This window comes from Dendrobates tinctorius, unplaced genomic scaffold (genome assembly GCF_039654945.1).
Source record: "Dendrobates tinctorius isolate UK_male_01 unplaced genomic scaffold, ASM3965494v1 ptg000113l, whole genome shotgun sequence".
Lineage (NCBI taxonomy): Eukaryota > Metazoa > Chordata > Amphibia > Anura > Dendrobatidae > Dendrobates > Dendrobates tinctorius.
In genome coordinates this window covers 15,927,477-16,071,655 of record NW_027361781.1, presented here as the reverse complement: position 1 = coordinate 16,071,655, position 144,179 = coordinate 15,927,477, and the positions used below count along the sequence as shown (strand labels likewise).

General features: G+C 48.7%; 1 long non-coding RNA gene and 1 pseudogene across 1 annotated transcript in view; one reads left to right on the top strand and one right to left on the bottom strand.

Moving 5' to 3' along the window:
- The first annotated feature begins 52,916 nt into the window (after positions 1–52,916).
- LOC141101028 (torsin-1B-like) lies at positions 52,917–135,627 on the top strand (annotated as a pseudogene).
- Positions 135,628–138,831: 3,204 nt separating this feature from the next.
- Positions 138,832–144,179, bottom strand: part of LOC141101027 (uncharacterized) — a 7,293-nt gene continuing 1,945 nt past the window's right edge. Inside the window, exon 3 of the long non-coding RNA XR_012234857.1 lies at positions 138,832–139,448. This is a non-coding gene — a long non-coding RNA (uncharacterized lncRNA). The remainder of the gene's footprint in view (positions 139,449–144,179) is intronic.

The window sequence follows — 144,179 nt, the reverse complement described above, 5'->3', positions numbered from 1 at the left end:
TCTGTGGTGACTGAGCCTCAGGGGCGCTACAAGAGGATATAGAAACTGCCAGTTACAGAATATTTTTACAACAATAATGCCTCATAAGAAAAGGAAGTCCATGGCACGAAGGTTATCTGATGCAAAAAGAAAAGCTGCATTACGGGCCAATGAAAAATGTGAAGACTGAGAAACAAGGCTGACACACATGAGAATAGCAGCTGCTTCCTCAAGAGCCAATGAACTTTCTGAGGAGAGGGAAGCGAGGCTTGCAGACAAGAGAAGAAGAGCTGCTTCCTCAAGGGCCAATGAACTTTCTGAGGAGAGGGAAGCGAGGCTTGCAGACATGAAAATAAGAGCTGCTTCCTCATGGGCCAATGAACTTTCTGAGGAGAGGGAAGTGAGGCTTGTAGACAGGAAAACAAGAGCTGCTTCCTCAAGGGCCAATGAACTTCCTGTGGAGAGGGAAGCGAGACTTGCAGACATGAAAACAGGAGCTGCTTCCTCAAGGGCCAATGAACTTTCTGAGGAGAGGGAAGCGAGGCTTGCAGACATGAAAACAAGAGCTGCTTCCTCAAGGGCCAATGAACTTTCTGAGGAGAGGGAAGCGAGGCTTGTAGACATGAAAACAAGAGCTGCTTCCTCAAGGGCCAATGAACTTCCTGAGGAGAGGGAAGCGAGGCTTGCAGACATGAAAACAGGAGGTGCTTCCTCAAGGGCCAATGAACTTTCTGAGGAGAGGGAAGCGAGGCTTGTAGACATGAAAAAAAGAGCTGCTTCCTCAAGGGCCAATGAACTTTCTGAGGAGAGGGAAGCGAGGCTTGCAGACATGAAAACAAGAGCTGCTTCCTCAAGGGCCAATGAACTTTCTGAGGAGAGGGAAGCGAGGCTTGTAGACATGAAAACAAGAGCTGCTTCCTCAAGGGCCAATGAACTTCCTGAGGAGAGGGAAGCGAGGCTTGCAGACATGAAAACAGGAGGTGCTTCCTCAAGGGCCAATGAACTTTCTGAGGAGAGGGAAGCGAGGCTTGTAGACATGAAAAAAAGAGCTGCTTCCTCAAGGGCCAATGAACTTTCTGAGGAGAGGAAAGTGAGGCTTGCAGACATGAAAACAACAGCTGCTTCCTCAAGGGCCAATTAACTTTCTGAGGAGAGGGAAACGAGGCTTGCAGACATGAAAACAAGAGCTGCTTCCTCAAGGTCCAATGAACTTTCTGAGGAGAGGGAAGCGAGGCTTGCAGACATGAAAACAAGAGCTGCTTCCTCAAGAGCCAATGAACTTTCTGAGGAGAGGGAAGCGAGGCTTGCAGAAATGAAAACAAGAGCTGCTTCCTCAAGGGCCAATGAACTCTCTGAGGAGAGGGAAGCGAGGCTTGCAGAAATGAAAACAAGAGCTGCTTCCTCAAGGGCCAATGAACTTCCTGTGGAGAGGGAAGCGAGGCTTGCAGACATGAAAACAGGAGCTGCTTCCTCAAGGGCCAATGAACTTTCTGAGGAGAGGGAAGCGAGGCTTGCAGACATGAAAACAAGAGCTGCTTCCTCAAGGGCCAATGAACTTTCTGAGGAGAGGGAAGCGAGGCTTGTAGACATGAAAACAAGAGCTGCTTCCTCAAGGGCCAATGAACTTCCTGAGGAGAGGGAAGCGAGGCTTGCAGACATGAAAACAGGAGCTGCTTCCTCAAGGGCCAATGAACTTTCTGAGGAGAGGGAAGCGAGGCTTGTAGACATGAAAAAAAGAGCTGCTTCCTCAAGGGCCAATGAACTTTCTGAGGAGAGGGAAGCGAGGCTTGCAGACAAGAGAACAAGATCTGCTTTCTCAAGGGCCAATGAACTTTCTGAGGAGAGGAAAGCGAGGCTTGCAGACATGAAAACAAGAGCTGCTTCCTCAAGGGCCAATTAACTTTCTGAGGAGAGGGAAACGAGGCTTGCAGACATGAAAACAAGAGCTGCTTCCTCAAGAGCCAATGAACTTTCTGAGGAGAGGGAAACGAGGCTTGCAGACATGAAAACAAGAGCTGCTTCCTCAAGAGCCAATGAACTTTCTGAGGAGAGGGAAGCGAGGCTTGCAGAAATGAAAACAAGAGCTGCTTCCTCAAGGGCCAATGAACTTTTTGAGGAGAGGGAAGCGAGGCTTGCAGACATGAAAACAAGAGCTGCTTCCTCAAGGGCCAATGAACTTTCTGAGGAGAGGGAAGCGAGGCTTGCAGAAATGAAAACAAGAGCTGCTTCCTCAAGGGCCAATGAACTTCCTGTGGAGAGGGAAGCGAGGCTTGCAGACATGAAAACAGGAGCTTCTTCCTCAAGGGCCAATGAACTTTCTGAGGAGAGGGAAGCGAGGCTTGCAGACATGAAAACAAGAGCTGCTTCCTCAAGGGCCAATGAACTTTCTGAGGAGAGGGAAGCGAGGCTTGTAGACATGAAAACAAGAGCTGCTTCCTCAAGGGCCAATGAACTTCCTGAGGAGAGGGAAGCGAGGCTTGCAGACATGAAAACAGGAGCTGCTTCCTCAAGGGCCAATGAACTTTCTGAGGAGAGGGAAGCGAGGCTTGTAGACATGAAAAAAAGAGCTGCTTCCTCAAGGGCCAATTAACTTTCTGAGGAGAGGGAAGCGAGGCTTGCAGACAAGAGAACAAGATCTGCTTTCTCAAGGGCCAATGAACTTTCTGAGGAGAGGAAAGAGAGGCTTGCAGACATGAAAACAAGAGCTGCTTCCTCAAGGGCCAATTAACTTTCTGAGGAGAGGGAAACGAGGCTTGCAGACATGAAAACAAGAGCTGCTTCCTCAAGGTCCAATGAACTTTCTGAGGAGAGGGAAGCGAGGCTTGCAGACATGAAAACAAGAGCCAATGAACTTTCTGAGGAGAGGGAAGCGAAGCTTGCAGACATGAAAACAAGAGCTGCTTCCTCAAGGGCCAATGAACTTTCTGAGGAGAGGGAAGCGAGGCTTGTAGACATGAAAACAAGAGCTGCTTCCTCAAGGGCCAATGAACTTCCTGAGGAGAGGGAAGCGAGGCTTGCAGACATGAAAACAGGAGCTGCTTCCTCAAGGGCCAATGAACTTTCTGAGGAGAGGGAAGCGAGGCTTGTAGACATGAAAAAAAGAGCTGCTTCCTCAAGGGCCAATTAACTTTCTGAGGAGAGGGAAGCGAGGCTTGCAGACAAGAGAACAAGATCTGCTTTCTCAAGGGCCAATGAACTTTCTGAGGAGAGGAAAGCGAGGCTTGCAGACATGAAAACAAGAGCTGCTTCCTCAAGGGCCAATTAACTTTCTGAGGAGAGGGAAGCGAGGCTTGCAGAAATGAAAACAAGAGCTGCTTCCTCAAGGGCCAATGAACTTCCTGTGGAGAGGGAAGCGAGGCTTGCAGACATGAAAACAGGAGCTTCTTCCTCAAGGGCCAATGAACTTTCTGAGGAGAGGGAAGCGAGGCTTGCAGACATGAAAACAAGAGCTGCTTCCTCAAGGGCCAATGAACTTTCTGAGGAGAGGGAAGCGAGGCTTGTAGACATGAAAACAAGAGCTGCTTCCTCAAGGGCCAATGAACTTCCTGAGGAGAGGGAAGCGAGGCTTGCAGACATGAAAACAGGAGCTGCTTCCTCAAGGGCCAATGAACTTTCTGAGGAGAGGGAAGCGAGGCTTGTAGACATGAAAAAAAGAGCTGCTTCCTCAAGGGCCAATTAACTTTCTGAGGAGAGGGAAGCGAGGCTTGCAGACAAGAGAACAAGATCTGCTTTCTCAAGGGCCAATGAACTTTCTGAGGAGAGGAAAGCGAGGCTTGCAGACATGAAAACAAGAGCTGCTTCCTCAAGGGCCAATTAACTTTCTGAGGAGAGGGAAACGAGGCTTGCAGACATGAAAACAAGAGCTGCTTCCTCAAGGTCCAATGAACTTTCTGAGGAGAGGGAAGCGAGGCTTGCAGACATGAAAACAAGAGCTGCTTCCTCAAGGTCCAATGAACTTTCTGAGGAGAGGGAAGCGAGGCTTGCAGACATGAAAACAAGAGCTGCTTCCTCAAGAGCCAATGAACTTTCTGAGGAGAGGGAAGCGAGGCTTGCAGAAATGAAAACAAGAGCTGCTTCCTCAAGGGCCAATGAACTCTCTGAGGAGAGGGAAGCGAGGCTTGCAGAAATGAAAACAAGAGCTGCTTCCTCAAGGGCCAATGAACTTCCTGTGGAGAGGGAAGCGAGGCTTGCAGACATGAAAACAGGAGCTGCTTCCTCAAGGGCCAATGAACTTTCTGAGGAGAGGGAAGCGAGGCTTGCAGACATGAAAACAAGAGCTGCTTCCTCAAGGGCCAATGAACTTTCTGAGGAGAGGGAAGCGAGGCTTGTAGACATGAAAACAAGAGCTGCTTCCTCAAGGGCCAATGAACTTCCTGAGGAGAGGGAAGCGAGGCTTGCAGACATGAAAACAGGAGCTGCTTCCTCAAGGGCCAATGAACTTTCTGAGGAGAGGGAAGCGAGGCTTGTAGACATGAAAAAAAGAGCTGCTTCCTCAAGGGCCAATGAACTTTCTGAGGAGAGGGAAGCGAGGCTTGCAGACAAGAGAACAAGATCTGCTTTCTCAAGGGCCAATGAACTTTCTGAGGAGAGGAAAGCGAGGCTTGCAGACATGAAAACAAGAGCTGCTTCCTCAAGGGCCAATTAACTTTCTGAGGAGAGGGAAACGAGGCTTGCAGACATGAAAACAAGAGCTGCTTCCTCAAGAGCCAATGAACTTTCTGAGGAGAGGGAAACGAGGCTTGCAGACATGAAAACAAGAGCTGCTTCCTCAAGAGCCAATGAACTTTCTGAGGAGAGGGAAGCGAGGCTTGCAGAAATGAAAACAAGAGCTGCTTCCTCAAGGGCCAATGAACTTTTTGAGGAGAGGGAAGCGAGGCTTGCAGACATGAAAACAAGAGCTGCTTCCTCAAGGGCCAATGAACTTTCTGAGGAGAGGGAAGCGAGGCTTGCAGAAATGAAAACAAGAGCTGCTTCCTCAAGGGCCAATGAACTTCCTGTGGAGAGGGAAGCGAGGCTTGCAGACATGAAAACAGGAGCTTCTTCCTCAAGGGCCAATGAACTTTCTGAGGAGAGGGAAGCGAGGCTTGCAGACATGAAAACAAGAGCTGCTTCCTCAAGGGCCAATGAACTTTCTGAGGAGAGGGAAGCGAGGCTTGTAGACATGAAAACAAGAGCTGCTTCCTCAAGGGCCAATGAACTTCCTGAGGAGAGGGAAGCGAGGCTTGCAGACATGAAAACAGGAGCTGCTTCCTCAAGGGCCAATGAACTTTCTGAGGAGAGGGAAGCGAGGCTTGTAGACATGAAAAAAAGAGCTGCTTCCTCAAGGGCCAATTAACTTTCTGAGGAGAGGGAAGCGAGGCTTGCAGACAAGAGAACAAGATCTGCTTTCTCAAGGGCCAATGAACTTTCTGAGGAGAGGAAAGCGAGGCTTGCAGACATGAAAACAAGAGCTGCTTCCTCAAGGGCCAATTAACTTTCTGAGGAGAGGGAAACGAGGCTTGCAGACATGAAAACAAGAGCTGCTTCCTCAAGGTCCAATGAACTTTCTGAGGAGAGGGAAGCGAGGCTTGCAGACATGAAAACAAGAGCCAATGAACTTTCTGAGGAGAGGGAAGCGAGGCTTGCAGACATGAAAACAAGAGCTGCTTCCTCAAGGGCCAATGAACTTTCTGAGGAGAGGGAAGCGAGGCTTGTAGACATGAAAACAAGAGCTGCTTCCTCAAGGGCCAATGAACTTCCTGAGGAGAGGGAAGCGAGGCTTGCAGACATGAAAACAGGAGCTGCTTCCTCAAGGGCCAATGAACTTTCTGAGGAGAGGGAAGCGAGGCTTGTAGACATGAAAAAAAGAGCTGCTTCCTCAAGGGCCAATTAACTTTCTGAGGAGAGGGAAGCGAGGCTTGCAGACAAGAGAACAAGATCTGCTTTCTCAAGGGCCAATGAACTTTCTGAGGAGAGGAAAGCGAGGCTTGCAGACATGAAAACAAGAGCTGCTTCCTCAAGGGCCAATTAACTTTCTGAGGAGAGGGAAACGAGGCTTGCAGACATGAAAACAAGAGCTGCTTCCTCAAGGTCCAATGAACTTTCTGAGGAGAGGGAAGCGAGGCTTGCAGACATGAAAACAAGAGCTGCTTCCTCAAGAGCCAATGAACTTTCTGAGGAGAGGGAAGCGAGGCTTGCAGACATGAAAACAAGAGCTGCTTCCTCAAGGGCCAATGAACTTTCTGAGGAGAGGGAAGCGAGGCTTGCAGATAAGAGAAGAAGAGCTGCTTCCTCAAGGGCCAATGAGTCATCTCAGCAGAGAGAAGGCCTACTTGCCACTAAGAGAATTGCTATTTCTTCCACCAGGGCACAGGAAATGGTTGGAGATTTGAAACATGCTGCCTTTTGTTACCAGTCACACATAAATTACCAGGATAATCCTAAAGTTCAGATAGGAAAAATGGATGTGGTCTGCATGTACTGCAGTGCCCTGAAATGGAAAGATGAACCGCCAGGTTTATGCTGTGCAAATGGCAAGATAAAACTTCCACCTCTCCTGTCACCACCAGATCCCCTGAAGTCTCTGATGACAGGTACCAGTACAATATCAAAGCATTTCTTGGACAACATCAGGAAGTACAACTCCTGCTTCCAAATGACATCATTTGGTGCAACAAAAGAAATGTTTACAACAGGATTTATGCCGACATTTAAAGTTCAAGGACAGGTCTACCACTCAATTGGCTCACTGCTTCCATTACAAGGAGAAGAACCTCAATTTCTTCAACTCTTCTTCATGGGAAATGCAGAAGCAGAGGCTCAGCGGAGATGCTCTTTAATTCCTAACACTCGCCTTGATATTGTCACTATTTTGCAGCAGTCCCTTCACTCCAACAATCCATATGTTCAACTTTTCATGACTGCACATGAATGCATGCCAAATGACGATTACAAGGTTGTCATTCGAGCTGACAAAACACCACAAGGTGAACATCAGCAACGTTTCAATGCTCCCACATTTGATGAGGTTGCCATCTTGATTGTAGGTAATGATTTTCAAAGCCGTGACATTGTGTTTCAGAAAAGGAACAATAGTTTGCAACGAGTAGCAGAAACTCACAGGTCCTATGATGCACTGCAATATCCAATCATCTTTTGGCAGGGACAGGATGGCTATCACTTTGGAATACCTCAGACAGATCCTACAACAGGCAACCCTTCAGGAAAAAAAGTGTTTGCCATGGACTTCTATGCATATAGGATCATGACAAGATTTGCAGAGGAAAATCACATCTTGAAATGCAAACACCTCTTTCACCAATTTATTGTTGACATGCATGCAAAGATTGAGAATGAACGTCTATTATATATCCGACTAAATCAAAAGAAGCTCAGGGCAGAAGAATATATTCACCTTAGAGATGCTGTTGCAAATGATGCTGATCCAAAAGAGTTGGGGAAAATGGTTATTCTTCCATCAACTGTCACGGGAAGCCCACGACACATGCATGAATACACACAGGATGCAATGACTTATGTGAGAAAGTATGGCCGTCCAGATCTTTTCATCACCTTTACTTGCAATCCTGCCTGGGAGGAAATTGGAGGGCACCTGTTGCCGGGCCAAAAAACAGTGAATCGCCATGACCTTATTTCTCGGGTTTTCATACAGAAACTTTCAAAAATGACTAATCTCATCACAAAATCACATATTTATGGTGAAACGCAGTGCTGGATGTATTCAGTTGAATGGCAAAAAAGAGGCCTTCCTCATGCCCACATCTTGATCTGGCTGAAGCAAAAAATACAGCCTTCCGAAATTGACAATATCATCAGTGCCGAATTGCCAGACCTTCAGACAGACCCATTGCTGTTTGACACCATCACAAAAAACATGATCCATGGTCCGTGTGGGAGTCTCAACAAAAATTCTCCCTGTATGATTGATGGCAGGTGTTCAAAGCATTACCCACGAACCCTGGTCCAAGAAACCCAAACAGGACAAAATGGATATCCAGTCTACCAAAGAAGAAAGCCAGGGGATGGTGGTTTCACAGCAAAGCTGAACATGTGTGTTGGATCATCACTCCAAGAGATAGAAATTGACAACAGGTGGGTAGTGCCTTACAACCCTTTGCTGTCAAAAATCTTCCAGGCCCACATAAATGTCGAATCTTGCCACTCTGTTAAATCAATGAAGTATATCTGTAAATATGTCCACAAAGGAAGTGATCAAGCAGTTTTTAAACTGCATAAAAATGGACCTATTATTGATGAAGTGGAGGCATTCCAGATGGGCAGGTACATAAGCAGCAATGAAGCTGTTTGGAGAATACTAGGATTCTCCATTCATGAGCGCTAGCCACCAGTTGTGCATCTGAGTATGCACTTGGAAAATGGACAGAGAATTTACTTTAACCCAGCAAACTTGCAGCTGCATCTCCTAACACCACCTAAAACCACCCTCTTGGCATTTTTTGAGCTGTGTCAACAAGACCCATTTGCAACAACAATTCTCTACTGTGATTTACCAAAGTACTACACTTGGAATGCCTCCAGAAAAACACTGGAACGGAGGAAACGGGGGCTTGATATTGAAGGCTATCCAGGGGTGAAAGCAACTGATACTCTTGGTCGCGTCTACACTGTTCATCCGTCAAATGCAGAGTGCTTCTACCTGCGCATGTTACTTCATGTTGTCAAAGGCCCTACATCATTTTCTGACCTGAAGACCGTCGGAGGCCATGTGTGTGAAACATTCAGGGAAGCTTGACAAAGAAAAGGACTTATGGAAAATGATGGACACTGGGACATGTCCCTCAGTGAAGCAGCAGCCACACAATCCCCAAAGCGACTAAGACACCTCTTTGCTATTATTCTAACAACCTTTAGCATTTCAAATCCTCTTGAGATTTGGACAAAGTACAAAAATGATCTCAGTGAGGACATCCTCATGCAGATTAGAAGGAAAAATCCTCAGCAACTCATCAACTTCACTGAGGAAATGGTCAAGGAAACTTTAATGCTCCTTGAAGATAAGTGCATAGCAATGTCAGGAAAAGCCTTACAGTTGCTTGGTTTGCCTGCTCCAATAGGAAATCCTGAAGGCATCCAAATGTGTAGGAAGATTTTCATAGAAACAAACTGCAATATTGATGAACAAACAGCATTTGTGTCTCAGAATGAGCCAATATTGGTACCAGATCAAAGGGATGCCTATAACTACATTTTAAGTTTCAGTGAAACCAACAAAGGTGGGATTGTCTTCCTTGATGCTCCAGGTGGAACAGGAAAGACATTTGTAATTAACTTGCTCCTGGCAAAATTTCGACAACAAAAAAAGATTGCACTTGCAGTGGCATCTTCTGGAATTGCAGTTACGCTTTTAAAAGGTGGCAGGACAGCACATTCGACATTCAAACTACCACTTAACCTGTCTCATAGTGACAGCCCCGTGTGTAATATTGCCAAGGGATCCGGACTGGCCAAATTGCTTCAAAAATGCAGTGCCATCATTTGGGATGAATGCACCATGTTACACAAAAGGCCTCTAGAAGCAGTGGACAGACTGCTGCAAGACCTGAGTAGTAACAAATATATCATGGGAGGAGTAGTTGTTGTTTGGGCAGGTGACTTCTGCCAAACACTCCCTGTTATTCCAAGATCAACCCCTGCAGATGAACTCAATGCCTGTCTCAAAGCATCGTACCTTTGGAGAAAAGTAAAGAAAATGTCACTGAACACAAACATGAGGGTCTACATGACAGGCGATGTTTCTGCTGGACTGTTTTCGAGCAAGCTGTTGACTATTGGAGATGGCAAGGCACCAGTAAACTCAACCACTGGACAGATCACCTTCCCAAGCAACTTTTGTTGCATTGTGACTTCCATTGAGGAGTTAAAAATAAAGGTTTTTCCAAACATTCAACTCCACAGCGTCAACAAGATCGGGGGCCTGTGCCGGCTGCCGGTGGTCTGTGCGGGCCTCTCGGGAGTCTGTGCCGACTGCCGGGTGCCTGTACCGGCTGCCGGTGGTCTGTGCGGGCCTGCCGGGTGCCTGTGCCGGCTGCCGGGGGTCTGTGCGGGCCTGCCGGGGGTCTTGTGTGTGTGCAGGCATCGTCCGATGGGACTACAAGTCCCATCGGGCGATGCCTGCTACACTGACAGTGATTGACACATTAGCCAATGAAGGGGACAGTAGTAGTCCCATTATCCGGCTAATGTGTTGAATGTAAAAAAAAACAAAAACATACTACATGCATACTACATACATACATACTACATACATACAACATACATATATACTACATACATACTACATACATGCTACATAGATACTACATACTACATACATACAAACTACATACATACTACATACATATATACTACATACATACTACATACATACTACATATATGCATACTACATACATACTATATACATACTACATACATACTACATACATGCTACATACATAGTACATATACTGTATACATACTACATACATACTACATACATACTACATGCATATATACTACATACATACTACATATATACATACTACATATATACATACTACATACATACTATATACATACTACATACATACTACATTCATACAACATACATATATACTAAATACATACTACATACATACTACATTCATACAACATACATACATGCTACATATATACAACATACATATATACTACTTACTACATACATGCTACATATATACTACATTCATACAACATACATATATACTACATACTACATACATACTTCATATATACTATATTCATACAACATACATATATACTACATACATGCTACATATATACTACATTCATACAACATACATATATACTACATACTACATACATACTTCATATATACTATATTCATACAACATACATATATACTACATACATGCTACATATATACTACATTCATACAACATACATATATACTACATACAAGCTACATACATACTACATACATACATCATGCTACAGACATACAACATACATACATACTACATACTGCATACATACAACATACATACATTCATACAATACATACATACTACATACATTCATACATACAATACATACATATAGACATACAGTACATATAACACAGAGTACATACTCACCAATACTTTTCACATTGTTCCCCGAAGCCAGTGTCATCTAAGGAAAAATATGAAAATAACAAACAAGCCATATACTCCCTGATCCGCAGAAATCCACGCATGCCCCACGCCGATCTCCCGTGGAGAGCAGCAGCATAAGCTGATGCGACCGCTCTCTAGGGGCTCAAGGAATCCAGTGTTGGGAGGTAGGTATCCTTCCGCACTGTATTCCTCCGCCACTGTAAAAAAAATAGTATCTAGTCTCACTTTTGGCATTGCTGTGTGAAAAAGTCCCCACGCAGCATTTGCCATAAAGTGAGACCAGGGACTATTTTTGTACAGTGGCGGAGGAATACAGTGCGGAAGGATACCTACCTCCCGACACTGGATTCCTGAGCTCCGTAGAGAGCGGTCGCATCAGCTGATGCTGCTGCTCTCCACGGAAGATCGGCGTGGGACACTCACTCGAGGATTTCTGTGGATCAGGGAGTATTTGGTGGTTTGTTATTTTCATATTTTTCCTTAGATGACACTGGCTTCGGGGATCAAAGTGACAAGTGATGGTGAGTATGTACTCTGTGTTATATGTACTATATGTCTATGTATGTATTGTATGAATGTACTGTATGCAGTATGTATGTTGTATGTCTGTAGCATGTTGTATGTATGTATGTATGTAGTATATATGTATGTTGTATGAATGTAGTATATATGTAGTATGTATGTACTATGTATATATGTTGTATGTAGTATATATGTTGTATGAATGTAGTATATATGAAGCATGTATGTAGTATGTATGTATGTTGTATGAATGTAGTATATATGTAGCATGTATGTAGTATATATGTATGTTGTATATATGTAGCATGTATGTATGTATGTTGTATGAATGTTGTATATATGTAGTATGTATGTACTATGTATATATGTTGTATGTAGTATATATGTTGTATGAATGTAGTATATATGAAGCATGTATGTAGTATGTATGTATGTTGTATGAATGTAGTATATATGTAGCATGTATGTAGTATATATGTATGTTGTATATATGTAGCATGTATGTATGTATGTTGTATGAATGTTGTATATATGTAGTATGTATGTAGCATGTATGTAGCATGTATATATGTAGTATGTATGTTGTATGTATGTTGTATGTATGTAGTATATATGTAGTATGTATGTATGTTGTATGAATGTAGTATATATGTAGTATGTATGTAGTATGTATATATGTAGTATGTATGTAGTATGTATGTAGTATGAATGTATGTAGTATGTATGTAGTATGTATATATGTAGTATGTATGTAGTATATATGTAGGATGTATATATGTAGTATGTATGTAGTATGTATATATGTAGTATGTATGTAGTATGTATATATGTAGTATGTATGTAGCATGTATGTAGTATGTATATATGTAGTATGTATGTAGTATGTATGTATGTAGTATGTATGTAGTATGCATATATGTAGTATGTATGTAGTATGTATGTAGTATGTATGTATGTAGTATGTATATATGCTGTATGTATGTAGTATGTATATATGTAGTATGTATGTAGTATGTATGTAGTATGTATGTATGTAGTATGTATGTAGCATGTTATTTTTTTTTTTTTTACATTCAACACATTAGCCGGATAATGGGACTACTACTGTCCCATCATTGGCTAATGTGTCAATCACTGTCAGTGTAGCAGGCATCGCACGATGGGACTTGTAGTCCCATCAGACGATGCCTGCACGCACACAAGACCCCCGGCAGGCCCGTACAGACCACCGACAGCCGGCACAAGCCCCCGAGAGGCCCATACAGACCACCGGCAGCCGGCACAGGCCCCCGGCAGGCCGATACAGACCACCGGCAGCCGGCACAGGCCCCCGGCAGGCCGGCACAGGTCCCCGAGAGGCCCGTACAGACCACTGAGAGGCCCATACAGACCTCGCCCGCACACACAGACACGCACAGTGTCCGCCCACGCACCGCCCACACTCTTCCCCCCTCCCGAACAGGCTGTACAAGGCAAGAGAGGGTTTTTTTTCAATTCCGATATTTCTGTCCCATTGACTTGAATGGGACTTCCGGGATCGGAATCGGCGATACCCGATAATTTTTTTAGATCGGCCGATCCATTCCGATACAATATTTTTCAGTATCGGCTGGTATCGCTCAACACTACCCATAACCTCTGGAGAACCGCATGTAGATGATCCATGTGAACTTGTTTGTCAGATGAGAACACAAGGATATCATCCAATACACCATCATAAAGCGCCCAATAAAATCAGAAAATACATGGTTAATGAAATTCTGAAAAATGGCTGGCGCATTAGTGAGACCAAAGGGCATAACCAAATTCTCAAATAACCCTTCAGAAGTGAGAAATGCCGTTTTCCACTCATCCCTCTCCCGAATATGGATTAGATAATATGCTCCCCTGAGATCCAGTTTAGAAAACCACTTAGCCTCCGATAATTGGTTGTACAGATCAGGGATGAGTGGGAGGGGATAAGTATTTCTCACTGTGATCTTATTTAATTCCCAAAAATCGAGGCATGGGTGCAAATCACCTTCTTTTTTCTTTACGAAAAAATCCAGCCACCACCGGGGAGACACAGGGACAGATGTAGCTATTACGTAGGCTTTCAGAAATGTACTCCATCATAGCGGTTTGCACTGGGCCAGAGAGGTTGTACAGGCGGGCCTTCAGCAATTTAGCACCCGGAACCAGATTGATAGTACAGTCAAATGGGCTGTGTGGTGGTAAGACCTCGGCCTCCTTTTTGGAAAAAACATCTTTAAAATCCTTCAGGTACCCTCTAGACTCACGGATGACACAAGTACAGTAGTAAGACAACTTTTAACACAATTAGAACCCCATTTAACAATGTCTCGAGATTCCCAGTCTATGACAGGATTATGTAACTGTCACCAGGGGAACCCCAACACCAGTTCCGCAGGCAGATTGTCCAGAACAAAACATGAAATCCGTTCCTGGTGCAAGGAACCCACTTTAAGAGGAACTCCTCAGAGACAAATTTGATAACTTTCTTAGCCAGCGGTGTTTTGTTAATAGAAGCAATACGAATAGGTGTCTCCTGCCTAACTGTCCCTAACTTACCCTTGGTCATCATGTGAGAGTCAATAAAGTTCATAGATGACTCACAGTCCATGAAAGCAGAAGTGGGCGTGAAAACACTCCCACAACAAAGTTCCACTTCCAACAATATCTTAGAAAATTAGAAAAAAAAGTACCTGAGAGTCTGGGTGACCTCCTTGACAATCACCCAGCCTCAGCAGCTTGTTAGTCAGTGGGCAAGAGGCGCAGTCCTTTTTCCAATGCCTGGGATCTCTGCAGTAAAAACACAGCTTTCCTTCTCGTCGCCGTCTCTTCTCCTTCTCCTTGAGGTTGGTGGCCCCCACCTCCATAGTTTCGGACGGTGGCAAAACAACAGGACTAGCAGGGAGCAAAGAAGCCTCTCTCTGTGTAACACCTCTCACTCGCAGCCTCTGATCCATACAGTCAGTCTGAGATATAGCCTCCTCCAAGGAGCTGGGTGGTGGATGGAGAACCAGAGCATCCTTCAAATGATCCGACAGTCCTCTCCTGAACTGACATCGCAGCACAGAGTCGTCCCAGGACACCTCCGTGGACCATCGTCGGAACTCAGAGCAGTACCATTCGGCTGAGAGCTTACCCTGAAAGAGACCCATGATTGTGTCCTCTGCCACTCTGACCCGGTCAGGTTCATCAAAAATAAGAACCTATCCACAGACACACGTTCTGGGGCACAACCACGTAAAGAGAAAGCCCATAATTAAGGTCCCTCCCGAAGTAAGGAAATAATTATCCCCACCCGCTGACTCTCATCAACTGAAGATCGGGGTCTAAGAGAAAACAATAGCTTGCAACTTTACTTGAACATACGGAACTTCTCCTTTTCCCTGGGGAAGGTATCTGGGAGCCTAACCGTAGGTTCAGGAGAGTGCAATGAGACATCCACAGTGTCAGAGTGCTTACAGACAGACTGGGAAGAAGATCCATGTAAAATTTTTACCGTTTCAGAAATCTCCCTTTGCAGGTGGTTATGTTACGTGGCCAAGGTCCTATGTTCCACAGACAGATCTTGCATCATTTGCGTCAAACTAGGCATATGATCCACCAAGGTACAGAGCAGATCTAAAGAAAGCAGAGCAGAGAAAAAAAAACTGTCTTGTTTTGGTAGGTTATAATGTAAGGCTGCTGCAATGCAGATATGTGCAGGATCCACTAGATGGCAGTAGAGTGGACACAGAACTGCACCTAAACAGAGCAGTCTTGCAATACAGCAGCAAGGCTACCACAGGTGGCAGCAGAGTAGTCAAACAGGCCGAGTCAAGCAACACACTGTAGCTCAGAACCGGGAGGTCAATACACTAAAGCGGAACACTAAGTCAAAACGGGAATGGGGGAAAATTGAGACATGGGTTCAGACAGTAAACACAGGAGGACAAATCAGAGCAATCAGAGTCAGCTACAGCAGCCCTAGGCAAAAACTATAACCGACATGGCTTGCAGGAAACAGCAGCGATAAATAGCCAACCTGAATCCAGACTGAGAATGAACAAGGTTAACCCCTGACATGACCAGACTGAGAAAAAAGGAAAACAGGACTCAAAACCCGGTCTGGATCATGATAGGTAAGGGCCCCAGATGGCCAAAATTGTTTTCCCTTTCCTAGTTTTGTTGCACCTGTTGCGCATTTCCCTTCTGAATTAGAGAGATACTGCAACCCCTGGAGGGTCCTACTTCCTCAGTCGAAGACTGAACCATATACAATAAGGAAGATGAATCTAAGGGACTGTGTCCCCATCATACGAACTGACGCAGGACAATGGACTTTGCCCCTCATGGGTAATGTGTAGGAGTGTACTTGCGTTTAGTAGGTTCTGGATGGTCGAGTACGAGCATCCTTAAAGAAGGGGATAATGTAAGGATATGGACATGCTGCCCACGTTTTCCCCCTTGAAGAGACAAGTTTGAATGTTGCATGTTGTGAAATGTGTTATGTGCTGTAATGTGAAATGTCATGTAAAATGTAATAAGTGTAAATAAGTGATGTAATGTGAATTGTGATGTGCATTAAACATGTGCAGTTTGACTCCAGGAACAGTTTCAGTTAATGTTTTGGGACTAACCCACAGTAGGAATGACTAGTGTAAAAGAAAGACTGTTTCCTGCTAGGAAAACAGATAGGGCCGGCAATGCTGTGTAGTGAGTGGACTGCAAAGTCCAAAGTGGACAGTGCTGCATTTAATGGTGACCCTAAATAAGAGAACAAAGAGAAAGGGTAGTGAGATTCTGAGCAGAGGTGACAGTGAGACAGAGTGACCTTCCATAGACGGGTCCTAGGAGAGGACGCCTAGCCACACATCCCTGAAATTGTAACTCTGGAAGGTAACGAGCCTAAACAGAACTGAGTGTGTGGGAGGATTCCAAGCAGAAATTCCAGGGCGCCTTTAGTGGAAAGAGGAAGTGGAACTGCAGAACAAGTAGATGACAATTGGTGATCCGGAGTGTAATGTTAAAACTAGGTTGTGATGAAAAAGGAGAAACAGTGGACATAGAGGTCACTGGATTATACTACTAAGGAAGGAAACTGTGGGGAAAATGCTTCAAGTTGTAACGGAAACGTTCAGAAGACTTTGTACCCACTATCCGTTGTAAACAACATTTACCAGGTTACCGTTCAGTAAAGAGTTTATTTTTGAATGGTGTTCTCCCTCATTGAACTGTGAAACATGTGAAACACATGCCAAATGTTTCTTGAAGCCAATGGGCACTATTCTGAGTCTGTATTAAAACTCACTAGATGCATCCTCACACATAACTTGTTCTCTTTCGGTGAGGAGCTATTTCTAAATTGAACCGGAACTGTTATGAGCAGAAAAATGACACCACAGTATGCCAACCTTTTCATGGCTAAATTGGAAAATTACTTTTTGGCATCCTGTTCCATCAAACCCCTGGCCTACTTTTGTTACATTGATGACATCTTAATAATCTAGCCTGAGTCTCAACAAGAACTTATAAAATTCCATGAAAGATTCAATACCTTTCATCCCACTATAAATTTGACATTGAACACCTCAAATACAAAAATCAGCACTGCGTTCCACAAAAAAAATTCAAATTGGTTCAATCCAGACCACAGAATGCTGTAGATAAGCACCTAATGGCGGAGGCCGCATCCCGTAGGGCAAAAAATAGGTGACAGATTCCCTTTAAAGGGCAAGTGAAATCACAAACAAATACAACAAAGGGTCTGGGATTATGAATTAAAAATAGTATTTGATAACCTCTACCCTGTGTCACAAGGATTTTGACTTTCTACAATGAATCTGCTCTAGAGACAGTGAGGGCATCATAGAATCATAGAATCGTAGAGTTGGAAGGGACCTCCTGGGCCATCTGGTCCAACCCCCTGCTCAAAGCAGGATTCACTAAATCATCCCAGTCAGATGTCTGTCCAGCCTCTGTTTGAAGACTTCCATTGAAGGAGAACTCACCACTTCTTGTGGCAGCCTGTTCCACTCATTGATCACTCTAACTGTCAAAAAGTTTTTTCTAATATCTAATCTTTGTCTCCTCCCATTCAGTTTCATCCCATTGCTTCTAGTCTTTCCTTTTGCAAATGAGAATAAAGTTGATCCTTCTACAATGTGACAGCCCTTTAGATATTTGTAGACAGCTATTAAGTCTCCTCTCAGTCTTCTCTTTTGCAAACTAAACATTCCCAAATCCTGCAACCTTTCCTCATAAGACAGGGTTTGCAGACCGGTCACCATTCTGGTCGCTCTTTTCTGAACTTGCTCCAGTTTGTTGATGTCTTTTTTAAAATGTGGTGCCCAAAACTGGACACAATATTCCAGATGAGGTCTGACCAAAGAGGAGTAGAGGGAAATAATGACTTCACGTGATCTAGACTGTATGCTTCTGTTAATACATCCTAGAATTGCATTTGCCTTTTTTGCTGCTGCATCACACTGTTGACTCATATTCAGTCTGTGATCTATTAGTATACCCAAGTCTTTTTCACATGTGCTGTCACTTAGCCCTATTCCTCCCATTCTGTATATGCTTTTTTCATTTTTATTGCCCAGATGTAGTACTTTGCATTTATCCCTGTTAAAAATCATTCTGTTAGTTGCTGCCCACTTCTCCAGTTTATTTAAATCTTTTTGAATCCTCTCTCTCTCTTCTCTAGTATTAGCTATCCCTCCTAGCTTAGTGTCATCAGCAAATTTAATCAGTTTACCCTCAATTCCTTCATCTAAATCATTGATAAAGATGTTGAACAATACAGGGCCCAGGACAGAGCCCTGTGGTACCCCACTTGAGACATTCTTCCAACTGGATGTGCAGCCATTTACGACCACTCTTTGGGTCCAATCACTAAGCCAGTTATGAATCCACCTAACAACTGCCCCGGCTGCCCCCCCTAGATACGCCACTGCCGTCATAGAAGGAAATTAAGTTAGTCAGACAAGACTTATTAGTTACAAACCCATGCTGACTCTGTTTAATCACTTCATTCTTATCCAGGTATTGACATACATGTTGTTTAATAATTTGTTCAAAGATCTTTCCTGGTATAGAAGTCAGACTCACCGGCCTATAGTTGCCTGGGTCCACCTTCTTCCCCTTTTTGAAGATAGGAACAACATTTGCTCTTCTCCAGTCTTCTGGCACTTCTCCTGTTCTCCAAGAATTTTCAAAGATTATGGAGAGGGGTTCAAAAATTTCTTCTGCTATCTCCTTCAGTACTCTGGGGTGTAATTCATCTGGACCTGGAGACTTGAATTCATTTAGGTTAGCTAAGTGTTTCCTCACTATCTTTCTGTTTATAGATATCCTGGATTCTTCTATTCCCTTAATAGGACAGTGAAGAACAGTTGATGTTACATTTCCTTTCTGAGAGAAAACAGATGCAAAATAGGAATTTAAAAGTTCAGCCTTCTCAACATCCTGTCTTACCATTTCATCATTTTCATCCTGTAAAAATCCTATAGCATCTTTGACTTTTCTTTTACTTTTGACATATCCCCAAAATCCTTTATTATTGCTTTTGACATCTCTTGCAAGCCTCAATTCATTTTCAGTTTTAGCTAATCTGAATTGTGCCCTGCAGGTTCTGCAGACAGCATTATATTCTTCTTTAGATATGCCTCCCTCTTTCCATTTTATAAACATTTTTTTCTTCCTTTTTAGCATGTGCTTAAGTTCTGTGTTCATCCATCCTGGTTTCCTTAAATGCTTCCTATTCTTCCTTCTTTTCGGAATTGTTAACAACTGTGCTTTGAGAATTTCATTTTTCAAGATTTCCCATCCTTCCTGGACATTTTTGTCTTTAAGGATATCCAGCCATTGGATCCCTCCAATTTTCTTTCTGAATCCCTTAAAATCTGCCTTTCTGAAATCTAACCTTGATGTCTGAGTCTTCACAGGTCTTCCGCCTCTAGTTATCCAAAATTCTAAAATAGCATGGTCGCTACCTCCTAAGGTCCCAGCCACTTTTACCTCCTCAACCATTTCCTCCCTGTTTATAAGGATTAGATCCAAGGTAGCAGTTCCCCTTGTTTTCTCCCCTACCTTTTGGAAGATAAAGTTGTCAGCAAGAGAGGATAAGAATTTCCTTGACCTGTTAGTTTTGCCTGAGAGAGATTCCCAACAAATGTCTGGATAGTTGAAATCTCCCATGACAACTATGTCATATTTTTTGGAGAACTTGGCCATTTGATGCATAAAGAGTTCATCCATATCTTCAGCTTGCACAGGCGGCCTGTAGTAAATGCCTACAATGGTGTCCTTTCCATTGTTCTGTCCTTGTATTCTTACCCAAACAGTTTCCACAGAACTCCCAGTCACTGAAGCTTCAATCTCTGTGCAGATATACGCGTTTCTAACATACAATGCGACACCCCCTCCTCATTTATCAAGTCTGTTTCTTGCAAATAAGTTGTATCCTTCTAGTCTTGTATTCCAATCATGCGTATTGTCCCACCAATTTTCAGTGATTCCAATGACATAATATTTCTTTTCCTGTGTTAGTAGTTCCAATTCTCCTTGTTTGTTCCCCATGCTTTGTGCATTAGTATAGAAACATTTTAGTTTGTGATTGGTTTCTCTTTCTCCAATATTTTTATTAATTAGATTCTTTTGTCTTTGTTCTTCCTTTCCACTTCTAATAGCAGAGTTCTCAATACCATTTGTCAGGTGTAAGGCTTTTTCTGGTCTTTTGCTTCCCTTCCCATGTTGTTCTAGTTTAAAGCTCTCCTTACAAGTGTAGCAAGGCGACTTCCAAATACATGCTTTCCAGTCTTCGTAAGGTGCACCCCATCTCTAGCAAGTAGTCCAACGTATAAGTAATTCACTCCGTGATCCAGAAATCCAAATCGTTGCTGACGGCACCATCGACGTAGCCAGTTGTTCACCTGCAGAATCTTATTCCACCTCCTTGTTCCATGGCCATCCACTGGGAGGATGGAAGAGAAGACCACCTGCGCTCCCAGTTCTTTCACTTTCTTGCCTAAGTCTTCAAAGTCTCTGCAGATGGTTTCAAGGTCATTTCTTGCGGTGTCATTTGTCCCCACATGTAGTAGCAGGAATGGGTAGTCATCTGTAGGTCTGAAGAGTCCTGATATCCTGTCAGACACATCTTTAATTTTTGCACCTGGAAGACAGCACATTTCTCTTGAAGTTATATCTGGTCTGCAGATAGCGGCCTCTGTTTCTCTCAACAGGGAATCCCCCATGACCACCACTCTCCGTTTCTTCTTCACAACATTTTTCTTTCTCCATCCAGGAGGACTCTGAAGGCGTACAAGGTTGCTGTTTGTTGGCAAAGTCTTATCATGATGTATTTCTTCCTCATTTTCCTGCGTGAGAGCCTGGTACTGGTTCCTGAGAAGTATCGGTGCTGACTGCCTCCTGATCCTCCTGCTTCTCTGGGTCACATGTCTCCATTCCTCTGTTTCTTCAGGTGCACTTCGAATTTCTTCTCTTTCTGTAACATGAAGAGATAATTCTGCTCTGTCCAAGAACTCTTCACCTTCCTTAATGATCTTCAACGTAGCTAACCTCTCTTCGAGATTTTGCAACTTTTCCTCCAACAGGGACACAAGCTTGCATTTGTGGCATGTGAAGTTTGGCTTTTCCACTGGTAAATCTGTGAACATGTAGCAAGAAATGCAGCTCACCAAATGGCTCCTGGCCTCTTCCATCTTGAGATTTCTTAAAAACAACGAAAGATGAGCCAAAATTCGGCGCGCGGTTTTCCGATTTCCTCTTTTCAGCTGCAACGGCCAAAACCCAGTGATCGTTGAGCTCGCGGAGACTCTTCACTTATCCCAGAAGGCACTGGGAATATGCAAATGATCTCCTCAAGACTCTTCCCCTGATCTCACATGCATATTCAGATTGTAAAACTTTCACACCACTTACAGTCACGGCCAAAATGGTTTCAGAACAATTTCAATGGTGAGAACACTTTCAGATCCTGGCGATCGTAATGAATTTGATTTCTTAGGAACTGATTTGCTCATCTCTAATTATAATATTGGCCATGCTAGTCTCTTACATCACTGCACATTCCTCCTCTGGGCTCCACAACCATTAGTATTGCCCTTTCTTACTCTGGAGAACATTTGCCATTGATCAGGTTGCAATAATGAACTTGCTTGGACACTCAGGGTGTCAGGTTTGAACAGCTGACCTGTCTTCACTGAGTCTTCGCATAACTCAGGAGGCGCTACATGTAAGAAGCCACAAGTAAAAAATAATGACATCCATCATCACTATGGGAAATGAGAGATGACTAACAAGTCAGTGGAAGCAGCTTTTCAATCAATGGAAAATGACCTCTGCATCGAAACCTCAATATAACATAGTGTATATAGCTGTCTCCTCAACAAATGAGCCAATCAGTCATTTTCTACAATTGAACTGACGTGTTTCACAATCGAACTTCGATTAATTGTACATTGTATTACATGTTCCTATTCTGACATTTTCTCTTACCTTTGGCTCACAGGTTTAAAATACTCCATTGTTATTTCATTTCCATGTTATCATAAGCTCTGGAGTATAATACAGGATGTCGCTTCCGATCAGTACAAGACAAGTAATGTAATGTATGTACACAGTGACTCCACCAGCAGAATAGTGAGTGCAGCTCTGGGGTATAATACAGGATGTAACTCAGGATCAGTACAGGATCAGCAATGTAATGTATGTACACATTGACTGCACCAGCAGAATAGTGAGTGCAGCTCTGGAGTATAATACAGGATGTAACTCAGGATCAGTACAGGATCAGTAATGTAATGTATGTACACATTGACTGCACCAGCAGAAGAGTGAGTGCAGCTCTGGAGTATAATACAGGATGTAACTCAGGATCAGTACAGGATCAGCAATGTAATGTATGAACACAGTGACTGCACCAGCAGAATAGTGAGTGCAGCTTTGGAGTATAATACAGGATGTAACTCAGGATCAGTACAGGACCAGTAATGTAATGTATGTACACAGTGACTTTCCCCAGCAGAATAGTGAGTGCAGCTCTGGTGTATAATACAGGATGTAACTCAGGATCAGTACAGGACCAGTAATGTAATGTATGTACACAGTGACTGCACCAGCAGAATAGTGAGTGCAGCTCTGGAGTATAATACAGGATGTAACTCAGGATCAGTACAGGATCAGTAATGTAATGTATGCACACAGTGACTGCACCAGCAGAATAGTGAGTGCAGCTCTGGAGTATAATACAGGATGTAACTCAGGATCAGAACAGGACCAGTAAGGTAATGTATGTGCACAGTGACTCCACCAGCAGAATAGTGAGTGCAGCTCTGGAGTATAATACAGGATGTAACTCAGGATCAGTACAGGATCAGTAAAGTAATGTATGTACACAGTGACTGCACCAGCAGAATAGTGAGTGCAGCACTGGAGTATAATACAGGATGTAACTCAGGATCAGTAATGTAATGTATGTACACAGTGACTGCACCAGCAGAATAGTGAGTGCAGCACTGGAGTATAATACAGGATGTAACTCAGGATCAGTAATGTAATGTATGTACACAGTGACTCCACCAGCAGAATAGTGAGTGCAGCTCTGGGGTATAATACCGGGGGTAACTCAGGATCAGTACAGGATCAGTTATGTAATGTATGCACACAGAGACTCCACCAGCAGAATAGTGAGTGCAGCTCTGGGGTATAATACAGGATGTAACTCAGGATCAGTACAGGATCAGTAATGTAATGTATGCACACAGTGACTGCACCAGCAGAATAGTGAGTGCAGCTCTGGAGTATAATACAGGATGTAACTCAGGATCAGTACAGGATCAGTAATGTAATGTATGCACACAGTGACTGCACCAGCAGAATAGTGAGTGCAGCTCTGGAGTATAATACAGGATGTAACTCAGGATCAGTACAGGATCAGTAAAGTAATGTATGTACACAGTGACTGCACCAGCAGAATAGTGAGTGCAGCTCTGGAGTATAATACAGGATGTAACTCAGGATCAGTACAGGATCAGTAATGTAATGTATGTACACAGTGACTGCACCAGCAGAATATTGAGTGCAGCTCTGGGGTATAACACAGAATGTAACTCAGGATCAGTACAGGATCAGCAATGTAATGTATGCACCCAGTGACTCCATCAGCAGGATAGTGAGTGCAGCTCTGGAGTATAATGCAGGATGTAACTCAGGATCAGTAATATAATACACAGTATGTACTGTGAGACAGGGAGGGGAATCATATATGAGGGTCATTATGTGTTTCCCAGAATGTGCATAGAATCATAATGAACCCTCTGGAGATGTAATCACAGCTACAGCTGTGGTTACAACACAAAAGTTAAAAGTAAATGCAAAATAAAATGAGCCAATCTATTTGACCAAGTCAGATTTAGGAAAACATGACATGGTCTTTTGTTTTTGGAGAGATATGTGGGAAGGAAGTGGGATGGATTTCTCCTTCCACTCCTGGACCCAAGAGTGGCCCATGTCCAAGATTCCCATTTAAACTTTCAAGTAAAGGGTTTGGTGTGTCAGTTTGTTTTTGTAACCAGCAGAGTTGGAGCTCTTTGTATGCCAGGTCTGTGTAAGACTGAACAAAGATCAGAGCTAAAGAAAGCAAAGTCATTGTCACATCCACAGTGTTAGAATCTGTTCTGTTTGTGACAATCCACCATTTTCTTGTAGTGTTCTGGCTGCTGGTCTTTTTCCCTGGTGCTGGGTTTGTCTTGGGTCAGGTGATTGTATTGAGGGAGAAATGGCCCCCATCAGGTGTCCGAGTCGGAACCAAAGGAGCCGTCATCTGGATTCCTAGGGAAACTGTCCCCGGGGGATGGATCGGTGTGATAGACAGAAGGGCTGGGGGAGGGACCAGTATAAAGGAGGCGGGGAATTCCCGGGACGATGAGTCAGCAGACCGGGACAGAGGCAGCAGGAGACCGTGGGAGCGACTGAGAGCTAGAGCGACTTACCAGTGCCAGGGAAGTCGCTCACCGAGGACTCCAGAAGGACGGTGCCAAGGCGATCATCTGAGACTTGCTGCCCCGCTTCAGCCCGCAGCCACTGCGGCCCCAGTTCAACCCGCGGCCTCTGCCGCCTTCCCTCAGCCCACGGCTGCGGCCTACCTGCGGTCACTCGCGGCCACTGCCGTCTCGCTCCAGCCCGCGGCTGTGGCCTGTTCCCCACCACCTGCAGCCGCCCTGCTCTCACCAGTGGCCGCTGTAAGTACAGTGCCGTCGGCGGCCACCACTGTCCAGCTCCGGTCCGCAGCAGGAGCCTCTGCTGACCGCGGACTCCCTGTCGCAGCCGTTAGCTGCGCAGGTGGCCTGTCATTCACCACCACACATTGCTGCCGCTTGCCCCAGTCCGGGGGCTGAGGCCCATCTGTCCAAGGACTCCGCCGGGGTCTGTGGGGCTCCAGTGTCATCAGCGTGCCAGAGTGCGCGAAGACTTCGTCAACGCCTCAGCAACTGGGCCCAGCAACTACTACGCCGAAAGACCACCATCCCGAACGGAGAGGGACGGCTAAGTTGACTATATATTTAAGGACCTGTAGTCGGCCATACCGCGGCCCTATAGTGACCGGCTATTGCCGGAAGTAGTCGTGTTCTACCCTTTTTGTGTTTGCTTGTATAGAGCCCCTGCAAGGGCAACCCATGATGTTACCCCTTTTGGTGATCAGGCCGTGACTGAGGAAAGTTCCCTCTAGTCTTATAAACATTATTATAGAAAGCACCAAATTGTCTCGTGACTCGTCACTGCATCCTGCGTACCTGCAAACACCACAGTATCACCCTTATTAACCTGCACCTGTCTCCATTCCTTGCTGGACAACAGTGTTAATCCACTTGAGTTCTGGCTTGGAGCTTTGTTTTGCCTTCTGTGTGCTTAATTAGTGCAGTGCTGGGACCTCTGGTTCTGCTAGTCTTAAGGGTACTTCACACATAGAGAGATCGCTAGCGAGATTGCTAATGTGATCTCCCTGTGTTTTCCCCTGTGTTTTGTAACACAACAGCGATCTCACTACATGTGACACACAGCAACGACCGGCCCCCCCTGCTGGATATCGCTGATCTTGCAGGAATATCCTGGGCCATTTTTTCGTCGTCGGCGTCCCGCTGGCCAGTGCGCATCGCTGTTTGATCGCTGGATCGTTGCTGCGTCGCTGAAGAGATCTGCCTGTTTGGCAGCCTACTAGCAATCATTTAGTGACGCACCAGCAATCCTTACCAGGTCGTATCGTTGTCGGGATCGCTGGTGCGTCGCTAAATGAAACGGGACACTTAGTTCTGTTTTCAGTTTGTTTCTGCAGCCTTCCCTTTGTTTTCTATTAGGAGGTGACCCGTTTTTGTACCCAGTCCTTACATCTTTCAGGGACCCCCTTCCCCCTATCTATAGGGCTTCGCTTGAGATTAACGTAGGATCATCGGTGGGTCTATTTGCTAGGAATGGGTCACCCACTCCATCGTAGGGTATCAGCCTAGTCGCAGTGCAGGGTCAGTTTTTCCCCCTCCTACCCTAGTCCTGTGCTGCAGAATCGTAACACACAGGCGGCAATGGATTGAGACGTACTGTTACAAACAATCCGGCTGTGAGCTGGAGGATAACATTTGAGTTTATTTTTGTAAGTTGCCGAAATAAAGATATTTGAGTTGAACTATCCTCACTTCCTCATTACCGCACTGTCGTGAAAGCTGCTGCCTGGCATATGGTGGAGGAGGGCAGTGTCTTAGACCAGATGATGCTATGCGGCCAAACAATCACAGTGATGCCACAACCAAGATGTCTACGGCATTACATTGATTGGCAGGCAATCCCTGCATGTTTATTGGCTGTCTAACAAGTGCCAAACATACAGGGCAGGGACTCGAGCTTGTGTTCGAATATTCAAAAATACTCGCCAAGTAACGAGCATCTTGAGCACACTGATGCTTGAGTGTGTAACGAGCAGTAACGAGCACGCTCGATCATTACTAATAATTAATCATTGTGCAGCTTATCTTCCAAAATATAATTTGATAATCCACCACTGTTGCTTCCACACCCCAATTCATTATCATACTCTTTGCTATCTCTCAACCCACAAATTATTATCATAGTCTTTGCTTTCTCTCTCCCCACTCTCCCAATTCATTGTAATACTTTCTGTCCCTCTACCACCTCCACCCTCAATTCATTATAATACTCTGTGCTCTCTCTAACCCCCCAGTTCATCACAATGTTTATAGTCTCTCTCAAACTCACCCCCAATTCACCATCACACTCTCTCCCATTCTACTTCATTATATATTCATTTGTTGCAGGGTTTTTTCCTCTGTGTTTTTTATGCAAATTAAAAGCTGAATTTTACTGTACCGGTAAAAGCTTTGAGATTTAAGAAATCTCATGAACACTTAGGCCTCTTTCACACATCAGGTTTTCGCCGTCAGGCGCGATCCGGCGCTTTTGACAAAAACCGGATCCGGCGAAATGCAATGCCAGATCCGGTTTCCCCCCCATTGACTTGCATTTGCGCCGGATCGGGCCGGATGGCCATGCGTTTCATCCGGTTTTCGCCGGATCCGGCAATGTGTCGCGATCCAGCGTCTGGAAAAAACGGCTACTGTAACGTTTTTTGTCCCCGGCGAAAAAGTCGGACACGCCGGATCCGGCGTGTCCAGATTTTTCAAACAATGAAAGCCTATGAGCGCCGCAATGCGCCTGATCCGGTTTTTTTGGTCTGAGCATGCTCAGTAGCTCTGCCTACAAGACACATATATAAAAGCATGACAGTGGGACCCTCAGCCACACCCAACATGCCACCCAAGACAGCAACCAGGCGCAGGAGAAGGCAGGAGACCACTGCAGCAGCACCATCAGCACCACCACCACCCCAAATGGAGCAGCATGCTGAACAATGGGAGGGGAGTCCAGCAGCAGATGAGAGACGGTAATTATCAAATCCCCCATTCCTCCAAACTAGGGCCATGGAATATCAAGATATTCATTGCCCCTTTGTTTCTCTTTATTCAACAGCCGCCCAAGAGATGCAGCAGCAGCAACAGTGGCAGCACTGGAAGCACTGGCAGCAGCAGTACCACCACCCACAGGCATGGAGTCTGGCCAGCAGGAAGACAGCACAACTTCTGGGAGCCCTCCCTCGCATCGTCAGCGTTTGACGGTTAGGCCGGGGTCACACTGGCGAGGAATACGGGAGAGTGAGAGGCGCAAAAAGCGCGCATTAGACACGGACAAATGATTTTCTATGGGGTCCCTCGCCCCAGGCGTATATTTCTCCTCAGTATCCTACGCTCCGTGCCACTCGCAGCATGCTGCGATTGTCAGCGTACTACGCCCGTAGTACGCCAATGCAAGTCTATGGGTGCGCAAAAAATACGGATTACACACGGACCACACGTGTGACTTGCGAGAAATATGCACCCAGTGTCTTTTAGCAATCCGGCAATTCAGTGGCTATACAGTAAACTCACACTGACAGTTTTAATAAAGAAATGAAAGAATAGATATAGACACATAGAATACATATATATATATATACATATATATATATATATATGCATTCTATGTGTCTATATCTATTATTTCGTTTCTTTATTAAAACTGTCATAGGGCTCCATTATATGTCCATTTTGCAAGCCTGCGAGAAAATCTCACCATACGGATGCCATACGGATTCCATACGGATGCTGACATGCGCAAAATACGCGACCACACCTTGATTACGGATGACATACGGAGCACTGTTTAGGGGTCTGTCATCCATATTACGCATGTAAAATACTGGCCGTATTTTGCGCAGGTTAGTGTGACTCCAGCCTAAGTTTTTATTTCCAAAATCCATCATCTCTGTAATATTTGTCTATTCATTGCCTTTTATTTCAAAACAGGAATCACAAGATGAAGAGGAGCTCCCAGAAGAAGAAGGAAGGGGTGGACAGACACCTGGAGTGGGCTCACAATTGGTAAGTTTTTTGCATCAAACGCAGAAACACAACATCACACTACACACAACACATAGAAAAAAATGTTCTGCAGACCACACACAGCAAACAAATGCCTACATCCAAAGACATAACATTTTTTGTTTTCTTCTCTAGTCTTCCCAATCTGGTGCTCGGCAAAGAGGTCCTCGCAGTGCCTCCCAGGGTCGTCGGCGACAGCAACGCGGCGGTCACCAGCGTGTAAGTATAAATATTTTTGCTTTGTTTTTTTGCACTTTTTATTTCATTTCTTTTGTGGAGGCAAATTATGTTATTTTTGTCCTTTTTCTTTAACAGCCTTCACAGCGTGCTCCCGACTCTGACGGTGAGGATGGAGGGATTGATGTGGACCACCTCATCGATCTTGTCAGAGAAAGGGAGCCGCCATGGAATATGGCTGACCGCCGCCATGCTGACCTGATCGTTACCCGACGACTCTGGGAGGAAATCTGTTCGCTCCTTGTGGACCGCTGGGAGGACCTCGATGCTCGGGCCCAGATTAAAGAGCGTAAGTATATACAGTACCGGTTGCTTGATGTAAACCAGTGTTTCCCGAACTCCAGTCCTCGTGGTCCCCACGGATCATGTGTTCAGGATTTCTATTTACTATGGAAATCCTGAAAACATGACCCCTGGGGACCATGAGGACTGGAGTTTGGGAAACACTGATGTTGTATACTAACCACTCCTTTCTCGTTTCAGGGGACAGAATTGTGAAGCGGTGGCGGTCTGTGAGGGATCGTTTCAAGAAAGAGTTCAATAAAGAGATGCAGGCCCCGAGTGGATCTGGAGGACGCAGGAGCAAGTACAAGTACGCACAAGCCCTGTCGTTCCTCCGGGAAACAATGCTCACCAGAAGGTAAATATTACACACCACATGTGAAAAAAAATGTTAGATGTAACTTTTTTTTTTCAGCCAGGGCCATACCATGTCAGTATTTTAATTGTTTTTTTTTTCTCTTTATTCCACAGCACGGTGAGCAGCACTCGGGAGCCTGCACGATTGGACCCTTCTGAGGCGATCCCTGAGGAGACCGGCACCGAGGGACACTTCGAGCGCCCCGGTACATCTGCACCTTCCCAGCCTTCCCACACATTCGACCCATCTGTCCCATCCACCAGCACAGGAGCATCGTGGCCGCCTACATTACATGAAGCTGCTGGTGAGGAGATCGCTTTCCCTTTACCCCACCCTTCTGCCCCTGCCACCTCTAGTACACCTGCGGGTACTGGGCGGCAGCGGCAGAGCGGTCAGGAAAAGACTTATGCGCCAGAGTTCTTGCATCTGAATGCATCTTTCCAGAACTGTCTAAAAGTCTTGTCAGAGCAAATCTCCGCAGGCTTTCAGCAGATCAACTCCAGCATTCTGGAGGTGAAGACACTTCTGCAAACCATGCATTCAGAAGCAAGATCTTCGCCAAACCACACCTTTTTCAGGTCTGTTGTTGAGCGCATGGAAACGCTCTCTCCTACCCAGCAGATGCATGTAATGCATTCATGCCACGGTGCTCTCCAGCACGTTACCTCCCAACCTCCTCCTCCCACCACAGTAGTTCCTCCACCTGCACCCCCTCCAGCCACTTTCCATCCTCCCCCTCCTATTACATACCATCCACCTCCCCAGCAACAGCCACCTCCCCAGTACCAGCAACCTCCCCAGTACCAGCAACCTCCCCAGTACCAGCAACCTCCCCAGTACCAGACATCTCCCCACTTCCAGCAACCTGCCCCGTACCAAACTCCTTCCCCGTACCAAACTCCTTCCCCATACAACTTGCCATCAACATCATCTGCTCCTACAGTCCCTGCCCAACCCTCCACTCCACCGCCCACCACCTCTTCTGCCTCCCACATGTCCACCCATTCTGTAGCTTTTTCCACACCTTCACCTCTAACTGTTCCTTCCCCACCACGATCCCAGTCCTCTCTCCACACTCCCAGTGTCGAAGTGTCCCGCAGCCCCTCCAGCACTATTTCCACCTCACACTACACCGAGTTATAATGTTTTTTGTTGTAATAAAAATGCCCATTTGGTTGGTTTCAAACATTTATTAAAAAAGTTTTTTAAACTTTAAAGACATTTTACAAAAAAAAATTTTTTAAATAAAACAAGATTGCAGTGAAAGTGTGCTCTGATGCGAGCATATCCAATAAATGTGGCTTACCTTAAAGTCACCATCAGACGCTCTGCGGGTGAAACAGAGAAGCGGCAATAGGTGTCCGCTTTTCTTATGAGGTGTGCAATGCGCTCCATCAAGTAATCAAAATTCTCCATTTTCATCCGAACATATCCAAAAAATTTCTCCGGGTTTCGTCTAAGGTCCATGCAGAGTGTAGAATAGACCCCACGCGTCATTCTCTTGGCTGTGATGGGGTGGATCCACAAACGTCGTCTACGCTCTCTCCTTCTCCAGAACAATCACCCTCAAACGATTCGCCTCCGCTGTAAAATCCGCCAAATTCTTCAAAATATTTCCAATCACAACATCCATCTTCGCCAGTAACTTGCTCTTCTCTCCAACCTGCACTTTCTCCTCTACAACCTGCCAAAGAAGGGCTGTAGGAACATGCTATATATAGTTTTTCAGTAGCCAATCCCGTTCGGAAGGCCACAAGGGTCAATTTTAAAAACCGGATCCGGCGTAATCCGTCAAAAAACGGAACAATAACCGGATTAACCGGATGAGACGGATCCGGTTTTGTCTGTCAAGAACAAGACGGATCCGGCAGAAAAACGGATCCGTCACATCCGGTTTTACGAAATATTTGCCGGATCCGGCGCTCCGGCACGACGCCGGATCGCGCCTGACGCCGAAAACCTGATGTGTGAAAGTAGCCTTACTTTTTCCTGACTGAATTGGAACACTGCTGCTTTTTGAAAACTGCAACCTGTCACTTCTTTCAGCTTTTTTCACCCATAGAAACAAATAAGTGCAAAAAAAGGGAAAAAAACAGGTACAGCAGGATGCAAAGCACATTTATTTTTGTGATTTTCTCAAGGTTAAACCAATGTGACTTGGTGTCCTCAAAAGTAAAAGAAAAGTCAAAGATGCTATAGGATTTTTACAGGATGAAAATGATGAAATGGTAAGACAGGATGTTGAGAAGGCTGAACTTTTAAATTCCTATTTTGCATCTGTTTTCTCTCAGAAAGCAAATGCAACATCAACTGTTATTCACTGTCCTATTAAGGGAATAGAAGAATCCAGGATATCTATAAACAGAAAGATAGTGAGGAAACACTTAGCTAACCTAAATGAATTCAAGTCTCCAGGTCCAGATGAATTACACCCCAGAGTACTGAAGGAGATAGCAGAAGAAATTTTTGAACCCCTCTCCATAATCTTTGAAAATTCTTGGAGAACAGGAGAAGTGCCAGAAGACTGGAGAAGAGCAAATGTTGTTCCTATCTTCAAAAAGGGGAAGAAGGTGGACCCAGGCAACTATAGGCCGGTGAGTCTGACTTCTATACCAGGAAAGATCTTTGAACAAATTATTAAACAACATGTATGGCAATACCTGGATAAGAATGAAGTGATTAAACAGAGTCAGCATGGGTTTCTAACTAATAAGTCATGTCAGACTAACTTAATTTCCTTCTATGACGGTATCACTGATTGGGTGGATCAAGGAAATGCTGTAGATATAGTATATCTTGACTTCAGCAAAGCATTTGACAAAGTCTCTCATACAATCCTTATTGAAAAAATGACGAAGTATGGAATGGACAAGGCAACTGTTAGGTGGATTCATAACTGGCTTAGTGATCGGACCCAAAGAGTGGTCGTAAATGGCTGCACATCCAGTTGGAAGAATGTCTCAAGTGGGGTACCACAGGGCTCTGTCCTGGGCCCTGTATTGTTCAACATCTTTATCAACGATTTAGATGAAGGAATTGAGGGTAAACTGATTAAATTTGCTGATGACACAAAGCTAGGAGGGATAGCTAATACTAGAGAAGAGAGAGAGAGGATTCAAAAAGATTTAAATAAACTGGAGAAGTGGGCAGCAACTAACAGAATGGTTTTTAACAGGGAGAAATGCAAAGTACTACATCTGGGCAATAAAAATGAAAAAAGCATATATAGAATGGGAGGAATAGGGCTAAGTGACAGCACATGTGAAAAAGACTTGGGTATACTAATAGATCACAGACTGAATATGAGTCAACAGTGTGATGCAGCAGCAAAAAAGGCAAATGCAATTCTAGGATGTATTAACAGAAGCATACAGTCTAGATCACGTGAAGTCATTATTTCCCTCTACTCCTCTTTGGTCAGACCTCATCTGGAATATTGTGTCCAGTTTTGGGCACCACATTTTAAAAAAGACATCAACAAACTGGAGCAAGTTCAGAAAAGAGCGACCAGAATGGTGACCGGTCTGCAAACCCTGTCTTATGAGGAAAGGTTGCAGGATTTGGGAATGTTTAGTTTGCAAAAGAGAAGACTGAGAGGAGACTTAATAGCTGTCTACAAATATCTAAAGGGCTGTCACATTGTAGAAGGATCAACTTTATTCTCATTTGCACAAGGAAAGACTAGAAGCAATGGGATGAAACTGAATGGGAAGAGACACAGATTAGATATTAGAAAAAACTTTTTGACAGTTAGAGTGATCAATGAGTGGAACAGGCTGCCACGAGAAGTGGTGAGTTCTCCTTCAATGGAAGTCTTCAAACAGAGGCTGGACAGACATCTGACTGGGATGATTTAGAGAATCCTGCTTTGAGCAGGGGGTTGGACCAGATGGCCCAGGAGGTCCCTTCCAACTCTACGATTCTATGATTCTATGATTCTATGATTCATGAGAATGACAGTTAGTATTAGTACAGTTTAATTAAATTACTGATATGTGAAAAAGTAAACAACATCTGACCAATGTGTAAAAGTAAACAATGCCTGACCAATGTGTAAGGCTATGTGCCCACGTTAGCATTTTTAACCGTTCAGGAAACGGGTCTCTTTCCTAGAAAACAAGCGTTTTTTGCCACAATTTTTGCACTTTTTTTGAGCAAAAACCGCTTGTTTTTGATGCGTTTTTTTCCACGCGTCTTTTGGACTATAGGAAATAGCCAAAAATGCGGACCTAAGCGGAAATTAATGAACATGCTGCGTTTTTTACCGCTAAGCGTTTCCTTAGCGGTAAAAAACGCATCCATTGGCACAAAAAGGCCAAAATGCATTAAAATGAATGGGATGCTTCTTTTAAGCGTTTTTGATGTGGTTTGACCCCGAAAAACTCATCAAAAATGCTTAAAAAAATGCAACATGGGCACACAGCCTAAAAGTAAACAGCGCCTGCTCAGTGTGTAAAAGTAAACAGTGCCTGACCAATGTGTAAAAACAAACAGCACATGCCTCATGTGTAAAAGTAAACACTACCTGCCCATTGTGTAAAAGTAAACAGCATCTGACCAATGTGTAATAGTAAACAGTGCCTGACCAAAGTGTAAAAGTAAACCGTGCCCGACCTCCAAAATGCTATGCCAATGTCTTAGGTAAACTATTCCTAACCAATTCAACTCCGCCCACTGTTATTACAACTGTTTTTTCCAATATAAAAAACTTTTCCACTAATAATTTGATCAAATTGCCTTTTTTTCAAAAATGTTTTATGGCTTCACATACATCTTGCATTGGTGGCCTAACACCTAGCATTGTTCGTGCTTGTATGGTGGAAGCAAAGTTGATATTTGGAATCATGACAAATGCAGAAAAAAACGCAGCTAAAAAGCCAGCATAACCTGATTATTGTCTGGAGCTTTTTTTTACTGCCAAGAGATCAGGCTTAGGCCTCTTTCACACATCAGGTTTTCGCCGTCAGGCGCGATCCGGCGCTTTTGACAGAAACCGGATCCGGCGAAATGCAATGCCGGATCCGTTTTCCCCCCCATTGACTTGCATTTGCGCCGGATCGCGCCGGATGGCCATGCGTTTCATCCGGTTTTCGCCGGATCCGGCAATGTGTCGCGATCCGGCGTCTGGAAAAAACGGTGACTGTAACGTTTTTTGTCTCCGTCGAAAAAGCCGGACACGCCGGATCCGGCGCGTCCGGCTTTTTCACACAATGAAAGCCTATGAGCGCCGCAATGCGCCGGATCCGGCGAAAGCCGGATCCGTCGGCCGGATCCGGTTTTTTGGTCTGAGCATGCTCAGTAGCTCTGCCCACAAGACATATATAAAAGCAAGACAGTGGGACCCACAGCCACACCCAACATGCCACCCAAGACAGCAACCAGGCGCAGGAGAAGGCAGGAGACCACTGCAGCACCATCCGCACCACCACCACCCCAAATGGAGCAGCAAATAGAACATGCTGAGGAGGGGAGGCCAGCAGCAGATGAGAGACGGTAATTATCAAATCCCCCATTCCTCCAAACTAGGGCTATTGAATATCAAGATATTCATTGGCCCTTTGTTTCTCTTTATTCAACAGCCGCCCAAGAGATGCAGCAGCAGCAGCAGCAGCACTGGCTTCACTGGCAGCAGCTGTAACACCACCCACAGCCATGGAGTCTGGCCAGCAAGAGGACAGCACATCTTCTGGGAGCCCTCCCTCGCATCGTCAGCGTTTGACGGTAAGTTTTTATTTCCAAAATCCATCTTCTCTGTAATATATGTCTATTCATTGCCTTTTATTTCAAAACAGGAATCACAAGATGAAGAGGAGCTCCCAGAAGAAGAAGGAAGGGGTGGACAGACACTTGGAGTGGGCTCACAATTCGTAAGTTTTTTGCATCAAACGCAGAAACACAACATCACACTACACACAACACATAGAAAACAATGTTCTGCAGACCACACACAGCAAACAAATGCCTACATCCAAAGACATAACTTTTTTTGTTTTCTTCTCTAGTCTTCCCAATCTGGTGCTTGGCCAAGAGGTCCTCGCAGTGCCTCCCAGGGTCGTCGGCGACAGCAACGCGGCGGTCACCAGCGTGTAAGTATAAATATTTTTGCTTTGTTTTTTTGCACTTTTTATTTCATTTCTTTTGTGGAGGCTAATTATGTTATTTTTGTCTTTTTCTTTAACAGCCTTCACAGCGTGCTCCCGACTCTGACGGTGAGGATGGAGGGATTGATGTGGACCGCCTCATCGATCTCGTCAGAGAAAGGGAGCCGCTCTGGAATATGGCTGACCGCCGCCACGCTGACCTGATTGTTACCCGACGACTCTGGGAGGAAATCTGTTCTCTCCTTGTGGGCCGCTGGGAGGACCTCGAAGCTCGGGCCCAGATTAAAGAGCGTAAGTATATACAGTACCGGTTGCTTGATGTAAACCAGTGTTTCCCGAACTCCAGTCCTCGTGGTCCCCACGGATCATGTGTTCAGGATTTCTATTTACTATAGAAATCATGAAAACATGACCCCTGGGGACCATGAGGACTGGAGTTTGGGAAACACTGATGTTGTATACTAACCACTCCTTTCTTGTTTCAGGGAACAGAATTGTGAATCGGTGGCGGTCTGTGAGGGATCGTTTCAAGAAGGAGTTCAATAAAGAGATGCGGGCCCCGAGTGGATCTGGAGGACGCAGGAGCAAGTACAAGTACGCAGAAGCCCTGTCGTTCCTCCGGGAAACAATGTTCACCAGAAGGTAAATATTACACACCACATGTGAAAAAAAATGTTATATGTAAAAAATTTTTTCAGCCAGGGCCATACCAGGTCAGTATTTTAATTGTTTTTTTTTCTCTTTATTCCACAGCACGGTGAGCAGCACTCGGGAGCCGGCACGATTGGACCCTTCTGAGGCGATCCCTGAGGAGACCGGCACCGAGGGACACTTCGACCGCCCCGGTACATCTGCACCTTCCCAGCCTTCCCACACATTCGACCCATCTGTCCCATCCACCAGCACAGGAGCATCGTGGCCGCCTACATTACATGAAGCTGCTGGTGAGGAGATCGCTTTCCCTTTACCCCACCCTTCTGCCCCTGCCACCTCTAGTACACCTGCGGGTACTGGGCGGCAGCGGCAGAGGGGTCAGGAAAAGACTTATGCGCCAGAGTTCTTGCATCTGAATGCTTCTTTCCAGAACTGTCTCAAAGTCTTGTCAGAGCAAATATCCGCAGGCTATCAGCAGATCAACTCCAGCATTCTGGAGGTGAAGACACTTCTGCAAACCATGCATTCAGAAGCAAGATCTTCGCCAAACCACACCTTTTTCAGGTCTGTTGTGGAGCGCATGGAAACGCTCTCTCCTGCCCAGCAGATGCATGTAATGCATTCATGCCACGCTGCTCTCCAGCAAGTTACCTCCCAACCTCCTCCTCCTCCCACCACAGTAGTTCCTCCACCTGCACCCCCTCCAGCCACTTTCCATCCTCCCCCTCCTATTACATCTACACCCCCTCCAGCCACTTTCCATCCTCCCCCTCCTATTACATCTACACCCCCTCCAGCCACTTTCCATCCTCCCCCTCCTATTACATACCATCCACCTCCAGCCACTTTCCATCCTCCCACTCCTATTACATACCATCCACCTCCCCAGCACCATCCACCTCCCCAGCACCATCCACCTCCCCAGCACCATCCACCTCCCCAGCACCAGCAACCTCCACAGTACCTGCAAACTCCCCAGTACCAGCAACCTCCCCAGTACCAGACATCTCCCCACTTCCAGCAACCTGCCCCGTACCAGACATCTCCCCACTTCCAGCAACCTGCCCCGTACCAGACATCTCCCCACTTCCAGCAACCTGCCCCGTACCAGACATCTCCCCACTTCCAGCAACCTGCCCCGTACCAAACTCCTTCCCCATACAACTTGCCATCAACATCATCTGCTCCTACAGTCCCTGCCCAACCCTCCACTCCACCACCTCTTCTGCTTCCCACATGTCCACCCATTCTGTAGTTTTTTCCACACCTTCACCTCTAACTGTTCCTTCCCCACCACGATCCCAGTCCTCTCTCCACACTCCCAGTGTCGAAGTGTCCCGCAGCCCCTACAGCAGTATTTCCACCACACACTACACAGAATTATAATGTGTGTATTTAAATAAAAATGACCAGTTTTATGGTTTCAGTTTTATAGTTTCAAAGTTTTATTAAACAAGTTTATTAAAATTTTAAAAAAGTTTACTAAAAAAAACATTTTTCAATAAAAGTTAAATTATTTTACACTGGTTGTCTGTCATTTCTTTCTGCGGCGAAAAAGGTTAAATACAGGGTATTTAAAAGGTGAAATGGTATTCAAAACTAGGTATATAACTGTGGGTAAATTTTAGCTTTTTGCCACAGTTGTGTTCCTGGTTGTGTTTGAAGCAAAGTATTTCACCTAAAAAGTTGTGTTTATTGTTGGTGATTTCCTAACAATGTACACAACTTTTGTTAAAAGGTGAAATACTTTGCATAAAACACAACCAGGTACACACCTGTGGCCTAAAGCTAAAAATAGAGACCATGACAAGATAGCCAACTTTGGTTGGCAAAGGTATATACTGTTGGTCCAGAAGGTACACAAGTTTGGTTAGGGCACAAATCTTTCACACTCTGTCATCCTGCCAGTGTACTCTGCCTTGAGGTGACATAAAGTATAGTGCAAAATTGTCCCTCATTACTGAAACTGTCACAGAACTTCTAGTGGTAATGTCATGGTAATCTTGCAAGGTGGTTTCTTCAGAGGTGTCCTCAATGGAAATGGGTTCCTTGCAGATAACAAAATTGTGGAGTACCACGCACGCTTTGATCACCTCGTCCACAGTTTCTGTCTTGAGGTTGATCGCAGTCAATAGGACCCGCCATTTGGCTGTCAGAATACCAAAGGTACATTCAACCATTCTTCTTGCTCTTGTGAGGAGGTAATTAAAAATGCGTTTTGGTCTTGTCAATCCTCTGCTAGAGTACGGTTTCAAAAGGTGTTCTGACAGCTGGAAGGCTTCATCCCCTACACAGACAAATGGCATAGGTGGACCAGATGTTTGCGGCAGCGGTCTAGGTGGTGGGAACTGGAAGGTGTTTCCATACAGTTTACGCCCCATGGCAGACAGTTTGAAAACTTGAGAGTCATTGGAGCGGCCATAGGCCCCAATATCAACCGCAATAAATTTGTATTCCGCGTCAGCGATGGCCATGAGGACAATTGAAAAATATTTCTTGTAATTCAAATATTCAGATCCCGATCCAGCTGGCTTTACAATGCGGATATGTTTCCCGTCCACAGCGCCCAAGCAGTTTGGAAACTGACATATCTGTTGAAACTTGTCAGCAATTTCAATCCACCTCTCTGTTGTGGGCTCTGGTAAAAACTCTTCAGCTAAGGAGTCCCACAGTGCACGGCATGTGTACTTCACAATTCCAGATATGGTGGAAATCCCGAGTCTGTACTGGAAATGCAGTGACGAAAGGGATTCTCCAGTTGCAAGAAATCTGTGGGGAATTAAAAAACAATAAATTAGTTTTAAATCACAGCATTACATACCAAAACTGACCTATAACACTTGGAGATACAAATTACCACCAACAAGATTGCAGTGAAAGTGTGCTCTGATGCGATCACATCCAATAAATGTGGCTTACCTTAAAGTCACCATCAGACGCTCTGCGGGTGAAACAGAGAAGCGGCAATAGGTGTCCGCTTTTCTTATGAGGTGTGCAATGCGCTCCACCAAGTAATCAAAATTCTCCATTTTCATCCTAACATATCCAAAAAATTTATCCGGGTTTCGTCGAAGGTCCATGCATAGTGTAGAATAGACCCCACGCGTCATTCTCTTGGCTGTGATGGGGTGGATCCACAAACGTCGTCTACGATGCCTGATGCGCTGCTGTCTCGCTCTCTCCTTCTCCAGAACAATCACCCTCAAACGATTCGCCTCCGCTGTAAAATCCGCCAAATTCTTCAAAATATTTCCAATCACAACATCCATCTTCGCCAGTAACTTGCTCTTCTCTCCAACCTGCACTTTCTCCTCTACAACCTGTCAAAGAAGGGCTGTCGGAACACGCTATATATAGTTTTCCAGTAGCCAATCCCGTTCGGAAGGCCACAAGGGTCAATTTTAAAAACCGGATCCGGCGTAATCCGTCGAAAAAACGGATAGAAAAACCGATGAACCGGATGAGACGGATCCGGTTTTGTCTGTCCAGAAAAAGACGGATCCGGCAGAAAACCGGATCCGTCACATCCGGTTTTCAGAAACATTTGCCGGATCCGGCGTTCCGGCACGACGCCGGATCGCGCCTGACGCCGAAAACCTGAAGTGTGAAAGTAGCCTTAGGCTGCAGGAAATAAGCAGCAAAAAAGCAACATGTGAACATAGCTTAACCCCTTTAATGTCCATTGACGAGCATAGCCCATCATGGCAGGATGTCAGTTCCCGCATCATGACGGGCTATGCCCGTCATGCCTTTGAACTACCACTGCGTGGTAGTTCAGTGCCGACAGCTGTCATTGACAACTGAAAGGCATGGCAAGGGGTGCATGGACCCTTGCAGTAGATCCCCGCACCCAGAATGCTGCTGTCATATGGTATACAGTCTATCTAGAGTCTAACGCATGGGTATAATAAGACACATGAGACATAAGCTTCTTAAGCATTTCTTGTATTACTTCATACAAGTAGTGCAGTAGCAGGATAGTTGCAGAGTTAGGCAAACAACCAACGATATTCAGAGTCTATTACTTTCCCGTCAGAAGTAGCTGGCAAGCAGAAGGGTTCTGTGTCCACAAATGGTTCCAAGCAGAGGAGATCCAGGCTTCACAGACCAAGTCACAAACTGGGAATAGAGCTGATTCAGGAGCACAGGTGAATCAGCTGGAGCTGATTAAAAGGACAATTGGCAGGAAACAGGGCAGGGACATCATAGCTGAGTACTCCATGTTATTTGAGGGCAAAGTCACTGCACATGCCAGGAAACAAGATGGCCAACGACAAGCTGAGGACTCCATATTGGTTGAGGGCAAAAGTCAATGCACAGTCCAGGAAACAAGATGGCCGACACACTAAATGCGAAGATAACGGATCTAGCATAAAAGTCCGAAAACATTACATTACTCCCCCCTTAAGGACAGCCTCCGGATGGCCCCAGTCCAGGCTTTCCCGGGTACCTCTGATGGAACTGGCGGAGTAAACGAGGCGCATGGAGATTGGAGGCTGGTTCCCACGAGTTGTCCTCAGAAGAATAGCCTTGCCACTGTACCAGGTATTGTACCCCGTTTCTACGCAACCTGGAGTCCAGGATCCTTTCCACGACAAACTCCTCCTGGCCATCGATGAGGACCGGAGCAGGAGGGGAAGAAGAACGACCAGGGAAAGAATTGGGAGTTGCAGCCTTCAGTAGAGAAACATGAAACACAGGGTGAATCCTCATAGATCTCGGCAGTTGAAGGCGACAGGCAACGTTACTGACAAGCTTAGTAATCTTATAAGGCCCGATGTACTTATGACCCAATTTGGATGATGGTACTCTCATCTTAAGGTTCTTAGTTGACAGCCAAACCAAATCTCCTACCTTGAAGGTTGGTGCAGGTTTACGAAACCTATCTGCCGATCTTTTATACCTGTCCTGAGCGGATTCCAGATTCCTCTTAAGTAGATCAAGGTTCTGTTGTAGAGATGTGATTCTGTCGGCTACAGCTGGGAGAGGTGTGTCTATGGGAAATCGAGGAAGGATGTTAGGATGATAACCCAAATTGGCATAAAAGGGTGACAGCTTAGTGGAAGCGCTCTGCGAATTGTTGTAAGAGAATTCAGCCAGTGGGAGCAAATCCACCCAGTCATCTTGTAGGTGGCAGATAAAACAGCGGAGATACTGTTCTAGGGTCTGGTTAGTCCGCTCAGTCTGTCCATTTGTCTGCGGATGAAAGGCAGAAGATAGATTAACTTTGATGTTTAACGCAGCACAGAAGTGCTGCCAAAACTTTGAAGTGAATTGCACCCCTCGATCAGATACAACCTCATCCGGTACGCCATGCAGACGAAACACATTTTGGATGATCAAGTCCGATGTGTGTTTCGCAGTGGGTAAACCCACACACGGAATAAAATGGGCTGCCTTTGTTAACCGATCCACCACCACTAGAACTGTGTTCTTCCCTTGAGAGGTTGGCAGCTCCACAATGAAGTCCATTGATATGGATCCCCATGGACGGGTGGGAATGGGTAGGGGTTGTAAAAGACCTGTAGGCGACGAACGTGGAGTCTTGCATCTAGCACAGACTTCACAAGAAGTGACATAATCCAGAACGTCTCTTCTGTACGTGGGCCACCAAAAGAAGCGAGACAGGAATTCTTGAGTTTTCAGAACTCCTCTATGCCCCGCTATTTTAGAATCGTGGACGAGTTGCAGTACTTTCCCTCTGGCCGCTTCAGGAATATACAGGCGTTGCCCCTGAATCCACACACCATTCTTATATACAAGACTTACTTCACAAGATGGTTGTGCCAACCAGGGATCCGTATGGTATGCTTCCTTGATATCGTTAAGCAAGTCTTGATTATGGATCACCCCCAGGAACCTGGAATCAGAGATAACAGTCTTATGAAACGTGAGTGGGATAGTTTCATCTGAGTAGAGTCTAGACAACGCATCGGCCTTTTCATTACGCGATCCTGGTCTATAAGAGATAACAAAACTGAATTGGTTTAAGAAAAGACTCCAACGAGCCTGGCGAGGAGTCAAACACTTAGCCGATCTGATAAACTCGAGATTGCGGTGGTCAGTCAAGACGATTATCTGCTGTGCAGCTCCCTGAAGGTGGTGTCTCCATTCTTTGAAGGCTGCGATGATGGCCAACAATTCTCTATTACCCACGTCATAGTTTCGTTCTGCAGGAGACAACCGCCGAGAAAAGAAAGCACAGGGATGTAAGACTTCTTTCTCGCCTGTCCTCTGGGAGAGGATAGCTCCAATGGCACTGTCTGAGGCATCCACCTCTATTATGAAGGCACGTTCAGGGTTAGGATGCACCAGAATAGGTGCCGTGGTGAATTTCTGTTTCAGGCGGGAAAATGCTTCTTGAGCCTGGGGGGTCCAGGTAAAAGCAGAGTTCTTGCGGGTAAGCCGTGTGATGGGAGACACTACCTCAGAAAAGTTCCTGATAAAACGCCTATAAAAATTAGCAAACCCTATAAAGCGCTGGACCTCCTTTACATTCTTGGGGACCGGCCAGTCTTTAATGGCTTGGATCTTACTCTCATCCATACTAATTCCTCGTGACGTCATTACATACCCCAGAAATTGGATCTCCGTCCGATGGAATTCGCACTTTTCTAGTTTGATATACAGATGGTTTTGTCGAAGGCGTTCTAAGACCATCTTCACATGTCTGTGATGTTCCTCTGTGGAGTTAGAAAAAATCAAGATATCATCCAAATAAATTACAATGAATGTATCCAGGAGATCTCTAAAAATGTCATTCACCAAATGTTGGAAAGTTGCTGGGGCATTACATAAACCGAATGGCATTACCAGGTATTCAAAGTGTCCGTAGCGTGACCTGAAAGCAGTCTTCCATTCATCCCCAGGTCTAATGCGGACCAAGTTATAGGCCCCACGGAGATCCAACTTAGTAAAGAGCTTTGCATGCCGTACTCTCTCCAATAATTCCGGAATCAAAGGTAGTGGGTAACGGTTTCTGATCGTGATCTTATTGAGCTCCCGATAATCTATGCAGGGCCTAAGAGATCCGTCTTTCTTCTTCACAAAGAAGATTGGTGCACCAGCGGGAGATGAAGAATGGCGTATGAAGCCCTTGGCTAGCTGTTCATCTATATAGTCCTTTAGCGCCTTTAGCTCTGGCCCTGCCAAAGGGTAAATCTTGCCAAACGGTATCCCTGCACCTGGTAATAGGTCTATTGGACAGTCATATGGACGGTGAGGGGGTAGTAGGTCTGCGTTCTTTTTGTCGCACACATCAGCATACTCACGGTATATTGCTGGTAGCTCTGAGACTGATGGTGGTCCCTTAGGGATGGAGCAGACTGAAGCTTCTGGACTTATCTGTGTCTTCGGAAAGTGCAGTTCTTTAGTCTCCCAATTAATCGTAGGATTCTGAGCCTGCAGCCAAGGCAGTCCTAGAATAATAGGGAAATGAGGAGAAGAGATGAGCATAAAGGACAGACTCTCTTGATGGTCATTACCCATGAGGACCTTCAGGGGTTCCGTCTCCTGGTCCACTGGTCCCGAGTTTAACAGTGAGCCATCCACGGTCTCCATCTGTACAGGAGTAGCCTTCTTTACTGAATGTACGTTATGTCTCTGGGCAAAGGAGATGTCCATAAAATTGCCGCTTGCCCCTGAATCAATCATAGCGGAGGTAGATACCCAAACGGAGTGAACCCTGAGTTTGAGGGGAATGAAGCAATGAGAATTGTTGTTCTTGCAGCTCAGCTGGGAAACCGCTGAGAGGACCGGAAAAACTGCTGCAGTAACACCTGCATCGGGCTCAGAAATAACGGAGTTCAAGTCCGAGTAATCAATGTCTGTATCTTCTACTCCCTCTGGGGTCTGTAGTGCGGACCTGACAGAACCCCTCTCACAGCACTCGCAGTGTATGATGGCTGCAGTTGTCTTACGAGAACGACTGGGGCAGTTGATGATTAAATGTCCTGACTTACCGCAATAGAAACACAGATTTTCCTTTAGTCGCTGTTCCTTACGTGCATCACTGACCCGTCTCTGTAAAGAGTCCACCTGCATAGGCTCGGGTTTTGGTTCCCGTATAATCCTGCTCAAGGACTCCTTGGCTGGAGAGGGAGAGAATAAATGATTAGAGTGCCTTAGCTCCGACCACCTCTCCTGTCTGCGTTCAGTAAGCCGAGCATCGATCCGAATACAGTAGTTGATAAAATCTCCTAATGCTGTAGGTGGGTCGACACGAGCAAGTTCGTCCTTAATTACAGAGGATAATCCTCTCCGAAAAACCGATCTTTTAGCGGAGCTATCCCAAGTGGTGTCGAGGGCCCATCTCCGGAAATCCAGAGCATATTCTGCTACTGAGCGCTTACCTTGGCTTAAAGTCAACATGGCTGATTCCGCTGTAGCACCGCGGTTCGGATCATCGAATGCCTTCCCCATAGCTGAAATGAAAGCATCAAGGTTATTTAGACAGTCGTCGTCAGTCTCAATTAGAGGGTTTGCCCATGCGAGAGCTTTGTTGGAGAGCAGCATAATTATTGTTAATACTTTAGATCGCTCAGTAAGGAACTGAGGCGCATGAGCCGCAAAGAACAGTTTGCATTGATTAATGAATCCTCTGAATCTTTCCCGTTCACCGCCAAAGCGGAATGGTGGTAGCTTGGGGATTCCCATTGCCGGGGTGGAAGTTTGGGTTTGGACTTGTCGCTCCAGAACCTCAATCCGGGTTCGTAAGTCCTGAGTGGTTTGTCCGAACACCTGTAGATTATGATCACTCCGATCCCGCAGACTTGCAAAGCTGTCCTTTACTGCCTGTAGATCAGCAAGGATTGAATTGGTTACTTCGCACAGATGTTTAACAGAGTCCTCCATATTCCCCGAAGATGTATGGCAGAGAGGCTGGAAAGAAAGAAAAGGAGCACAATAGTGTTTACCTGTGGTAACACTCCTGACTTAAAAGAAGGGAATGTGCTCACCTGGAAAGGTTGTGAGAAGCCACAACCACTATCACATATATCGATATCTTGGATCCACAGCCTGCAGCGGCTCCCCAACGGCAAAAAAAAAAAAAAAAAAAATCTCTATACAGGTTGCAGCGGTGTCTCAGACCCAGCAGACTCTATCATGGCTCCTGAATCTGTCATATGGTATACAGTCTATCTAGAGTCTAACGCATGGGTATAATAAGACACATGAGACATAAGCTTCTTAAGCATTTCTTGTATTACTTCATACAAGTAGTGCAGTAGCAGGATAGTTGCAGAGTTAGGCAAACAACCAACGATATTCAGAGTCTATTACTTTCCCGTCAGAAGTAGCTGGCAAGCAGAAGGGTTCTGTGTCCACAAATGGTTCCAAACAGAGGAGATCCAGGCTTCACAGACCAAGTCACAAACTGGGAATAGAGCTGATTCAGGAGCACAGGTGAATCAGCTGGAGCTGATTAAAAGGACAATTGGCAGGAAACAGGGCAGGGACATCATAGCTGAGTACTCCATGTTATTTGAGGGCAAAGTCACTGCACATGCCAGGAAACAAGATGGCCAACGACAAGCTGAGGACTCCATATTGGTTGAGGGCAAAAGTCAATGCACAGTCCAGGAAACAAGATGGCCGACACACTAAATGCGAAGATAACGGATCTAGCATAAAAGTCCGAAAACATTACAGCTGCGATCGATCAATCAATTTGACTGACCGATCACAGCATGACCGCGCAGGAGATGCTGAAATTTCAGCATCTCCTGCCCGGTTAGTGCAGGAGCTCAGCATTGCCAGTAGCTGAGCTTCCTGCACTTACAGCCAGGAGCGGCATCCGTGCCACCCCGGCTGTTAACCCCCTGATTTCTGCGATCGAGCGCGATCGCAGCGTTCAGGGGGGAGGCAGAGGGTTGGAGTTTCCTCTGCCTCAGATAGGCGTCCCCACAATATAATCGCGGGGCCCGATCTCAGCCATGATGACCCAGGGTTGTCATGACAACCCCCAGGTCATCCAGCTGCAGAAAGCCTCTCAGACCATGCTTACAGCATGGTCTCAGCAGCTTTATCCATAGGTATAATGCATTGTAATGCTGGAGCATTGCAATGTATTATACCTGCAATCAAAGTAAAAAAAGTGAAAGGTAAGGGACAAAGAAAAAAAAACAAAACTTTTTTTAAAAAATATGTAAAAAAAAATATTAAAAAATGATAAAAATAAAAAAATCCCCTAAAAAATACACATTTTTATGTAACATAGTAACATAGTTTTGAAGGCTGAAGGAAGACCTTATGTCCATCTAGTTCAGCTTATTTTTAGTGCAGCTGTTCTGCATTGTTGATCCTGGGGAAGGCAAAAAACCCACAGAGTAGAAGCCAATTTTCTCCATAGGGAAAAAAATTCCTTCCTCTAACCTTCTATACTGTTACTCACAAGAAAAGCATCCATTCCTTTGTTAAATTCATTCAGTGAGTTGGCCATCACCACTTCCTCAGGAAGAGAATTCCAGAGCCTCACTGCTCTTACCGTGAAGAACCCTCTTCTATGCTGGTGCAGAAATTGTCTTTCCTCCTAACGAAGAGAATGCCCCCTTGTTCTTGTCACAATCCTTGGTACAAACAGTTCATTGGAGAGATCTCTGTATTGCCCTCTGATATACTTGTACATATATATTAGGTCTCCCCTAAGTCTTCTCTTTTCTAGAGTAAATAGACCTAATTTTGATAACCTTTCTGGCTATTGTAGTGAACCAACTCCATTTATCATTTTAGTAGCCCGCCTTTGAACCCTTTCAAGTTCAGTAAAGTCTTTCTTGAGCACCAGCGTCCAAAATTGCACACAATACTCCAAGTGTGGTCTGACGAGTGATTTGTACAGAGGGAGAATTATGTTTTCATCTCGTGTCCCCAGACCTCTTCTAATGCATCCCATGACCCTATTTGCTTTGGTGGCAGCTGCCTGACACTGGGCACTCCAATTTAGCTTCTTATTGACTAAGATGCCTAAGTCTTTTTCCATGTCTGATTTCCCCAGCAGTTTCCCATTTAGTAATTAATTATAGCATCTGTTTCTCCTTCCCATGTGCATAACCTTACACTTATCTGTGTTAAACCTCATTTGCCATTTTTCAGCCCAATTCTCCAATTTACTCAAATCTGTCTGTAGTTGCAAACTGCCCTCCTTTGTGTTAACTACCTTACATAGTTTTGTATCATCTGCAAATACTGATATTTTACTGTGTAAGCCATCAACTACATCATTAATAAATATATTAAATAGTAGGGGGCCCAATACAGAACCCTGTGGTACCCCACTAGTAACCCTGGCCCAATCTGAGTATGCACCATTAATAACCACTCTTTGTTTTCTATCACTAAGCCAGCTACCTACCCATCTACACACATTTTCCCCTAGCCCAAGCTTTCTCATCTTACTTACCAATCTTTTATGTGGGACAGTGTCAAATGCTTTAGAGAAGTCGAGATAAATGACATGCAATGATTCTCCTTGGTCCATTTGAGAGCTTACATCCTCATAGAAGCTGATCAGGTTAGATTGACAGGAGCGATCCTTCATAAATCCATGTTGATATGGAGTTAAACATTTATTAACATTGAGATATTCCATAATGGTATCCCTTAGAAACCCTTCAAAAATTTTACCCACAACAGATGTTAAGCTTACCGGCCTATAGTTTCCAGGTTCCCTTTTACACCCCTTTTTGAATATTGGTACCACATTTGCTTGCTGCCAATCAAAAGGGACAGATCCTGTTTTTATAGAGTCTTTAAATATAAGGAATAGAGGCCTGTCTATCACATTACTTAACTCCCCTAATACCCGAGGGTGAATGCCATCAGGGCCTGGTGTTTTGTCAATTTTAATCTTACTAAGGCGGTTCTGCACTTCTTCCTGGGTTAGGCAGGTAATACTTAATGGGGAGTTCACATTATCACTCTGCATTTCCCCTGGCAAATCCTTTTCCTGTGTGAACACTGTTGAGAAAAAAGTATTTGTACAAAAAATAAAATAAACAAAAAAATACACGTTTGGTATTGCTGCGTCCGTAAAAATCCAATCTATAAAAGTGTCACCCTAGTTAACCCCTTTAGTGAGCGCCGTGAAAAAAAACTCAAAAAAGTATAATAAAACACGATAAAAAAGCAGCTCCATCAGCTGAAAAATAAAAAAGTTATAGCTCTCAGAATAAAGTGATGCAAAAAATAATTATTTTTTCTATAAATGTTTTCATTGTGTAAAAAACGCCAAAACATAAAAAAAGATGTAAATGACGTATCGTTGTAATTGTAGTGACCTGAAGAATTAAACTGCCTTACATATTTTACCACACGCGGAACGGAGAAAAAAAAAATTCCTGAATTTCTGGTTTTTGTTCATTCTGCCTCTACAAAAGTTGGAATAGAAAGCGATCAAAAAAGTAATGTGCCCATAAATGGTACCAATAAAAACATCAGCTCGTCCCGCAAAAAACAAGCCCACACATGACTCTGTCAGCCAAAATATGGAAAAATTATAGCTCTCAAAATACGGCGATGCAAAAATTTCATACAAAAAATTCTACCGTCTTTTAGTGCGTGACAGAAAATAAACATGACAAAAGGATATAAATCTGGTAACGGTGTATTCGAACCGACCCAAAAAATAAAGTCGCCTAATCACTAATACCACACGAGGAACGGTGTAAAAAATAAAACCAATTCTTCACCTTTTGTGGATTTGTTCATTCTGCCTCCCAAAGATCGCAGTAAGGCGATCACAGTGGTTCCCCCCACATATGGGGTATCAGCGTACTCAGGACAAATTGCACAACAACTTTTGGGGTCTAATTTCTCCTGTTACCCTTGGGAAAATAAACATTTTGGGGCAAAAAGATCATTTTTGTGGAAAGAAATATGATTTTTTAATTTTCACAGCTCTACGTTATAAACTTCTGTGAAGCACTTGGGGTTCAAAGTGCTCACCACACAACTAGATAAGCTCCTTGGGGGGTCTAGTTTCCAAAATGGGGTCACTTGTGGGGGTTTCTACTGTTTAGGCACATCAGGGGCTCTGCAAACGCAACATGACACCCGCAGACCATTCCATCAAAGTTTGCATTCCAAAACGGCTCTCCTTCCCTTCCGAGCTCTGCCATGCACCCAAACAGTTGTTCCACCCCACATATGGGGTATCAGCGTACTCAGGACAAATTGCACAACAACTGTTGGGGTCCTATTTCTCCTATTTCCCTTGTGAAAGTAAATATTTGGGGGCAAAAGATCATTTTGTGGAAAAAAATATGATTTTTTTTATTTTCACAGCTCTACTTTATAAACTTCTGTGAAGCACTGGGGGGTTCAAAGTGCTCACCACACATCTGCACTGCTCAAAAAAATAAAGGGAACATTTTATTGAGGATATCTTGATAATTGCCAATAATTTCCATCTGTTGTCTATTCCATTTGCACAACAGCATGTGAAATTGATTGTCAATCAGTGTTGCTTCCTAAGTTGACAGTTTGATTTCACAGAAGTTTGATTTACTTGGAGTTATATTCTGTTGTTTAAGTGCTCCCTTTATTTTTTTTGAGCAGTGTAGATAAGCTCCTTGGGGGGATCTAGTTTCCATAATGGGGTCACTTGTGGGGAGTTTCCACATCAGGGGCTCTTCCAAACGCGACATGGCGTCCGATCTCAATTCCAGCCAATTTTGCGTTGAAAAAGTCAAACGGCGCTCCTTCCCTTCCAAGCTCTGCCATTCACCCACACAGTGGTTTACCCCTGGGTCACCCTCCCAGGGCTGTGGGGTACTCGGTACCGGGCTGGTGTCAGGGGGATGTGTCACAGCGGCGGTGACCCGGTCCGTGGCCCTGGGCGCCCAAGTAATGGTGGAATGTGATGTAGTTTAAGTGGAATGGAATAGTTTGTGACGCCACCTGTGGTGCTCGGCAAGGGAGGTGTTAAGCCGACGCTGCAAACAGATCCTCTGGGAGAGATGGAATGGTGCAGCAGTGATGGTATAGCCCTCCCCAGGCAGTGCTGATGTCCAAGGGCAGTGTAGTTGTAATGGTGGTGGAAAGGCGCAGGCAGTGTAAAGGATGGTACCCGGATGTAGCGGTGCTGAGCGGTTTGGCGCAAGAATGAATGGAGGACACCGAGGCTTGCAGTTCCAAAGCTTTACTCACAGTCTGCGGTACACAAGGGTGCCTGCCTCCGGGCCGTGTCCTCCGGGTCAGAGACTCAGCCAACCTCCAGGCCAAATGGAAAGCTCCTCTCCAACACTCCGCCAACATGTACCTTTCCTGAATGACTCCTCTATTGCGCCTTAAAGCGTGAAGAGCTCCAGTACCGTGGTACTCTGGAGTTCCTCCTGTCAGATGTTCCCAAGAACTCTACTCGTATGGCAGACAGCTGTAGCCTACTTCGGGGACTCCCTTCTCCTGAGTCCTGGCTCTCTAAATCAGTTGCTGTTGTGCCCCAAGTCTTAGATGGGAGTAGTGCATTTACAGCCTACTACTCCACTGGTGTCTGCTGCAGAACCATAAGTGTCCATACAACCTCGGGGACCGGGCCCCGGCCTTGCGCTGAGAACCTATAGGCAGGGTTCCTCTTCCAACCCACGTCTCCTCTCTGTTCTCCTACTCCTTCGTTCCATACTGATCCTTCTCTCTCTTATGGAAGCTTAGGTTGCAGTTCTACATCTTTCTCCTTCTGTTCCTTTCCCATGCCAGCTGGCTCAGATCACTGAGGCAGCTGCAGCACTCCTTCCTCCATCCCTTCTTCCAAGGATCCCCACTCCTCCCAAGTGGCTTCCTTCCTCACTGACCTTCTGTCAGACTGAACCCCCAATCCTATACTTTCCCACTCTTTTATATATCTCAACTCCACCCACCTCCCAGCACATCCAGTGTTCCATGCAGGGAACCACCAGAGGTGCTCTGCTACTCTCTAAGCACTGAGCCGCAATGTGGCTGTGCAGAACTACCCTGTTGTGTGGGGTGCGAGTGTTGGAGTGTGGAAAGGAGTTCCCACCTTACCTGGATGGTGGGGCACTGCACCTTAGGAGAAGGTGCAGTACCTCTCTGGCGACTGAGCCTCAGGGGCGCCACACCCCCACATATGGGGTATCAGCGTACTCAGGACAAATTGCACAATAACTTTTGTGGTCCTTTTACCCTTGGGAAAATAAAAATTGGGGAGGAAAAGATGATTTTTGTGGAAAAAATGATTTTTTAATTTTACTGCTCTATGTTATAAATTTCTGTGAATCCCTTGGGGGTTCAGAGCTCTCACCACATATCTAAATAAGCTCCTTGGGGGGTCTAGGTTCCAAAATGGGGTCACTTATGGGGGTTTCCACTGTTTAGGTACATCAGGTGCTCTCCAAATGCGACATGATGTCCGCTCTCGGTTCCAGCAAATTTGACATTCAAAATCTCAAATGTTGCTCCTTCCCTTCCGAGCCCTGCCGTGCGCCTAAAGATTGGTCTTCCTCCACAAAAGGGATATCGGTGTACTTAGGAGAATTTGCACAACAAATATTGAGGTTCATTTTCTCCTGATACCCATGACAAAATAAAAAATATTGTGTCCGAAGAAAAATTTTTGGGGAAAAAAAGTTAAATGTTAATTTTTTCCTTCCACATTGCTTCAATTCTTGTGAAGTACCTAAAGGGTTAATAAACTTCTTGAATGTGGTTTTGAACCCCTTGAGAGGTGCACTTTTTAGAATGGTGTCACGTTTGGGTATTTTCTGTTATATTGACCCCCCAAACTCACTTCAACTCACTATGCAAATAAATTTATAACTATTATTTTTGATATCTGGGTCATTGACTCTATCAATAAAGCATGCATAATGTCTGGATGTCTTTGACCTTGACTGGTGACCGTGCAGCCCAATGACCATTGTTTATTTCCATCCGGATCCAAGCTCTCCTCCCTGGATCTCAGTAGGACAATAGTTCTGGCATCTCCCTCCCCTCCACTATTACGAGAGCAGGTTCCCATCACCATGTAACATTAGCAGGGAAGGAATGAAGATCTAATCACCCCACACATTATATTTATTGCCATTCAATTGCAAAACCTCTGATTTACCTGCAGCTGATTGTAATAGTAAAGATTTCAGATAGGATGCAGCGAGCGTGCGTCATTCCACCCTGTACGGTCTCGTCCTGTTCTTTACAGGTCTCTTTATTTCTCATCATTTTTCGTTCTGACATCCCATGCTGCTCATTCTCAGTACGCAGCAATACCTCTATATCGCAGTATATTTTGACTATCAACTTTTGTACAGAGATGAATGCATTAAAAGAAGGAGCAAATGGGTTGTTTTGCGCTGCCGTGAAAGAATGGAGGATGCCAATCCAGTAGTACGTGGTTTAATCGTCACCTCTTTTCAAAGCAAACAGCTTCTCCATCAAGACATCCACCATTTGGTTTGGCATCCACCATTCTTTTATGGCAGAACAACCCATTTGCTCTTTCGTTTTATGCATTCATCTCCTCGTGGGTCTGCAGCAGCCTTAAAGGGGTTGTCCACTACTATGACAACCCCTTCTTGACCTAAATGTTTGGCCTTGATAAAATAAAAACATCTATACTCCCCTCCCATTCCAGCGCTATTCCAACGGTATCACGAATCGAGGTCCGGGAGCTCTGTTGCGGTGTTATGACACATGATGCCTGGCACCCAATCAGTGCTGGCGTCACTGTCCTCACCTTCGTATGGATTCGTATGGAAAAGTCAGAGATAAGTCACAGGCCAGACTTCCTTTTCATGTTCATGGCCAGCACGGTAGGTGAGTATAGGGTTATTTTTTATTTTATAGGGGCCATACATTTAGTTCAAGAAGGGATTGTCCAAGTAGTGTGTACACAACCGAATAATATGAGCATATTTTGTGCACTTCTGTTTATATTGCTACTCAGATAAGACCCTACTTACGCTTTTTCTTCTTTCAGTTTTTCCTTTTTATAACTTTGTACAGAGAGGCAGCTTATTATGCCCAAAGACCTAAGACTTTTACATGCCAGTCCCTTTGATTCTCAATGGCCACCAACATTTATTCTCCCTGGATAATCAGAAGGTGCTGGCATAAGGACACTGCCTGAGTGTTCAGGTAGAGGTGTCCTGTAACTTTTCAGTGTTTGCCATCTCATCTGCCTTAACGCTTCCCTGCTGTTACAACTCTGCTACTTTACTGTACAGCTTTACTATATTGTGGTTCTAGCACTGCTACTCAGACTCTTCTGCATCGCTGTGCCAACTTTGCCACAAAGAACTCTGTTTCTGAGCCAGCTCTACTTCACCAGTTCCTCCCTACAGAATCAACTCTGCTTCATTACTGAGGCAGATCCGGTACATGGAAACCTGTTGCTCTGCTATTCCGACTCCTCACCAATGAGTCTGTTCTTCTTTCCCACTTGCCTATATTGCGAAGCTGGCTAACGGTTTTCCGGTTTGGCCACTTCTAACATGTTGATTCCAACATAATTGCCCTGCTGCTCCAGCTCTGCCAGCCTCTGCTTCATAAAAACTGCTCAGTCAGACCAAGGGCTTTATGGATCTACCTCTGCAAGTGAGATGTGGCGCCCCTGAGGCTCAGTCACCACAGAGGTACTGCAGCTTCTCCTAAGGTGTGGTGCCCCACCATCCAGGTAAGTTGGAGGCTCCTGACCATGCTCCAACACTCGCACCCCACACAATAGAGTAGTTCAGCAAAACCACATTGCGGCTCCTTGCTTAGAGAGAAGCAGAGCACCTTTGGTGGTTCCCTGCTTGGAACACTAGACGTGCTGGGAGGTGGGTGGAGTTTAGGATACATATAAAAGAGTGGGACGGTTCCAGGATTAAGGTTCAGTTCAGTTGAGTTCAGAGGTTGAGTAGGAGAGGAAGCCACTCAGGAGGAGTAGGGATCCCTGGAAGAGGGATGGAGGAAGGAGTGCTGCAGCTGCCTCAGTGACCTGAGCCAGCTGGCACAGGAAAGGAAAGAAGGAGAAGGACATTGAACCGAAGCCTGAGCTTCCATAGAAGGGAAAAGACAAGTACGGAATGCAGGAGTAAAAGTGAACACAGAGGACGTGGGTTAGAGGAAGAACCCTGCCTAGAAGTTCTAAGCGCAAGGCCGGGGCCCGGTCCCCGAGGTTGTATGGACACTAATGGTTCTGCAGCAGACACCGGTGGAGTAGTGGGATGTAAATGCACTACTTCCATCTAAGACTTGAGTGCACAACAGCAATACGGATAGAGAGCCGGGACTTAGGAGTAGAGAGTCCCCGAAGCAGGCTACAGCTGTCTGCCGTGCAAGTAGAGTTCTTGGGAACATCTGTTAGGAGGAACTCCAGTGTAACTCAATACTAGTAGAACTTCACACTTAAAGGCACTATAGAGGAGACGTTCGGAAAAGGCACATAGAATCATAGAATCATAGAATCGTAGAGTTGGAAGGGACCTCCTGGGCCATCTGGTCCAACCCCCTGCTCAAAGCAGGATTCGCTAAATCATCCCAGTCAGATGTCTGTCCAGCCTCTGTTTGAAGACTTCCATTGAAGGAGAACTCACCACTTCTCGTGGCAGCCTGTTCCACTCATTGATCACTCTAACTGTCAAAAAGTTTTTTCTAATATCTAATCTGTGTCTCCTCCCATTCAGTTTCAACCCATTGCTTCTAGTCTTTCCTTGTGCAAATGAGAATAAAGTTGATCCTTCTACAATGTGACAGCCCTTTAGATATTTGTAGACAGCTATTAAGTCTCCTCTCAGTCTTCTCTTTTGCAAACTAAACATTCCCAAATCCTGCAACCTTTCCTCATAAGACAGGGTTTGCAGACCGGTCACCATTCTGGTCGCTCTTTTCTGAACTTGCTCCAGTTTGTTGATGTCTTTTTTAAAATGTGGTGCCCAAAACTGGACACAATATTCCAGATGAGGTCTGACCAAAGAGGAGTAGAGGGAAATAATGACTTCACATGATCTAGACTGTATGCTTCTGTAAATACATCCTAGAATTGCATTTGCCTTTTTTGCTGCTACATCACACTGTTGACTCATATTCAGTCTGTGATCTATTAGTATACCCAAGTCTTTTTCACATGTGCTGTCACTTAGCCCTATTCCTCCCATTCTGTATATGCTTTTTTCATTTTTATTGCCCAGATGTAGTACTTTGCATTTCTCCCTGTTAAAAACCATTCTGTTAGTTGCTGCCCACTTCTCCAGTTTATTTATATCTTTTTGAATCCTCTCTCTCTCTTCTCTAGTATTAGCTATCCATCCTAGCTTAGTGTCATCAGCAAATTTAATCAGTTTACCCTCAATTCCTTCATCTAAATCGTTGATAAAGATGTTGAACAATACAGGGCCCAGGACAGAGCCCTGTGGTACCCCCACTTGAGACATTCTTCCAACTGGATGTGCAGCCATTTACGACCACTCTTTGGGTCAGATCACTAAGCCAGTTATGAATCCACCTAACAGTTGCCTTGTCCATTCCATACTTAGTCATTTTTTCAATAAGGATTGTATGAGAGACTTTGTCAAATGCTTTGCTGAAGTCAAGATAACCTATATCTACAGCATTTCTTGATCCACCCAATCAGTGATTCCGTCATAGAAGTTGGCGGAGTGTGGAAGGGAGCATTCCATCTTGCCTGGAGGTTGACTGAGTCCCTGACCCGGAGGACACGGCACAGAAGCGGGCACTACAGACTGTGAGTAAAGCTTTGGAACTACATGCCCTGGTGTCCTCCATTCCTTCCTGCGTCCGTCCGCCTGGCACTGCTACATCCCCTGCGCCGGACACTACACCATCTAAGTGTCTCCACTTCTACACTGCCCTGGGACAACAGCCCTGCCTGTGGAGGGCTATACCATCCTTGCTGCAACACACCATCTGTCCCAGAGGATCTGTCTGCAGTGTCGGCTTAACACCTCCCTTGCCGAGCACCACAGGTGGCGTCACGAACTATTCATCTTACTACATCCCACCATTCACAACATCTCCCCAATTAATTGGGAACCCAGGGCCACGGTCCGGGTCACCGCCGCTGTGACACATCCTGCCGATACTGGCCCAGTACCGACTACCCCACGGCCCTGGGAGAGCGACCCAGAGACATAACGGGTGGCTGACAATAACAGCTGTCCTCCAAAATGTGGGCACCACCAATGCATCACTGCGACCACAAGGACATAGGCATATAAAGTTTTGCTCAAAACTTTACATACCCGGGCAAAATTTTTGCTTTTTCAGCCTTTTTTCAGAGAATATGAATCATAACACCAAAATGGAAAATCAGGGGCTCTGTAAAAAAAAAACCATGGTCAGGTAGATAAACAAAAATTTCATCCACAACTGCCAGAAAAATTGTTCGGGATGCAAAGAAAAACCAAAAATAACATCAGCTGTAATACGGGACTCTGTGAAAATTGTGTGTGGCTGTTTCAAGATGCACAATAAGGAGGCACTTGAAGAAAAATTGGCTGCATGGTCGAGTCGCCAGAAGAAAGATGAATGCAGTACGTTATCAGCAAATACTTGAGGCAAATTTGCAATCATCAGCCTGGAGGCTGCGCATGGGACGTACTTGGATATTCAACATGACAACGATCCAAAACACAAGGTCAAGTCAACCTGGCATTGCCTACAGCAGAACAAAGTGAAAGTTCTGGAGTGGCCATCTTAGTCTCCTGACCTCAATATCATTGAGCCACTCTGGGAATATCTCAAGCGCACAGTTCATGCTAGACAGTCCAGGAATTTACAGGAACTGGAGGCTTTATACCAAGAAGAGTGGGCAGCTTTACCATCTGAGAAAATAAAGAACCTCATTCACAACTACCACAAAAGACTTCAATCTGTCTTTGATGTTAGAGGGGGCAATACACGGTATTAAGAAATGGGGTATGTGAACTTTTGATCAAGATCATTTGGATGTTTTGGGTTGTCAATATGATTTAAAAAGAGAAAACACAATAGTTTTACAATAAATGACTTCACCCAACCACTAACCATGAGTGAAGAAAAAGTTTTGGTGTCATCATTCATATTCTCTGAAAAAAGGCCAAGAAAGCAAAAATTCTGCCAGGGTATGTAAACTTTTGAGCACAACTGTAGCAGCCCTAAACAACATATGGTGCAATATAGTAAGCTGTGGGCCTAATATTCCCTCTCTGCATCCTTTCTTCCCTATATTATATCCCTAGGACAAATATTGGTGCAGTACTGCCTAATAAATTGTATCCATTCATTTAATTCAAGGAATTGTCTTGGCCCTATGGAGTAGGAGATGGCTGACATTCAGGACCGGACCCCTTTTTTGGCACATTTATGTTTACAGTGGGGAAAAAAAGTATTTAGTCAGTCAGCAATAGTGCAAGTTCCACCACTTAAAAAGATGAGAGGCGTCTGTAATTTACATCATAGGTAGACCTCAACTATGGGAGACAAACTGAGAAAAAAAAATCCAGAAAATCACATTGTCTGTTTTTTTTTCATTTTATTTGCATATTATGGTGGAAAATAAGTATTTGGTCAGAAACAAGCAATCAATATTTCTGGCTCTCACAGACCTGTAATTTCTTCTTTAAGGCTACTTTCACACATCAGGTTTTCGGCGTCAGGCGCGATCCGGCGTCGTGCCGGAATGCCGGATCCGGCAAATGTTTTGTAAAACCTGAAGTGCCGGATCCGGTTTTCTGCCGGATCCGTCTTGTTCTTGACAGATAAAACCGGATCCGTCTCATCCGGTTCATCCGTTTTTCTATCCGTTTTTCTATCCGTTTTTCGACGGATTACGCCGGATCCGGTTTTTAAAATTGACCCTTGTGGCCTTCCGAACGGGATTGGCTACTGGAAAACTAGATATAGCGTGTTCCTACAGCCCTTCTTTGACAGGTTGTAGAGAAGAAAGTGCAGGTTGGAGAGAAGAGCAAGTTACTGGCGAAGATGGATGTTGTCATTGGAAATATTACCACTAGAAGTTCTGTGACGGTTTCAGGGACAATTTTCCACTATACTTTATGTCACCTCAAGGCAGAGTACACTGGGATGACAGAGTGTGAAAGATTTGTGCCCTAAACTTGTGTACCTTCTGGACCAACAGTATATACCTTTGCCAACCAAAGTTGGCTATCTTGTCATGGTCTTACTATTTTTAGCTTTAGGCCACAGGTGTGTACCTGGTTGTGTTTTATGCAAAGTATTTCACCTTTTAACAAAAGTTGTGTACATTGTTAGGAAATCACCAACAATAAACACAACTTTTTAGGTGAAATACTTTGCTTCAAACACAACCAGGAACACAACTGTGGCAAAAAGCTAAAATTTACCCACAGTTATATACCTGGTTTTGAATACCTTTTTACCTTTGAAATACCCTGTATTTAACCTTTTTTTAAAACATAGTTCGCCGCAGAAAGAAATGACAGACAACCATTGTGAAACGATAATTTAACTTTTATTTAAATTTTTTTCTTTTTTATGTTTTTAAAGTGCAAAAAACTTTTTTAATAAAGGTTTTAAACCCAATGGGCATTTTTATTACAACAAAAAAAGATTACAAATCTGTGTACTGTGGGGTGGAAATACTGCTGGAGGGGCTGCGGGACACTTCGACACTGGGTGTGTGGAGAGAGGACTGGGATCGTGGTTGGGAAGGAACAGTTAGAGGTGAAGGTGTGGAAAAAGCTACAGAATGGGTGGACATGTGGGAGGCAGAAGAGGTGGTGGGCGGTGGAGTGGAGGGTTGGGCAGGGACTGTAGGCGCAGATGATGTTGATGGAAAGTTGTGTGGGGAAGGAGTTTGGTACGGGGAAGGAGTTTGGTATGGGGAAGGAGTTTGATACGGGGCAGGTTGCTGGAAGAGGGGAGATGACTGGTACTGGGGAGGTTGCTGGTATGTAATAGGAGGGGGAGGATGGAAAGTGGCTGGAGGGGGTGCAGATGTAATAGGAGGGGGAGGATGGAAAGTGGCTGGAGGGGGTGCAGATGTAATAGGAGGGGGAGGATGGAAAGTGGCTGGAGGGGGTGCAGGTGGAGGAACTACAGTGGTGGGAGGTGGAGGTTGGGAGGTAACCTGCTGTAGAGCACCGTGGCACGAATGCATTATATGCATCTGCTGGGTAGGAGATAGTGTTGCCATGCGCTCCACAACAGACCTGAAAAAGGTGTGGTTTGGCGAAGATCTTGCTTCTGAATGCATGGTTTGCAGAAGTGTCTTCACCTCCAGAATGCTGGAGTTGATCTGCTGAAAGCCTGCGGAGATTTGCTCTGACAAGACTTTGAGACAGTTCTGGAAAGATGCATTCAGATGCAATAACTCTTGCGCATAACTCTTTTCCTGACCCCTCTCCCGCTGCCGCCCAGTACCCGCAGGTGTACTAGAGGCGGCAGGGGCAGAAGGGTGGGGTAAAGGGAAAGCGATCTCCTCACCAGCAGCTTCATGTAATGTAGACGGCCACGATGTTCCTGTGCTGGTGGATGGGACAGATGGGTCGAATGTGTGGGAAGGCTGGGAAGGTGCAGATGTACCGGGGCGGTCGAAGTGTCCCTCGGTGCCGGTCTCCTCAGGGATCGCCTCAGAAGGGTCCAATCGTGCAGGCTCCCGAGTGCTGCTCACCGTGCTGTGTAATAAAGAGAAAAAAAAACAATTAAAATAGTGACATGGTATGGCCCTGGCTGAAAAAAAAAAGTTACATCTAACATTTTTTTCACATGTGGTGTGTAATATTTACCTTCTGGTGAGCATTGTTTCCCGGAGGAACGACAGGGCTTGTGCGTACTTGTACTTGCTCCTGCGTCCTCCAGATCCACTCGGGGCCTGCATCTCTTTATTGAACTCCTTCTTGAAACGATCCCTCACAGACCGCCACCGATTCACAATTCTGTTCCCTGAAACGAGAAAGGAGTGGTTAGTATACAACATCAGTGTTTCACAAACTCCAGTCCTCATGGTCCCCAGGGGTCATGTTTTCAGGATTTCCATAGTAAATAGAAATCCTGAACACATGATCCGTGGGGACCACGAGGACTGGAGTTCGGGAAACACTGGTTACATCAAGCAACCGTTACTGTATATACTTACGCTCTTTAATCTGGGCCCGAGCTTCGAGGTCCTCCCAGCGGCCCACAAGGAGAGAACAGATTTCCTCCCAGAGTCGTCGGGTAATGATCAGGTCAGCGTGGCGGCGGTCAGCCATATTCCAGAGCGGCTCCCTTTCTCTGACGAGATCGATGAGGCGGTCCACATCAATCCCTCCATCCTCACCGTCAGAGTCGGGAGCACGCTGTGAAGGCTGTTAAAGAAAAAGACAAAAATAACATAATTAGCCTCCACAAAAGAAATGAAATAAAAAGTGCAAAAAAACAAAGCAAAAATATTTATACTTACACGCTGGTGACCGCCGCGTTGCTGTCGCCGACGACCCTGGGAGGCACTGCGAGGACCTCTTGGCCGAGCACCAGATTGGGAAGACTAGAGAAGAAAACAAAAAATGTTATGTCTTTGGATGTAGGCATTTGTTTGCTGTGTGTGGTCTGCAGAACATTGTTTTCTATGTGTTGTGTGTAGTGTGATGTTGTGTTTCTGCGTTTGATGCAAAAAACTTACCAATTGTGAGCCCACTCCAGGTGTCTGTCCACCCCTTCCTTCTTCTTCTGGGAGCTCCTCTTCATCTTGTGATTCCTGTTTTGAAATAAAAGGCAATGAATAGACATATATTACAGAGATGATGGATTTTGGAAATAAAAACTTACCGTCAAACGCTGACGATGCGAGGGAGGGCTCCCAGAAGAAGATGTGCTGTCCTGTTGATGGCCAGACTCCATGGCTGTGGGTATTGCTGCTGCCAGTGATGCCATTTCTGCTGCTGCTGCTGCATCTGTTTGGCGGCTGTTGAATAAAGAGAAACAAAGGGCCAATGAATATCTTGATATTCCATGGCCCTAGTTTGGAGGAATGGGGGATTTGATAATTACCGTCTCTCATCTGCTTCTGGACTCCCCTCCCGTTCAGCATGCTGCTCCATTTGGGGTGGTGCTGATGGTGCTGCTGCTGCAGATGTCTGCTGCCTTCTCCTGCGCCTGGTTGCTGTCTTGGGTGGCATGTTGGGTGTGGCTGTGGGTCCCACTGTCTTGCTTTTATATATGTCTTGTGGGCAGAGCTACTGAGCATGCTCAGACCAAAAAAAACGGATCCGGCCACCGGATCCGGCTTTCGCCGGATCCGGCGCATTGCGGCGCTCATAGGCTTTCATTGTGTGGAAAAGCCGGACGCGCCGGATCCGGCGGGTACGGCTTTTTCGCCGGAGACAAAAAACGTTACAGTAGACGTTTTTTCCAGCCGCCGGATCGCGACACATTGCCGGATCCGGCGAAAACCGGATGAAACGCATGGCCATCTGGCGCGATCCGGCGCAAATGCAAGTCAATGGGGGGGAAACCGGATCCGGCATTGCATTTCGCCGGATCCGGTTTCTGTCAAAAGCGCCGGATCGCGCCTGAAGGCGAAAACCTGATGTGTGAAAGAGGCCTAAGAGTCTCCTCTTTCCTCCACTCATTACCTGTAGTAATGGCACCTGTTTAAACTTGTTATCAGTATAAAAAGACACCTGTGCACACCCTCAAACAGTCTGACTCCAAACTCCACTATTGTGAAGACCAAAGAGCTGTCAAAGGACCCCAGAAACAAAATTGTAGCCCTGCACCTGGCTGGGAAGACTGAATCTGCAAAAGCCAACCAGCTTGGAGTGAAGAAATCAACTGTGGGAGCAATAATTAGAAAATGGAAGACATACAAGACCACTGATAATCTCCCTCGATCTGGTGCTCCACGCAAAATCCCACCCCGTGGGGTCAGAATGATCACAAGAACGGTGAGCAAAAATCCCAGAACCATGCGGGGGGACCTAGTGAATGAACTGCAGAGAGCTGGGACCAATGTAACAAGGCCTACCATAAGTAACACACTACGCCACCATGGACTCAGATCCTGCAGTGCTAGACGTGTCCCACTGCTTAAGCCTGTACATGTCCGGGCCCGTCTGAAGTTTGCTAGAGAGCATTTGGATGATCCAGAGGAGTTTTGGGAGAATGTCCTATGGTCTGATGAAACCAAACTGGAACTGTTTGGTAGAAACACAACTTGTCGTGTTTGGAGGAAAAAGAATACTGAGTTGCATCCATCAAACACCATACCTACGGTAAAGCATGGTGGTGGAAACATCATGCCTTGGGGCTGTTTCTCTGCAAAGGGGCCAGTACGACTGATCCGGGTACATGAAAGAATGAATGGGGCCATGTATCGTGAGATTTTGAGTGCAAACCTCCTTCCATCAGCAAGGGCATTGAAGATGAAACGTGGCTGGGTCTTTCAACATGACAATGATCCAAAGCACACCGCCAGGGCAACGAAGGAGTGGCTTCGTAAGAAGCATTTCAAGGTCCTGGAGTGGCCTAGCCAGTCTCCAGATCTCAACCCTATAGAAAACCTTTGGAGGGAGTTGAAAGTCCGTGTTGCCAAGCGAAAAGCCAAAAACATCACTGCTCTAGAGGAGATCTGCATGGAGGAATGGGCCAACATACCAACAACAGTGTGTGGCAACCTTGTGAAGACTTACAGAAAACGTTTGACCTCTGTCATTGCCAACAAAGGATATATCACAAAGTATTGAGATGAAATTTTGTTTCTGACCAAATACTTATTTTCCACCATAATATGCAAATAAAATGAAAAAAAAAACAGACAATGTGATTTTCTGGATTTTTTTTTCTCAGTTTGTCTCCCATAGTTGAGGTCTACCTATGATGTAAATTACAGACGCCTCTCATCTTTTTAAGTGGTGGAACTTGCACTATTGCTGACTGACTAAATACTTTTTTTCCCCACTGTATATGATGGATGTTTCTAGGCCGCAGCTGAATAAACAAGTCTGGGGGCCGCAGTGCACAAAATAAGGATTAATTTGTGGTAGAAACTACTACATGGAGTAGGTGTTATTTATTGGATAGAGATTCCCAGGATGTTTATCCATCCCATAAACATGAAGTGAAGTGTGATAAGTGTGACGAGCAGAGATGAATGGAGGGCAGCAAGAAAATACAATGATGGAGACAAAGAAAACATCCGCACAGGATGTAACTAGTATGGGCACAACGGGCCATAACCAAAACCCCTGCGGCTGGGCACGGCGCTGTCTGCTGATGTGAGGAGACACATACAGATGTGGCACTGACAAGTTTGTCACCATTAACACCCCCGTGTGATATTATGTGTTTCTTCTGTAATTTGCCACAGAAGTCAGAAAGAAAGGAATAATCTGAAGTATCACAGAACGTAGTCATAGTGGAGGCATTGTGCATTGATCTATGTGCAAACCTCCCAACCGTCCTTGATCCAGTAGGGCATTCCTGGATTTGGGGAGCTGTCCCGCTGTCCCTGGAGAACAAGGAGATGTCCCAACTTCAACTGTGTTTGCATCTTGAGGCACGTCCTATTCCAAAGCATGAAATATATATATATATGTATATATATATATATATATATATACCCCAATACGATCACTGCCAACTCCACAATAATCAAAGGAACTGTTAGCTGCCACCGCCAATCGTTTATACACGTTACTACGTTACCGGTAGTGCATGGCTTCAGAGCGGTGGTTTTCAGAGCAAGAGAAATAGAGATATTCAATTTTAGATATTTAATCCGGAAAGGTAGGCAGTGTTTATAAAAAATATTCAAAGATGTTACAAAATGGGAACAAAGCAATACGGTACTAAACCTGTGCCACGGAAATGGCTCAGAGCCTAGCGGAGAGAGGTAGTCCTTAGGAAAATGGACAGAACCACAGCAAGCTACACCTTCCAGGACTGACAAATGACCAAAACCCAAACTCTGATTTTCATTAGATCAAGGTTACACCAACATACATCCCCTTGGTGAGCTCAGATCAGGGCTGATTGTGGGATGTGCTAGGTATTTAAGAAGTTTATGAGATCCCCAACTTTCAGAATATCTTCACCCCTGGTGGTCCCAGGTGGGGATATCATTGACATGTTTCCTATCACGATTTTACCTTTCTATAGAGATGAAACACGGCATGGAGAAGGGGGGTTAAGATTTAAAGGTGCATAATACCTGTAGAAGGGGTGCCAGGATGCAAGAAATAGACGTTCACCTGTAGTTGGGGGGTGTCAGTACATAAAGGACCATAATACTTTGGAAACAGGGTGCTAGGATGTGGAGGTCCTTTATACCAGGAGAATTTGGTGCCAGGATCAGGAGGTCCATAACACCTGGAGAAGGTGGTGCCAGGATCTAGAGGTCCATAATACCTGGCTGGGGAAGAAGACTACAAAAGCTCCAGTGATACATTACAATGCAGCTGTATGGCAGTTCCCATTCCGCACTGTAGGATCCCATTTTCACAACTTTCCCAGTGTGAGATACTGAGTATCAGGAGACTATAAATCATACGATGACTGTTACCCTGTATCACTACTATCAGAACACGAGGTGCTCGCTACACTGAGAATAATGAGGTGAACACGGAGACGCAGCACAGGCCTAATGTAGAACAGCTGCCCTGATAAGGAGAGAATGTGGATGGCGGGCAGATCAGGGGCATTCCTCGGGTTATCCAATAACCAGACCTGAGCCCCAGCTCCCAAGGGAATCTATTCTGAGAGTGGCCATATAATGCCGATTATTACTATGGCATGCTATGATAATTTCATTATCTAGTCTCATTCAATCCAGGTATTTATTAAAATATTCTTGCAGTCAGATCCTCAGCCTTACTACACATTTTAGGGGAATAAATTTGGGTTTCGAAGTTGGGGGTAGGAAGAGGTTTATAAATAAGTCTTTGTCCATAGCAGAGCAAAAATCTCCTTCCTTTCAGTTATACTTTTTTTTTTTTTACAAATTTTCCACATTGATTACACATCACTAAAACAGGATCCACCATTCACAATAGGTGATGTCACAGCTCACCTTCTCCTCTTCCTGTAGTATGACTGACAATACCTCTATATACAGTGTATAATACAGGATCCACCATTCACAATAAGTGAGGTCACAGCTCACCTCCTCCTTTACGATGACAGATAACACCTCTATATACAATAGATAACACAGGATCCACCATTCACAATAGTTGTTGTTACAGCTCACCTCCTCCTGTATAATGACAGATAGCACCTCTATATACAATAGATAACACAGGATAAACCATTCACAATAGGTGATGTCACAGCTCACCTTCTCTTCCTGTACTATGACTGACAATACCTCTATATACAGTGTATAATACAGGATCCACCATTCACAATAAGTGATGTCATAGCTCACCTCCACCTTTACGGTGACAGATAACACCTCTATATACAATAGATAACACAGGATCCACCATTCCCAATAGTTGATGTCACAACTCACCTCCTCCTGTACAATGACTGATAACACCTCTATACACCAAAAATAACACTGGATCCACTATTCACAATAGGTGATGTCACAGCTCACCTTCTCCTCCTCCTGTACAATGACTGATATCTACTGTATAGAGAGGTGTTATCAGTCAATGTACAGGAGGAGGAGGTCAGCTCTGACATCATACATCTCTGAGTGGTGGATCCTGTGTTATCTACTGTATAGAGAGGTGTTAACACAGGATCCACCACTCACAGGTGATGTCACAGCTCACCTCCTCCGATAACACAAAAGAATGAACTTAGCACCCTCTTGAGAGGGGAAACACCATTTTTTTTCCTAAGGATTTCTGGGTACTAGTAATTTCCTCTAGATTTGCCCATACATTTCATGTTTTTTTATGGTTTTCTAGTTGTGTTTTCTTTCCTTACATTGAAAGACATAGAAAGCCCAAAAGCAAATGACCGACCCTTTGTAAAAATCAAGTTTAGTTGGACATTTCTATGTATAGTTTGAGGAAGAGTTTCTATTTGTATAGAGAGATGTGGCCCACATCGTAGTATTGTGCTTGGCAATATTAGTTGTAAGTTCATAGGCGAGCTCTGGTGATGAGAATGACTGACAGTGTAGAGTGTGGAGGAGAGAGAAAGCAAAACTGAGTTTATACTGCCACCTTGTGGGAAAATGAGGGAAATGCATAAGTAAAATTCTGTTTCTTTGCTGTTAGAGCTGTGTAGTTTGTATAACACCAAGGGCTCTAGCGCCACCTATTGGATGTAGCAATCCCAAAAGTCAATATTGACCTTTTATTGAGTCTGTTTAAGGGTTGATATTAACTTGTAGGACTTGTATGTTCCTCCTATAGGTGACACCCATAATTTAGCAGCAGGTCTGTCACTGACAGCAAATGTGTCCAATTTCAAAACTGACCTACCCAAAATGCAAGGAAGGATTAAAAGTGGCATGTGCTAAAGCAGGCTCAGACTGGACCACTGCGGTGAGATGATCCCACTGGTGGGCTCCTGAGTAGGAGTGGTCCCCCCACTTCCTATATGATCAGTAGTGGGCACAATACAAAAAAAGCAGAATCTCATCATTCATTTACCGAACTACTGTTATTATATAGAACAACTAGATGGGCATTTCCTGAAGGAAATACATGGTGCTTGAACAGCGCTGCCAGCTTTACAGCAGTGTATCAGGTGTCGACTGTGAGAAAGTAAAGTTAGAATATGAATGTTGTGTATAGCCACTTTGGCACATTCGGCCACTTGGTAGCCACTTTGGCACATTTGGCACCTCTGCAGCCACTTTGGCCACTTGGTAGCAACTTTAGCCATGTTGACACATGCTGCCACTTTGCCTCGGTGGCCACTTTGGCACTCCGGGCCCCTCTGGGGCCACTTTTGCACACTGGGCTTCTAAAGCCACTTTGGCGTCCGACTGCAGTGATGGGGAACCTTGGCACTCCAGCTGTTGGAGAACTACAACTCCCAGCATGCCTCAACTGCTGCCTCAACGGCCGCAGGTTGCAAGGGCATGCTGGGAGTTGTAGTTTTACAACAGCTGGAGTGCCAAGGTTAGCCATCACTGGGTGGGGCTTTTCAGAAGCCAATGGCGCGCTGCGCCTTTAAGACCTTGAATCAGCGATCTGTCAGCTTCTATTAGCTAATACGGGTCACGTGTGGAAGCTGCACTTGCATAGCTGCCATCTTTGTAAGGTCACTGCACCTGCGCTGTGGCTTCAATCCATGTCAGTTGGGAGTCATGGAAAGGTCGCCATTAATTCCTATGGGAAAATTTTTGCTTAAAATGTGATTTTTTTAAAAAACTACAAATCGGATCGACTTCAAAAATACATAGCACACCTGTCCCCACCGAGGGCTTCGAAACGCCGCCTGAATGGGGTCTCTGCGCTGAGCAGTTTGGGCCACATTAATTGCAGAAAACACAGAGAAGAAGAAGGAGAACTAGATGTGTATTTCCTGAAGGAAGTACAGATAGTGGTTTGAAATGGTGCCCGGGCTGCCCCTTTAAGAGAGACTTGCCTGCTGCCCCTGCAAGACTTTCAATTCAGGATCCATTTTAACTGTGGGTGCCTCTCAGGGGCCACTTTGGCCTCAGGGTCTGATTTGGTGGGTGGGGCCCCTCAGGATCCATTTCGGTGGCCTGGGCTCCTCAGGGCTTGAATTGCTGGCCGAGATCTCTCAGGGTCTGATTTTGTGGGTGGGGCCCCTCAGGGTCCGATTTTGTGGGTGGGGCCCCTCAGGGTCCGATTTTGTGGGTGGGGCCCCTTATGGTCCGATTTTGTGGCCGGGGCCCCTCAGGGTCCGATTTTGTGGCCGGGGCCCCTCAGGGTCCGATTTTGCGGCCGGGGCCCCTCAGGGTCCGATTTTGCAGGTGGGGCCCCTCAGGGTCCGATTTTGTGGGTGGGGCCCCTCAGGGTCCGATTTTGCGGGTGGGGCCCCTCAGGGTCCGATTTTGCGGGTGGGGCCCCTCAGGGTCCGATTTTGTGGCCGGAGCCCCTCAGGGTCCGATTTTGTGGCCGGGGCTCCTCAGGGTCCGATTTGATGGGCGGGGCCTCACAGGGTCTGATTTGGTGGGAGGGGCCACACTGGGTCCAATTTGGTGGGCGGGGCCCCACAGGGTCCGATTTGGTGAGTGGGGCCCCACATGTCCAATTTCGTGGGTGGGGCTCCTCTGGTTCCGATTTGGTAGATGGGGCCTCTCAGGGTCCGATTTGGTGAGCGGGACTCTTCAGGGTATGATTTGGCAGGCGGGGCCCATGAGGGTCTGATTTGGTGGGCGGCGCCCCTCATGGTCTGATTTGGTGGGCGGGGCCACTCTGGGTCTGATTAGGTGGGCGGGGCCCCTTGGGGTCAGATTTGGTGGGTGGGACCCCTCAGGGTCTGATGTGGTGGGCGGGGCCACTCTGGGTCCAATTTGATGGGCGGGGCCCTTCAGGGTACAATTTGGTAGGCGGGGCCACTCTGGGTCTGATTTGGTGAGCGGGGCCCCTCAGGTCCAATTTGGTGGGCGTTGCCTCTCTGGGTCCGATTTGGTGGGCGGGGCCACTCCGGGGCCGATTTGTTGGCCTGGGTAGCTCAGCCTCCGATTTGTAGGCCAGGGTTGATCAGCCTCCGATTTGGAGCCTGGGGTCACTCAGCATTCGATTTGGCGCGCCGGCCCTTTAAGGCTCATTTTGGTGCGCCGGCCCTTTAAGATTCACTTAGGCGCGTTGGCTGTTTAAGAGCTAGTTTGGCGCACTGGGCTTCTAAATTCACTTTGGCGTACATTCTCTCTCAGGGGCACGCGTCATGTGATGAAGCTAGATTTGCATTTGTGCTGTGGGTTTCGCTTTAAGAGCTGATATTATCGCCAGAAACTGTGTCCTGAGGGGGTCATGTGAAGTTCTTTGGCGTTGGCATAGTAACTGGGTCTGCCTGCGCATATCAATGAGCTAAACTGCCATTTGAATCGCCTCAGGGCATATTTTCTCTAAGGCAAAATTTCCCCATGGAAAAGCATTGAGACAATACATTCAAAAGACGGGGAAAAAAATTTTCTAATGCAAATTGCGCAAAAACTACAAATCCAATCGACATGAAAATTACTTAGCACACCTCTCGTGGACGCTGGCTTCGAAATGACACCTCAAGGGAGTCTGTGCGTGTAGCGGTTCGGGCCGCATTAATTGTGGAAATCAACTGAATAATAAGAATGAGTTAGCAGCGGTCGGATTACAACATTAATACTAGATGTGTATTTCCTGAAGGAAGTACAGATAGTGGTTTGAAATGGTGCCCGGGCTGCCCCTTTAAGAGAGACTTGCTTGATGCCCCTGAAAGACTTTCAACTCAGGATCCGTTTTACCTGTGAATGCCTCTCAGGGGCCACTTTGGCCTCAGGGTCTGATTTAGTGGGTGGGGCCCCTCAGGGTCCGATTTGGTGGGCGGGGCCCCTCAGGGTCTGATTTTGTGGCCGGGTCCCCTCAGGGTCTGGATTTGTGGGTGGGGCCCCTCAGGGTCCGATTTTGTGGGTGGGGCCCCTCAGAGTCTGATTTTGTGGCTGGGGCCCCTCAGGGTCTGATTTTGTGGCTGGGGCCCCTCAGGGTCCGATTTTGAGGGTGGGGCCCCTCAGGGTCTAATTTGGTGGGCGGGGTCCCTCAGGGTCTGATTTTGTGGGTTGGGCCCCTCAGGGTCCGATTTTGTGGCCGGGGCCCCTCAGGGTCCGATTTTGTGTCAGGGGCCCCTCAGGGTCCGATTTTGTGGCCGGTGCCTCTCAGGGTCCGATTTTGTGGTTGGGGCCCCTCAGGGTCCGATTTTGCGGCCGGAGCCTCTCAGGGTCCGATTTTGTGGTTGGGGCCCCTCAGGATCTGATTTTGTGGCCGGGGTCCCTCAGGGTCCGATTTTGTGGCCGGGGCCCCTGAGGGTCCAATTTTGTGGGTGGGGCCCCTCAGGGTCCGATTTTGTGGGTGGGGCCCCTCAGGATCCGATTTTGTGGTTGGGGCCCCTCAGGGTTCAATTTTGTAGGTGGGGTCTCTCAGGGTCCGATTTTGTGGCCGGGGACCCTCAGGGTCCGATTTTGTGGCCGAGGCCCGTCAGGGTCCGATTTTGTGGCCGGGGCCCGTCAGGGTCCGATTTTGTGGCCGGGGCCCGTCAGGGTCCGATTTTGTGGTTGGGGCCCCTCAGGGTCCGATTTTGTGTGTAGGGCCCTTCAGGGTCCGATTTTGTGAATGGGGCCAGTCAGGGTCCGATGTTGTGGCCGGATCCCCTCAGGGTCCGATTTTGTGGGTGGGGCCCCTCAGGGTCCAATTTTGTGGCCGGGGCCCCTCAGGGTCCAATTTTGTGGGTGGGGCCCCTCAGGGTACAATTAGGTGGGCGGGGCCACACTGGGTCTGATTTGGTGGGCGGGGCCACTCTGGGTCCGATATTTGGTGGGCGGGGCCACTCTGGGTCCGATTTGGTGAGCTGGGCCCCTCAGGGTCCAATTTGGTTGGCGGGGACCCTCGGGGTCCGATATGGTGGGCGGGATCCCTCGTGGTCCGATTTGGTGGGCGGGGCCCCTCGTGGTTCGATTTGGTGGGCGGGGCCCCTCGGGGTCCGATTTGGTGGGTGGGGCCCCTCGGGGTCCGATTTGGTGGGCGGGGCCCCTCAGAGTTCAATTTGGTCAGCAGGGACCCTCAAGGTCCGATTTTGTGGCCGGGGCCCCTCAGGGTCTGATTTTGTGGCCGGGTCCCCTCAGGGTCTGGATTTGTGGGTGGGGCCCCTCAGGGTCCGATTTTGTGGGTGGGACCCCTCAGAGTCCGATTTTGTGGCTGGGGACCCTCAGGGTCTGATTTTGTGGCTGGGGCCCCTCAGGGTCCGATTTTGAGGGTGGGGCCCCTCAGGGTCTGATTTTGTGGGTTGGGCCCCTCAGGGTCCGATTTTGTGGCCGGGGCCCCTCAGGGTCCGATTTTGTGTCCGGGGCCCCTCAGGGTCCGATTTTGTGGCCGGTGCCTCTCAGGGTCCGATTTTGTGGTTGGGGCCCCTCAGGGTCCGATTTTGCGACCGGAGCCTCTCAGGGTCCGATTTTGTGGTTGGGGCCCCTCAGGATCTGATTTTGTGGCCGGGATCCCTCATGGTCCGATTTTGTGGCTGGGGCCCCTGAGGGTCCAATTTTGTGGGTGGGGCCCCTCAGGGTCCGATTTTGTGGGTGGGGCCCCTCAGGATCCGATTTTGTGGTTGGGGCCCCTCAGGGTTCAATTTTGTAGGTGGGGTCTCTCAGGGTCCGATTTTGTGGCCGGGGCCCGTCAGGGTCCGATTTTGTGGCCGGGGCCCGTCAGGGTCCGATTTTGTGGCCGGGGCCCGTCAGGGTCCGATTTTGTGGCCGGGGCCCGTCAGGGTCCGATTTTGTGGCCGGGGCCCCTCAGGGTCCGATTTTTTGGTTGGGGCCCCTCAGGGTCCGATTTTGTGGGTAGGGCCCTTCAGGGTCCGATTTTGTGAGTGGGGCCAGTCAGGGTCCGATGTTGTGGCCGGATCCCCTCAGGGTCCGATTTTGTGGGTGGGGCCCCTCAGGGTCCAATTTTGTGGCCGGGGCCCCTCAGGGTCCAATTTTGTGGGTGGGGCCCCTTAGGGTCCGATTTTGTGGGTGGGGCCCCTCAGGGTACAATTAGGTGGGCACTCTGGGTCTGATTTGGTGGGCGGGGCCACTCTGGGTCTGATTTGGTGGGCGGGGCCACTCTGGGTCCGATATTTGGTGGGCGGGGCCACTCTGGGTCCGATTTAGTGAGCTGGGCCCCTCAGGGTCTGATTTGGTGGGCAGGATCTATCAGAGTCCGATTTGGTGGGCGGGGCCCCTCAGGGTCTAATTTGGTTTGCGGGGACCCTCGGGGTCCGATATGGTGGGTGGGATCCCTCGTGGTCCGATTTGGTGGGCGGGGCCCCTCGGGGTTCGATTTGGTGGGTGGGGCCCCTCGGGGTCCGATTTGGTGGGCGGGGCCCCTCGGGGTCCGATTTGGTGGGTGGGGCCCCTCGGGGTCCGATTTGGTGAGCGGGGCCACTCTAGGTCTGATTTGATGGGCGGGCCACTCTGGGTCCGATTTTGTGGCCGGGGCCCGTTAGGGTCCGATTTTGTGGCCGGGGCCCGTCAGGGTCCGATTTTGTGGTTGGGGCCCCTCAGGGTCCGATTTTGTGGGTAGGGCCCCTCAGGGTCCGATTTTGTGAGTGGGGCCAGTCAGGGTCCGATGTTGTGGCCGGATCCCCTCAGGGTCCGATTTTGTGGGTGGGGCCCCTCAGGGTCCAATTTTGTGGCTGGGGCCCCTCAGGGTCCAATTTTGTGGGTGGGGCCCCTTAGGGTCCGATTTTGTGGGTGGGGCCCCTCAGGGTACAATTAGGTGGGCGGGGCCACTCTGGGTCTAATTTGGTGGGCGGGGCCACTCTGGGTCCGATATTTGGTGGGCGGGGCCACTCTAGGTCCGATTTGGTGAGCTGGGCCCCTCAGGGTCTGATTTGGTGGGCGGGATCTATCAGAGTCCGATTTGGTGGGCGGGGCCCCTCAGGGTCCAATTTGGTTGGCGGGGACCCTCGGGGTCCGATATGGTGGGCGGGATCCCTCGGGGTCCGATTTGGTGGGCGGGGCCCCTCGGGGTCCAATTTGGTGGGCGGGGCCCCTCGGGGTCCGATTTGGTGGGTGGGGCCCCTCGGGGTCCGATTTGGTGAGCGGGGCCACTCTAGGTCTGATTTGGTGGGCGGGCCACTCTGGGTCTTTTTTGGTGGGCGGGCCACTCTGGGTCCGATTTGGTCAGCAGGGACCCTCAGGGTCCGATTTTGTGGGTGGGGCCCTCAGGGTCCGATTTTGTGGTTGGGGCCTTTCAGAATTCGATTTAGTGGGCGGGGCCCCTCAGGGTCCGATTTGGTGGGCGGGGCCCCTCAGGGTCCGATTTGGTGGGCGGGGCCCCTCAGGGTCCAATTTGGTGGGTGGGGCCCCTCAGGGTCCCATTTGGTGGGCGGGGCCCCTCAGGGTCCGATTTGGTGGGCGGGGCCACTCTGGGTCTGCTTTGGTGGGCGGGGCCACTTTGGGTCCGATTTGGTGGACGGGGCCATTCAGGGTCCAATTTGGTGGGCGGGGACACTGAGTCTGATTTTGTGGGTTGGGCCCCTCAGGGTCCGACTTTGTGGCCGGGGCCCCTCAGGGTCCAATTTTGTGTCCGGGGCCCCTCAGGGTCCGATTTTGTAGCCGGTGCCTCTCAGGGTCCGATTTTGTGGTTGGGGCCCCTCAGGGTCCGATTTTGTGGTTGGGGCCCCTCATGGTCCGATTTTCGGGGCCGGGGCCCCTCAGGGTCCGATTTTGCGGGTGGAGCCCCTCAGGGTACGATTTTGCGGGTGGGGCCCCTTAGGGTCCGATTTTGCGGGTGGGGCCCCTCAGGGTCCGATTTTGTGGCCGGGGCCCCTTAGGGTCCGATTTTGCGGGTGGGGCCCCTCAGGGTCTAATTTGGTAGGCGGGGCCCCTCAGGGTCCGATTTTGTGGGTGGGGCCCCTCAGGGTCCGATTTTGTGGCTGGGGCCCCTTAGGGTCTGATTTTGTGGCTGGGGTCCCTCAGGGTCTGATTTTGCGGCCGGAGCCTCTCAGGGTCCGATTTTGTGGTTGGGGCCCCTCAGGATCTGATTTTGTGGCCGGGGTCCCTCAGGGTCCGATTTTGTGGCCGGGGCCCCTGAGGGTCCAATTTTGTGGGTGGGGCCCCTCAGGGTCCGAATTTGTGGATGGGGCCCCTCAGGATCCGATTTTGTGGTTGGGGCCCCTCAGGGTTCAATTTTGTAGGTGGGGTCTCTCAGGGTCCGATTTTGTGGCCGGGGACCCTCAGGGTCCGATTTTGTGGCCGAGGCCCGTCAGGGTCCGATTTTGTGGCCGGGGCCCGTCAGGGTCCGATTTTGTGGCCGGGGCCCGTCAGGGTCCGATTTTGTGGTTGGGGCCCCTCAGGGTCCGATTTTGTGTGTAGGGCCCTTCAGGGTCCGATTTTGTGAATGGGGCCAGTCAGGGTCCGATGTTGTGGCCGGATCCCCTCAGGGTCCGATTTTGTGGGTGGGGCCCCTCAGGGTCCAATTTTGTGGCCGGGGCCCCTCAGGGTCCAATTTTGTGGGTGGGGCCCCTCAGGGTACAATTAGGTGGGCGGGGCCACACTGGGTCTGATTTGGTGGGCGGGGCCACTCTGGGTCCGATATTTGGTGGGCGGGGCCACTCTGGGTCCGATTTGGTGAGCTGGGCCCCTCAGGGTCCAATTTGGTTGGCGGGGACCCTCGGGGTCCGATATGGTGGGCGGGATCCCTCGTGGTCCGATTTGGTGGGCGGGGCCCCTCGTGGTTCGATTTGGTGGGCGGGGCCCCTCGGGGTCCGATTTTGTGGCTGGGGCCCCTCAGGGTCTGGATTTGTGGGTGGGGCCCATCTGGGTCCGATTTTGTGGGTGGGGCCCCTCAGGGTCCGATTTTGTGGCTGGGGCCCCTCATGGTCTGATTTTGTGGCTGTGGCCCTCAGGACCTGATTTTGATGGTGGGGCTCCTCAGGGGCTAATTTGGTGGACGGGGCCCCTGAGGGTCTGATTTTGTGGGTGGGGCCCCTCAGGGTCCGATTTTGTGGCTGGGGTCCCTCAGGGTCTGATTTTGTGGGTGGGGCCCCTCAGAGTCCGAATTTTTGGCTGGGGCCCCTCAGTGTCTGATTTTGTGGCTGGGGCCCCTCAGGGTCTGATTTTGAGGGTGGGGCCCCTCAGGGTCTAATTTGGTGGGCGGGGCCCCTCAGGGTCTGATTTTGTGGGTGGGGCCCCTCAGGGTCCGATTTCGTGACCTGGGCCCCTTAGGGTCTGATTTTGTGACTGGAGCCCCTCTGGGTTCGATTTTGTGGCCGGGGTCTCTCAGGGTCCGATTTTGTGGGTGGGGCCCCTCAGGGTCTGGTTTTGTGGGTGGGGCCCCTCAGGGTCCGATTTTGTGACCGGGGCACCTCAGGGTCTGATTTTGTGGTTGGGGCCCCTGAGGGTCCTATTTTGTGACTGGGGCCCCTCTAGGTTCGATTTTGTGGCCGGTTGTCTCTCAGGGTCCGATTTTGTGGTTGGGGTCCCTCAGGGTCTGATTTTGTGGCCGGGCCCACTCAGGGTCCGATTTTGTGGGTGGGGCCCCTTAGGGTCTGATTTTGTGGGTGGAGCCACCTGGGTCCATTTTGGTGGGCGGGGCCACTCTGGGTCTGATTTAGTGGGCGGGGCCCCTCATAGTCCGATTTGGTGGGCGGGGCCCCTCATGGTCCGATTTGGTGGGCGGGGCCCCCCTGGGTTCGATTTGGTGGGCGGGGCCCCTCTGGGTCCGATTTGGTGGGCGGGGCCCCTCTGGGTCCGATTTGGTGGGCGGGGCACCTCTGGGTCCGATTTGGTGGGCGGGGCCCTTGAGGGTCCGATTTGGTGGGCGGGGTCAATCTGGGTCCGATTTGGTGGGCGGGGCTCCTCGGGGTCCGATTTGGTGGGCGGGGTCAATCTGGGTCCGATTTGGTGGGTGGGGCTCCTCGGGTTCCGATTTGGTGGGCGGGGCCCCTCAGGGTCCGATTTGATGGGCGGGGCCCCTCTGGGTCCGATTTGGTGGGCGGGGCCACTATGGGTCCGATTTGATGGGCGGGGCCCTTTAGGGTCCGATTTGGTGGGCGGGGTCACTCTGGGTCCGATTTGGTGGGTGGGGCTTCTCAGGGTCTGATTTGGTGGGCGGGGCCCTTCAGGGTCCGATTTGGTGGGCGGGGCCACTCGGAGTCTGATTTGGTGGGCGGGGCCCCTCAGGATCCGATTTGGTGGGCTGTGCTACTCTGGGTCTGATTTTTTGAGCGGGGCCACACTGGGTCCGATTTGGAGGCCAGGGTGGTTCCGCCTCCGATTTGGAGGCCGGGGTGGCTCAACCTCCGATTTGGAGGACGGGGTCGCTCAGCTTTCAATTTGGCGCGCCGGCCCTTTAAGACTCATTTCGGTGCGCTGGCCCTTTAAGAATCACTGTGGCACGTCGGCCCTTTAAGAGCCAGGGTGGCTCACTGGGCTTCTAAATCCACTTTGTCGCACATTCTATCTCAGGGGCATGTGTCATGTGATGAAGCTAGATTTGCATTTGTGCTGTGGGTTTTGCTTTAAGAGCTGATATTATGTGGCAGAAACTCTGTCTTGGAGAGGTCATGTGACGTTCGTAGGTGTTGGCATAGTAACTGGGTCTGCCTGCGCATATCAATGAGCTCAACTGCCATTTCAATCGCCTCAGGGCACGTTTTGCCATTACCCATTGAAAAGCACTGGAGACAGTGCATTCCAATGACGGGAAAAAAAAATTTCAAACGCAAATTGCGCAAAAACTACAAATCCGATCGACTCGAAAAATACTTAGCACACCTCTTGTGGACGCTGGCTTCGAAACAACACCTCAACGGCGTCTGTGCGTGTAGCGGTTGGGGCTGTATTAATTGCGGAAATCAACTTAATAACTAGATGTGTATTTCCTGAAGGAAGTACAGATAGTGGTTTGAAATGGTGCCCAGGCTGCCCCTTTAAGAGAGACTTGCCTGCTGCCCCTGCAAGACTTTCAACTCAGGATACGATTTAACTGTGGGTGCCTCTCAGGCGCCACTTTGGCCTCATGGTCTGATTTTGTGGGTGGGGCCCCTCAGGGCCTGATTTTGTGGGTGGGGCCCCTCAGGGTCCGATTTTTTTGGGTGGGGCCTCTCAGGGTCCGACTTTGTGGCCGGGGCCACTCAGGGTCCGATTTGGTGGCCGGGGCCCCTCAGGGTCTGATTTGGTGGGTGGGGCCCCTCAAGATCCGATTTTGTGGCTGGGGCCCCTCAGGGTCCGATTTTGTGGCCGGGGCCAATCAGGATCCGATCTTTGTGGCCGGAACCCCTCAGGGTCCAATTTTGCAGGTGGGGCCCCTCAGGGTCCGATTTTGTGGCAGGGGCCCCTCAGGGTCTGATTTTGTGGCAGGGGCCCCTCTGGGTCTGATTTTGTGGGCGGAGCCCCTCTGGGTCCAATTTGGTGGGCGGGACCACTCTGGGTCCAATTTGGTGGGCGGGACCACTCTGGGTTCGATTTGGTGGGTGGGGCCTCTCAGGGTCCGATTTGGTGGGCGGGGCCCCACAGGGTCCGATTTGGTGGGTGGGGCCACTCTGGGTAAGATTTGGAGGCTGGGGTCGCTCAGCCTCCAATTTGGAGGCCGGGGTCGTTGAGCTTCCGATTTGGAGGCCGAGGTCAAAAAGCCTCTGATTTGGAGGCCGGGGTCGATGAGACTCCGATTTGGAGGCCGGGGTGGCTCAGCCTCCGATTTGGAGGACGGGGTGGCTCAGCCTCCGATTTGGAGACCGGGGTGGCTCAGCCTCCGATTTGGAGGCCGGGGTGGCTCAGCTTCCGATTTGGAGGCAGGGGTGGCTCAGCCTCCGATTTGGAGGCCGGGGTCGATCAGCCTCCGATTTGGAGGCCGGGGTGGCTCAGCCTCCGATTTGGAGGCCGGGGTGGATCAGCCTCCGATTTGGAGGCCGGGGTGGCTCAGCCTCCGATTTGGAGGCCGGGGTGGCTCAGCCTCCAATTTGGAGGCCGGGGTCGATCAGCCTCCGATTTGGAGACCGGGGTGGCTCAGCCTCCGATTTGGAGGCCGGGGTGGCTCAGCCTCCGATTTGGAGGCCGGGGTCGATCAGCCTCCGATTTGGAGGCCGGGGTGGCTCAGCCTCCGATTTGGAGGCCGGGGTGGCTCAGCCTCCTATTTGGAGGCCGGGGTGGCTCAGCCTCCTATTTGGAGGCCGGGGTGGCTCAGCCTCCGATTTGAAGGCCGGGGTGGATCAGCCTCCGATTTGGAGGCCGGGGTGGATCAGCCTCCGATTTGGAGGCCGGGGTGGATCAGCCTCCGATTTGGAGGCCGGGGTGGATCAGCCTCCGATTTGGAGGCCGGGGTGGATCAGCCTCCGATTTGGAGGCCGGGGTGGATCAGCCTCCGATTTGGAGGCCAGGGTGGATCAGCCTCCGATTTGGAGGCCGGGGTGGATCAGCCTCCGATTTGGAGGCCGGGGTGGCTCAGCCTTTGATTTGGAGTCCGGGGTGGATCAGCCTCCGATTTGGAGGCCGGGGTGGATCAGCCTCCCATTTGGAGGCCGGGGTGGCTCAGCCTCCGATTTGGAGGCCGGGGTGGCTCAGCCTCCGATTTGGAGGCCGGGGTCGATCAGCCTCCGATTTGGAGGCCGGGGTGGCTCAGCCTCCTATTTGGAGGCTGGGGTGGCTCAGCCTCTGATTTGGAGGCCTGGGTCGATCAGCCTCCGATTTGGAGGCCGGGGTGGATCAGGCTCCGATTTGGAGGCCGGGGTGGATCAGGCTCCGATTTGGAGGCCGGGGTGGATCAGCCTCCCATTTGGAGGCCGGGGTGGCTCATTGTCCGATTTGGAGGCCGGGGTGGCTCAGCTTCCGATTTGGAGGCAGGGGTGGCTCAGTCTCCGATTTGGAGGCCGGGGTCGATCAGCCTCCGATTTGGAGGCCGGGGTGGCTCAGCCTCCGATTTGGAGGCCGGGGTGGATCAGCCTCCGATTTGGAGGCCGGGGTGGCTCAGCCTCCGATTTGGAGGCCGGGGTGGCTCAGCCTCCAATTTGGAGGCCGGGGTCGATCAGCCTCCGATTTGGAGACCGGGGTGGCTCAGCCTCCGATTTGGAGGCCGGGGTGGCTCAGCCTCCGATTTGGAGGCCGGGGTCGATCAGCCTCCGATTTGGAGGCCGGGGTGGCTCAGCCTCCGATTTGGAGGCCGGGGTGGCTCAGCCTCCTATTTGGAGGCCGGGGTGGCTCAGCCTCCTATTTGGAGGCCGGGGTGGCTCAGCCTCCGATTTGAAGGCCGGGGTGGATCAGCCTCCGATTTGGAGGCCGGGGTGGATCAGCCTCCGATTTGGAGGCCGGGGTGGATCAGCCTCCGATTTGGAGGCCGGGGTGGATCAGCCTCCGATTTGGAGGCCGGGGTGGATCAGCCTCCGATTTGGAGGCCGGGGTGGATCAGCCTCCGATTTGGAGGCCGGGGTGGATCAGCCTCCGATTTGGAGGCCGGGGTGGATCAGCCTCCGATTTGGAGGCCGGGGTGGCTCAGCCTTTGATTTGGAGTCCGGGGTGGATCAGCCTCCGATTTGGAGGCCGGGGTGGATCAGCCTCCCATTTGGAGGCCGGGGTGGCTCAGCCTCCGATTTGGAGGCCGGGGTGGCTCAGCCTCCGATTTGGAGGCCGGGGTCGATCAGCCTCCGATTTGGAGGCCGGGGTGGCTCAGCCTCCTATTTGGAGGCTGGGGTGGCTCAGCCTCTGATTTGGAGGCCTGGGTCGATCAGCCTCCGATTTGGAGGCCGGGGTGGATCAGGCTCCGATTTGGAGGCCGGGGTGGATCAGGCTCCGATTTGGAGGCCGGGGTGGATCAGCCTCCCATTTGGAGGCCGGGGTGGCTCATTGTCCGATTTGGAGGCCGGGGTGGCTCAGCCTCCGATTTGGAGGCCGGGGTGGCTCAGTCTCCGATTTGGTGTGTCGGCCCTTTAAGACTCATTTGGGTGCGCTGGCCCTTTAACAATCACTTTGGCGCGTTGGCCCTTTAAGAGCTAGTTTGGCTGACTGGGCTTCTTTTAAATCCACTTTGGCGCACACATTCTCTCTCAGGGGCATGTGTCATGTGATGAAGCTAGATTTGCATTTGTGCTGTGAGTTTCGCTTTAAGAGCTGATATTATGTGGCAGAGGCTCTGTGCTGGGGTTCAAGTGAAGTTCGTAGGCGTTGGCATAGTAACTGGGTCTGCCTGCGCATATCAATGAGCTCAACTGTCATTTCAATCGCCTCAGGGCACGTTTTGCCATTTCCTATTGAAAAGCATTGAAGACAGTGCATTCCAATGACGGGAAAAAAAAATTTCAAACGCAAATTGCGCAAAAACTACAAATCCGATCGACACGAAAAATACTTAGCACACCTCTCATTGACGCTGGCTTCGAAACGACACCTCAACGGAGTCTGTGCGTGTAGCGGTTCGGGCCGCATTAATTGCGGAAATCGACTTAATAATAAGAAGAAGAATAAGTTAGCAGCGTTCGGATTACAATATAGTGGTTTTTTCAAACCACTATAATAATAAGAAGAAGAATAAGTTAGCAGCGTTCGGATTACAATATAGTGGTTTTTTCAAACCACTATAACTAGATGTGTATTTCCTGAAGGAAGTACAGATAGTGGTTTGAAATGGTGACCGGGCTGCCCCTTTAAGAGAGACTTGCCTGCTGCCCCTGCAAGACTTTCAACTCAGGATCCATTTTAACTGTGAGTGCCTCTCAGAGGCCACTTTGGCCTCAGGGTCTGATTTGGTGGGTGGGGCCCCTCAGGATCCGATTCCTTGGCCTGGGCGCCTCAGGGCTTGAATTGTTGGCGGGGATCTCTCAGGCTCCGATTTTGTGGGTGTGGCCCCTCAGGGTCCGATTTTGTGGGTGGGGCCCCTCAGGTTCCGATTTTGTGAGTGGGGCCCCTCAGGGTCCGATTTTGTGGCTAGGGCCCCTCAGGGTCTGATTTTGTGGCCGGATCCCCTCAGGGTCCGATTTTCTGGCCGTGGCCCCTCAGGGTCCGATTATGTGGGTGGGGCCCCTCAGGGTCCGATTTTGTGGCCGGGGCCCCTCAGGGTTCGATTTTGTGGCCGGGGCCCCACAGGGTCCGATTTTGTGGCCAGGGCCCCACAGGGTCTGATTTTGTGGTTGGGACCAATCAGTGTCCGATTTTGTGGTTGGGGCCCCTCAGGGTCAGATTTTGTGGGTTGGGCCCCTTAGGGTCTGATTTTGTGGGCGGAGACCCTCTGGGTCCGATTTGGTGGGCGGGGCCACTATGGGTCCGATTTGGTTGGCGGGACCACTATGGGTCTGATTTAGTGGGCGGGGCCCCTCAGGGTCCGGTTTGGTGGGCAGGGCCTCTCTGGGTCCGATTTGGTTGGCGGGGCCACTCGGTAAGATTTTGTGGGCGGGGCCACTCTGGGTAAGATTTGGAGGCCGGGGTCGATGAGCTTCCGATTTGGAGGCCGAGGTTAAAGAGCCTCCGATTTGGAGGCCGGGGTGGCTCAGCCTCCGATTTGGAGGCCGGGGTGGCTCAGCCTCCGATTTGGAGGCCGGTGTGGCTCAGCCTCCGATTTGGAGGCCGGGGTGGCTCAGCCTCCGATTTGGAGGCCGAGGTCGATCAGCCTCCGATTTGGAGGCCGGGGTCGATCAGCCTCCGATTTGAAGGACGGAGTGGCTCAGCCTCCGATTTGGAGGCCGGGGTCGATCAGCCTCCGATTTGGAGGCCGGGGTCGATCAGCCTCCGATTTGGAGGACGGGGTCGCTCAGCTTTCAATTTGGCGCGCCGGCCCTTTAAGACTCATTTCGGTGCGCTGGCCCTTTAAGAATCACTGTGGCACGTCGGCCCTTTAAGAGCCAGGGTGGCTCACTGGGCTTCTAAATCCACTTTGTCGCACATTCTATCTCAGGGGCATGTGTCATGTGATGAAGCTAGATTTGCATTTGTGCTGTGGGTTTTGCTTTAAGAGCTGATATTATGTGGCAGAAACTCTGTCTTGGAGAGGTCATGTGACGTTCGTAGGCGTTGGCATAGTAACTGGGTCTGCCTGCGCATATCAATGAGCTCAACTGCCATTTCAATCGCCTCAGGGCACGTTTTGCCATTACCCATTGAAAAGCACTGGAGACAGTGCATTCCAATGACGGGAAAAAAAAATTTCAAACGCAAATTGCGCAAAAACTACAAATCCGATCGACTCGAAAAATACTTAGCACACCTCTTGTGGACGCTGGCTTCGAAACAACACCTCAACGGCGTCTGTGCGTGTAGCGGTTGGGGCTGTATTAATTGCGGAAATCAACTTAATAACTAGATGTGTATTTCCTGAAGGAAGTACAGATAGTGGTTTGAAATGGTGCCCGGGCTGCCCCTTTAAGAGAGACTTGCCTGCTGCCCCTGCAAGACTTTCAACTCAGGATACGATTTAACTGTGGGTGCCTCTCAGGCGCCACTTTGGCCTCATGGTCTGATTTTGTGGGTGGGGCCCCTCAGGGCCTGATTTTGTGGGTGGGGCCCCTCAGGGTCCGATTTTTTTGGGTGGGGCCTCTCAGGGTCCGACTTTGTGGCCGGGGCCACTCTGGGTCCGATTTGGTGGCCGGGGCCCCTCAGGGTCTGATTTGGTGGGTGGGGCCCCTCAAGATCCGATTTTGTGGCTGGGGCCCCTCAGGGTCCGATTTTGTGGCCGGGGCCAATCAGGATCCGATCTTTGTGGCCGGAACCCCTCAGGGTCCAATTTTGCAGGTGGGGCCCCTCAGGGTCCGATTTTGTGGCAGGGGCCCCTCAGGCTAGTTTCACACTTGCTTTTTTTTGCAGCGCGTTTTTCCCGCAAAAAAACGCATTAAAAAAACGCATACGAATGCATACAAACGCTGCGTTTTTTTCCAGCATTTTAATGCGCATGCAGGAAAAAAACGCAGCGTTTTTGCGCGTTTGTATGCGTTTTTTGTGCGTTTGCGTTTTTTTACAGATTTTGGAAAAACCCCACAAAAAAGAAAAAACAACCATTCAACAACACACAAGACCAATGGGACTTCATTGTGGGTGTGGTATGTTAATATATATACACCCTGTCTACAGTATTCTTCACATTTGCTTGATTCTTCTCGTGACCATGGATCTGCGCTGGAAGAGTTTTCACTTCAACTTGGATTTGGACATCGCGATGGCTCAGGCGTATGCAGTTGCTTGCCATGAACAAAGGAAGAGAGAGAGGCAGCGAAGACGGCGGCGTATGTGGATACATCCGATTGTTGAACTCCGGGAGAGCCGTGGGGCATACCACACCCTCTACAGCGAGCTACGTGCAAACCCGGAGAAATTTACTGATTATATCCGGATGTCCCACGAAAGTTTCATGGATTTGCTTGCTCGTGTCCAACAATCCATCCGGAGACAGGACACACAGCTCCGTCGTGCGATTCCTCCTGAGGAACGGCTACTGGTGACATTACGGTATGTTTTAAAAACAAAGGGGTGTGGTCTGATGTTTTTTTTGGTAAATTTAGTATTCAAAACCTTGGGTAATTAGTTTTCGTGAATGTACTAATATTTTTTTTATAGTTTTTAAAAATAATATACATAAATATTAATTTTACTTCTTTGTCTGTTCACAGATTCCTGGCGACTGGAGAAACCCTATCCTCACTACACTTCCAGTACCGTATTGGAATCTCTACCTTGTCTGGAATTGTTGCTGACACCTGCCGGGCTCTCTGGAATGTTCTTTGCCCAGAATTTATGCCCCTGCCCACCGCTGAAAAGTGGATGGAAATTGCTGACAAATTCTGGACAGTATGCAATTTTCCCAACTGTTTGGGAGCTGTTGATGGGAAACACATACGGATCATCAAACCCCAAAGAACGGGATCTGAGTACTATAATTACAAAAAGTACTTTTCAATAGTACTCATTGCAATTGCGGATGCCGGATGTATGTTTGTAGCAGTGGACATTGGAGCATTTGGCCGTGGTAATGACTCGCAGGCTTTTAAAAACTCAGACATGGGCCGGAGGTTGTATGGCAACCAATTTAATTTCCCTATGCCACGGCCTCTTCCTCACACCGAAGCTCCGCCACTGCCCTTTGTAATGGTTGGCGATGAGGCTTTTCAAATGTGCGGAAACTTACTGAAACCCTACTCCAGCCGGGACTTGGACCACACCAAAAAAATATTTAATTACAGGCTGACCAGGGCCAGAAGAACTGTCGAGTGTGCTTTTGGGATTCTTGTTTCCAGATGGCGAATTCTGGGCACGGCCATTAATCTTAAACTTGAAACAGTCGATGAGGTGGTGAAGGCCTGTGTGGTTCTACATAACTTTGTGATGGCTAAAGAGCACCCGACCTTTGAACTGGACGATGATGCTCCTAACCCATTGCCTGAATTCACTCAGCACACTCTCAGGTCATCCGTTGAAGTTGGCCAAATGAGGGACAAATTTGCGGCCTACTTTATTTCTGATGTAGGACGGGTGCACTGGCAAGATGAAATGGTGTAATGTTGTTTATGGTAATAAAAATCCTTATTTGATACCATTACTGAGTGCACTATATTTTTTAAACTCCGATTAATTAAAAAACTTCCCATGTATAACTGAATTTTGTTATGTTCACACACCTGGGCAGGTAAATACACATACGAGTTAAAATGCAGCATTGCTAGTCTGCGTTAAATATATTGGAATGAGCAAAGCTGCAGGCCATGAATCAGGAAACCATTTTTTTTCAAGATAAAATTGTGCAAATAGTTTAAAACAAAGTATGTGATTTTCTCAAAACACAACACTCAAAACCCAACCCCAATGAAAGTCCATGGGGAATACAAGTCAGCATTGAGTGGATGAATGTAATCTGCTCCATTAAAAGTTATTACACTAGGCCTTTGAATGACTATACTAGGCCGTGGTATTTCAAATATGAGTATACTAGGCCTTGGGGCTAGTAGTATATGTGAAATACCACGGCCTAGTATAGTCATACCAAGGCCTACTGTAATAACTCGATTTTTAACAACTAGCATCTTGTTTCACCAAAAACAAACTGGTGAAACTAGAAAGAAACTTATTTTTTAGACAAGTTTCAACAGTTTGTTTTTCATGAAACCAGATTCTATTTTGTAAAACTAGAGTTATTACACTAGGCCTTGGAATGACTATACTAGGCCGTGGTATTTCAAATATGAGTATACTAGGCCTTGGGGCTAGTAGTATATGTGAAATACCACGGCCTAGTATAGTCATACCAAGGCCTACTGTAATAACTCGATTTTTAACAACTAGCATTTTAAACAACTAGCATCTTGTTTCACCAAAAACAAAGTGGTGAAACTAGAAAGAAACTTTATTTTTTAGACAAGTTTCAACAATTTGTTTTTCATGAAACCAGATTCTATTTGGTAAAACTAGAGTTATTACACTAGGCCTTGGAATGACTATACTAGTCCATGTTATTTCACATATGACTATACTAGCCCTTGGGTTGGTTTTTAACATGTATTTACCCATCAGTGTGTGTGAGCGGCGCAAACAACATTAATGAAACTTATTAATGGTGAACCACAAATGTAAATTTATTTTTTATCACAAAAAAAAAATTTAAAAATTATTTTTTACGGCGTTTGGGGGCAGATGGTTTCAATTTGGGGGTGTGCAGGGAATATGCAACACTTGCAGTTGAAGACGGTGTTTGAGGGGAAGGGGCAACAAAACTTGTGGGGGAAGGTAGTCCAGTTAAGGGAATTAAACTTGGAACACTTGTAGGAGAGGAAATCTGTTCAGTTACATTAGTTGTAATGGCATGTCGCCGTAGGCTTGTGTGCCTGGACCGACTTTGGCCCAATGCCCGCCTTGATTGATTTCGCCTTGAAGTAGGGGCAAATATGGAATGTAGGTCCCCCGTCTGCTGGTATGGCTGCTGCTGCTGAGGTGGCGGCTGCTGCTGCAGAGGTTGCGGCTGCTGCTGAGGTGGCGGCTGCTGCAGAGGTTGCGGCTGCTGCTGAGGTGGCGGCTGCTGCTGAGGTGGCAGCTGCTGCTGAGGTGGTTGCTGCTGCTGAGGTGGTTGCTGCTGCTGCTGAGGTGGCGGCTGCTGCTGAGGTGGTTGCTGCTGCTGCTGAGGTGGCGGCTGCTGCTGAGGTGGCTGCTGCTGCTGAGGTGGCGGCTGCTGAGTTGGCTGCTGCTGCTGAGGTGGCTGATGCTGCTCTTCTTGGTCAGTGCTCGTCCTTGCAGGAGGACTGGTGGCGGCAGTGATGGCCCAGGTTTGCAGAGTGGTGGTGGCAGGGCTACTACATGTTGTTGTAGCGGCAGGGCTGTTCCATGTTTGCCTAGTGGTGGCTGAGCTCCACGCATGCATGGGATTGGCGGTGGTGCTCCAGACAGGAGCAGCGCTTGCCATGGTGGTGTCGGTGAAGTGACCAGCTGCACTCAGACTTGTGGTGGTGTAACGGTGGGTGTCCAGCCTTTGAAGAGAGGTGTCCGTGCAGTGGTATGCAGCACAAGTCGGTAGTGAGGTGAAGCGAGTCAATGGTGGCACAGGTGGAAAGGACACCACTGACTGCTGACCGTACCGATTATGCTGCATAGCCTGCAAGAAAGCATTGTTGCAGGCCTGCAGCACATTCAGCTGTTGATCAGGACTAAGGTGTTCCGCCATGCCCTTTTCAATCTTACTAAAAAAATGGTGTGCTGGTCTGTTGAGGTCGGCCTCCAGACGGTCAAGGCGCTGTTCTACAGAATTGAAGCGGTGTTCAAAGTGGTTAAAACCACGTTCCATCAGTGCAAAACCGCTTTCAACTCTGTCGGACAGTGACTTGAGGCTGGAATTAAATGTCTCGCTCAAATGCATAAACTCGGGCAAGACATTCCTGTCCAAGGCCCTCTGCCGCTGGCGGGTAGTGCCCGCATAACCAGTGGCAGAGACCTGGGACAGGGGAACACCTGATGGCCCAGCTTCCTGGTCACCAGCTGTGTGTGTGTGGGACCTGCAAGGTGCTTCCTGGCTGTCGGATGGCTGGGACGGGTCAGAGGACGTCCGAGGAAGGACCGCTCCAGGGCCAGGTTGCAGGGTGCTGCTCCAGGTGCTGTGGAAGAAAGGAAAATCATTACTACCATGCCTTTACAAGAAGCATCAGCTGTGGATTAGAAAAACACAGATTAATAAAAATAAAAACCCAAAATGTATAATACTTACGATCTTGTGGCAAGGACCGGTCTTAGGAACTGCAACGCGTGATAGTGACGGTATCTAGTTCTGGTCCTTGACGCAGATCCACTGCGAACCTGGCCCTCAGCACGAACATCACTGTTGAAGCGGTCCTTGATCGAACGCCAACGTGTTCGGACTTTGTCCACTGTTGATAAAAAAAAACAGTGCCGTCAAGGACAACAGTCACTGCTTCACAATTTAGCAATACAATACTCAAAGCAGTCACTGTACACCCCGATGACACTGTTGGGTTTCCTGCTAGAATACACCTAGCACGAAACCCAACAGTGCCGTCAAGGACAACAGTCACTGCGGCACAATGTAGCAATACAATACTCAAAGCAGTCACTGTAGACACCGATGACACTGTTGGGTTTCCTGCTAGAATACGCCTAGCACGAAACCCAACAGTGCCGTCAAGGACAACAGTCACTGCGGCACAATGTAGCAATACAATACTCAAAGCAGTCACTGTAGACCACGATGACACTGTTGGGTTTCCTGCTAGAATACGCCTAGCACGAAACCCAACAGTGCCGTCAAGGACAACAGTCACTGCGGCACAATGTAGCAATACAATACTCAAAGCAGTCACTGTAGACACCGATGACACTGTTGGGTTTCCTGCTAGAATACGCCTAGCACGAAACCCAACAGTGCCGTCAAGGACAACAGTCACTGCGGCACAATGTAGCAATACAATACTCAAAGCAGTCACTGTAGACCCCGATGACACTGTTGGGTTTCCTGCTAGAATACGCCTAGCACGAAACCCAACAGTGCCGTCAAGGACAACAGTCACTGCGGCACAATGTAGCAATACAATACTCAAAGCAGTCACTGTAGACCACGATGACACTGTTGGGTTTCCTGCTAGAATACGCCTAGCACGAAACCCAACAGTGCCGTCAAGGACAACAGTCACTGCGGCACAATGTAGCAATACAATACTCAAAGCAGTCACTGTAGACACCGATGACACTGTTGGGTTTCCTGCTAGAATACGCCTAGCACGAAACCCAACAGTGCCGTCAAGGACAACAGTCACTGCGGCACAATGTAGCAATACAATACTCAAAGCAGTCACTGTAGACCCCGATGACACTGTTGGGTTTCCTGCTAGAATACGCCTAGCACGAAACCCAACAGTGCCGTCAAGGACAACAGTCACTGCGGCACAATGTAGCAATACAATACTCAAAGCAGTCACTGTAGACCACGATGACACTGTTGGGTTTCCTGCTAGAATACGCCTAGCACGAAACCCAACAGTGCCGTCAAGGACAACAGTCACTGCGGCACAATGTAGCAATACAATACTCAAAGCAGTCACTGTAGACACCGATGACACTGTTGGGTTTCCTGCTAGAATACGCCTAGCACGAAACCCAACAGTGCCGTCAAGGACAACAGTCACTGCGGCACAATGTAGCAATACAATACTCAAAGCAGTCACTGTAGACCCCGATGACACTGTTGGGTTTCCTGCTAGAATACGCCTAGCACGAAACCCAACAGTGCCGTCAAGGACAACAGTCACTGCGGCACAATGTAGCAATACAATACTCAAAGCAGTCACTGTAGACCACGATGACACTGTTGGGTTTCCTGCTAGAATACGCCTAGCACGAAACCCAACAGTGCCGTCAAGGACAACAGTCACTGCGGCACAATGTAGCAATACAATACTCAAAGCAGTCACTGTAGACCACGATGACACTGTTGGGTTTCCTGCTAGAATACGCCTAGCACGAAACCCAACAGTGCCGTCAAGGACAACAGTCACTGCGGCACAATGTAGCAATACAATACTCAAAGCAGTCACTGTAGACCACGATGACACTGTTGGGTTTCCTGCTAGAATACGCCTAGCACGAAACCCAACAGTGCCGTCAAGGACAACAGTCACTGCGACACAATACAGAGCAGGGAAATACTCACTAAACGCCTTTTTGGCGGATGCTGTGGCGCTGTCCCAGCCATCCATCAACGCTGCGGCCACCTCATTCCATAGCCGCCGTGTCACCACATTGTCCTTGTACAGCCGGTCACGGCTGTCCCACAACGGCGAACGCTCCTGGACCAGGCTGATGAGCTGCTCATTATCCAGGTAGACGTCTTCATCCCGTTGTGGAACCTAGACAAAACACATTCATTAGAATAATCAAATTTAAATTGACTAAAAAGTTACAAAAAAAGAAACAAAAAAAAGAGTAAAAATAGAAGATAAAAAAAAAAAAAAAACATTACAAATCATTTGATACTTACATTACGTATAACCACCGGGAATTGGCTTCGCTGCTCCTGCTGTTCGCCCTCACTATTCCCGTCCGCAGATGATGATGACGATGTCTGAAAGTTGAAAAAAACGTAAGAGATTTGGAGAAGCAGCAGATATACTTACCAGATGCACGAAAATAATCACCTCACGGTCTGCTTGCGCCAATTCCTGCCGCGATGGGGAATACTCCGATTCTGAAGACATACTGCATGTAAAAATAATAAAAATCATTAGTACATACATAATTTAAAAGGACAGGCATATAATGTAATATACTCACATTCTTCGCTGATATAATGGGTTCTTGGTTGAATGTCTGCTCTTCAATCTGTCTAGTGTAGTAGTGGCAGAGTTTTGGCAGGCACCTCCTTTATATAGCCTTTTTTTTTTGGACTTTAGAAGATTCTAACTAGGATAAAAAGTGGACACCACCCAAAAAACGCTGCGCTAAAAAAGCGCATACCTGCGCATGCCAGTGCGCACGTATGCGCATCCATAGGCTATAATGGCCATTTTTAGCGCAAAACGTGCGCATACGTGCGCATGCGATTTTTTTCAAGGGCCAAAAAATGCAACATGCAGCGTCTGGAAAATACCAACGCACACCCCAAAAAAACGCAGCGCATGAAAATCGCATACATGCGCTTACAAGTGCGCAGGTATGCGCACCCATGTTAAATATAGGGGAAAAATCGCATGCGCACGTATGCGTTTTTTTCCAGCGCTAAAAAACGCAAATGTGAAACCAGCCTCAGGGTCTGATTTTGTGGCAGGGGCCCCTCTGGGTCTGATTTTGTGGGCGGAGCCCCTCTGGGTCCAATTTGGTGGGCGGGACCACTCTGGGTCCAATTTGGTGGGCGGGACCACTCTGGGTTCGATTTGGTGGGTGGGGCCTCTCAGGGTCCGATTTGGTGGGCGGGGCCCCACAGGGTCCGATTTGGTGGGCGGGGCCACTCTGGGTAAGATTTGGAGGCTGGGGTCGCTCAGCCTCCAATTTGGAGGCCGGGGTCGTTGAGCTTCCGATTTGGAGGCCGAGGTCAAAAAGCCTCTGATTTGGAGGCCGGGGTCGATGAGACTCCGATTTGGAGGCCGGGGTGGCTCAGCCTCCGATTTGGAGGACGGGGTGGCTCAGCCTCCGATTTGGAGGCCGGGGTGGCTCAGCCTCCGATTTGGAGGCCGGGGTGGCTCAGCCTCCGATTTGGAGGCAGGGGTGGCTCAGCCTCCGATTTGGAGGCCGGGGTGGCTCAGCCTCCAATTTGGAGGCCGGGGTGGCTCAGCCTCCGATTTGGAGGCCGGGGTGGCTCAGCCTCCGATTTGGAGGCCGGGGTGGATCAGCCTCCGATTTGGAGGCCGGGGTGGCTCAGCCTCCGATTTGGAGGCCGGGGTGGCTCAGCCTCCGATTTGGAGGCCGGGGTTGATCAGCCTCCGATTTGGAGGCCGGGGTGGCTCAGCCTCCGATTTGGAGACCGGGGTGGCTCAGCCTCCGATTTGGAGACCGGGGTGGCTCAGCCTCCGATTTGGAGGCCGGGGTGGCTCAGCCTCCGATTTGGAGGCCGGGGTGGCTCAGCCTCCGATTTGGAGGCCGGGGTGGCTCAGCCTCCGATTTGGAGGCCGGGGTGGCTCAGCCTCCTATTTGGAGGCCGGGGTGGCTCAGCCTCCTATTTGGAGGCCGGGGTGGCTCAGCCTCCTATTTGGAGGCCGGGGTGGCTCAGCCTCCGATTTGAAGGCCGGGGTGGATCAGCCTCCGATTTGGAGGCCGGGGTGGATCAGCCTCCGATTTGGAGGCCGGGGTGGATCAGCCTCCGATTTGGAGGCCGGGGTGGATCAGCCTCCGATTTGGAGGCCGGGGTGGCTCAGCCTCCGATTTGGAGGCCGGGGTGGATCAGCCTCGGATTTGGAGGCCGGGGTGGCTTAGCCTCGGATTTGGAGGCCGGGGTGGCTCAGCCTCCGATTTGGAGGCCGGGGTGGCTCAGCCTCCGATTTGGAGGCCGGGGTGGATCAGCCTCCGATTTGGAGGCCGGGGTGGATCAGCCTCCGATTTGGAGGCCGGGGTGGATCAGCCTCCGATTTGGAGGCAGGGGTGGATCAGCCTCCGATTTGGAGGCCGGGGTGGCTCAGCCTTTGATTTGGAGTCCGGGGTGGATCAGCCTCTGATTTGGAGGCCGGGGTGGATCAGCCTCCGATTTGGAGGCCGGGGTGGCTCAGCCTCCGATTTGGAGGCCGGGGTGGCTCAGCCTCCGATTTGGAGGCCGGGGTCGATCAGCCTCCGATTTGGAGGCCGGGGTGGCTCAGCCTCCTATTTGGAGGCTGGGGTGGCTCAGCCTCTGATTTGGAGGCCTGGGTCGATCAGCCTCCGATTTGGAGGCCGGGGTGGATCAGGCTCCGATTTGGAGGCCGGGGTGGATCAGGCTCCGATTTGGAGGCCGGGGTGGATCAGCCTCCCATTTGGAGGCCGGGGTGGCTCATTGTCCGATTTGGAGGCCGGGGTGGCTCAGCCTCCGATTTGGAGGCCGGGGTGGCTCAGTCTCCGATTTGGTGTGTCGGCCCTTTAAGACTCATTTGGGTGCGCTGGCCCTTTAACAATCACTTTGGCGCGTTGGCCCTTTAAGAGCTAGTTTGGCTGACTGGGCTTCTTTTAAATCCACTTTGGCGCACACATTCTCTCTCAGGGGCATGTGTCATGTGATGAAGCTAGATTTGCATTTGTGCTGTGAGTTTCGCTTTAAGAGCTGATATTATGTGGCAGAGGCTCTGTGCTGGGGTTCAAGTGAAGTTCGTAGGCGTTGGCATAGTAACTGGGTCTGCCTGCGCATATCAATGAGCTCAACTGTCATTTCAATCGCCTCAGGGCACGTTTTGCCATTTCCTATTGAAAAGCATTGGAGACAGTGCATTCCAATGACGGGAAAAAAAATTTTCAAACGCAAATTGCGCAAAAACTACAAATCCGATCGACACGAAAAATACTTAGCACACCTCTCATTGACGCTGGCTTCGAAACGACACCTCAACGGAGTCTGTGCGTGTAGCGGTTCGGGCCGCATTAATTGCGGAAATCGACTTAATAATAAGAAGAAGAATAAGTTAGCAGCGTTCGGATTACAATATAGTGGTTTTTTCAAACCACTATAATAATAAGAAGAAGAATAAGTTAGCAGCGTTCGGATTACAATATAGTGGTTTTTTCAAACCACTATAACTAGATGTGTATTTCCTGAAGGAAGTACAGATAGTGGTTTGAAATGGTGACCGGGCTGCCCCTTTAAGAGAGACTTGCCTGCTGCCCCTACAAGACTTTCAACTCAGGATCCATTTTAACTGTGAGTGCCTCTCAGAGGCCACTTTGGCCTCAGGGTCTGATTTGGTGGGTGGGGCCCCTCAGGATCCGATTCCTTGGCCTGTGCGCCTCAGGGCTTGAATTGTTGGCGGGGATCTCTCAGGCTCCGATTTTGTGGGTGTGGCCCCTCAGGGTCCGATTTTGTGGGTGGGGCCCCTCAGGTTCCGATTTTGTGAGTGGGGCCCCTCAGGGTCCGATTTTGTGGCTAGGGCCCCTCAGGGTCTGATTTTGTGGCCGGATTCCCTCAGGGTCCGATTTTCTGGCCGTGGCCCCTCAGGGTCCGATTATGTGGGTTGGGCCCCTCAGGGTCCGATTTTGTGGCCGGGGCCCCTCAGGGTTCGATTTTGTGGCCGGGGCCCCACAGGGTCCGATTTTGTGGCCAGGGCCCCACAGGGTCTGATTTTGTGGTTGGGACCAATCAGTGTCCGATTTTGTGGTTGGGGCCCCTCAGGGTCAGATTTTGTGGGTTGGGCCCCTTAGGGTCTGATTTTGTGGGCGGAGACCCTCTGGGTCCGATTTGGTGGGCGGGGCCACTATGGGTCCGATTTGGTTGGCGGGACCACTCTGGGTCTGATTTAGTGGGCGGGGCCCCTCAGGGTCCGGTTTGGTGGGCAGGGCCTCTCTGGGTCCGATTTGGTTGGCGGGGCCACTCGGTAAGATTTTGTGGGTGGGGCCACTCTGGGTAAGATTTGGAGGCCGGGGTCGATGAGCTTCCGATTTGGAGGCCGAGGTCAAAGAGCCTCCGATTTGGAGGCCGGGGTGGCTCAGCCTCCGATTTGGAGGCCGGGGTGGCTCAGCCTCCGATTTGGAGGCCGGGGTGGCTCAGCCTCCGATTTGGAGGCTGGGGTGGCTCAGCCTCCGATTTGGAGGCCGGAGTGGCTCAGCCTCCGATTTGGAGGCCGGGGTCGATCAGCCTCCGATTTGGAGGCCGGGGTGGCTCAGCCTCCGATTTGGAGGCCGGGGTGGCTCAGCCTCCGATTTGGAGGCCGGGGTGGCTCAGCCTCCGATTTGGAGGCCGGGGTCGATCAGCCTCCGATTTGGAGGCCGGGGTCGATCAGCCTCCGATTTGGAGGACGGAGTGGCTCAGCCTCCGATTTGGAGGCCGGGGTCGATCAGACTCCGATTTGGAGGCCGGGGTCGATCAGCCTCCGATTTGGAGGCCGGGGTCGATCAGCCTCCGATTTGGAGGCCGGGGTCGATCAGCCTCCGATTTGGAGGCCGGGGTAGCTCAGCCTCCCATTTGGAGGCCGGGGTGGCTCAGCCTCCCATTTGGAGGCCGGGGTGGCTCAGCCTCCCATTTGGAGACTGGGGTGGATCAGCCTCCCATTTGGAGGCCGGGGTCGATCAGCCTCCGATTTGGAGGCCGGGGTCGATCAGCCTCCGATTTGGAGGCCGGGGTCGATCAGCCTCCGATTTGGAGGCAGGAGTGGCTCAGCCTCCGATTTGGAGGCAGGGGTGGCTCAGCCTCCGATTTGGAGGCCGGGGTGGCTCAGCCTCCGATTTGGAGGCCGGGGTGGCTCAGCCTCCGATTTGGAGGCCGGGGTGGCTCAACCTCCGATTTGGAGGCCGGGGTGGCTCACCCTCCGATTTGGAGGCCAGGGTGGCTCACCCTCCGATTTGGAGGCCGGGGTGGCTCAGCCTCTGATTTGGAGGCCGGGGTGGCTCAGCCTCTGATTCGGAGGCCGGGGTGGCTCAGCCTCTGATTCGGAGGCCGGGGTGGCTCAGCCTTCAATTTGGAGGCCGGGGTCGATCAGCCTCCGATTTGGAGGCCGGGGTCGATCAGCCTCCGATTTGGAGGCCGGGGTCGATCACCCTCCGATTTGGAGGCCGGGGTCGATCAGCCTCCGATTTGGAGGCCGGGGTCGATCAGCCTCCGATTTGGAGGCCGGGGTCGATCAGCCTCCGATTTGGAGGCCGGGGTCGATCACCCTCCGATTTGGAGGCCGGGATCGATCAGCCTCCGATTTGGAGGCCGGGGTGGCTCAGCCTCCAATTTGGAGGCCGGGGTGGCTCAGCCTCCGATTTGGAGGCCGGGGTGGCTCAGCCTCCAATTTGGAGGCCGGGGTCTCTCAGGCTCAGATCTGGAGGCCGGGGTGGCTCAACCTCCGATTTGGAGGCCGGGGTCGATCAGCCTCCGATTTGGAGGCCGGGGTGGCTCAGCCTCCGATTTGGAGGCCGGGGTGGCTCAGCCTCCGATTTGGAGGCCGGAGTGGATCAGCCTCCGATTTGGAGGCCGGGGTGGCTCAGCCTCCGATTTGGAGGCCGGGGTGGCTCAGCCACCGATTTGGAGGCCGGGGTCGCTCAGCCTCCGATTTGAAGGCCGGGGTGGCTCAGCCTCCGATTTGGAGGCCGGGGTGGCTCAGCCTCCCATTTGGAGGCCGGGGTGGCTCAGACTCCGATCTGGAGGCCGGGGTGGCTCAGCCTCCGATTTGGAGGCCGGGGTGGCTCAACCTCCAATTTGGAGGCCGGGGTCTTTCAGGCTCAGATCTGGAGGCCGGGGTGGCTCAGCCTCTGATTTGGAGGCCGGGGTGGCTCAGCCTCCGATCTGGAGGCCGGGGTGGCTCAACCTCTAATTTGGAGGCCGGGGTGGCTCAGCCTCCGATTTGGAGGCCGGGGGGTCGATCAGCCTCCCATTTGGAGCCTGTGGTCACTCAGCTTTCGATTTGGCATGTTGGCCCTTTAAGACTCATTTCGGTGCGCCGGCCCTTTAACAATCACTTTTGCACTTCGGCCCTTTAAGAGCCAGTTTGGCTCACTGGGCTTCTAAATACACTTTGGCGCACATTCTCTCTCAGGGGCATGTGTCATGTGATGAAGCTAGATTTGCATTTGTGCTGTGGGTTTCGCTTTAAGAGCTGATATTATGTGGCAGAAGCCCTGTTCTGCAGATGTCATGTGACGTTCGTAGGCGTTGGCATAGTAACTGGTTCTGCCTGCGCATATCAATGAGCTCAACTGCCATTTCAATCGCCTCAGGGCATGTTTTGCCATTTCCCCATTCAAATGAATTGGAGACAGTGCATTCCAATGATGGGAAAAAAAATTTTCTAACGCAAATTGCGCAAAAACTACAAATCTGATCGACACGAAAAATACTTAGCACACCTCTCATGGGCGCTGGCTTCGAAACGACACCTGAACGGAGTCTGTGCGTGTAGCGGTTCGGGCTGTATTAATTGCGGAAATCAACTTAATAATAATAATAAGAAGAAGAATAAGTTAGCAGCGTTCGGATTACAATATAGTGGTTTTTTCAAACCACTATAACTAGATGTGTATTTCCTGAAGGAAGTACAAATAGTGGTTTGAAATGGTGCCCGGGCTGCCCCTTTAAGAGAGACTTGCCTGCTGCCCCTGCAAGACTTTCAACTCAGGATCCGTTTTAACTGTGGGTGCCTCTCAGGGGTCACTTTGGCCTCAGGGTCCGATTTGGTGGACAGGGCCCCTCAGGGTCCGATTTGGTGGGCGGGGCCCCTCAGGGTCCAATTTGGTGGGCGGGGACACTGAGTCTGATTTTGTGGCCGGGGCCCCTCAGGGTCCGATTTTGTGGCCGGGGCCCCTCAGGGTCCGATTTTGTGTCCGGGGCCCCTCAGGGTCCGATTTTGTGGTCGGTGCCTCTCAGGGTCCGATTTTGTGGTTGGGGCCCCCCAGGGTCCGATTTTGTGTCCGGAGCCTCTCAGGGTCCGATTTTGTGGTAGGGGCCCCTCAGGATCCGATTTTCTGGCCGGGGCCCCTCAGGGTCCGATTTTGTGGCCGGGGCCCCTCAGGGTCCAATTTTGTGGGTGGGGCCCCTCAGGGTCCAGTTTTTTGGCCGGGGCCCCTCAGGGTCCAATTTTGTGGGTGGGGCCCCTCAGGGTCCAATTTTGTGGGTGGGGCCCCTCAGGGTCCGATTTTGTGGTTGGGGCCCCTCAGGGTTCGATTTTGTGGTTGGGGCCCCTCAGGATCCAATTTTGTGACCGGGGCCCTCAGGGTCTGATTTTGTGGGTGGGGCCCCTCAGGGTCCGATATTGTGGTTGGGGCCCCTCAGGATCCAATTTTGTGGGTAGGGCCCCTCAGGATCCGATTTTGTGGTTGGGGCCCCTCAGGGTTCAATTTTGTAGTCGGGGCCCCTCAGGGTCCAATGTTGTGGCCGGGGCCCCTCAGGGTCTGATTTTGTGGCCAGATCCCCTCAGGGTCCGATTTTGTGGGTGGGGCCCCTCAGGGTCCGATTTTGTGGGTGCGGCCCCTTAGGGTCCGATTTTGTGGATGGGGCCCCTCAGGATCCGATTTTGTGGTTGGGCCCCTCAGGGTTCAATTTTGTAGGCGGGGCCCCTCAGGGTCCGATGTTGTGGCCGGGGCCCCTCAGGGTCTGATTTTGTGGCCAGATCCCCTCAGGGTCCGATTTTGTGGGTGGGGCCCCTCAGGGTCCGATTTTGTGGGTGGGGCCCCTTAGGGTCCGATTTTGTGGGTGGGGCCCCTCAGGGTCTGATTTGGTGGGCGGGGCCACTCTCGGTCCGATTTGGTGGGCGGGGCCACTCTGGGTCCAATTTGGATGCCAGGGTGGCTCAGCCTCCTTTTTGTAGGCCAGAGTCTATCAGCCTCCGATTTGGAGCCTTGGGTCACTCAGCTTTCGATTTGGCGCGCCGGCCCTGTAAGACTCATTTTGGTGCGCCGGCTCTTTAAGAATCACTTTGGCGCGTCGGCCCTTTAAGAGCCAGGGTGGCTCACTGGGCTTCTAAATCCACTTTGGCGCACATTCTCTCCCAGGGGCATGTATCATGTGATGAAGCTAGATTTGCATTTGTGCTGTGTGTTTTGCTTTAAGAGCTGATATTATGTGGCAGAAGCTCTGTCTTGGAGAGGTCATGTGACGTTCGTAGGCGTTGGCATAGTAACTGGGCCTGCCTGCGCATATCAATGAGCTCAACTGCCATTTCAATCGCCTCAGGGCACGTTTTGTCTATGGCAAAATTTCCCCATTCAAATGCATTGAGACAGTTCATTCCAATGACGGGAAAAAAAATTTTCAAACGCAAATTGCACAAAAACTACAAATCCGATCGACACGAAAAATACTTAGCACACCTCTCATGGACACTGGCTTCGAAACGACACCTCAACGGAGTCTGTGCGTGTAGCGGTTCGGGCCGCATTAATTGCGGAAATCAACTGGAAAATAAGAAGAAGAAGAATAAGTTAGCAGCGTTCGGATTACAATATAGTGGTTTTTTCAAACCACTATAACTAGATGTGTATTTCCTGAAGGAAGTACAGATAGTGGTTTGAAATGGTGACCGGGCTGCCCCTTTAAGAGAGACTTGCCTGCTGCCCCTGCAAGACTTTCAACTCAGGATCCGTTTTAAGTGTGGGTGCCTCTCAGGGGCCACTTTGGCCTCAGGGTCTGATTTGGTGGGTAGGGCCCCTCAGGATCCGATTCGGTGGCCTGGGCTCCTCAGGGCTTGTATTGGTAGCCGGGATGCCTCAGGGTCCAGTTTTGTGGGTGGGGCCCCTCATGGTCTGATTTTGTGGGTGGGGCCCCTCAGGGTCTGATTTTGTGGCTGAGGTCCCTCAGGGTCTGATTTTGTGGGTGGGGCCCCTCAGAGTCCGACTTTGTGACAGGGGCCCCTCAGGGTCTGATTTTGTGTTTGGGGCCCCTCAGGGTCTGATTTTGTGGCGGGGTCTCTCAGGGTCCGATTTTGTGGCCGGGGCCCCTCAGGGTCTGGATTTGTGGGTGGGGCCCCTCAGGGTCCGATTTTGTGGCTGGGGCCCCTCAGGGTCTGATTTTGTGGCTGGGGCCCCTCAGGGTCCGATTTTGAGGGTGGGGCCCATCAGGGTCCGATTTTGTGGCTGGTGCCCCTCAGGGTCTGGATTTGTGGGTGGGTCCCCTCAGGGTCCGATTTTGTGGGTGGGGCCCCTCAGGGTCCGATTTTGTGGCTGGGGTCCCTCAGGGTCTGATTTTGTGGGTGGGGCCCCTCAGGGTCCGATTTTGTGACCGGGGCCCCTTAGGGTCTGATTTTGTGACTGGGGCCCCTCTGGGTTCGATTTTGTGGCAGGGGTCTCTCAGGGTCCGATTTTGTGGGTGGGGCCCCTCAGGGACCGATTTTGAGGGTGGGGCCCCTCAGGGTCTAATTTGGTGGGCGAGGCCCCCTCAGGGTCCGATTTTGTAGGTGGGGCCCGTCAGGATGCTGATTTTGTGGGTGGGGCCCCTCAGGGTCCGATTTTGTAGCTGGGGCCCCTCAGGGTCTGATTTTGTGGCTGGGGTCCCTCAGGGTCTGATTTTGTGGGTGGGGCCCCTCAGAGTCCGATTTTGTGACCGGGGCCCCTCTGGGTCTGATTTTGTGGTTGGGGCCCCTAAGGGTCCGATTTTGTGGCCGGGGTCTCTCAGGGTCCGATTTTGTGGCTGGGGCCCCTCAGGGTCTGATTTTGTGGCTGGGGCCCCTCAGGGTCCGATTTTGAGGGTGGGGCCCCTCAGGGTCTAATTTGGAGGGCGGGGCCCCTCAGGGTCTGATTTTGTGGCTGGGGCCCCTCAGGGTCTGATTCTGTGGGTGGGGCCCCTCAGGGTCCGATTTTGTGACCGGGGACCCTCAGGGTCTGATTTTGTGGTTGGGGCCCCTCAGGGTCCGATTTTGTGGCCGGGGTCTCTCAGGGTTCGATTTTGTGGCCGGGGCCCCTCAGGGTCTGGATTTGTGGGTGGGTCCCCTCAGGGTCCGATTTTGTGGGTGGGGCCCCTCAGGGCCCGATTTTGTGGCTGGGGTCCCTCAGGGTCTGATTTTGTGGGTGGGGCCCCTCAGGGTCCGATTTTGTGACCGGGGCCCCTCAGGGTCTTATTTTGTGACAGGGGCCCCTCTGGGTTCGAATTTGTGGCCGGGGGCTCTCAGGGTCCGATTTGGTGGGTGGATCCCTTCAGGGTCTGATTTGGTGGGCGGGGCCCCTCTGGGTCCGATTTGGTGGGCGGGGCCCTTCAGGGTCCGATTTGGTTGGCGGGGTCAATCTGGGTCCGATGTGGTGGGCGGGGCTCCTCAGGGTCCGATTTGATGGGCGGGGCCCCTCAGGGTCTGATTTGGTGGGCGGGGCCACTCTGGGTCCGATTTGGTGGGCAGGGCTCCTCAGGGTCCGATTTGGTGGGCGGGGCTCCTCAGGGTCCGATTTGGTGGGCGGGGCTCCTCAGGGTCCGATTTGGTGGGCGGGGCCACTCGGAGTCCGATTTGGTGGGCGGGGCCACTCGGAGTCTGATTTGGTGGGCGGGGCCCCTCAGGATCCGATTTGGTGGGCTGTGCCACTCTGGGTCTGATTTTTTGAGCGGGGCCACACTGGGTCCGATTTGGAGGCCAGGGTGGCTCAGCCTCCGATTTGGAGGCCGGGGTGGTTCAGCCTCCGATTTGGAGTCCGGGGTGATTCAACCTCCGATTTGGAGGCCGGGGTGGCTCAGCCTCCGATTTGGAGGCCGGGGTCACTCAGCTTTCGATTTGGCGCGCCGGCCCTTTAAGACTCATTTCGGTGCGCCGGTCCTTTAAGAATCATTTTGGCACGTCGGCCCTTTTAGAGCCAGGGTGGCTCACTGGGCTTCTAAATCCACTTTGGCGCTCATTCTCTCTCAGGGGCATGCGTCATGTGATGAAGCTAGATTTGCATTTGTGCTGTGGGTTTCGCTTTAAGAGCTGATATTATGTGGCAGAAGCTCTGTCCTTGGGACGTCATGTGATGTTTGTAGGCGTTGGCATAGTAACTGGGTGTGACTGCGCATATCAAAGAACTTAACTGCTATTTCAATCTCCTCAGGGCATGTTTTGCCATTTCCCATTGAAAAGCATTGAGACAGTCCATTCCAATGACGGGAAAAAATTTTTCAAACGCAAATTGCGCAAAAACTACAAATCCGATCGACACGAAAAATACTTAGCACACCTCTCATGGACGCTGGCTTCGAAACGACACCTCAACGGAGTCTGTGCGTGTAGCGGTTCGGGCTGTATTAATTGCGGAATTCAACTTAATAATAATAATAATAAGAAGAACTAGATGTGTATTTCCTGAAGGAAGTACAGATAGTGGTTTGAAATGGTGCCCGGGCTGCCCTTTAAGAGAAACCTGCCTGCTGCCCCTGCAAGACTTTCAACTCAGGATCCGTTTTAAGTGTGGGTGCCTCTCAGGGACCACTTTGGCCTCAGGGTTTGATTTGGTGGGTGGGGCCCCTCAGGATCCGATTCGGTGGCCTGAGCTCCTCAGGATTTTTATTGGTGGCCGGGATGCCTCAGGGTCCAGTTTTGTGGGTGGGGCCCCTCATGGTCCGATTTTATGGGTGGGGCCCCTCAGGGTCTGAATTTGTGGGTGGGGCCCCTTATGGTCTGATTTTGTGGCCGGGGCCCCTCAGGGTCCGATTTTATGGCTGGGGATCCTCAAGGTCCGATTTTGTGGCCGGGGCCCCTCAGGGTCCGATTTTGTGGGTGGGGCCCCTCAGGGTCCGATTTTGCGGGTGGGGCCCCTCAGGGTCCGATTTTGCGGATGGGGCCCCTCAGGGTCCGATTTTGCGGGTTGGGCCCCTCAGGGTCTGATTTTGGGGCCGGGGCCCCTCAGGGTCCGATTTTGTGGCCGAGGTCCCTCAGGGTTCGATTTTGTGGCTGGGGCCCCTTAGGGTCCGATTTTGTGGCCGAGGTCCCTCAGGGTTCGATTTTGTGGCCGGGGCCCCTCAGGGTCCGATTTTGTGGCCGAGGTCCCTCAGGGTTCGATTTTGTGGCCGGGGCCCCTTAGGGTCCGATTTTGTGGCTGGGGTCCCTCAGGTTCTGATTTTGTGGGTGGGGCCCCTCAGGGTCCGATTTTGTGACCGGGGCCCCTCAGGGTCTGATTTTGTGGCCGGGGTCTCTCAGGGTCCGATTTTGTGGCTGGGTCCCCTCAGGGTCCGGATTTGTGGGTGGGGCCCCTCAGGGTCCAATTTTGTGGCCGGGGCCCCTCAGGGTCCGATTTTGTGGCCGGGACCCCTCAGGGACCGATTTTGAGGGTGGGGCCCCTCAGGGTCTAATTTGGTGGGCGGGGCCCCTCAGGGTCCGATTTTGTGGGTGGGGCCCCTCAGGGTCCGATTTTGTGGGTGGGGCCCCTCTGGGTCCGATTTTGTGGCTGGGGCCCCTCAGGGTCTGATTTTGTGGCTGGGGTCCCTCAGGGTCTGATTTTGTGGGTGGGGCCCCTCAGGGTCCGATTTTGTGATCGGGGCCCCTCAGGGTCTGATTTTGTGGTTGGGGCCCCTCAGGGTCCGATTTTGTGGCCGGGGTCTCTCAGGGTCCGATTTTGTGGCTGGGGCCCCTCAGGGTCTGGATTTGTGGGTGGGGCCCATCAGGGTCCGATTTTGTGGGTGGGGCCCCTCATGGTCTGATTTTGTGGCTGTGGCCCCTCAGGGTCTGATTTTGAGGGTGGGGCCCCTCAGGGTCTAATTTGGTGGGCGGGGCCCCTCAGGGTCCGATTTTGTGGGTGGGTCCCCTCAGGGTCCAATTTTGTGGCTGGGGCCCCTCAGGGTCTGATTTTGTGGGTGGGGCCCATCAGGGTCCCATTCTGTTGGTGGGGCCCCTCAGGGTCCGATTTTGTGACCGGGGACCCTCAGGGTCTGATTTTGTGGGTGGGGCCCCTCAGGGTCCGATTTTGTGGCTGGGGTCCCTCAGGGTCTGATTTTGTGGGTGGGGCCCCTCAGGGTCTGATTTTGTGGCCGGGCCCACTCAGGGTCTGATTTTGTGGGTGGGGCCCCTTAGGGTCTGATTTTGTGGGTGGAGCCCCCTGGGTCCATTTTGGTGGGCGGGGCCACTCTGGGTCCGATTTAGTGTGCGGTGCCCCTCATGGTCCGATTTGGTGGGCGGGGCCCCTCTGGGTCCGATTTGGTGGGCGGGGCTCCTTGGGGTCCGATTTGGTGGGCGGGGTCAATCTGGGTCCGATTTGGTGGGCGGGGCTCCTCAGGTTCCGATTTGGTTGGCGGGGCCCCTCTGGGTCCGATTTGGTGGGCGGGGCCCTTCAGTGTCCGATTTGGTGGGCGGGGCACCTCTGGGTCCAATTTGGTGGGCGGGGCTCCTCTGGGTCCGATTTGGTGGGCGGGGCCCTTCAGTGTCCGATTTGGTGGGCGGGGCACCTCTGGGTCCAATTTGGTGGGCGGGGCCCTTCAGGGTCCGATTTGGTGGGCGGGGCACCTCTGGGTCCGATTTGGTGGGCGGGGCCCTTCAGGGTCCGATTTGGTGGGCGGGGCACCTCTGGGTCCGATTTGGTTTGCGGGGCCCTTCAGGGTCCGATTTGGTGGGCGGGGTCAATCTGGGTCCGATTTGGTGGGCGGGGCTCCTCGGGTCTGATTTGGTGGGCGGGGTCAATCTGGGTCCAATTTGGTGGGCGGGGCTCCTCAGGTTCCGATTTGGTGGGCGGGGCCAGTTTGGGTCCGATTTGATGGGCGGGGCCCTTCAGGGTTCGATTTGGTGGGCGGGGTCACTCTGGGTCCGATTTGGTGGGCGGGATTTCTCAGGGTCTGATTTGGTGGGCGGGGCTCCTCAGGGTCCGATTTGGTGGACGGGGCCCTTCAGGGTCCGATTTGGTGGGCGGGGCCACTTGGAGTCTGATTTGGTGGGCGGGGTCCCTCAGGATCCGATATGGTGGGCTGTGCTACTCTGGGTCTGATTTTTTGAGCGGGGCCACACTGGGTCCGATTTGGAGGCCAGGGTGGCTCAGCCTCCGATTTGGAGGCCGGGGTGGTTCAGCCTACGATTTGGAGGCCGGGGTGGCTCAGCCTCCGATTTGGAGGCCGGGGTCACTCAGCTTTCGATTTGGCGCGCCGGCCCTTTAAGACTTATTTCGGTGCGCTGGCCCTTTAAGAATCACTGTGGCACGTCGGCCCTTTAAGAGCCAGGGTGGCTCACTGGTCTTCTAAATCCACTTTGTCGCACATTCTATCTCAGGGGCATGTGTTATGTGATGAAGCTAGATTTGCATTAGTGCTGTGGGTTTCGCTTTAAGAGCTGATATTATGTGGCAGAAGCTCTGTCCTCGGGGCGTCATGTGACGTTCGTAGGCGTTGGAATAGTAACTGGGTGTGCCTGCGCATATCAATGAGCTTAACTGCCATTTCAATCTCCTCAGGGCACGTTTTGCCATTTCCCATTGAAAAGCATTGAGACAGTGCATTCCAATGACGGGAAAAAAAATTTTCAAACGCAAATTGCGCAAAAACTACAAATCCAATCGACACGAAAAATACTTAGCACACCTCTCATGGACGCTGGCTTCGAAACGACACCTCAACAGCGTCTGTGCGTGTAGTGGTTCGGGCCGCATTAATTGCGGAAATCAACTGGAAAATAAGAAGAAGAAGAATAAGTTAGCAGCGTTCGTATTACAATATAGTGGTTTTTTCAAACCACTATAACTAGATGTGTATTTCCTGAAGGAAATACAGATAGTGGTTTGAAATGGTGCCCGGGCTGCCCCTTTAAGAGAGACTTGCCTGCTGCCCCTGCAAGACTTTCAACTCAGGATCCGTTTTAACTGTGGGGGCCACTCGGGGGCCGATTTGGTGGGCAGGGCCAGAGAGAGAGAGAAAGAACAGAGACCAAAAGATTCTATAAAGATACTATAGCAGCCCAGCTCCCATTGTAGTGCCCACCTGAGCCTCCTGGTGCAGGACATATCATGATCCGCTCACATGGCCGACATCCCCGATTCCAAGGCAATCCCGCTGTCCGCTCTGTCAGAGGAGGACACGGTGATGGATCTGAAGCATTCCCTGAAGTGCCTCCATGGTTCCGTCACAGTCTCCTACTGAAATTACCTAATTTCTGGTCAGCTTCCAGCACGTCAATTCCGGCAGAACGTTACGTGCAAGTTTTAAATTGCTCCTTGGGGCTCCGCTGTGTACTCCTGTGTCCCGCGGGGAAAGTAAGCTCCCGGCTGGGGCAGTCTCTCTCTCAAAATCGGGACTGTCTCGCTGGATCCGGGACAGTTGGGACTCGGGAGGTATAAATGCTCCCCACCATACACCTCGTACACACACAGCTCCGCTTCGTACACCTTGTACACATGCGGCTTCACTCCGTACACCCCCGGCTCTGCTCCGCTCCATAAACACACAGCTCTGCTCCATAAACACACGGCTCCGCTCTGTACACCTCGTACATACACGGCTCTGCTCCGCACACCTTGTAAACCCCTCCTTACCCCACCCAAGAACACACACGGCTCTGCTACATCCACCTTGTAAAACCCCTCCTGACCCCACCCAAGTACACACACGGCCCTGCTACATCCACCTTGTAAACCCCTCCTGACCCCACCCAAGAACACACACGGCTCTGCTACATCCACCTTGTTAAACCCCTCCTGACCCAACACAAGTACACACACGGCTCTGCTGCATCCACCTTGTAAAACACCTCCTGACCCACACAAGTACACACACGGCTCTGCTACATCCACCTTGTAAAACCCCTCCTGACCCCACACAAGTACACACACGGCTCTGCTACATCCACCTTGTAAACCCCTCCTGACCCCACACAAGTACACACACAGCTCTGCTACTACCACCTTGTAAAATCCCTCCTGACCCCTCACAAGTACACACAAGGCTTTGCTACATCCATCTTGAAAAACCCCTCCTGACCCCACACAAGTACACACACGGCTCTCCTACATTCACCTTGTAAAACCCCTCTTGAACCCACACAAGTACACACACGGCTCTGCTACATCCACCTTGTAAAACCCCTCCTGACCCCACACAAGTACACACACGGCTCTGCTACATCCACCTTGTTAAACCCCTCCTGACCCACACAAGTACACACACGGCACTGCTACATCCACCTTGTAAAACACCTCCCTGACCCCACACAAGTACACACGCGGCTCTGCTACATCCACCTTGTAAACCCCTCCTGACCCCACACAAGTACACACACGGCTCTGCTACATCCACCTTGTAAAACACCTCCCTGACCCCACACAAGTACACACACGGCTCTGCTACATCCACCTTGTAAACCCCTCCTGACCCCACACAAGTGCACACACAGCTCTGCTACATCCACCTTGTAAACCCCTCCTGACCCCACACAAGTACACACACGGCTCTGCTACATCCACCTTGTAAACCCCTCCTGACCCCACACAAGTGCACACACAGCTCTGCTACATCCACCTTGTAAACCCCTCCTAACCCCACACAAAGTACACACACGGCTCTGATACATCCACCTTGTAAAACACCTCCCTGACCCCACACAAGTACACACACGGCTCTGCTACATCCACCTTGTAAACCCCTCCTAACCCCACTGTCCCACACATAAACGTTACCTCATCCATCCAGACTAGCACCATAATGACAAGCGACCAGCACAGCAGAGTCCTGCAGCCGCCCTGAACATGTGACCCCTGACTCCTCCCCTCCTGTGACCTCATCACAGGTCCTGTGCCGGAACCGCACACAAAATTACAGCCGAAGGAAGCGATGATCATTGCTGGCCCTAAGGCTGTGTGCACACGATGCAGATTTGCAGCGGATCCGCAGCGGATTTTACCGCGCAGAAGCGCTGCATATCCGCATTGTGAAGTACAGTAGCCTTAAAATCAGTGGAAAAAAAAATCCGCTGTGCAGATGCTGCAGATTTTTTGGCACGGTTTTCCTGCGGTACAAAATCCGCAGCATGTTACTTCTTTTGTGTGGTTTTCCATCTCCCCTGTCTCCAAATCCGCAGGGGGAAAACCGCACAAAAACCACAATAAAGCCGCAATAAAACCGCAGGAAAAATGGAAGAAATCCGCAGGGCTAAAAAGTCGTATGCACTCAGCCTAAGGGGCTGAATCACTTCGTGGGTCCCTCGCGGAGGGCGCAGGATGGGGTCAGTACATGGGGGGCGTGGCGGCGGCCGGCGGGTATCCCAGACAGCGTGAGTGGGCCCTCCCATCTCGCCAGGGCCCCACAATTGCCCCATGTTTTCCCTATGGCAACATTTTCCCGTTAAAATGCATTGAGACAATGCATTCCAATGACAGGAAAATGTTTTTCAAATGCAAATTGCGCATAAACAACAAATCCGATCGACACGAAAAATACTTAGCACACCTCTCGTGGACGCTGGCTTCGAAACAACACCTCAACGGAGTCTGTGCGCGTAGCGGTTCGGGCCGCATTAATTGCGGAAATCAACTGAACAGTAATAATAATACTAGATGTGTATTTCCTGAAGGAAGTACAGATAGTGGTTTGAAATGGTGCCCGGGCTGCCCCTTTAAGAGAGACTTGCCTGCTGCCCCTGCAAGACTTTCAACTCAGGATCCGTTTTAACTGTGGGTGCCTCTCAGGGGCCACTTTGGCCTCAGGGTCTGATTTTGTGGGTGGGGCCCCTTAGGGCCCGATTTTGTGGGAGGGGCCCCTCAGGGTCCGATTTGGTGGGTGGGGCCCCTCAGGTCGTTTTGGTGGGCGAGGCCTTTCAGGGTCTGATTTGGTGGGTGGGGCCCCTCAGGGTCTGATTTTGTGGGTGGGGCCCGTCAGGGCCTGATTTTGTGGGTGGGGCCCCTCAGGGTCTGATTTGGTGGGTGGGGCCCCTCAGGGTCCGATTTGGTGGGCAGGGCCTTTCAGGGTCTGATTTGGTGGGTGGGGCCCCTCAGGGTCCGATTTTGTGGCCGGGGCCCCTCAGGGTCCAATTTGGTGGTTGGGGCCCCTCAGGGTCGAATTTTGTGGCCGGGGTCCATCAGGGTCCGATTTTGTGGCCGGAACCCCTCAGGGTCCGATTTTGTTGCCGGGGCCCCTCAGGGTCCGATTTGGTGGTTGGGGACCCTCAGGGTCCGATTTTGTGGCTGGGGCCCATCAGGGTCCGATTTTGTGGCCGGAACCCCTCAAGGTCCGATTTTGTGGGTGGGGTCCCTCAGGGTCCGATTTTGTGGCCGGGGCCACTCAGGGTCCAATTTGGTGGGTGGGGCGCCTCAGGGTCCGATTTTGTGGCCGGGGCCCCTCAGGGTCCGATTTTGTGGGTGGGGCCCCTCAGGGTCCGATTTGGTGGGTGGGGCCCCTTGGGATCCGATTTTGTGGCCGGGGCCCCTCAGGGTCCAATTTTGTGGTCGGGGCGCCTCAGGGTCCGATTTGGTGGCCGGGGCCCCTCAGAGTCCGATTTGGTGGGTGGAGCCCCCTGGATCTGATTTGGTGGGTGGGGCCACTCTGGGTACAAATAGGTGGGGGGTCCCTCAGGGTCTGATTTTGTGGGTGGGGCCCCTCTGGGTCCAATTTTTTGTCCGGGGCCCCTCAGGGTCCGATTTTGTGGTTGGGGCCCTTCAGAATCCGATTTGGTGGGCGGGGCCACTCAGGGTCCGATTTGGTGGGCGGGACCACTCAGGATCCAATTTGGTGGGCGGGGACAGTCAGAATCCGATTTGGTGAGCGGGGCCCCTCAGGGTCCGATTTGGTCAGTGGGGCCCCTCAGGGTCCGATTTGGTTGGCGGGGCCCCTCATGGTCCGATTTGGTAGGCGGGACCCCTCAATGTCCGATTTTGTGGTTGGAGCCCCTCAAGGTCCGATTTTTTGTCCGGGGCCCCTCAGGGTCTGATTTTGTGTTTGGGGCCTTTCAGAATCCGATTTGGTGGGCGGGGGCCCTCAGGGTCTGATTTGGTGAGCGAGGCCCCTCAGGGTCCGATTTGGTGGGCGGGGCCACTCGGGTCCGATTTTGTGGGTGGGGCCCCTCAGGGTCTGATTTTGTGGCCGGGACCCCTCAGGGTCTGATTTTGTGGTTGGGGCCCTTCAGAATCTGATTTGGTGGGCGGGGCCCCTCAGGGTCCGATTTGGTGGGTGGGCCACTCAGGGTCCGATTTGGTGGGCGGGGCCCCTCAGGGTCCAATTTGGTGGGTGGGGCCCCTCAGGGTCCGATTTGGTGGGCACGGCCCCTCAGGGTCAGATTTGGTGGGCGGGGCCCCTCAGGGTCAAATTTGGTCAGTGGGGCCCCCCAGGGTCCAATTTGGTCAGCGGGGCCCCTCAGGGTCAGATTTGGTGGGCGGGGCCCCTCAGGGTCAGATTTGGTGGTTGGGGCCCCTCAGGGTCCGATTTTGTGGGTGGAGCCCCTCAGGGTCCGATTTTGTGTCCGGGGCCCCTCAGGGTCCGATTTTGTGGTAGGTGCCTTTCAGAATCCAATTTGGTGGGCGGGGCCCCTCAGGGTCCGATTTGGTGAGCGGGGCCCCTCAGGGTCCGATTTTGTGGTTGGGGCCTTTCAGAATCCGATTTGGTGGGCGGGGCCCCTCAGGGTCCGATTTGGTGGGCGGGGCCCCTCAGGGTCCGATTTGGTGAGCGGGGATCCTCAGAGTTCAATTTGGTGGGCGGGGCCCCTCAGGGTCTGATTTGGTGGGCGGGGACCCTCAGGGTCCGATTTGGTGGGCGGGGACCCTCAGGGTCCGATTTTGTGGGCGGGGACCCTCAGGGTCAGATTTTGTGGGCGGGTCCCCTCAGGGTCTGATTTAGTGGGCTGGGCCCCTCAGGGTCCGATTTAGTGGGCTGGGCCACTCTGGGTTCGATTTTGTGGTTGGGGCCCCTCAGGGTCCGATTTTATGGGTGGGGCCCCTCACGGCCCTTTAACAATCACTTCGGCGCGTCGGCCCTTTAAGAGCTAGTTTGGCTCGCTGGGCTTCTTCTAAATCAACTTTGGCGTACATTCTCAGGGGAATGTGTCATGTGATGAAGCTATTAGCATTTGTGCTGTGGGTTTCGCTTTAAGAGCTGATATTATGTGGCAGAAGCTCTGTCCTCGGGGCGTCATGTGATGTTCGTAGGCGTTGGCATAGTAACTGGGTGTGCCTGCGCATATCAATGAGCTTAACTGCCATTTCAATCGCCTCAGGGCACGTTTTGCCATTTCCCATTGAAAAGCATTGGAGACAGTGCATTCCAATGACGGGGAAAAAAAATTACAAACGCAAATTGCGCAAAAACTACAAATCCGATCGACACGAAAAATACTTAGCACACCTCTCATGGACGCTGGCTTCGAAACGACACCTCAACGGAGTCTGTGCGTGTAGCGGTTCGGGCTGTATTAATTGCGGAAATCAACTTAATAATAATAAGAAGAAGAAGAACTAGATGTGTATTTCCTGAAGGAAGTACACATAGTGGTTTGAAATGGTGCCCGGGCTGCCCCTTTAAGAGAGACTTGCCTGCTGCCCCTGCAAGACTTTCAACTCAGGATCTGTTTTAACTGTGGGTGCCTCTATGGGGCCACTTTGGCCTCAGGGTCTGATTTAGTGGGTGGGGCCCCTCAGAGTCTGATTTGGTGAACGGGGCCCCTCAGGGTCTGATTTGGTGGCCGGGGCCCCTCAGGGTCCGATTTGATCGGCGGGGCCCCTCAGGGTCCCCTTTGGTGAGCGGGGCCCCTCAGGGTCCGATTTGGTGGGCGGCACCCCTCAGGGTCCGATTTGGTGGGTGGGGCCCCTCAGGGTCCCATCTGGTGGGCGGGGCCACTCTGGGTCTAATTTGGTGGGCGGGGCCCTTCAGCGTCCGATTTGGTGGGCGGGGCCCCTCAGAGTCCGCTTTGGTGAGCGGGGGCCCCTCAGGGTCCGATTTGGTGGCGGCACCACTCTGGGTCCAATTTTGTGGGCGGAGACCCTCAGGGTCCGATTTGTTGGGCGGGGCCCCTCAGGATCCGATTTGGTGGGTGGGGCCCCTCAGGGTCCGATTTGGTGGGCGGGGCCCCTCAGGGTCCGATTTGGTGGGCAGGACCTTTCAGAATCCGATTTGGTGAGCGGGGCCCCTCAGGGTCTGATTTGGTGAGCGGGGCCCTTCAGGGACCACTTTGGCCTGTGGGGCCCCTCAGGATCCAATTCGGTGGCCTGGGCTCCTCGGGGCTTGAATTGGTGGCCGGGGCCCTTCAGGGTCCGATTTGGTGGGCGGGGCCCCTCAGGGTTTGATTTGGTGGGCAGGGCCCCTCAGGGTCCAATTTGGTGGGCTGGACCCCTCAGGGTCTGATTTGGTGCGCGGGGCCCCTCAGGGTCCGATTTGGTGGGCGAGGCCCCTCGGGGTCCAATTTGGTGAGCTGCCATTTCCTTATCGTGGGCATGTACCCTAAAGAGGAAAACAAATCACAATGTCACCTTCCACATAAAATTCATCAGAAAAATGTACAGACCCCAAAATGTTGGATGAAAACTACAGCCCATAAAGAAAAAAATAAGGCGTGATGCAGCAGTAAAACTATCAGCTGGAAAAAAAACAATTGACACTCAGAATATGACGGGTGGGAACTTTTTTTTATAATAACAAAACCTTAAAAAAAGTTTTTTTTTTCTTTTTATTAAATTTTTCCCCACCTGGATTTTTTTTTCAGAACCTTACACTGTAAAATGAATGGTGTTTAAAACTACAACTCGTCCCATAAAAAACAAGACCTCGCAATTTAATATTGATAGGGAAATAAAAAAAAATTATGGCTCTAAAAGGAAAAATGGCTGTCTCCTAGAGGTTAAAGCCTTATGTAATAGGCAAAGATAGGTGCCTGTTTTACCACATCAAAGTGACAGGGCGGGTACGCCCTTACTTACGTAACGCTCACTAATATACGAATTAGGCACACTGAATACAGTTTTATGGTAAAACAATAATGTAACAATTTATTAAGATTACATCAGGATAATGCAGAATTATGGAATGGCAAATATAATAGTACCCTGTTTTGTTAATTAATTCATTTCATGTGAATCATACAATTAATATGAAGTATAGTACATAGAGAAATAAGCATCGATACATTACCAAGTAGTATTGCAACATCACTTCTCCACTGGAGGGACCACAGTGTCAACAAGAAGGAAATACTCTGGTCTTTTCATCACAGAAACTGTGCACCCACGATACCTTCTGGAAATGTCCCAACCTCATTGACACAGGGTCCACCTTTTTATACACAAAACTCCCACATTACATTTGTGCAGTATGTTTAGGCTGATGTTATGAGTTCATTTTCCCCTTCACCATTGAGGTCTGATGAACTCCCTCTTCTGGTGAAGGAAGGTAGTGAGGCTGATTACCAAGCACCTGAGCTGGTAGAGGATGACTGGGTGACGGAGATTTCTGACTGGATATAAGGCAGCCGACACCCTTCTGCCTCGCTGGTGATTTCTCTGAGGGATTCTAGGAGACCAGTCTGATTCCTGCTCCTCAAAAGCTAAATTTTCTGCTTTGCCTTTTTGCATTTGTGTTTTGGTTTTATTTTGCCTTGCTTTTCTGGATTCTGCCATTCCCTGCTGGGGTGAGCTGAATTACTTTTTGTCTGTTTGCTCTGTCTTCAGAAAATACCTGAGTACTGACATAGTCTTTTTGAAGCCTAGCGTCTTCAAGGCCTTTTTTCTCTGTCAGTCTGTTGGCTCTTGTTTTGATAGGGTTTTTGGCGGATTACAGACAGCAGCTTTCCTATCCTGTCCTATCTAGTTAGCTTGGGCACCATCATTTGCTCAGTCTATCTTTCTATCTGTGTTGGTGTTTTTTCTTCTTGCTTCACCGTCATTATATGTTGGGGGCTGCCTATTGCTTTGGGGTCTGCTCTGGGGCAGTTTAGATTTCCCTTTCTGTCTTTAGGCTATTTAGCTCTCCCGCTGTGATCGAGGGGTCTAGGGCACTGTAGGAACCCCCCACGGCTACTGCTAGTTGTTGTTGATAGGTTCAAGGGTCTGCAATCCGATAGCTGCCAACTTCTCTGGTTTTCTGGACTTAGCTAGCATTTCTGTTTTTGCCTCCTACGGTGACTCATTCATAACAGAATCACCAGCCATACCGCAGATCCTAGGGTACTCAATAGCAGGAAAGAATTGAAAAAAAAAAAAAAAAGGTGTGTTATTTTTTCCTCTATATCTCTGAGGCCATAGGGGGAATTTTTTTTTTCTCTCAATGGAGATAAAGCAATTGTCTGATTGTGTGGAGCAGCTCGCTGCGAAAGTGCGGGGAATTTCCGCCTACCTTGCTCATTCACATGCTGCTGAACCAAAGATCCCTACTCCTGATGTGTTTTTGGGGATCGGTCTAAATTTTTGAATTTCAAAAATAATTGTAAATTATTTTTTGCCTTGAAGCCTAACTCGTCAGGGAGCTCCGCGCAGCAGGTTAAAATTGTCATCTCTTTGCTGCGTGGCGATCCCCAGGATTGGGCGTTTTCTTTGAAACCAGATGATCCTAGTCTGACTAATGTGAACGCATTTTTTCAAGCCTTGGGTTTGTTGTATGACGAAGCTAATGCTATTGATCAGGCTGAAAAGACCCTGTTGGCATTGATCCAGAGTCGAGATTATGCAGAATTGTACTGTCAAAAATTCAGAAAATGGGCGGTCCTTACTACCTGGAATGATAATGCCATGGCAGCTCTCTTTCGGAAGGGTTTGTCAGAAGCCGTAAAAGATACTATGGTGGGATTTCCTGTTCCCTCTGGTCTGGACGATTCTATGTCATTAGCCATTCAGGTTGATCGGCGTTTACGTGAACGCAGGACTGCACGAGAGGTGTTGCCACCTGTTGAACAAGTGTCTGAACCTATGCAATGTGATAGAGTTTTGTCCAGGGAGCAACGTCAGGAGTTCAGAAAGTGTAATAAGCTGTGTTTTTTTTGGGGAGATGCCTCGCATATTATTTCTGTCTGTCCTAAACGAGAGAAACATTTTGCACACACATTTTCTGTGGGTGGTGATCAACCTAAGTTTCTTCTGGCAATTACTCTGTACTGCTCCCTGTCCACATTTTCCGCCAAGGCTTTTGTGGATTCGGGAGCAGCCCTGAACCTAATGGATTTGGATTTTGCTAAACGTTGTGGATTTCCTATGACACCTCTGCGGACGCCTATCCCTTTGAGGGGGCTTGATGCTACTCCTTTGGCGAAAAATAAACCTCAGTTTTGGACCCAGGTGGTAATGCAGGTCGCCCCAGACCATCAAGAAAATTGCAGATTTTTGGTGTTGCATAATTTGCATGATAACATTGTTCTGGGGTTTCCCTGGTTGCAAATTCATAATTCAGTTTTGGATTGGAAATCTGTGTCTGTGGTGAGTTGGGGTTGTCGGTGTGCCCTTAGTGAGGCTCCGGTTTTTTCCACCTCTCCCCAGTCGCATGATGTTCCTGACTATTTGGCGGACTTTTATGATGTATTTAGTGAGAATGAGTCTGCGTCTTTACCTCCTCATAGGAGTTATGACTGTGCAATTGAACTGAGCCCGGGGTGTAAATTTCCCAAGGGTCGGCTCTTCAGTTTATCTGTACCCGAGCACGAGGCTATGCGATCCTATATTAAGAAGGCGTTGGAGAAGGGTCATATTAGACCATTCTCTTCACCATTAGGTGCTGGGTTTTTTTCGTGGCCAAAAAGGATGGTTCATTAAGGCCTTGTATTGATTATCGTGCCCTCAACAAAATTACTATTAAATATCAGTATCCGTTACCCCTGATTTCGGATCTATTCTCCAGAGTTAAAGGTGCTTGCTGGTTTACCAAGCTTGACCTCAGGGGGGGCGTATAAGCATGGGGATGAATGGAAGATGGCGTTTAATACTCCGGAGGGACATTTTGAGTACCTGGTGATGCCTTTTGGGCTCACTAATGCCCCTTCTGTCTTCCAGTGCTTCATGAACGAAATTTTCCGAGACTTTGTGGATAAATTTTTGATTATCTATCTGGATGATATTTTGATCTTCTCCAAGGATTGGGATTCTCATGTGGAACATGTTCGGACTGTGTTCCGGATCTTGAGGGAGAATTCCCTGTATGTCAAAGGATCGAAATGCCTTTTTGGGGTACAGAGGATTTCATTTTTGGGATTTATTTTGTCTCCGTCAGCTATTGAAATGGATCCGGCCAAGGTACAGGCCATTTATGATTGGGTTCAGCCCACTTCTTTGAAGGCCCTTCAGAAGTTTTTGGGTTTTGCTAATTTTTATCGGAAATTTATAGCAAAATTTTCTAGTATTGCCAAGCCATTGACTGTTCTGACTAAGAAGGGTGCTGATTAGTGTTGAGCATTCCGATACCGCAAGTATCGGGTATCGGCCGATATTAGCGGTATCGGAATTCCGATACTTAGTTCCGATACTTTTGTCATATCGGATTCCGGAATCGGAATCGGAATAGGAAGTTCCCATCATGCTATGAGCCTGCTTGCTTTGATTAAGCCAATGGGAATCCTCCGAAGTGTGGGCACATCCTGTTAGGCATGTAGGCATGTTAACTATTGGCATGGCTGTGATTGGCTGCCGAAATGATGTCATGATGCACTATAAAAGCCACCGCAGCCGCCATTTCTGGTCACTCTGCTGTGAATTCAGTTAGGGACAGGCTGCTGTAGAAGACTGTGAGGGACAGTTAGAAATAGCGATTCCACCAAACATCTAGTGCTTTACCCAGGCTACATAAACCACCACTGTAGCCTTCTTTGCCCTAGCAGCAGTGTTCACAGCTGTCTGCAAGGGCTGTGTGAGTGCAGCTCACGCTGTGGAGTGGGTCCTGCAGCCACGTCAGGCTGTAGGCCACCCAGTGTGATCACTGCTGCCTCATACATCTTTTATTTTTTGAGCTGCATTTTTTACATAATTTCAATCTAGTGTGCTTCCATCCGTATCCATATACGTTGGTTGCAAACACTAGTAGTAGACAGCGGAGCCTTTCTGCAGCCTTTCAGTGCTAGTGTCCACTTTGCTGCACTGTTCACGGCTGTCTGAGAGGTCTCTGACTGTGTGTGAGTGCAGCTCACGCTGAGTAGTGTGTCCTGCAGCTACGTCTGGCTGTAGGACGCTCAGCGTGCGTCAGTGCCTCACACATATTTTTATTTGAGTGCAGCTCATTTTTTCTTCTATTAGTGTGCATCCATCCGTCTCCATCTACGGTGGTTGCAAACACTATAAAGGAGTACACAGCGGAGCCTTTCTGCAGCCTGTCAGTGCCAGTGCCCACTTAGCTGCACTGTTGACGGCTGTCTGAGAGGCCTCTGACTGTGTGTGAGTGCAGCTCACGCTGAGTAGAGTGTCCTGCAGCTACGTCTGGTTGTAGGACGCTCAACGTGCGTCACTGCCTCACACATATTTGTCTTTGAGTGCAGCTTATTTTTTCTTCTCCTATTAGTGTGCATCCATCCGTATCCATCAACATTGGTTGGTTGCAAACACTATATAGGAGTAGATAGAGGAGCCTTTTTCTCTGGCTTGTGCCCTGCCGGCGCAGCCAGATTAGTATTACCCAATTTTTTTGGAGCCTCATCTTTTGCATTGTAGGTTACCTGCCTGCATTGTAATAGCTCCAAAAAGTTGGTGATACTATCAGTTTCAATTCTTTGTTCACATACTTTGAGTTTGTTTCCAACAAAGAAACCACAAAAAAAGTTCACCAAACACTACATTTTGAACTTGTGTAGGCCACATCAGCTCCTATTAAAGTCTAGTCCACACACACACACACACTTCATAAAATTAGTGTTTCTTGTACCTGTAACCAGCTGTTCAGGAATAAGCACACTAAGGCCCCCCTTTGTACTTTTTTGCCTATCTTAAGCAGTCTTGCAAGATGAAGAAGGCAGGGAGTAAGGCGCGTGGGCGTGGGCGTGGGCGTGGAGTTTCAGCAGGGAGAGGACGTGGGGATTCTGCAGGGAGAGGACATGGGGATTCTACAGGTAGAGGACGTGGGGATTCTGGGCCTGCTGCGGGCACCAGTGGATCAGCATCCCCCAGTTTTAGCAGGCAACAGTCCTTTATGCGCAGCTTTGTAGGACCTCAACGTACCCCACTGCTGCGGGAGGAACAAATTGAAGCCGTTGTCGGATGGATGGCAGCTAACGCATCGACTTCAATTACTTCCGCATCCTCTCAGGGTCAGAGCACCGAAGAGCAACCATCTGTCTCTTCACCACCTGCCAAAGTGCCCAGGCAGTCAGAGAGACATGGACAGGAGCCATCACAGTCTCTACTTCTGTTCTCGGAATCTGTTGGCTTGGAAAGAGGGGGCCAGCCAAGCAGCATTCCTGAATGTGAAGAAGAGGGAGTATGCAGTGATGCGCAACTTCTTTGTCCCTCTGAATCTGAAGAGGCGAGTGGACCAGTGCCTATGGTCAGCACACCTCAGTACGCATCAGATGATGACGAGACTCAGTTGCCACTTTCTGGTGCGTACGGTGCTGGCGAGACAACCCCGGAGAAGCAGCTGTTTGAAGAGGGGAGGGAAGATGATGAGGTCCTTGACCCATCATGGCGTGAGCAACAGGAAGGTGGTGGGAGCAGCTCGGAGGAAGAGATTCCCCTACCGGCCAAAACAGGAGGCAGAGGGAGGGGGAAGACTTGGTTGCCTGTACCCTCCACTTCGGCACCCGTTAGGAGCATTCCTCCTTCCAAAGGCAAACCGGGCGCTCACAAGAGTTGCAGTGCGTGGTCCTTTTTTGACACAGTTGCAGATGACATTTGCTTTGTCAAATGCAAGCTGTGTCATCAGAGAGTCAAAAGAGGGAGAAATGTCAGCAACCTCAATACCACAAATATGTGGAAACATGTGCGCACCAAGCACGAGTTGGAGTTGCAGAGACACCCTGAAGACGTAGGCCAACGTACAGCACCACCTACCACCTCTTCAGTTCGTGTTGGGCCCTCTTCCTCCAGCTCACACACTGCTGGTTCGGCTTCTTCACAGGATCGCCAAGGAAGAACCTCTGCCACTGTTGTCCGGAGACCCTGTCAGATTACACCCATAGCAGCACGTTCCCATCCATCACAGCCATCGGTAGCACAGGCATGGGATAAAAGGCGCCCTTACTCGGCAAACCATCCCCGAGCACAGTCTCTGAATGCTGGCATTGCCAAACTTCTGGCAGTTGAAATGCTGTCATTCAGGCTGGTGGACACTGACACCTTCCGGGACTTAATGGCATTGGCAGTCCCCCAATACAACGTGCCCAGCCGCTTTTATTTCAGCAGGCGTCCCTGCCCTGCAGAAACATGTTGAGGGCAAAATAAAACATGCGCTACTAAACGCCGTTAGTAGCAAGGTCCACCTGACCACCGATGCGTGGACCAGTAACCATGGACAGGGACGATACCTTTCCCTCACTGCCCACTGGGTCAATGTTGTGGAGCCGGGTACGGATCTGGAGAGTGGCGCTGTACGTGTTCTTCCAACGCCACGGATTGCAGGACTCCAGTCTGTACACATAGACTCCTCCTCCTACTCAAGTTCCTCAGAAACAGCAGAGCAGGAGCCTGTTACGACCGATATGAGCACAGCCGTGGCCAAACGTCAACAGGCTGTACTCAAATTAATTTCTTTGGGGAATCGAAGCCACACAGCGCAGGAGCTCTGGAATGCTATCAAGCTGGAGAGCGATGTGTGGTTTGGGCCAGCGAATCTCCAGCCGGGCTTGGTAGTGTGTGACAATGGCCGAAATCTGGTGGCAGCTCTTGGCCTAGGCAACCTCACACACATCCCATGTCTGGCACATGTTCTTAACTTGGTCGTGCAGAGCTTTCTGAGGGACTATCCGGATCTTGCTGCACTGTTGCACAAGGTCCGCATAGAGTGCGCTCACTTGCGACGTTCCAGCACGGCAAGATCGCGCCTCGCTGCTCTGCAGCGACGATTTGGCCTTCCGGAACATCGCATCATATGTGACCTACCCACCCGGTGGAATTCAACGTTACATATGTTGGAGCGGTTGTGTGAGCAGCAGGCAGCAGTCATGGAGTACCAGCTGCATCAGGCGCAAACAAGTCGCACTGTGCGCCGTTCACACTTCAGCACCATTGAGTGGGCCTCTATGAAGGACATCTGCCTCGTTTTGCGTGCCTTCGATGAATCCACGCGGATGGCGAGTGCAGATGATGCACTAGTCAGCATGACTGTCCCCCTTATCTGCCTGCTTCAACAAACACTGCAAGCACTAAGGGATGAGGTTTCAGAAGAGGTGGAGGATGAGGAGTCCCAAATGCCATCTGCTTCTGGACAGTCTGCGCTACGTGTTTCCTCACAAAGGCCTAGGCAGGGGACACTTTGTGAGGAGGATGAGGAGGAGTCGATGGAGGAGGAAGACATCTCTCCAGAGGAGGGAGGTACACAAACCTCTACTCAGTATGTACAGCGAGGGTGGGGTGATGCAGAGCAGGCCGAGGTCACGCCTCAAACAGGGGACAGCGGTTCTTTGGCAGTTGGGAGTCTGCAGCACATGGTTGATTTCATGCTGCAGTGCCTGAGAAACGACCGCCGCATCGCCCACATTCTCGTCTCGGCTGATTATTGGGTGTACACCCTCCTAGATCCTCGCTACCGGGACAGCGTACAAAGGCTCATACCAACGTTGAACCGGGAGCGTAAAATGCGGGAGTACGAAGAGTCACTGGTGCAGTCCATAATGTTTTCCATTCCACCCGACAGCATTGTTGCTAGTGCTTTACAAAGCAGCTCTGTGCGTCGAGGCAGTGGAGGAAACTCTGCACAAAGAGGGAGCAGAGGCAGCGCCGCAGCACAAGGCAAGACCACTATGGCCCAAATGTGGCAAAGTTTTGTGTGTCCACCACAATTGTCTACACCATCAGCGACGCCTCGAGTCAGCAGGAGGCAACGCTTCCGTCAGATGGTGTCAGACTACATGTCTTGCCCTGTCGCTGTACTCCCAGATGGCTCTTCCCCCTTCAAGTTTTGGGTCTCTAAGCTGGATACATGGCCAGAGCTTAGCCAGTATGCATTGGAGGTGCTGGCTTGCCCTGCTGCCAGTGTATTATCGGAACGTGTCTTTAGTGCCGCAGGTGGTGTACTAACAGACCATCGCACGCGACTATCTTCTGATAATGTTGACCGGCTGACTTTTCTGAAAATGAACAAGGCCTGGATCTCCAAAGACTTTGCCATTCCTCTTACAGACTAAATTAGTGGTTGGCAACTGTATCCAGGTCTGCTGGTGTGTTCATTTTTCTACCACCTGAACTATAATCCCTTTGCTTCAACACAGCCAGTTGTCGCTCAGATGTGTCGTCTGCACAGAGAAACACACTAGCTCCTGTGTTAGTGGGGTTCAGTAATGCCAGCTGATCCCCTGCTGTGTGGACGGCAAAGTCACCAGCTCCATCAACATTCAAACCACTACTGATTTTTAACCGTGCCCAACTTAGGTCTCTGGCTCCACTGTCTCTACTATTTCCCCTGACCTCCAACCCCGCCATCTACATCTCTGAAGTGGCGTCAGCACAATCTACACTTGTTCCTGTGTTCCTGTGGCTCAGTCCCATCAGTTTATCCCCTGATGTGTGTCCCGCAAGGTCTCCTGCTCTGTCCACATTCCCATAACCAGTAGTGGGAATGAGGACAGAGCTGGCGAACTTGCCGGACAAACATCAGGGGATCAACTGACGGGACTGAGCACCAGTAACACAGGAACAAGTGTAGATTGTGCTGACGCCACTTCAGAGATGTAGCTGGCGGGGTTGGAGGCCAGGGTAAATAGTAGAGACAGTGGAGCCAGAGGCCTAAGTGGAGCATGGTTAGAATCAGTAGTAGTCCACAACCTCCATAAAAACCGCTGCCCATTGGCCTCTGCATGCGGCATGCGTAATCCTGGGCTCCAACAGCTTCAGTTGGTGTTCAGAAGTGTCGTCTCCACAGAGCCAAACACATTCGTTAGAGTGTTAGTGGGGTTCAGCACTGCCAGCTGTTCCCCTGCTGTGGAGATGGCAAGTCTCCTGCTGCCTTCACCTGCCAAAATCCAGTAGGCCCCAGCCTGCTCCTCGCCTAATCCTGGGCTCCAACAGCGTCAGTTGGTGTTCAGAAGTGTCGTCTCCACAGAGCCAAACACCTTCGTTAGAGTGTTAGTGGGGTTCAGCACTGCCAGCTGTTCCCCTGCTGTGGAGATGGCAAGTCTCCTGCTGCCTTCACCTGCCAAAATCCAGTAGGCCCCAGCCTGCTCCTCGCCTAATCCTGGGCTCCAACAGCGTCAGTTGGTGTTCAGAAGTGTCGTCTCCACAGAGCCAAACACCTTCGTTAGAGTGTTAGTGGGGTTCAGCACTGCCAGCTGTTCCCCTGCTGTGGAGATGGCAAGTCTCCTGCTGCCTTCACCTGCCAAAATCCAGTAGGCCCCAGCCTGCTCCTCGCCTAATCCTGGGCTCCAACAGCGTCAGTTGGTGTTCAGAAGTGTCGTCTCCACAGAGCCAAACACCTTCGTTAGAGTGTTAGTGGGGTTCAGCACTGCCAGCTGTTCCCCTGCTGTGGAGATGGCAAGTCTCCTGCTGCCTTCACCTGCCAAAATCCAGTAGGCCACAGCCTGCTCCTCGCCTAATCCTGGGCTCCAACAGCGTCAGTTGGTGTTCAGAAGTGTCGTCTCCACAGAGCCAAACACATTCGTTCAAGTGTTAGTGGGGTTCATCATTGCCAGCTGATCCCCTGCTGTGGAGATGGCAGTCTCTCCTGCTGTCTCCGCATTACAAAGACAGTAGGCCTCTGCCTACACCCTCCTATTTCCTGGGCTTCAACACAGCCAGTTGTAGTTTGGAAGTGCCGTCCACACGGAAAGAGATACTTGCTCCCGTGTCTCAGTGGGGTTCAGTAATGTCAGCTGATCCCCTGCTGTGTGGATGGCAGTCTCTTCTGCTGTCACCTCATTCAAAATACAGTAGGCCTCTGCCTATACCCTCCTATTTCCTGGGCTTCAACACAGCCAGTTGTAGTTCGGAAGTGCCGTCCACACGGAAAGAGATACTTGCTCCCGTGTCTCAGTGGGGTTCAGTAACGTCAGCTGATCCCCTGCTGTGTGGATGGCAGTCTCTCCTGCTGTCACCTCATTCAAAATACAGTAGGCCTCTGCCTACACCCTCATATTTCCTGGGCTTCAACACAGCCAGTTGTAGTTCGGAAGTGCCGTCCACACGGAAAGAGATACTTGCTCCCGTGTCTCAGTGGGGTTCAGTAACGTCAGCTGATCCCCTGCTGTGTGGATGGCAGTCTCTCCTGCTGTAAACTCATTCAAAATACAGTAGGCCTCTGCCTACACCCTCCTATTTCCTGGGCTTCAACACAGCCAGTTGTAGTTCGGAAGTGCCGTCCACACGGAAAGAGATACTTGCTCCCGTGTCTCAGTGGGGTTCAGTAACGTCAGCTGATCCCCTGCTGTGTGGATGGCAGTCTCTCCTGCTGTAAACTCATTCAAAATACAGTAGGCCTCTGCCTACACCCTCCTATTTCCTGGGCTTCAACACAGCCAGTTGTAGTTCGGAAGTGCCGTCCACACGGAAAGAGATACTTGCTCCCGTGTCTCAGTGGGGTTCAGTAATGTCAGCTGATCCCCTGCTGTGTGGATGGCAGTCTCTCCTGCTGTCACCTCATTCAAAATACAGTAGGCCTCTGCCTACACCCTCCTATTTCCTGGGCTTCAACACAGCCAGTTGTAGTTCGGAAGTGCCGTCCACACGGAAAGAGATACTTGCTCCCGTGTCTCAGTGGGGTTCAGTAACGTCAGCTGATCCCCTGCTGTGTGGATGGCAGTCTCTCCTGCTGTCACCTCATTCAAAATACAGTAGGCCTCAGCCTACACCCTCCTATTTCCTGGGCTTCAACACAGCCAGTTGTAGTTCGGAAGTGCCGTCCACACGGAAAGAGATACTTGCTCCCGTGTCTCAGTGGGGTTCAGTAATGTCAGCTGATCCCCTGCTGTGTGGATGGCAGTCTCTCCTGCTGTCACCTCATTCAAAATACAGTAGGCCTCTGCCTACACCCTCCTATTTCCTGGGCTTCAACACAGCCAGTTGTAGTTCGGAAGTGCCGTCCACACGGAAAGAGATACTTGCTCCCGTGTCTCAGTGGGGTTCAGTAATGTCAGCTGATCCCCTGCTGTGTGGATGGCAGTCTCTCCTGCTGTCACCTCAATCAAAATACAGTAGGCCTCTGCCTACACCCTCCTATTTCCTGGGCTTCAACACAGCCAGTTGTAGTTCGGAAGTGCCGTCCACACGGAAAGAGATACTTGCTCCCGTGTCTCAGTGGGGTTCAGTAATGTCAGCTGATCCCCTGCTGTGTGGATGGCAGTCTCTCCTGCTGTCACCTCATTCAAAATACAGTAGGCCTCTGCCTACACCCTCCTATTTCCTGGGCTTCAACACAGCCAGTTGTAGTTCGGAAGTGCCGTCCACACGGAAAGAGATACTTGCTCCCGTGTCTCAGTGGGGTTCAGTAATGTCAGCTGATCCCCTGCTGTGTGGATGGCAGTCTCTCCTGCTGTCACCTCATTCAAAATACAGTAGGCCTCTGCCTACACCCTCCTATTTCCTGGGCTTCAACACAGCCAGTTGTAGTTCGGAAGTGCCGTCCACACGGAAAGAGATACTTGCTCCCGTGTCTCAGTGGGGTTCAGTAATGTCAGCTGATCCCCTGCTGTGTGGATGGCAGTCTCTCCTGCTGTCACCTCATTCAAAATACAGTAGGCCTCTGCCTACACCCTCCTATTTCCTGGGCTTCAACACAGCCAGTTGTAGTTCGGAAGTGCCGTCCACACGGAAAGAGATACTTGCTCCCGTGTCTCAGTGGGGTTCAGTAACGTCAGCTGATCCCCTGCTGTGTGGATGGCAGTCTCTCCTGCTGTCACCTCATTCAAAATACAGTAGGCCTCTGCCTACACCCTCCTATTTCCTGGGCTTCAACACAGCCAGTTGTAGTTCGGAAGTGCCGTCCACACGGAAAGAGATACTTGCTCCCGTGTCTCAGTGGGGTTCAGTAATGTCAGCTGATCCCCTGCTGTGTGGATGGCAGTCTCTCCTGCTGTCACCTCATTCAAAATACAGTAGGCCTCTGCCTACACCCTCCTATTTCCTGGGCTTCAACACAGCCAGTTGTAGTTCGGAAGTGCCGTCCACACGGAAAGAGATACTTGCTCCCGTGTCTCAGTGGGGTTCAGTAACGTCAGCTGATCCCCTGCTGTGTGGATGGCAGTCTCTCCTGCTGTCACCTCATTCAAAATACAGTAGGCCTCAGCCTACACCCTCCTATTTCCTGGGCTTCAACACAGCCAGTTGTAGTTCGGAAGTGCCGTCCACACGGAAAGAGATACTTGCTCCCGTGTCTCAGTGGGGTTCAGTAATGTCAGCTGATCCCCTGCTGTGTGGATGGCAGTCTCTCCTGCTGTCACCTCATTCAAAATACAGTAGGCCTCTGCCTACACCCTCCTATTTCCTGGGCTTCAACACAGCCAGTTGTAGTTCGGAAGTGCCGTCCACACGGAAAGAGATACTTGCTCCCGTGTCTCAGTGGGGTTCAGTAATGTCAGCTGATCCCCTGCTGTGTGGATGGCAAAGTCTCCTGCTGCCTACACAGTCGTACCACTACTGATTTTTAACCGTGCTCCAATTAGGCCTGTGGCTCCACTGTCTCTCGTATTTCCCCTGTCCTCCAACCCTGCCAGTTACAGCTCCGAAGTGGCGTCTGCACAATCCACACTTGTTCCTGTGTTACAGGTGTTCAGTCCGGTCAGTTAATCCCCTGATGTGTGTCCGGCAATGTCGCCTGCTCTGTCCACATTCCCATAATGGGAATGTGGACAGAGCAGGCGACATTGCCGGACACACATCAGGGGATTAACTGACCGGACTGAACACCTGTAACACAGGAACAAGTGTGGATTGTGCAGACGCCACTTCGGAGCTGTAACTGGCGGGGTTGGAGGACAGGGGAAATACGAAAATCAGTGAAGCCACAGGCCTAAGTGGAGCTTGGTTCAAATTAGTAGTCTACAACCGATCTTAAAATTTCTTCAATGCAGCCTCAGCCTGCTCCGTGCTTGTCCCTGGGCTTCAACACAGCCAGTTGTTGCTCGGAAGTGCCGTCTTCACAGAGTAAAACACTAGCTCCTGTGTTTGTGGGGTTCAGTAACGTCAGCTGTTCCCCTGCTGTTTTGATGGCAATCTGTCCTGCTGCCTCCCAATTGACAGCACATCAGGCCTCAGCCTGCTAAGTGCTTGTCCTGGGCTCCAACATCGCCAGTTGCTGCTCATAACTGACTTTGGCACGGGTACTCCCTCCTGCCCAGCTTGGTTCCAGCCCTGCCTGCTGTTTCCGGGAAGTGTCAATGTCAGTTTGCCACCCCAAGTTGCCATGTCGTGTTGCGGTTGGGTTAGCCGAGGCTAGGGTGCCAGCAGTTTAGGTGCTTCCTATGTGGACTGCGGGTTCTGGTAAGAAAAGTTTGTTCCATAGTGCCAGTAGGACAAGCACCCCCTGTAGGACTGTGTGATTCGGTAACTGCGGCCAGCTTGCGGCATGCCAACTTTGCTTTTCAGGGGTAACTTCTGATACCCCTCCAGGTTCCAGCACCGTCAGCTGGTTCTCATCAGAGCCTTTGGCCTAGGTGCCTCCATCTCGGTATCCGAGTTCCGGCAACGTCTGCTGGTCCTTGGTAGTGCTTTGTAGCACAGGTACCTCCTGCTTAGTAACCGGGTTCCAGCACCGTCAGCTGGTCCTCGGTTGTGCCATTGGCTCTTATTCCTTCTGCTGCCCCTCCGGGTGCCAGCACTGTCAGCTGGTCCTCGCTATTTCCATTTGCTCTTGCAGCTTATGCTACCCCTCCGGGTTCCAGCACCGTCAGCTGGTTCTCGTCAGAGCCTTTGGCCTAGGTGCCTCCATCTCGGTATCCGAGTTCCGGCAACGTCTGCTGGTCCTTGGTAGTGCTTTGTAGCACAGGTACCTCCTGCTTAGTAACCGGGTTCCAGCACCGTCAGCTGGTCCTCGGTTGTGCCATTGGCTCTTATTCCTTCTGCTGCCCCTCCGGGTGCCAGCACTGTCAGCTGGTCCTCGCTATTTCCATTTGCTCTTGCAGCTTATGCTACCCCTCCGGGTTCCAGCACCGTCAGCTGGTTCTCGTCAGAGCCTTTGGCCTAGGTGCCTCCATCTCGGTATCCGAGTTCCGGCAACGTCTGCTGGTCCTTGGTAGTGCTTTGTAGCACAGGTACCTCCTGCTTAGTAACCGGGTTCCAGCACCGTCAGCTGGTCCTCGGTAGTGCCATTGGCTCTTGTTCCTTCTGCTGCCCCTCCGGGTGCCAGTACCGTCAGCTGGTTCAAGAGGACAAAGAACAGGAAGACAACCACCAAGATGCAGAACAACAAGAGAGAGAAGACAAAGAAGCATAAAAAAAACAAAGCAGAAGAACATTAAGCATAAGACTAATACTCTGAGCAAATGATATTATCTTATTTATAAGCAGAAGAAGACTAAGCAGTGTATGGGGGTGAGTCCGTTCCTCCTCGTGGTGCCCCTGGAAAAGGCCTGCTTCTGCAGGCCAAACTGAACGCGGACAAATCCTGTTGTAAATCTTTTGTGACAGGCAGAACGGAAGGTGTAAACTTCTAACTTTTCTAGATAACAACTACAGGAATGCCTTACACAAACAAGAATATGATGAAGAAGAATAGGAAGAAGATGAAGAAGCTGAATATGTAGAATAATAATTGTTGAATAAGAAGAATATGAAGAATGTAAGAAAAGGAAGAAGAAGAAGAAGAAGAAGAAGAATGTAAAAAAAGGAAGTAGAAGAAGAAGAAGAAGAATGTAAAAAAAGGAATAAGAAGAAGAATGTAAAAAAAGGAAGTAGAAGAAGAAGAAGAAGAATGTAAAAAAAGGAAGTAGAAGAAGAAGAAGAAGAATGTAAAAAAAGGAAGTAGAAGAAGAAGAAGAAGAATGTAAAAAAAGGAAGTAGAAGAAGAAGAAGAAGAATGTAAAAAAAGGAAGTAGAAGAAGAAGAAGAAGAAGAAAGAAGAAAGAAGAAGAAGACATACATGTCTGGCAAAATATAAATGAGGCTAACATAGTCAATATCTTTGTAACTCCTAACATCTTTAAAAAAAAAGTTTAATTCCTGCTATTCCATTTGATTGGGCTAAACCTCTATGGCTTTAATGTCTCCTCCACCTCCCACAATACATTCTACATTATTCTTAGTTGTTTTTCTTCATGTAGAATTAACCTACAAGGAAAGAAAGGGTTTTTTTTAATTCCGATATTTTGGCCCCATTGACTTGCATTGGTTCCCCGTATCGGAATCGGCGATACCGATACTTTTTTTTAAGATCGGCTGATCCATTCCGATCCGATATTTTCAAGTATCGGCTGGTATCGCTCAACTCTAGTGCTGATGTGTTGAATTGGTCTCCGGAGGCTGTTTCTTCTTTTCAGGAGCTGAAGCGAAGTTTCAGTTCTGCCCCGGTTTTGCGGCAACCTAATGTCTCACTCCCGTTCCAGGTAGAGGTGGACGCTTCTGAGATTGGTGCAGGAGCTGTTTTGTCCCAAAAGGATCCTGTAACATCTAAAATTAATCCCTGTGCTTTCTTTTCCCAAAATTTCTCCCCATCTGAACGTAACTATGATGTGGGGAATCGGGAACTGTTGGCCATGAAATGGGCATTTGAGGAGTGGAGACATTGGTTGGAGGGAGCTAAACATCAAGTCATGGTCCTCACTGACCACAAGAATTTGACTTACCTGGAGTCGGCCAAACGTTTGAACCCTAGACAGGCTAGATGGGCCTTGTTTTTTTACGCGTTTTGATTTTGTAATCTCTTTTCTTCCTGGCACTAAGAATGTCAAGGCTGACGCTCTTTCTAGGAGCTTCTTTGCTGATTCTCCTGTGGTGACCAAGCCTGCTACCATCTTAGGCGAAGGGGTAGTTCTTTCTGCCATCTCGCCCGATTTGAGACATGCTCTGGAAGAGTTCCAGGAGGACAAACCTGAGCGTTGTCCCAGTGGAAAGTTGTATGTTCCTGACCAGTGGAAGAAGAGAGTGATGTCTGAAGTTCATTGCTCTGCATTGGCTGGTCATCCAGGTATTTTTGGTACTAGAGATCTGGTGAGTCGGTCTTTTTGGTGGCTCACCTTGTCTCGTGATGTCAGGAATTTTGTGCAGTCCTGTGGGACTTGCTCCCGGTCTAAACCTTGTTCTCGCTCTAGTGGGTTGTTGATGCCTCTGCTGGTCCCCAGGAGGCCATGGACCCATATTTCAATGGATTTCATCTCTGATATGCCTGTCTCTCAGAGAATGACTGTTATTTGGGTGATTTGTGATAGGTTCTTTAAGATGGTTCATCTTGTACCACTCCCTAAGTTGCCATCTTCTTCTGAGTTGGTGCCCCTGTTTTTGCAACAGGTGGTTCGCTTGCACGGGATTCCTGAGAACATTGTATCTGACAGAGGAGTTCAGTTTGTGTCTAGATTTTGGAGGACGTTCTGTTCCAAGCTGGGAATTCAGTTGTCCTTCTCCTCTGCGTTTCACCCTCAGACCAATGGGCAGACGGAGAGAACAAACCAGACCTTGGAGTCGTATTTGAGATGTTTTATTTCCGCTTATCAGGATGATTTGGTTTCATTTTTGCCCTTGGCCGAATTTGCTTTAAATAATAGAGCTAGTTCTGCTACTTTGATGTCACCTTTTTTTTGTAACTTTGGGTTTCATCCTCGATTTTCTTCAGGGCAGGTGGAGCCTTCTGCCTGCCCAGGTGTTGACACTGTGGTGGAGAGAATGCACCAGATCTGGGACCAAGTGGTGGATAAGTTATCTCTCTCCCAGGAAAAGGCCCAGCGGTTTTCCAACCGACATAGGACCGTTGGTCCCCAGTTTAAGGTGGGTGATATGGTTTGGTTATCATAAAAAAGTATCGCTATGAAGGTAGCTTCTTCTAAGTTTAAGCCTAGATTTATTGGGCCTTACAAGATTTTGGAGATCATTAATCCGGTCTCTTTTCGGTTGGCTTTTCCTGTCACATTTAAAATCCATAATCTGTTTCAAAAGTCCTTGTTGAAGAGGTTTGTTGAACCAGTAGTTCCTGGGGTGGCACCTCCAGACCCTGTATTGGTTGAAGGTAACATGGAATATGAGGTAGAGAAGATACTGGATTCCCGTCTGGCTAGACGGAGACTCCAGTATTTGGTTAAGTGGAAGGGTTATGGTCAGGAGGATAATTCCTGGGTCTCTGCCTCTGATATTCATGCCAAAAGATTGGTGCGTGCCTTTCATCGGGCTCACCCTGATCGCCCTGGTGGCGTGGATGAGGGTTCGGTGACCCCTCCTCAAGGGGGAGGTACTGTTATGAGTTCATTTTCCCCTTCACAATTGAGGTCTGATGAACTCCCTCTTCTGGTGAAGGAAGGTAGTGAAGCTGATTACCAAGCACCTGAGCTGGTAGAGGATGACTGGGTGACTGGGATTTCTGACTGGATATAAGGCAGCCGACGCCCTTCTGCCTCGCTGGTGATTTCTCTGAGGGATTCTAGGAGACCAGTCTGATTCCTGCTCCTCAAAAGCTAAGTTTTCTGCTTTGCCTTTTTGCATTTGTGTTTTGGTTTTATTTTGCCTTGCTTTTCTGGATTCTGCCATTCCCTGCTGGGGTGAGCTGAATTACTTTTTGTCTGTTTGCTCTGTCTTCAGAAAATACCTGAGTACTGACATAGTCTTTTTGAAACCTAGCGTCTTCAAGGCCTTTTTTCTCTGTCAGTCTGTTGGCTCTTGTTTTGATAGGGTTTTTGGCGGATTACAGACAGCAGCTTTCCTATCCTGTCCTATCTAGTTAGCTTGGGCCCCATCATTTGCTCAGTCTATATTTCTATCTGTGTTGGTGTTTTTTCTTCTTGCTTCACCGTCATTATATGTTGGGGGCTGCCTATTGCTTTGGGGTCTGCTCTGGGGCAGTTTAGATTTCCCTTTCTGTCTTTAGGCTATATAGCTCTCCGGCTGTGATCGAGGGGTCTAGGGCACCGTAGGAACCCCCCACGGCTACTGCTAGTTGTTGATAGGTTCAGGGGTCTGCAATCCGATAGCTGCCAACTGCTCTGGTTTTCTGGACTTAGCTAGCATTTCTGTTTTTGCCTCCTACGGTGACTCATTCATAACAGGCTGAATCATCAGAATCTTGAAATTGCACAAGACTTCAAGGTCTGTTTGTTATAGCCTACTACAATCTTAGAGTTTGTTTGCACCAACCAGAGATTTGTTTGCCATTAGCATGTCTCTTAACAATAGCACAATGTATCAGCTTTGTTTTGCTGCTGATTATAACCCAAGATCTGTTTGCCTCTAACAATCAATGCTGCCTGTCCAGGTCCAACATATGTTGGTTGTTATAAAGTTAACTCTTCATGCTCATAGCATAATGCTCTAAGATGGTAGCATATGGGCAGCATGACTTCCATAATCACCTATTCTGAAAACTGGATACCTATTGTAACCCAGGCACACACGCATACTTGTCCCATGTGTATCACAATTGGTCCTTGATTATGTCATGCATGATCATTGCTACATGAGACCATAAAACATTTTGGTCTCCCTTGTCTTCGAGCATCATACTATTATTGAACACAAGACTTCCTTGTTCAAGCAGCATAAATTTTCATTAAATATACAGTTGTTATTCCTATTGTCTTTGTAATTTTCCTAGCACATGTGTAAGAATACACCACACAGAATTAGTTGGAAAGCACCTTCCCATTAACCACCCCACAATTGGCAGGGTATAGTAAAGAGAAAGTATTCAGTCAAAGCAAATATCACTTGTGTGCAAATCAGGATAAGGAATCTTTGAAACACAGAGCTTCAAAGTCCAAAGAACAATAAACCTTATCAACCTTGTCTTACGGTATTAACACAGAGCAAACGCTTTGTGGCTCAGTATCTAAGTTCATCATTAATTATATTACACCATAGTATATTGCAATATATAGTGTTTGGATTCAAACAACCATATTTCATATTTGCAATACTTTCCACCCTTGGTCTAATGACCACACTATATCAAAGCATATAAACAATATATTACAATATGTAGGCTATAAGATATCCATATTTTTATTAGCACCACAGTGCCTTACATGGCAGGTGTAAAGGCCGGTGTTTGGCCCCTGGTGGCCATAACAACTCTTTGGCACACAATCGTGGGGCCCACTGCCGGACTTTAGGCCTGCCATGTATGGACGCCTGCTGTAGTTCTTAGTGGAGGGGATGCAGCGCTAAATCGGATGTGATACGTAGCGGAATATGTCTTCTCCCTCAGGACCAACTGCAGTCATGGATACGAGGAAACACCAGTAAATGTGCCCATTCCATATTTATATTTGATGAAATGGACAAGCTCCACTCTGGTCTTATCGACGCCATCAAGCCTTTCCTGGACTACTATGAGCATATAGATGGCGTCTCCTATCGCAAAGCAATCATTATTTTTCTCAGGTACCCCCGCCATCTCCATGTGTCACAAGTTTCCATAGAGGAAACTAAAACTTTCTCTTCCAAAGAACAGTAAAGCAGGCCCTGTTGCTCACAGCAACCAATGAGAACACAGCTTTCATTTCTTAGACTGCTTTGAAAAAATGAAAGCTGTGTTGTGATTGGTTGCTATGGACAACGAGGCCTAGTCTTCATCTTTGACATTTGAGACCCACTGATCGTGGTGAAAAGGCCAGTTGTAAGGAACGCTGTTTCTTAGTAAATTATGGATGATAATGGGCATGGCTGTCACTTGTAACTAATGCCCTGTGCCCGTCTGGTACTTGCCATTTTGGCTATAGTAAAATTAGGTGGTGAGCACTGTGGACTGACAATTTTCCCAGAAATGGATATAATTACTGACTAATGTACTAAAATATTGACCAGTTGTGAAACGGCAAGTCCTGGGAGCTGTAGACTGACAGGACATGCTGGGAATTGTAGTGTCAGACAAGTTAGAGGGCCGCAGGTTGAACACCACTGAACCTAACAAAAGGGGAAGCGTCAGGGAATTGTATTCACTGGGAGATTGTCAAACGCCTATTTGAGTATGTAAAAATGTAATAAATGTATAAATCAAATTGGAATATAACCCTCATCGGGGCATTTTCTGTGTCATTTTCCCTCAGCAATGGTGGTGATGATCTCGTCAATAGACTGATGCTGCAGTTTTGGGGTTCTGGAAAAAAGAGAGAAGATCTGGAGCTGTGGAGAATGTGCTGTCAGTCGAGCTGTTCAATAATAAAAACAGTGAGTCCGTCCATGCAAGATCTTAGAGAAGCCCTCCTCCCATCAACGTTGGTATCCTCTTAATATAGTGCAATCATCATATTATATAGCACTGTGTACTTACAATTGTCATTTTCTACTCAGATTATTCATCTCTTTTCTATGCTCTATGTAGAAAAAGGAAGTCTCTTGTCCCTGCATTTATCTTTCTCCTGACTCATCTGCCCCCCACTCTGCCTGCCAGGGACTTTTGCAGTGACTAATGACTCATACAGGAAAATTGACCTCCTGTTTCTACATGGAGTTAAGAAGGATTCAGCTGGTCAGTTATTAATCACCTGATGTCATAAACCTAATGGAAAAGAGAACAATTATCTAGGTAGAAAGGCAAAATGAGCAATTGTAAGTACACAGTGCTGTATAATATGATGACTGCAACTGCAATATATTAAGAGGATAAAGCCTTTGATAGGATGAGTGCTTCCTTAAATGGTTGCTGTATGTTGTTGTAAACTCTAAATTGTTTACGTAAACTTTTTATAAATCAATAGTACAAGTGAACATAAGCCATGTAATATAGTTTATCAGTGAAATCTACTTCTTTCTACACTTATGAGCCGCTTCTCCATCCCCACCTCCTTTTAAAATAATCAATCGCTCGGAAAAATGGTTACTTGGTCAAAACAAGATGGAAAGCCAGCTTACTGAAGGTCCAATTTACAGTGAGGAGGAGAATAGTTAGTCAGCAGGCAGAGAGATCCAACTTACCTTTTTAGTAAATGTTTTATTTCACCCCAGATCTGGATTCATAGCTACACTCACTACTACTGTATAATGTCCTCCATGCTACTGCTTCTGAACATGTACTGCATAGAGACAATAGAGTAGGAATCCCTCATGCCTGTGTGTGTGCTGTGTATGGTAGACATAATAGCAGCTAGTCTCTATCCACTAGGTCAGTGACAACTGATAATCAGGGGAAAACTGGTGAAAAATGCAGGATACAAAGTATATAATGTCCTTCTGATGTGCTTTATACATAAAGGTGTCTCATTGTTTACAAGATCTCTGATTACTTTTAGTGAATGGGAACCTGTCCTGATCACGCCCTGCTGACGGGTAGTACGTATGTTGAGAGCTGTTTGCTTTGATGTGATCAGGACAGGATACCAGATTCTTCGCTGACAACAAGCAGAAATCTTAAACCCTTAACAACCGCCGATACGCCTTTTAATAGCGGCAGTTAAGGGTACTTATTGGCGCTGAGAAATAAAGTTATAGCAACCTCCCCCTCCCTTCAGTGTCGGAAAACCTCTGGGGTCTTGGTACCGCCAAAAAAAAAGGCCCATTTCCTATTTATTTCTCTCTCCCCTGATATGATCTAGCACATCAGAGGAGAGAGAGAAATAGGGCCCCCCGCCCCCAATACCTGCGGTGTCCTCTGGTCCCTCCGGCTGTGTCCCCCGGCCCTTGGCATTGTCTTCCGGGAAGAGATCTGCCGGCTGGCAACAATAGGAGATTTTTTTCTATTGGTTCATTTTGATCACTGTGATAGACCCTATCACAGTGATCAAAATAAGAAAAGAAAAATAGTAAATCAAATTCCCCTTCATCACCCCCTTAGTTAGGGAAAAATAATAAAACAAAAAAAAGTTTTCTCTTCCGTTATGGTTGGGGTTATAGCTAGGGTTAGGACTGGGGTTGGGGCTATGGTTGCGGATGAGATTAGGGCTGTGTTAGGGTTGCAGTTAGAATTGGGGTGGGGGTCCACTAGGTACATCATGGGGTCTCCAAACATGACATGGCACCCACCAATGATTCCAGACAATTTTGTGTTCAAAAAGTCAAACGTGCTCTCTCCATTCTAAGCCCTGCCATGCGCCCAAACAGTAGCTTTCCCCCACATATGGGTTATCTCCTTACTCAGGAGAAATTGCACAACAAGTTTTGTGGTCCATTTTCTCCTGATACCCTTGTGAAAATAAAAAAGTTTGGTTCCAAAGTAAATTTTTTTTGTGAAAAAATTAAAATGTTCATTTTTTCCTTCCACATTGCTTAAGTTCTCGTGAAGCACCTGAAGGGTTAACAAGCTTCTTGAATGTGGTTTTGCGCACCTTGAGGGGTCCTGTTTTTACAATGGTGTCACTTTTTACGTATTTTCTGTTACATTGAACCCCAACTCACTTCAAATGTGAGGTGGTCCCTAATAAAAAATGGTTTTGCAAATTTTGTTGGAAAAATGAGAAATCGCTGGTCAGCTTTTAACCCTTATAATTTCCTAATAAAAAAAAATTATTTCCAAAATCGTGCTGATGTAAAGTAGACATGTGGAAAATGTTATTTATTAACTATTTTGTGCAATATGACTCTGATTTAAGGGCACAAAAATTAAAAGTTTGAAAATTGCAAAATTTTAAAAATATTTGCTAAGTTTTCACTTTTTTCATAAATAAACGCAAGTTATATAGCAGAAATTTCACCACTTACATGAAGTACAATATGTCATGAAAAAACATTCTCAGAATCAGTGGGATCCGTTGAATCATTCCAGAGTAATTGCCTCATATAGTGTCAGTGATCAGAATTGTAAAAACTGGCTGGGTCAGGGAATCTGTCACCCCATTTTTGCCCCATAAGCTGGGGACACCGCCATCAGGGGCTTATCTACAGCATTCGGTAATGCTGTAGATAAGCCCCCGATGGAACCTGAAAGAGAAGAAAAACACGTTAGATTATACTCACCGGGGGCGCAGTCGTGTGCGGTGGGTGTCGCGGTCCGGTCCATCGCCTCCCATCTTCATACAATGACGTCCTCCTGCTTGCTTCTCCTTCGGCTCCTGCGCATGCGTACTTTATCTGCCCTGTTGATGGCAGAGTAAAGTACTGCAGTGCGCAGGCGCCAGGAAAGGTCAGAGAGGTCCGGCGCCTGTGCACTGCAGTACTCTGCTCTGCCCTCAATAGGACAGAGAAAGTACGGTATGCCTGCGCAGGAGCTGAGGGAGAAGCAAGAAGGAGGACATCATCGTATGAAGATGGGAAGCGCCTGACGGGACGGCGACACCCATCGGACCGAACCGAACGCCGTGGTGAGTATAATCTAACTCTTTTTTTCAAATCTTGCAGTTTTCATCGGGGGCTTATATACAGCGTTATAGAATGCTGTAGATAAGACCCTGATGGCAGTGGCCCCAGCTTATGGGGCAAAAATGGGGTGACAGACTCCCTACATACATATTCTAGAATACCTGATGCGTTAGAATATCTCAGATACTGCTACAGTGGTGACTTCATGACTGTAGCAGGTGACTGCTGCTGCTAATTGGAGGAAGACTGCATGAGACATCTACCTTGGTGTTACCCCTGATCCCATTAGTTGAGCACTCTGCGGGCTTGTCAGCATAGATTTGGGGCAGCGATGGAGCGATCTGGGGCAGTGTCAAGCATATTTTTCTTTTTAAACAGAGCATGCCTGTGCAATTAAAAGCTGAAAGAAGAAAACCCCCATTAACCTTCTGGTGCACCATGCCGCTGTCATTGACCTGTCTACAATCCAACAGGTGGCCAACTTTAACTGTATACAACCTGACCACCTGTGTGCCATGGTGTACAAGAGCACTTACCTAATGGGGGTCTTCAGTCATGCCATGCAAGTGCCCAGATCTCCCCTGTACCCAGATATAAGTGGGACTAATTGTGTTAACTTCCTTGCCCAGGTGGCTTCCGGCATAGTGGCCTCATTGAGAAGAACCTGATCGATTACTTTGTCCCGTTTCTGCCTCTGGAGTTCCTTCATGTGAAGAAATGTGTTTTGGCGGAGCTCAGACTTAGGGGCTTTTACGAGGATGAAACGTTGGCATCTCGGGTCGCTAAGGAAATGACATATTTACCAAAAGAAACCAAGCTGTTTGCTGACAAAGGCAGTAAAACCGTGTCCACCAAGCTGGACTTCATACTTTAGCTGCACTGACCCGTGCTGCCTCAAACTTGCAGAACTTTACTGTGCCCCAACACTTCACCTCCCTCTGTTCTGTGTATGAATGGCAGGAATTGAGGAGGGTTTTATTCACATTGAATGGCATTTTATACCTACAGATCTCAGCAAACACTACACTTATTGTGGGTATCATTAGTTACCGTTTGCTTCAGTGGTTTAATGAGTTTTGGAAGGCTCCTCCATTGCTCCTTTGGACTTACAGCAGAAGGATTCTGGTACCCTGGTGAATGCCACCTAGATACAGCGCTGAAGGAGCTGGACGACTTCCCCTTTCTTTGCCCAGCTCATGTGCAGGACATGCAAGGACCACCCTACCAGTGCTTCAAGGGTTGTTCCTATCAGATATTTAAGGCATAACCATCAGATATGCCATGAATGTATAACAGATGAGGTCCCCTCCCTGCGGCTGTGAATGGAGAGGTGGTCGTGCATATGACACTCTCTAGTCACTGTTATTAGAGCTGCAAAAAGTAGAGCGTGACTTTTTTGGGGGGACTCGCATAAAAGTGACCAGAGAGCATTTCTGTGCAGCCACCTCTCTATTCACATAAGCTCCAGAACCAGTGTGAATGAAGGGGTGAAGGCTTCCCCCGTTCTGGAGATAGGTGGGATCCGCACTGATTTAACAATTATGGCTTTAGATCCACAATGGCTGGGTGGGCATGATTGGCATTACCTGTACCCTTATCCTGTAATCCTCTACAGCACCTCAACTAGAGCCGGCACCAGTGGACAGGAGTGATCTGGGTTGGCATCAATAACCACTTATATATACCACTACCATTTAATGGATAGTTTGCTTCCTACTCAACACGATCTTCTTATCCATTGCTTGACCTCTGCCATCCAGCCTTGTGATGCTGGATTTCAGTGGGTAGCGCAGCTTGTTTTTTATTAAATGTTCCCTGCACTTTTTATCTTACAGCCCCACCACCACCAGTAATGAGTGAGGGGGATATCAATATAGAAGCAATACAAGCTGCCGCCTAAATTGAACTTGTGAACAGGCCAGGTCTATTAAAGCTGTATAATGGGGCGCCCTTCAGTCCTTTAACAACTCCGTATTTCCCAGTAGGAACCAGAGGAAGAGGACAGCCCCTCTAAGTTGCACTCCTAGTGGCATGACTGAATCCTGTAACCTTTAGATGCGATTATCGCATGACTTTGGGTGTCACTACATTTCAGATTATGTTCTACCTAAACGTTATAATCAGGAACTTGTTAATATATATAAAATTTTGATATATGCGTAATAACGGATTTTTACGGATTGGATGCTGCACATTTCCACTGAAAAGCAAGAGAATGTAGAATATGGCACTCTTTCTGTGGGATAAACTTGTTTTGGGGATATATATATGTTTTTTCTCATACATTTCATGAACTACTACAGGTAATATATACAGTACAGACCAAAAGTTTGGACACACCTCATTCAAAGTGTTTTCTTTATTTTCATGACTATGAAAATTGTAGAGTCATTCTGAAGGCATCAAAACTATGAATTAACACATGTGGAATTATATAATTACCAAAAAAGTGTGAAACCACTGAAATATGTCTTATATTCTAGGTTCTTCATAGTAGCCACCTTTTGCTTTGATTACTGCTTTGCACACTCTTGGCACACTCAATGTTTTTAATTTTTCTTTATTGCATTCTTGTAGGTAGGAGTGACCGAAAAAACATTTTTTGCTTTTCATTACAGCATCTTGTGTATGGGATAGGTAATTTTATATTTTGATAGACCTGACTTTTTCGAGACTACGATGTTAAATATCTGCACTTTTTTTTATTTCTTATGGGAGTGATTTTGCATTTTTGCTTTAATTTTTTTTATTTTTGCGTCTCTTCCAGGTACTTTTAATTTGGGGATGGCTTTATCAAACACTACTGTGTGCAAGAAAGTAATTAACTTCAGCGTAGCAAAGCAACTCTTTTGTAGTTATTTCTGTAGTAAGCCAGCCATGATGGAGTTGCTGTATGGAAAACATCTGTATCGAAATCATAAGCTTCCATACATTATCTCCATTCTAGTCATTCCTATAGTGATACCGCTACATTGGAGGTGCTGTATGGAGGATGTCCTATAGACACCACTGTGTGCACAGAAATCATGAACCTCCATACATTATCTCCATTCTAGTCATTCCTATAGTGATACCGCTAGATTGGAGGTGCTGTATGGAGGATGTCCTATAGACACCACTGTGTGCACAGAAATCATCAGCCTCCATACATTATCTCCATTCTAGTCATTCCTATAGTGATACCGCTAGATTAGAGTTGCTGTGTGGAAGGCGTATTATAGACACCACTGTGTGCACAGAAATCATAAGCTTCCATACATTATCTCCATTCTAGTCATTCCTATAGTGATACCGCTAGATTGGAGGTGCTGTATGGAGGATGTCCTATAGACACCACTGTGTGCACAGAAATCATGAACCTCCATACATTATCTCCATTCTAGTCATTCCTATAGTGATACCGCTAGATTGGAGGTGCTGTATGGAGGACGTCCTATAGACACCACTGTGTGCACAGAAATCATGAACCTCCATACATTATCTCCATTCTAGTCATTCCTATAGTGATACCGCTAGATTGGAGGTGCTGTATGGAGGATGTCCTATAGACACCACTGTGTGCACAGAAATCATGAACCTCCATACATTATCTCCATTCTAGTCATTCCTATAGTGATACCGCTAGATTAGAGTTGCTGTATGGAAGGCGTATTATAGACACCACTGTGTGCACAGAAATCATGAGCTTCCATACATCTCCATTCTAGTCATTCCTATAGTGATACCGCTAGATTGGAGTTGCTGTATGGAGGACGTCCTATAGACACCACTGTGTGCACTGAAATCATGAGCCTCCATACATCTTCTCCATACTAGTCATTAGCGAGCCAGCTAGATTGGAGCAATCGTCTTTTCTCTTTTTTCGTGGCGCTCTATGTTCTGCTTCCATAGCACACCATATTCTAGAAATGATTGCCTACAAAAGCATTGTTTCATGGGTAGAAGTCCGCGTCTCCTGGACGGTACCAGATATGTGTGGTTTTGTAATACGAGTCTGATGGGCTCCGCTGATTTTATGTATCTGACCACCTCAGCATTGAGATCTATTTAGTAAACCACAGTGTGACTCCACCAGCAGAAGAGAGACCCCATGTTTGAACTCCAGTTAAGAAGAGGTTGTTAATGATTACAAAAACTTAGCTGCTCGGTTCCGTTCTGCGTATGGCTTCTGCTGCGGCTGGCTACCTGCTATGTTCTAGTTCCCCTGCACAGTACTTGGCTAGGATTGTCTTTGTGGAGGTCGCATTTGTAAATGAGCCAAGCGCTGCTCCCACTATCTGAAAGTGATTGGATATTGTAGCTGCCCCACAGAAATAATTATGACTTCTCCATAAACATGCACAGAGTAAAATGATGTAACCTTTCTAAGGTTGTAATGTGGCCGGACGGATCGGAACCACTTTTATTGAAATGCTTAGGAAAACAATAAGAAATGAATAAGAGCAGAGGAAGCCTCATCTTTTCTTCCTGCGAATTTTGGTCTTTATATTTTCCTTCAGCATTGTGGTCTTCAGTTTCTTCAGTTTGGGACGCTTGGCCATCTTTATTTCCTTTAGAATTTTCCGCTTCCTTTCTTGTTTTGCTGGTTTCGCTTGCTTATACTCTTCTGACTTTTTCACATTTTTATCCTCTCTTTTGGAGGTCCCTTCAGTTGTCTTCTGAAGTTTCTCTGTCTTTCGTGATGATTTATTGTCTTTTTTCGATGTCTCGCCATCTTTTTTCTTCTTGTGGTCACCTTTAGCTTTCTTTTTTAATGCCAGGCCTTGAAATGTCTTCTTTCTCCGAGTATAGCTGTCATCATCATCGCTGTTATCACTATCCTCATCCTCTTTTTCTGTTCTCCAAAATGTTCTTAGTGGTGCTCTTCTGAAAGGAACTGCTATATAAAGTACAGTGGTTAGTTTTACAGGTATATGTAAAGCAGAGCCCCCCACCTTTGTTTTAAAGGATTGGTCCATAATCACAACTTAAGATAAGTGTCTGATAAGTGGGAATCCACTGGTTAGGGAGATGGGTGTCATGTGTGACCTGTTTGCATTTGGTTGCTGGTACACTAGTGTCTTTGTGATGGATGAAGATAGCTGAGCTATATACATGACTGTCAAGGATCGCAGTCTGGGAGGTCCCACAGATCCACCCGCTGTTATCTTTGGAGCAAACAGCTCTATGCTGCCCCCTATCGCTTGGACAATTATGCGACTGACCGGCAATCAACAGAGGAGGCCGCAGGCTGTTTCCACTAATGGGAACCTGACAGTGAGCATATGGTGTATATACTGTATACCTCCGACTCCAACTCATGGAATATATGTATTTACCCCTGTTACGGTCACTGTGGACCCCACGACAACTCGCTGCCACCAACAGACGTGTTTTACAGGCTGACTGGAGGCCTGGTTCTGGTAGTGTAAGGCTTTGGTAAGCAGGTTACAGAACAAATGGAAGAGAACTATTAACATTTATATAAAGGGGACAAAACAATACAGCATATACAGTTACATACAATGAATAAAACTTAAGAAACTTATTGCGCTGATCAAAGATTTGATTTGGCCTAGTGAAGGAGAACGCTTCAAATGAAAGACGTCCAGCGAGTGAAAATCACGCATGCACTCATATGTACAGTTGAAACCAGAAGTTTCCATACACTATATAAAAAGACACATCTGCATGTTTCTCTCAATCTCTGACATGAAGTCAGAATAAACCTTTCCCGTTTTAGGTGAATTAGGATTACCATAATTATTAACCCCTTCGCGACCCAGCCTGTTTTCACCTTTCTGACCAGGCCAATTTTTACAATTCTGACCACTGTCCCTTTATGAAGTTATAACTCTGAAATTCTTCAATGGATCCCACTGACTCTGAGATTTTCTTGTGACATATTGTACTTTATGGTAGCAGTAAAATTTCTTCGATATGACTGGCGTTCATTTGTGAAAAAAACTGAAATTTGGCAAAAATTTCACTATTTTACAACTTTTAATTTTTATGCCCTTAAATTGGAGAGTCCTATCACGCAAAATGGTTAATAAATAACATTTCCCACATGTCTTCTTTACATCAGCACAATTTTGGAACCAAATTTTTTTTTCGTTGGGAAGTTATAGGGGTTAAGAGTTGACCTGTGATTTCTCATTTTTTTTCAACAAATTTTACAAAACCATTTTTTTAGGGACCACCTCACATTTGAAGTCACTTTGAGGGGTCTATATGAAAGAAAATACCCAAAAGTGACACCATTCTAAAAACGCCACTCCTCGAGGTGCTCAAAACCACATTCAAGAATGAACCCTTCTGGTGCTTCACAGGAATTTTTGGAATGTGGAAGAAAAAATAAACATTTACTTTTCTTTCACAAAAACTTTAATTTAGACCTAATTTTTTTTTACTTTCGCAAGGATAACAGGAGAAAATGGACTATACATTTTGTTGTGCAATTTCTCCTGAGCATGCAGCTTTATTCTTTGGGTCAGTACGATGAAACAGTATGATGATTACAGTGATACCTAATTTATATCATTTTTTATGTTTTGGTGCTTTTACACAATAAAAACTATTTTATTGGAAAAAATATTATTTTTGTATCACTTTATTCTGAGAGCTAAAACTATTTTTCTGATGGAGCTGTATGGCGGTTTGTTTTTTTTCGGGACAAGATGACGTTTTCAGCGGTACCATCATTTTTATTTACATCCGTCTTCTTGATCGCGTTTTATTGCACTTTTTGTTTGGTATGATGTTTTTTATTTTTTACGGTGTTTACTGAAGGGGTTAGCTAGTTTTATAGAGCGGGTCGTAATGGACGTGTTGGTACCAAATATGTGTACTTTTATTTATTTATTTTTTATTTACATGTATTTATTGCTAAACTATTTAATTTTTTTTTATTTGGGGATTTTTTAAAAAAAAATTTACATTATAAAAGTTTTTTTGTTTTTTTTTAACTTTGTTACATTGTCCCAGTATGGGACATTACTATATAATGTCAGATCACTGATCTGACACTTAGCACTGCTAAGTGTCAGAGCAGTGATCTGACAGGCAGGGAAGGAGGCATGCCGACGCAAGCCACCTCCCTGCAGGACCCGGTTGGTCCCCGTGGCCATCTTGGTGCTGGGGGTCTCCATGGAGACCACCAGAATGACACAATCACATTGTGTTATTCTGATGGAAGCACGCAGGGAGCCCCCTCCCCACTTCTGAGGGGTGTCTGCTGTCACATATAGCTGATACTCGCACCTGATCGCCGCGGTGATCGTGCTGCCGTACACTAGAACTGCTTCGGGAAGAAATGCAATTCCCGCAGAACAGTACTAGTACGGTGAAGGTCGTGAAGGGGTTAATATTTGATAAATTCCACAATAATGAGAGATAAAATGTTGTAATTCATTTTTAGTACTGCAAAGTCAAACGTTTACAAACGCTAAGATTACTATGTCTTTAAACGATTCTGGACCACCCATATGATGGCATCATGTGTATGGAAGCTTTTGGCAACATTTGAGTTAGAGACACACGTGTGGATGCATTTTAATGCACACCTAAAACACAATGCATCTTTGTTTAGCTTCATGGGAAAGTCTCAAGAAATCATCCAAGATACCAGGAAGAGAATTGTGGACTTGCACAAGTCTGGCTCATCCCTGGGTGCAAATTTTAAGATACCTGAAGGTGCCTTGTTCATCTGTATAAATAATTATATGCAAGTACAAACAAGATGGGAATGTCCAGCCATCATACCGCTTAGGAAGGAGATGGGTTCTGTGTCCCAGAGATGAATGTGCTTTGGTTTGACATGTGAATATCAACCCAAGGAGAAAAGCAAAAGACCTTGTGAAGATGATGGCGGAAGCATGTAAGATTGTGTCAATATCCACAGTGAAACGAGTACTATATCAACACTCTGCCAGAAAGAAGCCATTACTCCAAAAGAAACATAAAAAAGCCAGACTAATGTTTGCAAATGCACACAGGAACAAAGACCTTAATTTTTTCAGACATGTCCTGTGGTCTGATGAAACTAAAGTGGAACTTTTTGGGCATAATGACCATCATTATGTTTGGAGGAAAAAGGGAGAAGCTTAGAAGACAAAGAACACCATCCCAACTGTGAGACACGGGGGTGGCCGCATTATGTTGTGGGGTTGTTTTGCTGCAGGAGGGACTGGTGCACTTCACAAAATAGATGACATCATAAGAAAAGATTATGTGGCAATACTGGAGCAACATCTCAAGACATCAGCCAGGAAGTTAAAGCTTGGGTGGAAATGGGTCTTCCAAATGGACAATGACCCGAAGCACACTGCCAAAATGGTAACAAAATGGCTTAAGGATAACAAAGTCAATGTTTCGGAGCGAACGTCAAAAAGCCCTGATCTCAATCCTATTTAAAATTTATGGGCAAAGCTGAAAAGGCCGGTGCGAGCAAGGCGGCCTACAAACCTGGATCAGTCACCCCAGTTTTGTCAGGAGGAATGGACCCAAATTTGGACCAACTGTTGTGAGAAGCTTCAGGAAGGATATCCCAAACGGTTCACCCAAGTCATTCATTTTAAGGGCAATGGTACCAAATACTAATGAAATGTATATGTAAACTTTTGACCTTGCAGTGAGAAAAATGCCTTAAAACATTCTATTTCTCATTATTCTGGCATTTGGCAAATATTAATAATTATGGTAATCCTAATTGACCTAAAATGGGAAAGGTTTATTCTGATTTCATGTCAGATATTGAGAAAAACATGCAGATGTGTATTTTTATATAGTGTATGTAGACTTCTGGTTCCAACTGTATCTCTCTACATTGGACACAGATCGTAATATGTCTTGACCTTTTATCAGCACCTGAATTACATCCTTCCCCAGTGATGACGTCCCGTGGGCCGGGTTGTCAGATGTTCTCAGCCCTTCATGATTTTATGAAATTCCCAACTTATGCGATCACTTCACTTCTGATGATTGCACGACCATCCTTTTGTTTTCAGCGTAGATTAGCCACTGCCAGAGGAGTCTGTTGACAGCTCTCTCCATTGAAAAAACAAGATTGCTGAGCCGAGTGCTCGTGTGTATGGAGGAATCAGGAGAGGTATCTCTCAAACTAACAATTAACTAATAATACAATGTAATTAGCTCAAAATAATTAATAGAACAAGTGGTTTCTCCAAAATTCAGTATAAAATGCCACTTTTACTGACTACTCCATTCTCAGGATTATTCTCCCCTTTAGTAGCAGAGCCCCTCTGGCTGTTATAACCTGCGGCAGACACGTTACAAGTGCTTCTCGATAAATTAGAATATCATCAAAAAGTTAAATTCAGTTCTTCAGTACAAAAAGTGAAACTCATATATTATGTAGTCATTACAGAGTGATCTATTTCAAGTGTTTATTTCTGTTACTGTTGATGATTATGGCTTACAGCCAATGAAAACCCAAAAGTCATTATCTCAGTAAATTAGAATACTTTTATAACACCAGTTTGAAAAATTATTTTAAAATCCGAAATGTTGGCCTACTGACATGCATGTTCAGTAAATGCACTCAATACCTGGTTGGGGTTCCTTTTGCAGCAATTACTGCATCAATATGGCGTGGCATGGGGATGATCAG